At 42.5% G+C, this 133,512-nt stretch overlaps 3 protein-coding genes across 8 annotated transcripts; 2 read left to right on the forward strand and 1 right to left on the reverse strand.

Moving 5' to 3' along the window:
- The first annotated feature begins 1,188 nt into the window (after window positions 1-1,188).
- On the forward strand, window positions 1,189-7,971 carry myclb (MYCL proto-oncogene, bHLH transcription factor b). Of its 2 annotated transcripts, none has more exons than XM_026156928.2 (3): window positions 1,189-1,462; window positions 2,366-3,047; window positions 4,886-7,971. In XM_026156928.2, the coding sequence occupies exons 2-3, from the start codon at window positions 2,411-2,413 to the stop codon at window positions 5,662-5,664; spliced, it is 1,416 nt and encodes a 471-aa protein (XP_026012713.2). In that variant the 5' UTR covers window positions 1,189-1,462; window positions 2,366-2,410; the 3' UTR covers window positions 5,665-7,971. The 2 variants fall into 2 exon arrangements, with proteins under 2 accessions (XP_026012713.2, XP_026012712.2); XM_026156927.2 differs by having other exon boundaries at window positions 1,205-1,462; window positions 2,363-3,047; window positions 4,886-6,891.
- A 986-nt stretch (window positions 7,972-8,957) lies between these two features.
- On the forward strand, window positions 8,958-55,645 carry trit1 (tRNA isopentenyltransferase 1). The gene is made up of 11 exons (XM_026155996.2): window positions 8,958-9,188; window positions 33,500-33,640; window positions 37,633-37,731; window positions 38,118-38,275; window positions 38,791-38,933; window positions 39,054-39,165; window positions 43,778-43,890; window positions 44,054-44,131; window positions 53,444-53,553; window positions 54,440-54,557; window positions 54,898-55,645. The coding sequence occupies exons 1-11, from the start codon at window positions 9,030-9,032 to the stop codon at window positions 55,101-55,103; spliced, it is 1,437 nt and encodes a 478-aa protein (XP_026011781.2). The 5' UTR covers window positions 8,958-9,029; the 3' UTR covers window positions 55,104-55,645.
- Window positions 55,646-75,621: 19,976 nt separating this feature from the next.
- Window positions 75,622-116,370, reverse strand: fam49al (family with sequence similarity 49 member A, like). 5 transcript variants are annotated; one of them, XM_026155870.2, is made up of 12 exons: window positions 115,943-116,370; window positions 96,300-96,390; window positions 89,686-89,765; window positions 85,908-86,029; window positions 84,183-84,288; window positions 81,327-81,463; window positions 81,112-81,189; window positions 80,706-80,822; window positions 79,120-79,199; window positions 78,699-78,825; window positions 76,575-76,645; window positions 75,622-76,474 (listed from the first exon to the last, which is right to left on the reverse strand). In XM_026155870.2, the coding sequence occupies exons 3-12, from the start codon at window positions 89,756-89,758 to the stop codon at window positions 76,411-76,413; spliced, it is 975 nt and encodes a 324-aa protein (XP_026011655.1). In that variant the 5' UTR covers window positions 89,759-89,765; window positions 96,300-96,390; window positions 115,943-116,370; the 3' UTR covers window positions 75,622-76,410. The 5 variants fall into 5 exon arrangements, with proteins under 5 accessions (XP_026011655.1, XP_026011658.1, XP_026011656.1 ...); XM_026155873.2 differs by lacking the exon at window positions 89,686-89,765 and adding an exon at window positions 91,740-91,819; XM_026155871.2 differs by lacking the exon at window positions 115,943-116,370 and adding an exon at window positions 91,740-91,819 and having other exon boundaries at window positions 96,300-96,347.
- Window positions 116,371-133,512: the final 17,142 nt, after the last annotated feature.

The raw sequence follows: 133,512 nt of genomic DNA on the forward strand, positions 1-133,512 counted from the left end.
GTGTTTACTTGGTTTAAATCTGACCCCCAGAATTTAGAACAAATGCATAAATACACAACAACAAAAAACATTTAGAACCAGAGGTATTAGTTAGGGGGGTAAAAAAAACAACCCAAAGCTGCTGTGACATTATTCAGTGAGGCAACAAAACCACCGACAGTGACTCCCAAAATATGATGATGAATTATGAGTTGATACACCACTGAATGATTTGTGGTTCACGAAAGTAAACACGCACAGTATCTCCTTCACCCCTCAGTTCTATAACCATGGAGAAGAGAAGAGATGGAAAAGGGTTATCACAAAGTGCCTTGTGAGCCAAATCTTTCAAGCAGTGTTGTTGCTAATTTGTTGTCAGTCATAGGAAGTGTTACTGACCGTCAGGTTTTCAGTCAGACATGAAAAGAACACTGAAATATACATGAGTCCTTGAAATCATCACAGATTTCAACGTGCAGAAAGCTTTGAACATAAGCTCAGTGAAACACTAAGAGCTGGGGGGTTACAAATCCACCCCCCATCCAACAGCTGGAGCCTATCCCAGCTGCCATATAGGGCAAAAGGTGGGGAACACCCTGGCCAAACAAACAATTACACAGCTGTTTATTAACTGCAATAAACCACACGATCAGCTGCCACCTGTTACTTCCAAAGAGAAACAGACACCTTAGCAAAGGACCGTCAACCTGTTCGACTCCAACTTCCATGAGCCAAGCAAACAAACAAAAGAGGAGGAAACAGCAGCCTAAATCGTGCTTGTGTGTGTTTACGTGTGTGTGTTCACTCAGCAGGCAATAGCATTTAAAAATTCTAAAGCTATGCAAAATGCCTGAGAGCCTCACTGCACTACACTCCAGCATATGGTGTTTTCTCTGTTTTCTTTTACACATGATGCAGAAAATCAACCCTTAAAGCTCTCCTTCCCAAGCACATGCAAATGCTTGTGCATGTGCACGGACACAAATAAACACGCTCTTATTACGTGTGCGTAATTATTGCAAAAGCAGCGCGCTGTCACCTTACGAAATCTGTGTCATAACACTCAGCTCGCACTCTCGCTTTTGCGCTCCGGGCTGTTATTTTTCAGTGTGCTGCACCTTTAAACGGCGGGCGTGGCTCTCCTACTACGACCCGCCTCTTATGCAGAATAGCCAAGAGTCCTTCCCCCGGATCATATAGTGCAGCAGTCTGCAAAGAAAGTGACCACAGCCGAAGCCTATCCAGCCCTCTGAGCGGTGGGACCGCGACCAAACGGACTCGTTCACCCTCGGTGACTGTTTACCACCTGAGAGAGACACCGAGCGCAGCAGCAGAGGGAGGGAGGGACGCTCAATTTGGGAGCAGATTGCTTGTAAAGGAATCACTGTGGCTGCTTTTTCTGTGTTTTTTTTTTTTCTTAGTGGTGTAATTACGCACAGCGGATCCATGAAGACGCAGACAGGTTTTTCACTTTGGGCACCAGGTAAAAAAAAAACTCCTCACAGCTGACACCCAAACGCACACGTGGATGGTTTAGATAATACGTGAACCGCTTAAAGTTTTTATTTTAATTTTATTCGGAGAGGGGTGTGTACTGGGGGTTTGACGAATGGAAAAGCCGCATCTCCAGCGCGCCCGCTGCTTAATTAACTGATCGGCTTTTTAGACGCAGCTGAATTCCTTGAGCTTGATAAGGAGTCGAGCCGAGGAGGAGCCAAATAAAGTGCTTTACGCGCGGCTCTCCGGTCTGAGCAGCCTCACCGGGAGTACCGGGGCTGCTACCTGCTGCCTGTCTGTCCAATTAATCTATTTTCAGTCCCATTTTAATCGCCTTGTTTTCTGCTGAGCAGTCAGCGGAACACCCCCGCCCCTCCCTTCAGTATCCTACTACTAAAACAGTGTTATGTAATGAGACAGTTGCGAAACTTTGAACTTCTCAACAGCTGCAGCAAGACTGGTGTTCTGGTTTTGGTTTGTTTTTGTTGTTTAAACCTTGCGGCATGTGAGCGGAGAATCTTTATGCCTGAAAGTCAGTGTCTTCACCTCCACTACCACTCTCTCCAAATACTGTCTTATGAAGTCTTTACCGATTTGCAAACAAGGTTCTAGTGATTTAAGTCATCTGTTACACCTTCTTTTTTTAAGGTGGAGGTTTATTTCCTCAAAGGCAGGTCGCTGTTTACGAGGATAAACTGCATCATTATCTAACAGGCAGCGATGCATGAAAATAGATGCATTATGCATTTACCACAGGGTCGGACCCCCCGCCCCCCCAATAAATAAACAAATGATTAAAAACAAAATACGCACAGCGGTGTTATTATTTCTGATGCGAATGAGGCTCAGTTCTGATCCAGCTGTCGGCTCTGTGTGTGTGTCTCAGCAGACAGCGGGAACAGGGAGTGATTCACCCCGCTGCCTCCAGCCACCCATGCCGGGCATTAGCTCCACCGCGCCTCGTTATGAAAACTGGGACATGGACCACCTCGACCACTACCAACATTATTTCTACGACGACCACGACCCGGACGAGGATTTCTTCAAGTCCACTGCGCCCAGCGAGGACATATGGAAGAAATTCGAGCTTGTGCCGACCCCGCCCATGTCCCCTATCCGGGCGGTGGAAGGGTCGGGCAGGGTCGGACTGCTCTACCCGTCTCTCGGAGACAAGCTGGAGTGGGTGTCCCAGTTCTTGGGGCAGGAGGATGAGCAGCAGCATCAGCAGGATGTGCCGTGCAAGCTGGCTACGACCGGCGACTCGTTCGGGAACCTAAGCTCTATCATAATCCAGGACTGCATGTGGAGCGGCTTCTCGGCCGGACAGCAGCTGGAGAGAGTTGTAGGGGAGCGGTACTCTGCCTGTCCCGGGACCGGAGTGGCCGCTAAAGTCGCAGCCGGGTCCGCTGTCACCTCCCCCGGGAGGGTGCAGAGTGGCCCCGGTGACACTGTTGCCCTCGGCGGCTTGGCTGCGGACTGCGTGGACCCCACCGCGGTTCTCACGTTCCCGATAACAGGCGGATGCAAGAAACAAGTGTCTTCTGGTTCCGAATCACAGAGCGACTCTTCAGGTCAGTAACAGGTGAAGCGCACTGATGTACAGCGTGAATGGTAGCTCTTTCTCTGTGCAGTTGTGTGTCACAGTGACGTTGAACAGGTAGTTCAGTGGCCATAGTTACTTGTTCTGTTTCCACCACATCCCTGACACGCGCACGCACACACACACACACACACACACACACACACACACACACACACACACACACACACACACACACACACGCACACACACACACGCACACAGTACTTAACACACTGGAACTTCCAGACCCGCCCAGTCATGTTTTATTTAAGTCTCCTTCATTTGTTTGCTTGGATCAGTGACTTTTAGGTATTTTGTTTTTGAACTTAGTCATTTTTATTACATTTTTATTGCTTTGGTCAGCCATCTTGGCAGTAATGGCTGGCATGGCACATGATGGTGACTGCATTGCGTTACCTTTGGTGCATGCAACACATGCTTGAAGCCCAGAGAGCGACACACCCATCCAAACATCTGCTGCTTGGCAGGGATCCAGCAGACCAGCTGCTACTTCTCCCTGCTCCTCTCCTCCAGTCTGACTTATGATAACAATATCCTCTCTGCCGGCTCTCCCTGACCTCAAATTTGACATGAATTCAATAAAGAACACTTATTATTGGAACTTTATGTAACTGGGAGGGATTGAGAAGCCCCCCCCCCCCCCCCCCCCCCCCACACACACACACACACACACACACCTTAGTTATTCTGTCTCGCCTAAATTTTCCCTGAGACAAGACCTACTTTTTCCCAATTTTGTATATATATTTTTTTCCCCACTCCCCCGAACCCATATGATCGAGTCTGGTATGTGGGCTGCCATGTGATGTCGAGCTCGGAGCGTGTGTGGAATGCCACAAAGGGAACTTGTTGCTGCATTCCTCCGCTCAACAGGCTCCGGCGCCAATTGTGTTGGGGGGTGTATTTGGGCCGAGCCAGCCCGGGCTGTGAATAGGAGCAGTGGGGGATTAGCCCGTTCAGGAGGGTTCAGGCTGGGCCTGCACAGTCCTTTTTTTTTTCTTTTTTTTTTGACAGTGTTGAGCATTTCATGGAGAGACAGGAGCTCTGAGAGGAGGAGAATGAGCCAGCCCGGGAAACAGATGTGTGTTTAAGCTTCAGTAAAGAGCTATTATAGGGTTACTCTGGAGAGTCCGTCCTGTATGCTTTTGTAATATGAGACTTGAGACTTGCTTTTCACATGAGTGCTGCTGAGGATAATAGCTGGGGTCGCCTTACTCCCAGCTTTGTGTCTGTCCCCTCTTCTTGCTGTGATCTTAGTTACTTAAGAGTGTGTTTTAATCTATAAGAGTGCTGAAAGTCTCCTGGGAGTCTACTCGATTTGCGGGAATGGAGTCAAAATTTTTATTTTATTTTATTTCTTTATTTCTTTTAAACCCTGTTTCCACTCTAGTAAATAGAGGAACAAATGGGTTTCGCAGCGCTGGATATTAGTCGGCTCATTTTAACAAGTTGAAGAAGCACCTGAGTGCTTCACAGCCTAACCTGTCTCTCCCTCTCATGCTCACTCTGTGCACATGAATGAAGAGGGGGAATTTCCACTCAGGGAGCTGAACTAATGCAGTGATGATTCAGAGCCTTGGTGAGAGTGTGTGAGTGAGGGAGATCATGCAGGTTTCGCGAGGCTCTGTGAATATCTTTTTCGCAGAAGCATTTAATTGGCCTGAGGAGGCGGGAGGCTAGAGCGAGCGTGTCAGTCAGGCTGCTCACCTCAGCTGGCATTTTAAGTCTTAAACGCTTCACTCTGTGTCTTTCTTCTCTTTGGACACACATTTATCCAGTTTCTTACCTTTTTATTTTCCCCTTCAGATGATGATGATGACAAAGATGAGGATGAAGAGGAGATTGATGTGGTCACGGTGGAGCACAAGCAGCAGCGTAAACCTCGCCGACTGGTCAACACCCGCAAGCCAGTGACCATCACAGTGCGAGCTGACCCCTTCGACCCCGGCATGAAGCGTTTCCACATCTCAATCCACCAACAGCAGCACAACTACGCCGCTCCCTCCCCGGACACTCTGCCGACAGCACCCGAGCCGCCGCGGAAGAGGGTTCGGCAGGAGAACGCATCGGCTCAGGTGACGCCGCCGCCTCCCCAGAACTCTAGTTCCCACCAGCCCCGGCCCGGCCACGCACCAGTGAATTTGGACAGCAGAAACCTTCACATGACCGTGGCCAGGTCGGAGTCACCTAACCTCAGCGCCTCCTCTCCTACCTCCTCCGCCTCGCCGTCATCTCCTTCATCCTCCTCATCTCACCCCCAGAGATCCCCTTCAAAGCCCCCCTCCTTCTTGCACCTCTCCAGCCCGCAGTCGTCCGACTGCGAGGACACCGACAAGCGCAAGGCGCACAACTTTCTCGAGCGCAAGCGGCGGAACGACCTGCGCTCACGTTTTCTGTCGTTGCGGGACGAGATCCCGGGCTTGGCGGACTGCCCCAAGACTCCCAAGGTGGCCATCCTGACCCGAGCCACTGAGTACCTGCAGCAGCTGCACGCCAGCGACCGGCAGAAGGCTCAGGAGAGGAAGCAGCTGAAAGCCCGGCAGCTGCAGCTGCTGCAGAGGCTGGCGCAGCTTAAGCGCTCCTGAATCTGACCCGGCACCTCACACGTACACTCACAGGACTGAACGGGACTCTGTGAGGATGAAAAAACACTAATGTTCACTTGGAATAGTGCGGGTGGATTTCATTTTTTTTTTTCCTTTTCTTTTGTTTGTTTTGTGGTTTGCACATTAGCTTCTGAGTGACTGACGAGGCCACAAGCAGTCATGACAGCAAGCTTAGGGACTGGTGATCACACGGGGGTATCTGTGGATTGGTGTATGCGTGGGCTTTCAGTTTTAGGTTTGTCCAGCCCCCCCCCCCAAGCCCACACTGTCGCTTGTTACGGCCTGCCGCGTTTGTTTGACGAAACTGCCGCGACTGTGTCGTTAACTGCTGCACCACCTCCTCGATTATGACAGACTCTTGTTGCGCTTGCACAGCTGCGACATCCCCCCCCCTGAAATGTCTTTGTGTACTTTCCATCACATGGCCTCCAAGTTCTTGATATCCAACATGTTGACCCTTTGTTTTTCTTTTTATCTGTCATTGTCCTCAAATCTCTTTCCCTTTCTTGTTTTCTTCACACTACTTCTAACCTCTGGCCAGCCAGAGACGCGGAGCAGTGTTATCATGTCCGTCTCGAGCAGATGAAGTCCCGACTCCTCTGCCTGCAGGTTCCAGATTGCAGCTTTCGGTGTCTTACCCCCTCAATCGTCAGACGTTTCAAAAGCATCGGCTTTGCCCTTCTGTTTCGTTGCGTTATTTGGAGAAGATACAAATTTAGCAAAAATCCCAAGAATGTTCCCGCCTGTCTTTTCGTATTGTGCCATGGAGACCAGCCAGAAGATGAATGTCAGCATCCCTTAGTTAACTAAGAGAATCTTTTAGGACCTGATTTGAAATCTTTGTCCCCCCCCCTCAAAAAATGCCTGTAGATGAAGCCCACTGAGGTTCAGCTGTATGTTTTTTCATCTTGCTGTCTCATGAAGTCTTTTTTTTTTTTTTTTCCTGTTTTTTGCATTGATGTAATGCCTTTAGAAGCCTTTCAGTGTATGTAGACTGTCCAGTTGGATGTTATGTATATAGTACACTTCCTGTACAGTCCCTTCCAAACCAAAACCAGAGCTGTCTACTATACTCGCCCTAGTTGGTTTTTTGTTTTTTGGCTCAAGCTTGCTGGCTTTTCAGAGACAACTCAAAGCTTCTATTTTTGTTAATAAAATGATTATTAAAAGGAAAAAAAAGTAAAAATAAAACACTTTGAACGTTGATCACACTAGTCACTTTGTCACAATGTTTTTCATTTGTTACTGTTTTCAGAGCCTCCTTGTTTTCATACTTGTGTGTTTCTGGGGTTTCTTCATTTGTTTAAATAATAAATCAGACCAGTCAGAAGTTTTTATACTATATTTTCCTACCAAGTTGTGTTTCAGTGTGAGCTAATGACTGTTTTTTGGTTAATCGCAGTGGACTGGGCTTTATTGGTGGTTTATGTGCTGAAAGTTGTGTATCTTGATTGGATACCCCACCACAAACAATTCAATCACTATAGCTGTAACGCTCTTAGATCTAGTGCAGGTGTTATGGATGGTGTGTGGACTTAAGAGGATCTACTGATGAAACTTTCGGCTGTGTGTAGCCTTGATGTCGATGCTTTCTGCTTTTTCTTTTTCTTTTTTGTGCAAGCCTGGTGGTGCCTGTTGTCCTGTAAGCCATGCAATAGGACACTGTAGCCCCGGATCGAGTACTGTAAACGATGAGTTTCATTTCCAGCTTCACTCGCTCTCAGGAAAATCCATGTAGACTGCAGCTTTCGTATCATGGCTGTAGACTGTGCTTTTGGAAGGGGGGGTAACCTGTTATTATGCTGTTTGTAACAACCTCAGGAGCCACCACAGATGGGAGAAAGTGAGCTTTAAGAGCAGGAGATGAATGGATTTGGTTGAAGAATTGTGTGCTTTCCCCCCCCCGCTTCCTCCTTAATGCTCATTAATTCAGCACAAACCACCAGTAAACCCAGTCAGGTTTTTCCCCCAGCAGGGTACACCCATGACAGTGGTTTACATAGTAGTAGTTGTTGTTGTTGTTGTTGTTTTTTGTTTCGTTTGTTTGTTTGTTTGCTTGTCTCCCCCCCCCCCCCCCCCCCCTTGTGTGATGGTCACTGGTTTCTGCTGTAGCACAGTCATAGTAGCAGTGAATTCGTTTTTTTTGTTTGTTTGGTTTTTTTTTGTTTGTTTTTTTTTTGGGACCTTGTCTCAGCACTTTTCTTTTTCCTGTACCTCATAAGCCTCAGTGTATGAAGAGTAAGTCAGAAAAGTAAATAAATTCCATGGTTTGACTTCATAAATCAATCATTTGTCTCTCTTTCTTGAGTATATCACAGAAATCAGACAATCAACAGCAGAAACGGGAAACCTATTTGCCAGTCAGTGTTGTTGCACTGACGTATGCGCACGCAGTAGCGCTTCACAACATAGTCAGCTGGGAAAAAAAAAAAAAACCTGAATGGCCATGGGGAGGTCTTATCAGCAGGAAAAGCTGCAAAATTTGAGAAAAATAGAATTAAAAGTCCAAAATTTATGACATCCTTCACATTTTCCAAAGCTGTCTAGTGGGCCAATTCTGGCCCTCAGGCCTTGTATTTGACACCCTTTCTTTAAAGTTTTATTCTGGGGGTAAAGCTGTAAAATTTTTGAAAAGCTTTTCCTTTTGTGAGGTACAAACAGCATTGCAGTTTTCATAATTTTGGACTTCTACACCACCACAACAGGCTTAAAATGAAACAAGGATTCAATTAAAGTGCAGATTTGCACTTAAGCAGAGATAAAAGATCCTAGGGTAATTTGTGAACCCACAATATGAGCTCGACATGTGCAGCATCCAATTCTATTACACACAGACACTGTGAATGAGTGAACACAATCCCCCCGCTCCTCATCCAGTGTTTCTTCTATGCGGTCTCCAGGGTAACTCTTGGTAGCATCTTCACCATGGCAATAAACATCTTTGCTCACTACTGCAGAGCGCTGGCAGTTTCCATAGAAACAGTGCCAACTATGCGGTTAAATGTATCTGCAAAAAGCATCGCACGGGTACCCTGAATGTAGCAACGAGCGATCTGATTGGTGCAAAAATACAGCATCAAAGCCATCTACCGTTATGATAACTTGGTTGCTGGTTAATTCGGAACTGGACGGAACCGGTTACTGCCAGTAAAACCGTTTAATCCAGTCAATTTAATTTATACCAGCGACAAGACTGAACCAGTATAGTAGTAGTAATAATAATAATAATAATAATGTTACAGCAGTAACGGCTCCCCGTTGCTCGGCAACAGAACCCTCCTCCTGTCTCCTGTGCTGACAGCGCATGCGCGCGGTCGTCAGCTGGGCGCCGATGACGCAGCATCATGGCGGCTTCCACTCTGAGCGTGCAGGGTGCTCTGCGGAGAGCAATGGTCCCGTCTTTAGTAGTGATTTTGGGAGCTACCGGCACCGGCAAGTCTAAGCTAGCGATCGAGATCGGAAAACGGCTTCAGGGGGAAATAATCAGCGCCGACTCCATGCAGGTAGGAACACGAGGGAATGCGCAGGGAGTCCTTGACATGGCAGCCATTATGCTTTACATGACCCTCCGGTTGTTGAAATATTTGGAGAAAGGGAGAGCAAAACGTGAAAATAAATAAATAAATAAGGTAGATCCGAATTCAGAGAAGCAGCACGTCATGTAAGGTGGTGCTGACTAATAGAGAAGACGTAGAAGGCCAGATCAGTGCGCCAGATAGCAGACAATAGGAAAATAAAACGTCAAGACGTAAAATATGAAACTTCGTCAGACGGTCATTATAGCATAGTTTAACAGATGTAACGCTTACCTTAGAGGTCTTCGAGCAGCGGAGGGGTAAGTGTTTCAAAATTTGTCTGATCTGCTTTAGCTTTGGTTTGTAGCACCCACAGACTGTATATAAAAGATGGACGCAACCACCTTGATGTTGGTTTCTGGTTGCATTTTAAAACATCAGTGTTGGTACTTTGGCCCTTTTTGGAGGCAAACTTGACCGTATTTATTCTTCTATGGCTGAAGTGCACTGTCATCAGCTAAAGCTAGCAAGCGTAGTTAGCATAAACTGTGCAGGTGCAAACACAAAAACCTGCTAATTCAAGCTTATTAGCAGGTAGTAGCATTTCACCAAAGCTAGGTGCAAATCTGTCAGTTCTTTTCTGCCTCACATACCTCCTCTGAAGTTGCTCTGAAAGTTGAGATTGTCTACAGAGAAACCAAAAGTTTCTTCATAGCCACTGTCACAATTTTGTAGCTGAATTTGAGAATGAGTTGGTTTTGGAGCCAACTTTAGATCATTAGAGGAGCTGTAGTTTTCTGAGGTTAGCTCTTGGTTGTTGGATGGTATTATTCAGTAACATAAAATACATATAGATATGGATCTCTGTATTATCAAGCATGAAAAATACATATAGGAAGTGCTTAATAGATGTCAGGACTTCACTCAACTATCACCATTTTTAGTGAGGTGTTCATTTTTACTCATTTATTTGCAATAAATAAGTAAAAATAAAAATCATACTTGTGTAGCAGTGAAGACTATGGTAGAGAAAGACTTGTCAGAGTGATATCTTTGGTTGGAACCTGTGCAGTGTTGCACAGCGTAAGCATGAATATAGATGAGTCACACCTGCAAGCCAAATCTGGCCAAATTTCTGACCAGGCACCAGAAAGTGTTGTCCCTCCTTGCTGCAGCAGCAACTTTACTGCACCTTCAAGCTAACAAGCTAGCTATCAGAGGATAACATCAAAAATGAAAAATGCTAATGGAGGCAGTCAACCTTAGGAGAGTTGGGAGACAGAGTAGTTTGTTTCATCATTTGGAATACACACCAGCACCCATAAAAAGTTATTGGTGTAGCTAAGGAGTGAGGAGTTTAAAGCGGAACCTGTACAAAGTGTGTCATTTGAAGTGGAGACGATAGGTTAAGGTAACACTTAAATATCATCTGGTTATTTACTGAATTCATTTTAATCTGATGTGACCTCAATATAGACTAATCAATGTTACGTCATTATAACTAAAAAAAGTAAAAACAAATATTATTTATAAGAGCAGAGCTACAGATTAAAAATGTCCAAGGCGAAGCGGTCAAAAGTCTGGCTGTACTTCACAGCAAAATATGCAAACTCAGCAGCCTGCAACAAGTGCTTTAAGCTGATACTGTGATACTGTCAAAGGAGGTAACACCTCAAATCTGATGAAACACCTGGCTACGCATAGCGTTTTTTTTAAAAGCCGAGAAATGCACCATATTTGATAGCTTGCTGTGAGACCTCACACCAAGCACATCTACTGCGGGTGTGGTCCCTGTTATCGGACCCAGAGTTAGCAACATCCCCCAAGAACCCGAAGAGTACAGTCCTGGCCCCTAGTCCTGCTAGTGTAGCAGAAATGATGACGGATGATGATGGCAGCAGCAGCCGTTCTTCTCTGCGTGAGTAGCTTAATGTTGTTCGTGTGTAATTTACGTTGAGTAGGCTAACCACGTTATTACATTAATGCATGTAAGGTGAACTAGCAAACACCGTCGTAGTTACATGCGGCTGTCTTCTTGTTTGATGGCAGATACTCCCTTCACCCTGGCCAAAAAGGCTAAAATGACCAAAGAAAAAGTGGAAAACAGTTAAACATGAGAGGTTTTTGGACAAAGTTTGTGTTTTTTCCATTGTTTAAGCACTGCTTCCAGCCAAGAGTGATACCATATATGCCCCATAGCTGCAAAAAAGGCTAACATTGTTATCTTTTTACAAAAAACAGCTGAACATGAGAGGTTTTTGGACCAATTTTGTGTTCTCCATTCTTTAAGCACCGGTTTGAGCACCGTTTAAGCACCGGCACCGTTTCAAAAGTACCGGTTTGGCACCGGTATCAGATAAAACCTAAACGATACTAGAGATGGCACGATACCACTTTTTTATGTCCGATACCGATACCGATATCATAAATTTGGATATCTGCCGATACCGATATGAATCCGATATAGTGTTTTTTAATCAACAAAACTGTTTTTTAAATATCTTACTGCATTTTGTATAAGTTCATACTCAAGTTTAAAACAACTACACTAAAGCTATTCTGTTATACCTGTATGCAAAAAAATTTTTTTTCATAGTTCAGCAATACTGATCAATCTAATAAACTTAAACCTACACCATCCTCCCTATTCAGGTATTTTAAAGAGTACTTAGCATAAATATTAAGCAACCTAACTAATAGGGTTCCAACTCCCAGCAACAACAAAAATAAATAAATAAAAAATAGGGAACCACCCCTCACGCTCCACCTCATGATGCTTAATCGACGTAATCAACCTTAATTTGATGCAGTGTGAAATAAAATGCACAGAAATCAATTATTTTTCAAGAAATATTAAATAGATTCAACATCTTTCTTCAACAAAATTGCAGACTGCACAGATGGTACCTTCCCAAAGGAAAAAGTACTATAGCTTACTAGGGTATATATATTAGACTTAATAGTTACTATATACAGTAATTGACTTCTATTCATTTTACATCAAATTAAAACTTTGGGTGTCAGATAATTATTTATTAAAAGCTAGACATTTTAAATGAGAATAAGAAAGAAAAGTATGTCTTTGTGCCCCCTTTTCCCTGTTAATGCCCTATCGGCCCCCCTGGCTAAACTTTGCTAGATCCGCCCCTGCACAGTTACCAGCGTCAGCTACGTAGAAAAAGATCCTCGAGTAGAAAGTAATAATAAATAAATTCTAACAACAGCTTATCAAGCTTAAATGTGCTACTGTTGTTCATCCGCTGGTTTCCTCTTTCTGGTGCAAAGTGGGCCAAAAGCAAACTAGAGACACGGACTCGCGACAGAAAAGCCGATCAGCTGATCGTTAAGCAGTTTCACCATTGAAGTAGCAGCAGGAGAGGCAGTCGCTTGTTAAGCTTAACGCAGGAATGCTTTACAAACATTCAGAGATGGACTTACACACTTGCTTTACTTCTCTCGGGATAACTTTGTCGGAGATGAAATGCCGGGTTGCTAGCGAAGCTCCACATGCTATCCAGACCACCGACAGGTCCCGCATGCCACAGCCGCTCTATCACGTGATGCATACTGCTCCGACGTGCTAACGTTCTGAGGTGAGTTACGGCGTGTTGCAAGTTTTGTGAGGTGCTTTCGTTATATTTAATGGATCGGATTACATTTTTTTATTTTTCTCCGATATCCGATCCAGTAATTTAGGTCAGTATCGGACCGATACCGATACGTAATATCGGATCGGTCCATCTCTAAACGATACCCAGCCCTACATAACAGTCAGATAAGTCAAAATTTACTCAGCTCATTCTTCTTGCTTCCTCCACTTCCGTACCATTGATTCATTAATGTTGAATTCTCTCGCAGCTGCTCTATTCCCGTGTGGTTGCAGTATGTTAATAACTAACCTTGTAATGTGGATGGATTACAGTGGGGCAAAAAAGTATTTAGTCAGCCACCGATTGTGCAAGTTCCCCCACCTAAAATGATGACAGAGGTCAGTAATTTGCACCAGAGGTACACTTCAACTGTGAGAGACAGAATGTGAAAAAAAAAAATCCATGAATCCACATGGTAGGATTTGTGAAGAATTTATTCGTAAATCAGGGTGGAAAATAAGTATTTGGTCAATAACAAAAATACAACTCAATACTTTGCAACATAACCTTTGTTGGCAATAACAGAGGTCAAACGTTTACTATAGGTCTTTACCAGGTTTGCACACACAGTAGCTGGTATTTTGGCCCATTCCTCCATGCAGATCTTCTCGAGAGCAGTGATGTTTTGGGGCTGTCGCCGAGCAACACGGACTTTCAACTCCCGCCACAGATTTTCTATGGGGTTGAGGTCTGGAGACTGGCTAGGCCACTCCAGTACTTTCAAATGCTTCTTACGGAGCCACTCCTTTGTTGCCCGGGCGGTGTGTTTTGGATCATTGTCATGTTGGAAGACCCAGCCTCGTTTCATCTTCAAAGTTCTCACTGATGGAAGGAGGTTTTGGCTCAAAATCTCACGATACATGGCCCCATTCATTCTGTCCTTAACACGGATCAGTCGTCCTGTCCCCTTGGCAGAAAAACAGCCCCATAGCATGATGTTTCCACCCCCATGCTTCACAGTAGGTATGGTGTTCTTGGGATGCAACTCAGTATTCTTCTTCCTCCAAACACGACGAGTTGAGTTTATACCAAAAAGTTCTACTTTGGTTTCATCTGACCACATGACATTCTCCCAATCCTCTGCTGTATCATCCATGTGCTCTCTGGCACACTTCAGATGGGCCTGGACATGCACTGGCTTCAGCAGCGGAACACGTCTGGCACTGCGGGATTTGATTCCCTGCCGTTGTAGTGTGTTACTGATGGTGACCTTTGTTACTTTGGTCCCAGCTCTCTGCAGGTCATTCACCAGGTCCCCCCGTGTGGTTCTGGGATCTTTGCTCACCGTTCTCATGATCATTTTGACCCCATGGGATGAGATCTTGCGTGGAGCCCCAGATCGAGGGAGATTATCAGTGGTCTTGTATGTCTTCCATTTTCTGATGATTGCTCCCACAGTTGATTTTTTCACACCAAGCTGCTTGCCTATTGTAGATTCACTCTTCCCAGTCTGGTGCAGGTCTACAATACTTTTCCTGGTGTCCTTCGAAAGCTCTTTGGTCTTGGCCATGGCAGAGTTTGGAGTCTGACTGTTTGAGGCTGTGGACAGGTGTCTTTTATACAGATGATGAGTTCAAACAGGTGCCATTCATACAGGTAACGAGTGGGGGACAGAAAAGCTTCTTACAGAAGACGTTACAGGTCTGTGAGAGCCAGAGATTTTCCTTGTTTGAGGTGACCAAATACTTATTTTCCACCCTAATTTACGAATAAATTCTTTACATATCCTACCATGTGGATTCATGGATTTTTTTTTCACATTCTGTCTCTCACAATTGAAGTGTACCTCTGGTGCAAACTACTGACCTCTGTCATCATTTTAAGTGGGGGAACTTGCACAATCGGTGGCTGACTAAATACTTTTTTGCCCCACTGTATCTCAGTTGTTCTCCTGACTGAAGTTTGGGCCATTTACAGCATCCTGCCATGCGATTGCATTTGTCCATAACCCTCGGGAACCGTCACGGTACAGCTTCCTAGCTTACCCAAGTTCTACTAAAACATTTTTTGACAGATTTTTGAGCGCCGTGTACCACATAAAATCGGTTTGAGGTCAGTAAGTACAACCAGAATGCGAATTTGCCTTATAATCTAGTGCACCAGATTATAAGGCGCACTGTTGATTTTTGAGAAAATTAAAGGGTGATATTGCAAGTTTATTATTTTCTAGTGATTTTGAAGTTTGTTTAATCTTAAGGTTGAATGGAGATTTGTAGAAATGAGTGCAAGGACACAATTAAAGAGTGACTGTTATTCTTTTACATCAGGAAATGCTCCACACACACTATGAGTGGCTGTCGTGTTCAGGCTTATATGTCCAGGTGGCAGCCTACTTGCAGAACTGTAATCGCATTGCATGCATTTTATTGACTTGGTGGCGTCGTGGAAAAGCAGCTGTTTTTGCTGACTGCTTTAACCTTTATGTGGACTGCATTGTACGTGAGTAGACTGAGCCGGATTTGCATTTTCAGGAAAATTGAAGCGTGTCAGAAAGTTGTTTTATGCCAACCTCTGATTCAGTTAGTCATCCATCCATTTTCTTAATTGCTTATCAGGGTCGTAGGGAAGGAGGGGACTGGACCCTATCCCAGCTGTCATAGGGCGAGAGGCGAGGCACTCCCTGGAAAGGTCACCAGTCTGTTGCAGTGCTGGTGTGAGTCTCATGAGTTTGCCAGCCTTTCTCCAACGTGGCTTTAAGACTGTTGTTCTGTTGGTGTCTTTCATGGTTAATACAGTCAGTATCACAGCATTGTATACTACACAGATATACCTGTTCACTCGAGTTGTTAAACTTCAAGCAGAGTAAAGGTTTGGTGGAGGTAGGGGTCAGGTAGAGGTTACAGGCTGTGTCAGTTTTAGGGAAATGAATGTAAATGAGTGCAATGTTCTCTGCAGCGATGGAGGCACGCCTCTTTGTGCGTGTCTCTGTGTCAAAGCAGTGACATTTAAAATCTCTCACACTTGTGTCATCCCCTCACCTCTCTCTCAGCCCCACCCTGCCGTTTGGTTCCCAGGCTCTGTTACCACAGCAACCAGAAAGGCACATTCACTTCTCACAGAGAAAGCTGGGTGCTGGTTTGAGTCTGGTTCATGTTATAGAACAGAAATGCACAGAGGGGGGAAAAAAAAATCCAGCTATCCACAGATGCCGGTGTCCTGCGGGGCTTTCTCTTATTTGGTAACTAATCACATCTTCCATCACCTTCCTTCCCCAACCCCCGTCTACCTGCTTCTTGATGTGCATTGTCCTTGAGAGCGTCTGTCCCTGTGGGGAGTTGCCTCTTCCAGCAGTCACCTGGTATTGGGCAAACTGGGTTACACTAATAACATTTCAGCCCAGAATATCTCGGCAACCAGCGGCCCTGGTTGGAGAGAAATTGTGGCCTAGTTACAGCACGGCAGCCCCGTCCGCAGCCTCCTTACAGTATCTGGCCTTGTTGCCTCCTGTCAGTGTGTGTGACAGCGAGAGAAAGCCGGAGAGACACGCAGACATGGAGCGAGTGAGAAAGTGGCTGCTTATGTGAGAATGGGGCTGTGTATAGGCTAGAGCTGGCCTGTGTTGTCTTTGGGATAGGAAACAGTCTGGGCTTGTTTGGGAGAAAGCAGCATTGTGCTGAGCTGGTGCATATTCAGCGCCGTGCTACGCCGGGCCCGGCAGCTGAGAGTGAATGGGCACGCTGTGGCCACTGGGAAGTGCCTATTGTCCCGTGGAGAATCGGTTCCCACACTCCCTAACACTCCTATTGTGTTCCTTCACCCCCCCTCTCCTTCCCTCCCGACCACAGCCCCGGCCCCCAGCCCACAGTTCATTGGACATGCAGGGGGATATTATTCACTCATTAAACGAACATGCTATCCATGGCAAACGCACAAGTGGCTCGCTGTACTGTCACTGAATGAGGCTCTGACGAGCAGCGTAAACCCTCGGTTCCCAAAGTGGGGTCCAGGGACCAGCAGAGGTCCTTCAGTAAGAGCATTTGGAATTGGAACAACTGATTTTAAGTTTCACAGCCTTCATTGTTCCTGTCATCGCACCGGGTGTCTGCAAGTCTGAGCTGTGTTAAATAGGCAGTTATTTAAAGCTCCTGATGGTGCACAGAGAGAGAACCTCAGGTGCACATGTTCACTATTAGATTATTCCGGAACTGGGTTAGTAGTTGCATTACAGCATATCTTTAGCTAAATTTAACTGGACTTGATGCCCTTTTGCGTTTAATTTTCTGTAATTCCTTTTCTTGTACTGGTTGCAGAGATTAGATTGTACCATTTTTCTCCTTTTCCTTTTCTCTCCAATTTACAGGTTTCATTGACCTTTGATTCAAGTAAAGGTTCAATTAAAAAGGTCTTTGGGGGGGACTTAAGTTTGGCTGTTTTAATTTGATCATTGATCCACTGTGGCAAGGGGATGTGTATGTGTGCACACATGGTTTCCTAAATTAAATTTGAAAAAAAAAAAAAAGCTCTTTATAACAGAACCTTTATCTGCAAATTCTTTATTTATCAGGTAATTTGTGATAAATAAATGGTGATGCAGTGCTGGCTGGTAGTCTTTATTCTTCTCTGCAGTGCCAGGTGAGCTTTTGTTCAGCCACACATGAACCAGTTCCCCAGCTGATGTTATGTCTGGTTCCACTTGCATGTCCTCCAGTTGGAGCAAGTCTCCAGAACTGAAGTCGTCAGTAGCTGCAGTACAAAGCAGTGGAGCTGGAGCTCGTCCCACATTGAGACGATACACTCTCAATACAGCGGATTGTTCACTAGTAAATTTGTCACGAATGGCGTCCTTCTCTCTGACTGGGGGAAAATGGAAAATAAAAATGCATAAATGAGCAGCCAGAGTGACAGATCCACTCAGGCTGCTGTTACTGGTGACGCAAACGGCAAATCTTTGATCAGTTGTACATTCTCGGGAGGCTGCTGAAGGATGCGACTTAACGGAGGTGGTCATGGGGGAAAACTGTCACACAAAGATTCTCTTTGAGGGAGGGATGACTCCCAAATAAATCCGAAGCACCGTTTGACCAGATTTAAGTCCTGAACTCAGATTTCATTGAGAATTTTTGGACTCAGCTGGCATCAGTTTGAGTTGAAAAAGGCAGCCTGCAGTTTGATGTTTTGTCAAGGTTTTTCGAATCTCATTGTTTTGTGTGTTCTCATTGTTCTGTGATTTGTGGATGTTTGTGTGTACAGCTGTTTAAGGGGATTGAACCGAAGGCCTTTGTTCCTTTGTGGGGTTGACTGGTTCCAACTTAACAGCAGCCTCCTTGTAAATAGTGGCGTCCACAGATGGTTGAGTAGCAGATTGTCGCCAACTGCCCTTGATTCCTTCGAATACACATCCAGGCAGCGTCGTGCTCTGAGTAAGAGTTTAGGTAATAATGTTGCTCTAGTCTTCGGTGTATGAATGAGATTGTGAAAAGGCAGACTGTGCAGACGTTTCCCTCTAGAGAGGAGAGATGTGTTCACGCACTGCCGCCGTGCTGATTGGACATGATGCAGAATTTGGTTGGCTCAGACGAGCTTTTGATGAGCTGCGACAGACAGACATTTGTTAATCAAGCATCACCTTGAGAGAGAGGATGATTTGTCAGGGCATCACTTACTTACTGACAGTGCTTTGCAAGACATTATTGTTAATAACAAACTGTTGAAAGGTACTCTGTGGATCCCTCACTTTATTTGCCACTGCCCATATTTTCAGTTGTGATTCAGGTTTGTGATATCTGATAGTTTGGGCTTCTTGTACAACAAACACATGGGATATTTTGTTTTCCCAAGAAAATTTCAGGACATCAGCAAATTTTAAGAGACATCTGAGACATAAGTGGAAAATTGTGGATGAGCGTGTCTGTAAAGACCCAACAAGGATCCAAACTAAGAAACGTATGAGCCTGTTGTGTTGTTTTTGCAGACACGTGCAGATAGTAGGGAAACAGGTCAAGACAGTTTCAAAAGACTGGTGGCAGGTAGAGCAGCTCGTTGTTGTCATAAAGCTGTAGTTAAGTGCTGTCTTTGTTGGGTATTAAGAGTTGTCCACTCAGGAAGCAGAAGTCCGGATGGATGCAGTGAATGAGGGCATGCGGATGGTTGTTGTTCCAAAAGAAGATGGTAGGGTTAGGGCGCGATGGAGGCAGATGATCTGCTGTAGCAGCCCCTGAAGCTAGTAGCTGACAGAAGTATTGGTAGTAGTAGAAGAAGACCACCTAAGTACAAACATGCAAAACCAGCAATACAGTTTTGTTAATACTTCAAATTCAAAGTTTGTGCACATCTTGCGATATTTTCTCATGCTTTTGTTTATTTCCCACTTTTTTGTGCCAAGGAGACCAAGAACTCCACTCAATTTAAAAAAAAAAAAAAAACGAAACAAAAGTTATAATGACCGACCTGTTTGAAAGGCTTTCGGCTCTTCGTCACACGCTAGCAAAATGGAACAGATGACGCAATAGTTAAATGCCAAGCCCTGCACACGGGTAAATATGAAGATCAGTCAGCAGCGGTTGTATCCGCTCAGATTAGATCAGATTGTTTTTTGTTTGTGTGAACAGATTTTTCTCGCTTACTCACAGTCGCACGTTGAATGGATTTACTAACAACATATTCATCTCCAGGAACAGCGTAAAAGCACAGCGCTGGACTGTGTGAAAGGCGTGCCTCGCAGGGGTGGGGATGGGGTCGATTTACAACAGGTCGTGCACATGCGCGCCGTATATCTTGTGACCCTTCGCTTTATTCGCGTCTGAAAGAAGGTGCCGCTGTGTTTCTCTTAAGGACTGCATGAGCGGCGAATGGGTGGATGATTTGTCAGGCTTACTCATCTGCTGCCGAATGCGAAAAATGGGCCCGAGCAGCGGGAAAGCTGCCTTGTGTCATCGTGGCTCTTATACTCCTATGAAAGTGGAGGAGGAGGGGGGGGGTCTTTTGTAGTGAAAAACACCAAAGGGCTTATTTGCCTTTTTAAGTTGTAAATTTAGAACGTGATGGTTGTGTCGCTGTGATTTCACTCCTGTGAGGCAGCTTGCTCGTTCACAGGCTATGCTTATTACCGGCCAGAGCTTGTTACACTCACACACACGCTACACATGCATGCTACGCACAGAGGCATGGTGCTTGTCTACACATCAGACACATCCTACACTCTTATATCCCTCTAATTCTCAAGCAGTCATCCCTTCCTCCCCCTCCTTCGCTCTCATTGTGCGTGTCTCTCTCTGTGTGTCTGCCGAGCCTGTGACCTGTCTGGGCTTTGACAGATCGGTGTGCATTGGAACTTAGGCAATGCTTCCTCCCACATCCAGTTTATTATGTACCTTTAGAAGTAATCTAAGCCAGTGTAGCAGAGCTCTAGAAAAACAACACAAAACTGACAAACTCCTATTTTGTGTGTCTCTGTGTGTGTGTAAGTGAATTGCAGTCTGCGGGTGTGGTGATGCGGTCAGGCACAGTCAGGCAGCATGGGAGAGGAGGATAGCAGGATGGAGGAAGAGGAAGAGAGGGGGCGGTGGGGCTACGCCATGAATGATTTATTAGTCTGGCATTACTGGGCCATTCCCCACAGAGAGACAGAGGAGAGGAAGATGGAGGGATAAATTGTTGAAGGATGGTGCCTTGAGGGGAAGGAAGGAAAGAAGGGGTAGAAAGAGAATGGGCAGTATTCATTTGTGAGCGTAACCGAGGAAAGGATTCCTGGAGACAGAGCTTACAGTCTATGTGCCGGAGCATGTGCCGCGGCCTCGGGGAGGCTGAACCGTGCCATTATCGACAGCTTCCCTCTGACCACGCTGTTGGTTTTTGATCAAAGCTTTCGGTATTTTAGTATTAAATGTTTAGCACGCTGTCGCTTTGCTGTTTGAGCGCTGCAGTGTGATTTAAATCATCATCGTGGGCTCGCTGAAATCGGAGCTCATGAAATACAAACTGCAGCACAAACACAGATTAGATCTGCGTTTGATTTGCAAAAACACTCGTGTGTTACTAAGTAACATGTGTTGATCAGACGGTGTCCAATAGTTTTTTTTTTTTTTTTTTAAGCAACATATGGTATTGATGTGACGAGTTATCATTTTCTTTTTTTGTAAAATGTAACATTTATAAGCCTCTCACTGGGACTATGAGCATGAACGTGCATCACTTAAATGTCATTTAGACTTTTGCGAACTTTAATTATAGCCTAAGGATTATGAGATTACACCAATCAGCCACAACATTAAAATCCACGCCTACCTTGCACAGTAGTGCAGATCCCCTTAATGTGCCTAGAAGAGATCTGGACTCATGGTAGTACCCTGTGGGTTGTGGGGTGGGGCATGTTGGTCATATTCCTTCAGCCGTTCTTGGACATGTTTTTTTTTGAGTGGACTTTACTTTGTTTTGGAACCAGGTGCAGAATAAAATACATCTTCTATTACTTAAAGCTTCCGTTTAATTGAAAACGGGATGAAAATAACAGATTAAAAGTTTAAACTGAGAAGTTTGACTGCTGTTTGAAAAATATGTGCTTGCTTTGAATTCAGTGGTAGCAACATAGTTCAGAAAATTTGGAACCGGGCAGCAAATTGTTGCAGAAACAGTGCCATGGTTAAAAACTGCTTGTGTCATCTCACAACTAGGATTGGAAATGAAAACATACAAATTGCATTATTGGTGTCTTTCAGGCAGTTTGGTAGTTTAGTTGTGACACACACATATGGCGCTGTCAATTAACAGCATTTACCATAAATCCAAAGCACATCCAAAGCACAACCTCAGTCTGCGACTGGGGAGAGTGCCCGCCCTATGGAAGACATCCTGCATCGTCCCGGTCCCCAAAAAGAACCGGCCCAATGAGCTGAATGACTTCCGACCGGTGGCACTGACGTCACATCTTATGAAGACTCTAGAGCGGCTCTTCCTCAACCACCTCCGACCACAGGTGCAACATGCCCAGGACCCACTACAGTTTGCATACAAGGCGGGTGTCGGAGTGGAGGATGCCATCCTGTACCTCCTACACAGAGCCCACTCACACCTGGATGGGGGAAAAGGAACGGTCAGGATCCTGTTTCTTGACTTTTCCAGTGCCTTTAATACCATCCGGCCCTGTATGCTTCAGGAAAAACTGAACAGGATGGAGGTGGACCCCTGCCTGGTCGCTTGGATCTCCGACTACCTCACCGACAGACCACAGTACGTCAGGCTGAAGGACATCACGTCTGACACAGTGGTCAGCAGCACAGGAGCACCACAGGGAACTGTGCTGTCCCCTCTTCTCTTCACCCTGTACACCTCTGACTTCTGCTACAACTCTGAATTATGCCACATTCAGAAGTTTGCAGACGACACAGCCATCATGGGGTGTATCTGGGATGATCAGGAAGAGGAGTACAGAAGTCTGGTGAGGAACTTTGTCGCATGGAGTCACACAAACCACCTGCAACTCAACACCTCAAAGACTAAGGAACTGGTTGTGGACTTCGGGAGGTCTAGAGCAGGTCCACTGCCGGTTCAGATAGAGGGGGAGGAGGTGGAGGTGGTCAACAAGTACAAGTACCTCGGGCTGTGGGTGGACAATAAACTGGACTGGTCATGCAACACAGAGCACCTGTATAAAAAAAGCCCAAAGCCGACTGTACTTCCTCAGGAGGCGGAGGTCTTTTAACATCTGCAGGAAGCTCCTGAGGATGTTTTACCAGTCGGTGGTTGCTGGAGTACTTTTCTATGCTGTGGTGTGCTGGGGGAGCAGCACAGCAAAGAAGGACTCATGCAGGCTGGAGAAACTGATCAGGAGGGCTGGCTCTGTGGTCGGCATGAAGCTGGACACTCTGGTGACAGTGGCAGAGAAAAGGACATTAAAGAAACTGCTGGACATTATGAACAATGCTGGGCATCCTCTGCACACGGTCATAAACAACCAGAAGAGTCTGTTCAGTGACAGATTGCTTCTCCCCAAGACAAGAACTAACAGACTTAAAAACTCCTTTGTCCCACACGCCATCAGACTGTTTAACTCCTCTCTGGAGGGGAGAGGGAGGGGAAACAGGAGGACAAAGGAGGGGGGAACAACTAAGCTGTAGTGCCTCTTCACCTCACTGTACAATACCTTTTGTGCAATACTTTTGTAAATAGTCAACAGTGCAATAGACCTCAATACTTGAAATGTGCAATTCATTCACTTGTATTTTTATTTTTTATTCCTATTTATTCTATTTATCCCCTTCGTATATTTTATTTATATTGTCTCTGTGTATATATATATATATATATATATATATATATATATATATATATATATATATATATATATAATATTCTGTAACTCTGTAACTTCTGTCGGTGCTGTGCTTTTTTTGGAAATCGAATTTCCCAGAGGAACCCACCCGAGGGATTAATAAAGTTCTATCTAATCTAATACAGGGAATGATGATGATTTGAGTGACGAGCTCTTTGCCCTCTACTGCGTCAGGCTTTTGAATTTTATGGTCTGTTATCTCTGGTATGTCTGGCTTTTAAAGGAATTTTTTACATTGAGACTACATCCGGGAAATTTTAAGCAGCGGGTTGTATGGAACAGCTGTGATTGGCACATCATCAGATAGTAATTTAAGGTGTGATTCATATGCTTTTGCTGTGTGGAGTATACATTTTCTGTATCTGTGGCTCGCATTCACCAGATAAAAGCCGCGGGCCTCTCAACTTGCGCAGCTCCAGTCATTGTTAGTGGGAGATGGACATGCCTTTATAACAGAGACAGCTACAGCATCCTATAAGCAAAAAGTAAGCGTAGCTTTCAGCAACAAATCAGATTGTGGCCACAAGAAGGAAAGGAGAGAGACCGATTTACTTTGGTACATTAACTTATGTCTGTATTTAGCTTCTCGTGATGGAATGCCACAGGTCAAGCCTAACATTAACTGGCATAATGTTAGCTTATGATCCTCTGCTCTTGTTGATTATTCAGCGCTTGTCTGTTGTTAGGAGACGGGAGGGTCACATGTTTAATGTGCTGACAATATGTAAGTGCAACATTATATTGATGTTCATGCCCATTTGTTAGAGCCTTAACTTCATTTCAGGAGATGAGGTTTGAGATGAGGAGGAAGAGGATGACGTTTTATCCAGATGCTGGTTGTGCTCTCTCAGGTTTTCACTTCTTTGGTGAAAGATGATAAAACATAGCTATTATCTTTCATATCCAGAATGTGAAGCTGCAGATACAAATTTGTACTATGGTGGTACATAGTGTGTCATACATAGTATGTCATGCCTTTGTGACATACTTTGTATGTGGCCACTCTCTACATAAAACATGATTGGTGGAACAGTGATGTTCATCTCGGCCACTGTATTCAATACAGCAGGCAACATGACAGCTTCCACAAACTGGGGCTCAATCCTGAGTATTTAAATGGATCAATTCTTTATATTTATGAGTAATTACAGAAGCAGGGTTTGATGTCCAGTGCGGCACATTGCTTTTTGATTGCTCTCACTCGCCAGTCAGCAGTCTGGAGTGTTTTCATGTAAGCTTTTTTAGTATTGTTTTATGCTTGCCTCAAACTATAAGTGAGGTGCTTCCAAAAAAAAGAGAAAAAGAGTGAGCGGAGTCGGGCCATGCTGCACAGTGAAAATTAGACTTTTAACTACCAAGATGAGCTTTATCCATCATTTGCTCCTAAATGGACTCATCTAATTTAGATTAATTCCTGCCACAGAAACAAATTCAGTGGATCCGAGTTGTGCGTTCCCGGGAAATTTGGAAAATGTCTGTATTTTCATTTTTCCGGCAGCTATCATTACAGAGTGAAATTCTGAGAGCACATTATTGAAATGCCAATACTTTACAGTCATTACATCGGTCCAACAGTAGTTTGAAAGGTCTGTTTCATTTCCCTTCACCCTTTTCTTGCTCTTTGTGTGTCTTATTTTGTGTCTCACCGAGTGATTGTGTGTGTTTCTTTATTCTTTACTCACCCTTCTCTGTTTTCTTTTTGCCCTCTTTCATTTGCCCGTGCGCCTCCCCTTTGCCTTTATGTGGCAGAGGAACAGCTGTCTCGTGCAGGGCATAAGGTTGGCCAGGCAGTCCGGCTGCAGGCTCCGCAGAGCTCGAACACTGAGCTCATTGTCTCACATACAAGCTCGCACACACACTCCCCTGTCCTACTCACACACAAGCCACATGCTCACATCCATTTAAAAGCGAGGCAGGAAGGAGTAGGCAGCTGAACCCACATTAGCTAGGTTTCCATTGAAGTGCATCAGCGTGAATTATGACATCTGAAATTGGAAAAAGCTGAAAGTGAGGAGTGCAATATGTGAAACATTTCATCAGCAACTTCTCAGAAAATGCCCTTTACAGTGTGTGCGGGGTGATCTAACACTGGGATGGTTTGGAGTAAAAATCACAGTGATCTCTTTATAAGTAGCTGTAAAGTGTGCATGTGGTCGTTTCTATGAAGATGCTGGACTTCAGTTTAAAACTCCAAAGAGGATTTTCTGGTGTGGTCTTCAGCTGGTGTGAGATGTGACCAGCATTAGCTGCAGGCAAACAATTTGCTCACCTCAAATCTATCCTTTACCTTTTGTCAGCCTTTTGTTTCTCTAACAGCGGCCTCTTCTTTTCTCTCTCCAAGCCAGCTGAGAAAGGAATTTTTTTTCTCCCCACATCATTTCAGATGCTTTCTTAAAGAAGGCGCCCAATTGTGCTAGTCACCCAATCTCAATTTTATTGTGACATCTTCTTCCAGTTTCCTCCAGAAGACGTGTAAACACGATTAGGCGTGTTGATTTTTATCTTTGATTCCTTTATGACTCTGAGCTTGAGCATCGCTCCAATTTGTAGTTCATTTCCACCGCCTCGACTGGAAGTCTTAATTTATTTCTGATTTTATTTCCTCTCATTTGCAGCTCCCCCTCAAATTGTTTTTCCTTCTGTTCATATCTTCCATTCAAGCAGTTCTTTTCTCTTTTTTCTTGTTTACACTTCTACACGTCTGCCAGCTCTTGCTCTCTGGGTGTCTTTGTCCTCTTTAAGGCGAAATTAGAATCATCACCTGCTTTTGAATGAATGAATGGCACAAACTCACTTCATACATACATATATATTCATTCATATATATATATATATATATATATATATATATATATATATATATATATATATATATATATATATATATATATATTAGGGGTGCAACGATACACAAAATTCACGGTTTGGTTCGGTTCGATACTTTGGTGTCACAGCTCGATATTTTTTCGATACAAAAAATGTTCATGCTTTTTTAATTTGTCATTTATTAAAATTATAAATATATATTTTAACTCAAAAGTATAGTTTTTAAATTTACTGTTGCTGAAACAAAGTAATAAAAAAATAAATCTATCTGATCGAGAAATCACTCATCTTTGGAAAAGAGAGTTTATTACAGAGAAATGGCTCTTTCCAAAATAAAAGCTATACTATACGCTTCTTCTGGGCTATATTCTCAGCAGCATATTAAACATATCAGGTCCCCATAAGGAGAATCATGTGCTAACGGCTGTCTAAATGACTCGGGTAAAGTTTGTAGCATGCATGCTTGTTGTTTTTGTCTGCTTCCACTTGTCTTTGCACTAGGATGATGTTGGCAATGTGCAGTCATATTCATTTTGTTCCCACTAGTGCTGTCAGCGTTAATCTGAAATGACGTTAACGCCACAACACGGCAAATCTCCGTTAACGAGCTACCGCCGATCGCCCCGCGCGTGGGGCTGGACGGCCAACACGTTAACGAGCTAACTGCGCTAACGCAGTAGTTCCCACCCATGTAATTGAGCATTGCGTGGCACATCCAACATACTGTTTTACCTTTGTCCATGACGCGCTTACCTTCAGGGTCATACGTCACATGAAGACCAAAATAGTTCCAAAGGCCAGATCTGAATGAGGGTGGGGGAGGTTCAATTTGCCATGTTGCAACGAGCTTAACTTCTGTCTTGCTAGCTTGTGCTGCACTCACAGTGCAGCCTAGGCGGAGTAGTCGAACGCAGATCCACTGAGCGCTCAACACAGACAGCATCGTCAGAATAAAAGTTGATAAAATAAATTAAACTTTGTATTGTATTGTGATGTTAGTTAAAGCAGGGGGGGATGCTAAATTGACCATACAGAGCTGTTTCAAAGTTGTCTTTGGTTTTTTCACCATGTGACTAACAAAGTTGTGTTAATATGCTAGGTGGGGTGGCTCAAAATGAGACACACAGCCATCCCTGTATGTCTTTCTCTATAATTCTATCTACTATACACACAGAGAAATACCAGCTGTCTCTCTGAGCATCTATCAGTCTTTCTTTCACCATTCATGCTGCCATCCTTCTAACCATCATCCTGTCTCCTCTCGGTACAATCTGTGTGAGAGTGTCTGTCAGAGACAGAGCAGGAAGGCTGCTGGTAGATAATGTGTGCAAATTTGTGAGGGAGCATCCTGTTCTCTGTAACAAGTACACAGCGCTGTTCTGTCTCCTCTTCTGCCCGTTCATCTCCTTTCATCTCTCTAAAGCTGTTGTCCTTCCAAAAAAAGAGAAACCCCTTTAAATCTTCATCCTCCTTGATTTGCTCTTCATATCCTTCATCCATCTATCCATCCATCCTTCCATCCGTTCTTGCATCCAACTCTCGCTTGGCTGAGGGTGGTGTCGTGCAGAGAAGCCGTAAATAATTTATCTGCCTTGGTTGTTCTGCCCTGCACTGCTCCCCTCTTTTGGATGAAGAACATTTTGAGAGGTACACGCAATCCACACAGGCTCTGACAGAGGATTTGATCAATAGCCTGCACAGCTCTATTGATTAACACGTGTAGTGTATGTCAAATTATAAACAGTTGTATTTTGTTGCTGACTTTGAATGCTACAGGAATATAAAAAGATGCTTAGTAGCAATGTCAGGCAGGTTTCAAGAGGATGTGGGCAAGGCGTGCACCACAAAATACTTCCTAAAAAGAAAAACAACTTTGAGATATTACAAAACAGCAATCTTTGGTTTGTGCTGACTTAATCATTCTGAGCTTAATCTGACTGGGTGAAAATCACAATATAAGACGAGTAGATTTGGAATATTTTACCCCAAATTAATGCAGAACGATTGGAAGCAGCATCGTGCAATAAGCTAGTTATTGAGACACGCTCATGAATATAGCTTACAGATGCAGTTAAATGGAAACAGAAACAGCCCCAAAACTCTAAAAATTGCAAAGGTAAGGAAGTTAGAATGTAGTTGTTTCACTTCTTTATTTCTACCTTATTTAATGAGTGTGTCCAGTTACAAGAACTCGAGAACATTTGTAATGTGTAGGGTTTTTTGTTTTTTTTAACTTGTTTACACTTTGCCTGATTCTTGCTTGGTTCCCTCTGGTGGGCAAACTGTGGCGTGCCAACACTCAAAACTTGGATTTGGGGGAGTTTCTCCCATCTCTTCTTTACTTTTTAAATTTTGGTTTATCGGTTGTTATAAATCCAGACACTGATACATCGGAAAACGGCTAATATGTATTTGGGGCGACCGTGGCTCAGGGGGGTTGGGAATCGCATCTGTAACCGGAAGGTCGCCGGTTCGATCCCTGGGCTCTCTGTCCTGGTCGTCGTACTGGTGTTGGCCAGAGGGGCCGATGGCGCGATATGGCAGCCTCGCTTCTGTCAGTCTGCCCCAGGGCAGCTGTGGCTACAACTGTAGCTGCCTCCACCAGTGTGTGATTGTGAGAGTGAATGAATAGTGGTATTGTAAAGCGCTTTGGGTGCCTTGAAAAGCGCTATATAAATCCAATCCATTATTATTATTATTATTATTATAATATTGGAATAGCTTTGGGGAAAAATGGTATTCCGACCCTATAGCAGATTTCCAAAGACTTTAAGATGTGGTTGCCTAACACACATTGGAGATGTTCAGATACTCAGAGTTGGCTTTGCCTTTACATTGCCACACGTTGGTATACCAGTAGTGGTGTATATGTCTGCTGATGATGAACAGTACATATATGGCAAACAAGCTTTCACGTAAGACAGAGGCAGTGGTGGCTAATATCATTCCTCCCACACGCCATCACCACTTTATCATATAAATACAGGCCACGTTCTGCACAGCATCTGTGTGTAGTCTACTGTCATCCATTCAGAGTATGTGATTGTAGCTCAGAAAGTGAATCCCCCTGAAGATGCCAGGAAAACTTTGTGAAACCCTTTCAAGTCAAAAATTACCAGTGGACCTAAATCCTGTCCACATAAAACCAGAAGGCTGAGTTCAAAAAATATATATATAAATAAAATCTTGGTGAAACACACTATTATTCAGTATTTCAGCATAGGAAAATGCAGCCTTTAATCAAAGCAGACAGCCAGCTATTAAGACTAAAGCACCCTCCCAAATGGACACACAAGTGTTATTTGTTTAGCATGAATGGACAAATGGATAAAGTCACTCTTTACGTTCACTTGGGAGCAGTTTTTTCCTGCCGTGAAAAATGATGAACGTTACAAAACCAAAGATTCGCTGTTGAACGAGTCGGAGTAGTAAGAAAAAGAGAAAAGAGAAGAAAAGATGAGACAGCTCAGAAGTATAGGAAACTTATGTGAAAAGTCAATGTATCTTTCAAGAGTTCATCAATCATCCATACACCAGCCTATGCATTCTTTATTCCTTTTTCTTCTCTTTCCCCTCTGCTTTAGAGGGAATATCTGCCCTGATCACCCCAAGTTTACCTTCCAGTGGCAGTCAAGGAGTACTCTTTGTCCCACCAAGCACTCCTGAATGCAATTTGTGGTCCATCTGCGTTCAGGTTTTTGTTGGGACAGCGTGCAGAAAGGGGGTTTTCACCCTCCACAAACGTGCTACCGTGTAGTCGTCCAAAATTCCAACCACATGTTGTTGGATGCAGATGGCCTATGCATTGGTTGAATGCTGGTTGTGTGATAAGTAGGTCGTAATAAAGAAGGGGCGCGCCAGCGGCATTCATTGGGGACCAGAGAAGCATTAAAAAAATCATCAAATATCAAAAATGAAAAGCAAAAACAGTGGCCGCAGTAGACGCTTTATTGTTTTTGACATTCGGTTTAACTTTAGCTGTTTGTAAGCTAGACCGGTTGTCAGATGTTTTTGCCACTGCCCCAATCTGACAACAAATACTCGCTGCAGGTAGATGCCGAATGCCTTCCCCGTAATTCTACTCAAGCGTAAAGGAGGTCATGTACGCCCACTGTGAATGACCATCATTCAACAGAGATTGTCGAGCACCAGCTATCACCCACCTATAGCGCAGTCTTGAGATTCCTTTCCAGGTGCATGAAGATAATGGTGGGGTGTGTGATGGTGAGGTTGGGCAGCGTTAGCGTTTAACACCTTGGCCCCCAGGACGACCTCCAAGGAGACAACCACACTAGGGGTTAAGTACCTGGGACTTCAGGTTCCATCAGTTGTTTTGGAGCTCAAGAAACTCCTTGGATAATAAGAGGTTAAACATCTTCTCTAACCTGAAGGTTGCTCTTTTCAAGGACTCAGACTACCATGACCTAGATGACTGAGAACCTAAATGGACATTAGCTCAATTGAAAACCCATTAAAATGACATTTTTAACCGTGTCTGGGCTTGCAGCACAGTCAGCCAGGACAGGACAAATTTCCTTCACTTAAAGTAATTCTCCAAGAAAACTTTAAAATGTTAAATACTATTAGACCTGACAACTCTCTAACGAACAGCAAACCAAACTGCATCATTCAGGAGCTCCAACTCTGCTGAACGATAAATATCATGAGTTACTTTTCTTTCAGGGCATTTTATGACTTGATCCGGTTGTAATGATCTCTTGATCTTTTGTCTCTTTTTTGTGTCTGATTATTACCGAGCTTAATGATACACTCCAATTTCCCTCCCACTTGTGCAATGGATGAATTCAAGTTTCTTTGTTTCCTTATTCTGTGATCCAGAAAATATTAGATATTATGTCATCAAATGACTTCTGTAACTGAACTGTAATTGCAAATGGGGGGAAATAATTGGTTTGTACAAACACATGTGAAGGTGAACATATTCAGTGCAAATTAAAAACATCTCAGTTCATGTAAAAAGTAACTGCAGATGGAGTGCACATGAACACCGAAAGGGAGCGCATCAGCTTTTGATGTGTGTGATCATCTCAGACATTTTAATGCTGGAGAAAACGACTTTGAAGTTTAAAAGGCTGAACACAGCTTCTAACAAGAGAAGCCTAGCAAGAAATGTGCTCTGTATCCCAAGATATCCCTTTCTAAAACTCTCAACTCTGTTCGAGTGTGAAAATCATGACGGACAACTGTGTGACACCCAGCTGTCACATTCCAAGAGGGAGCTCCATCGCTGGGTGATGTAAAGCTGACGGGAGATGCGTGTCATAATTTGCAGGGATGGCCAGAGCAATTTGACATGGAAGACGGACAGCACTCATCCTTCCTTTCCCTTAATAGCTCTGTGACCAGCTTCTGACATTGAAAGACACACGCACAGTCTCATACTAGCCCAGATTTCAATCCCCGACCCTATTTGTTTTATAGAAGCTATTTTTGCTGTGTTGCCCTGGGTTTTATAATTTCTCAGATTGAGAACATTCAATAAACATGCGGTCTTACAGCACATAATATAGCCTGAAATACTGTTTTCAGCATGCTCTATGTAACTTTTACATAACACACCCTTTTATTGTAAATGTCTGACTAGATTGTAAAGTAACTTTAAAAAAAAGAGAAACCTTTCCAGACTCTCACTGTGACTTCTGACACCCTGTGGACTAATTTCTGTGGGAGAGACTTTGGCTGTGGTGATGTGGTGCTTTTCAGTGCTTTGCCTCATTGCCTTTCTCCTGCTCCTTAAGTCAGCTGTGACCAATGCTAGCAAATGTTAGCTTTGAAATGGAGTCCACTAATTACCAACTGGTACCCAATGCAGACCATAACACAAACTCCAAATTAGGAGAAGACCCCCCCCCCCCACCAAACACTTATGTGTCATGTACTATTTTGCTAATTATGTTAGCGGGCAAGCAGGCTAAAGTTAGCCAGCTAGTTGCTGCATTGGTTATCAAGCAATTTCTTAGCATTAGGAGTTATTACCTAGGGTTTTTAAACATAATACTACTCTGTAATTACGTGAAACTATTCGACCATATTCAAAAATAGTCTTTCACCCCAAGCTACCCTCAAATGTCTTTTTTGCACTAGGTCAGATATAAAATCAGAGTTACATTTATTGCTCAACAAGGATGCTGTCAGCTGGCTAGCTGTAACTTAGCTAGACAGCAAGTATCTGAAATGGGTACCTTCATGAAGAACAAAAGTATGTTTTCTATCTAATGAATGTAGAAAAGTTTGTCTTTTTATAGAGTCGTTGTCTCCAACAATGAAAGCAAACTTGGTCGCAAAGTGGTTTACAGCAGCGGTCCCCAACCTTTTTTTGCACCACGGACCAGTTTATGTCCAACAATATTTTCACAGGCCGGCCTTTAGGGTGTCGCTGATAAATACAACAAAATAAAACCAGTACCGGTACCCAAAAAAAGAAGCTTTATTCATAGGGGCAATCGTGGCTCAAGAGTTGGGAGTTCGCCTTGTAATCGGAAGGTTGCCAGTTCGAGCCCTGGCTTGGACAGTCTCGGTCGTTGTGTCCTTGGGCAAGACACTTCACCCGTTGCCTACTGGTGGTGGTCAGAGGGCCCGGTGGCGCCAGTGTCCGGCAGCCTCGCCTCTGTCAGTGAGCCCCAGGGCGGCTGTGGCTACAATGTAGCTTGCCATCACCAGTGTGTGAATGTGTGTGTGAATGGGTGGATGACTGGATGTGTAAAGCGCTTTGGGGTCCTTAGGCACTAGTAAAGCGCTATATAAATACAGGCCATTTACCATTTACCATAACGCACGAAAAGACCCAGAGAAACAGAGTTAACGATAAAAACAATAAAAAATAATGATATAAACAGATAAAACCCCGTAAACCCTACATTTCACACCCGAGCCTCAACTCTCGTGGCCCAGTACCAAATGACTCATTGACTGGTACCGGTCCATGGCCCGGGGGTTGGGGACTGCTGGTATACAGTGCTTTGTTTTGGTCGCAGGCAGATTACCCTATTTGATCGTAGTTTCCATGGGGGATTACTTGTCTGCAAACGGAGACTGTTCCCTTCAGAGTACAAGGTTGTTCCTTTTGAATGACTTTGGCTGCATTCTCAGTTTCCAGTTTGTGTTGCACTTTTTCAAGCTTTACTGAGGGTAGGTTAGTAGTCAGTGTTTGTGGAGATGTTGGTGTCTTCCATGCAAACTGCAGGTGATCGCAGCAGTCTGATAGTAACTAAAGCTATCGCAAGGAGGTTTTTGGTACAACCTATTTCACCTAAGAACCTCCAGCAACCACCAGCCAACTGGTCAGGGAACACACATTTTTCCCTCAAGACCGGTGGTTGTATGTGCATGAGCAATGTGCACATGACGCTAAACAAGAAACCTCAATCATGCTAATTATGTTGCAGTACTAATTATCTTCCAGGAACTTTAACTTCCCCTTTTGAATTATCCTGTAATAGCTCCTGTAATGGTTTTTGTAATGGCTAATTATTTTTATTTTTATTTTATGTGGTAGTTTTTCCTGCCTGTTGATTCCTTTCTTTGTGTGCCTTCAGGTGTACCAGGGCCTGGACATTGTCACTAATAAGGTGACAGCTGAGGAGCGCAACCAATGCACACATCACATGATCGGCTTTGTGGACCCATTAGTGAGCACCTACACGGTGGTAGACTTCAGGAACAAAGCGGTGGCACTGATATCCTTTTTGGAGCCATGTGAAAGCATGGGAGCAGTGTTTTCCATAACACCTCTTACCGCATGTTACAACAATGCCCCACCCCAATTATCAAGTACCGGTAGTAACTGCAGAGAAAGAACTGATTTCACTCTTAGTAATTGATTTTTGTAAGTGTGCACGCATCCTTGTTTTGTCATTGTGTCTTGCTGCAGATGTTGCAGTGAAGATGAAAAGCGAGAGATCTCTAGAGACTGTATTTATAGAGGAGTCTCTGTGGTAAATCTACACACGGTCTGGGCAGTCACACCCTCCTGCAGACACTGGCCGTCACACAGATGTGGAGAGAGGAGGCGATAACTAGAGAGAGGGTATTAATAGATCAGGATGGGGTGCACGCACACACACAGACACTCGCTTTTCTCTCTCTCACCCTCACCAGCGCAGCGAGGGGATGCGGTAGCTCCAAGAATAGGCTCAGTGCACCGCGAGCCTGCTGGTGGGAAAGAGAGAGAAACGGGAAGAGATGAATACAGATTAGTAGAGCTGGAGGATTTTAACTGAAAATCAGGAAAAAGAGGAAGGAGTGTGCAAGATGGTTAAGACGCCTAATGGGTGTAATGACTCTTCATCAGCCATCAAGCCTTCTCTCTACATGCCGTTCACATAAACTCTCTCCTTCTGGACCTCCTCCTCTGTGGCTCTGTTTGCTCAGTTTTCCATCCCTCTTTCTGTTTTCTCCTCCCTTAATTTTCCTCGCTGTTTGCCGGCAGTCGCCCTCACTCCTCTGCAAGTGATGAGTGACGATGGCTGATGGGCCTTTATCTTGTTTGGTCGGGTATTTATTTAATCATCCCAGAGTGGAGAAAGTAGGCGACCAGAGGGAGGGAGGAGGGGAGAGAAGGCAAGGTGCAAGATGAGAGAAGATGCGACAGAAAAAGAGGGAGAAGGAATAAGGTGTGGCACACAGGCTCTGTCTGTGTGACCTGCAGGTTTTTTTGAAAGGGGACCTGTTATGCTTTTCTATTTTACAATTACAATTACAAAAGAGGTGGGACGAATTTAAATAAAAACAGAATGCAATGATCCTCTTCGCCTCAGTCCATTTTAAACAAGCTTTGCCCCAAAGAAGATGATGATGGTGCAGGATCATGTTCACATGCGGTTTCTTCTTTGCACGATGGAGCTTTAACCTGCAGTTGTGGATAGCACAGTGAGCTGTGTTCACAGTGACAGTGAGTCACTGTGAACACATTCTGATTAAGCTGAACTAAATTGCTAATATTAAGTTTACACCTCTGACATTTGTTTCAAAGCTGTCTACTTTTTGGTCTTTCAAAAGTTTCAGGTTGCCCAGGTGGAAGCATTTCTATTGCTTATATGAGTGGTTTGTCGCAAGCTGGGTGACACGTTAGCCAAAGTGCTAGCAGCATCCCCGACTAACGTGTGCTTCGCGTTAATGTGATATTTTAAGCTGGAAGTGTTCGGTAAAAAGAAAATTCCTTCTTGCACAATGTGCATAATACTTTATGTCGGTCGACTGTTCCGTCTTGTTAGTCTGTTAATACTCAAATTTCCCATCGAGGGGGCCAGTGTGCGTTTATCATCTACCAGACCCTGTGCACGAGAAAATGCTAATTTCCTGGTTTGAGACCGGATGTGGGGTTGTGCATTTCCGGTAGCTTTACTTTGCAGTCAATCGCTACTGCGAAGATTTACTCCAAAATCATGTCCAAAACTCGAAAACAGAAAGATTGCGTTAAGTTACAAAGAGCAGAAGGTGGGAACACTCACTGCTGTTGTGTCATGAAAAAAATCTAATGATCAATTTTGACGTTTAAAGAGTTTAGATCGATCAGTTGATTACGTCACTCAACACAAGCAGAACTGCATCACTGCAGCAGAAGACACATCGTCCACATTCAGAAGCACATCTCTGTATAGTGACTGGTCTTATGATTTAAACAGGCAAATGTTCAGCATTCAAACTACAGGTGAAGAATAGTCAAACCAGATGTTTCCCGTTAAGTCGATATCAGCTAGTCAAGTACACACCTACACAACATGTTAACAAACCGTGAAAAAAAGCCACACAAAAAATGAATCATTGCTGGTAAGGGTTTCTATACATTAGTATTTACGAAGGGTATGTTGTGACTTACCTTCAAAATTACAGTGGTCCCTCGCTATAATGCGGTTCACCTTTCACCTCGCTGTTTCGCGGTTTTTTTTAGTGCAAGTTTGCATGCTTATTTTTTTTTATGTCACATGGTGTCCTGTGTCCTGTGTCCTGATCGCTGCAGACGATCTCCTCCGTGACGTCTCTCCTGTACAGTACAGAATCGCTGCATCGATCACTAGCAGTGTGACTCTGAAGTGCAGTGCTGTATGTCCACGATGTCCACGAAACGTTTTGCACCGTCAAAAAATAAAATTGGCTACTTGATTTCACCTATCGCTGGTTATTTTTAGAACATAACACCCGCGATAAACGAGGGACAGCTGTTTACAGATACTGAGAAATATAACATTTGAATCCCTTTTCTCTTTTGCTCGGAGGTGCGGGGGAAAAAATATCGACAAGTCGATGAACATCATTTACAGATATATTGGGTAAATGCCCAAGACATCTATAGAAATGTAAATCGCCGCTTGATTCATTCATTTGCTAAACTTGTTTTGGACCGTAAACCAGGCGCGAATAGGACACCGGAAACAAAGCTCCCCACAGGAGTTTCCGCACCGGAAGTAGCATATGCTAACGTGCACATAGTCTATTGAGCTGACTTTTTTTTTTTTATTAGTAAAATTAACATACAGACAAAATGCACCATATATTACACATTTAGAGAATAAACATTCCTTACATATTAGCAACTTTCATACATAGGAAAAAGAAAATATAAAGATGGGGTCACTTAATTTAACAGAATATTAACTCACTAAATCAAAATCTTCCACAAAGAAAACAAAAAAAGCAGCCTTTTTCTTTTTAACTAAAGTCAAAGATTTAACCAACAGGTTTAAGTCGTTTTTCCAGTACGCTAGCGTTGGTTTGGTCTTAAAAAAACGACATTTATTTATAAATTGCTTGCACAAGATTAATAACACATTAACACCATAATTAGCTTTCTTTTCTTTCAAAAACACTCCAAACATTATCATATTTAAGGTAAATGGGGTAATTTGAATCCCACTGGAATAAAGCCAGGTATGAAAATCCAACCAAAATATTTGTATGAAATTGCACAAAAAGAATAGATTGTCCAAATCCTCCTCTTCTGTTTCACAAAATACACAATTACCAGTTTCTATTTTGAATCTATCACCAAGGAGTCTATTTGTCGGGTAAATTTTATTCAAAATTTTAAATTGGACTTCTTTCCCTTTAGAAGGGATAGGGAAGGTGATATAATCAGTTCTTATTTTTTCAATTTCTTCCCTTTGGAAATCTTTTAATATGTAATTACGTCTACTATTGAGCTGACTGGTTCAGCTGCCCGTCACTACCAGATCAACTGCTCATTTGCACATGTTCGAAGGTAACTCTACTTGGACAAACTGCCCGAAATGCGTTGACGGAAACATTTCAGGGATTTTGAGCCATTCTGCACTCCAGATGCGTTAATTGTGTTATTATTATTATTTTTTTAAATCACGTTAATCGTGATGATGGCGTAATCTGTGATAACGCGTTAATATTTGGCAGCACAAATAAAAATACAAACAAATTTCATGTATCCATCCATTAAGTCCAATAATATTTGAGTGTTTTGAAATACTACTGATGCTGTTAACTTCAACAGTAGCATAAAGGGAAAACCCAGAATTCCTGAAATACTGGTTCATAAAGTTTTCATTAGGAATATGATGTATTCACTCTTTCTACCTCAATTAAACAATAATGATATTTTTAATTACTTTAGATTGTACATGAATGCACAACAATGTCCTGGAATTGTTAAGCCATGCAAAATACGCTGGGATAAACTTCTTCCTTGACACATTCCAACATAGATGACATGCACAAGAGGAACAAACTGCCAATCATTGTTGGAGGAACAAACTATTACATTGAGTCTCTGCTGTGGAAAGTCCTGTTGGACACTGGCGTAAGTGTCATAGATGCTCAACTTGAATACACCGCTCTCTGTCCTTTCTGTCTTTTGTACTGTTAATCTCTTAAATGTATAAATGTCTTATTATCTTTACCCATTTTACTTTTGATAACAACATTAAGCCAGAGTGCTTAAGCTTTCGCAGCTTGAAGATAATGTAATATTTCACTTTAGTTTCATTTCTTCATGCTGCATAGTCATTTACTGTTAATAAAACTGCCACGGGTGCTTTTTCTCATCTTAATCTCTGTTTTCATTGCACATTACTTCTGACTCTAGGCACCGCTCTAAACGGACCTTGTAATGTGTTAAAGATTTGGAAGCAGGAGCTTAATGGCAGTGTTCGAGGGCAGGTTTTGCAAATACAACTTGTCTCGCAGCAGGAGAACGAGGAGCCGGGGGACGGAGGGGATGGGTCTCCGAACAGGAAGCTCGAGCTCGAGAAACTGGGAGGAGCTGAGTTGCATAAACGACTGGCCGAGGTGGACCCCGATATGGCTGCCATGTTGCACCCAAATGACAAGCGCAAGATAGCCAGGTGATACAGCTGGTGAAGGGTAATCTGTCAGTTTTAGTGATGTGGATGTTGTGTTGGGGCATGTGTTGTGCTCCATGATGTGTAGCATGCACTCTGGCCTCAGGTTAAGTTACCCAGTTCTTTAATATGAGCTGGTAAGGATGATCTTTTCCTCTTAACCTGAGCACACAGCCACAAGTTTGGTTTCGATTTAAATCTCAACAGGTCGAGAGTTTTGGTGTGTTGGTTTTTGAAGCTCACTTTGAAAGTATCCTGGTGAGAAAAGGATTGAGAGATTGTTTGTTCTTCATAATTATTTGTATTTTTTCTTGTTTTATGTCTTCATTTTTCTGAAGGATATGCCCCTAGTGCAGCAATAATGAACATTCTCACCACTTTTAAATTGTATTCTTCATTTGACCGGATTGTTATGTAATTTCAGTTTACCCTCCCAGGCCTTATAAACAAGGAGTTCAATAAAACTTCATAGTACATGTGGATTTCAAGTGTTTGATTTGAACTTAAAACTTACACAGGAGTCTGCAAATCCACAAAGAGACGGGGATTCCACATAGCCGCTTGCTGGAGGAGCAGAGGGGGCAGGAAGGCGGTGATGGTCTTGGGGGGCCGCTAAGGTACAAAGACCCCTGCATCTTCTGGCTGCATGCTGACATGGAGGGTAAGGAGGGAGACTTGTAGATGTGCTCTTTGTGTGGGGGAATAAAACAAGCTTTGAAATGTGGAAAGTGTCTTTATTTCCATGCTACATTTGTCATATCTACTTCTTTCTGTCCTTCAGCTCTAGACAAGCGGCTGGATGCTCGTGTAGAAGATATGTTGTCTGCAGGAGTGATACAGGAGCTTAGAGACTTCCACATCCGATACAATCGACAGAAAATCCAGGACAACAGGTAAGGAAATAAGGTGAGGTGTCCGCTCACCTGAATGAACGCAACCAACCAGATCCTGTTCATCCTGATGGTTTTTTAGGTTATTTGTTTTTTTTTTCTCCTGTCAAAGAAATATGCTGTTCTAGATAAAGCCCACAGTGTTTAGACTTCTGTTCTTGTGGGACTAATATTATTCTAGAATGTCCAGTAATTATTAATAATAAGGGATAAGCCTATTTATGTCTGACGCTACCAGGGGAGTCTAGTATTTTCTGCTAATTACTTTAGTGCCTCCAAGAATTTTAATTCCATGCTGAAGATAACTCTATAATTGTATTCTTGGATTGTACTAGAAGAATTTTTATGATTAACAGCTCAAAATAATCCTTTTTTTATACAAGCTTTGGATTGGTTCCTTTCTCACTTGCCCCCTTTTCCCCTTTTGTGATTGGCTACCTCTCACAAACAGAAAGTTATAGATTGGTGGGGCTTCTGTTCCCACAGCTAGTGCTACAGATGTCCATAATCCTGAGATGACTATATTAATGATATGTGCTCTCATTGACATCATAATTCAATAACCATCTTCAATAAGTTAAACTCAACTGGCCCTATACAAAAATATGTTTTCTTGAAATTAGCTTAAAACAACATTCTCTGTCAGAAACAATGCCGAATTAACCCTGAATAAATTAAGGCATGCTGAAGATAATTTCCATCTGATAAACAAAAATTAATGTGGAGTAGAGTGTAGAATTCTCAAGCGATCTGTTAATATTAGCGCAGGTTAGCTAGGTTTCAGTGTAAGCTCATTTGATGCTAACTTTAGCTGAGGCTTGTTAAGAGGTAGAAAACAAAATATGTTACCATATTTGGAAAAGATGGTAAAATGGTAGCGCATGGGAGTCAACACTACAAGGGGTTGCTAGTTTACAGTATACTGTAAATTAAAAGTTAGCTTGCAGCTAGCACTGTTAAATCAATTGAGATGTTAATTTTGGGAGGGGAAAAAGGAAATTAAATTATGAAACTGAAAATTAAGAGTTGTCATTTTTTTAAGCCTTTCATAGTTTTCACCATTTTGTTTAGTACAGCTTGTGCATCATTAGCTAACACTAGTATTAGCTAGGTAGCTCATGGCTTGCTCCAGGCTAGCTCCGGGCTATAAGTCAGAGCTGATAGAAAATTAGCATACTAGTTGGCCAAGTTATAAAAACATCAGATTCTAAGGACAGCAGTTTTTGACATTTGGCTTTATTTTTTTCTTTGGAGTTGTGCTTCTGTTTTTTTTGTTTGTTTCTTTTTTGGGGGGGATTGCCTTGCAGTGTTCTCAGGTAAAAGCACTAATCTTGCTTAATTGACAAGACAGATTCTTCAGGGTTTATTTTTATGTTCAGCAACACTTTCTTTGGCAGCAACTATTCCCCACTATCTCTACCAGGACATTTTTAGATTTAGCTCTAGCAGCTACCTACTCACCATATGCTGCAATACACAAGATAACCTGCATTTTATTTATTGTATTCAGTTTCCATATGGTATTCGGATTTTTTATATATTGTTTCCAAGTAGGCAGGTAAAAAACGATTCATGCTATTCTGAGATTTAACATTCGTTGTCTTTATTTTGTATCTACATCACTACATTACATTTTTGTTAACTTTGTCTTTCCATGTCCTGTGTGTGACATGAAATGTGAAGACCAAAAAGAAAGAGAGATGTGAACACTGCTGTGTGTCTCTGTTGGCAGTCGATATTGATAGTGTATGATGGGGTGTGGCTGCAGGGAGTTGATGCACTGGTGGAACGTTGCCCAGGAACCTTCCGGTTCCCCTCCCTTTCGTTTATTTCATCACCCTATCTCACCTCCCTCGTCCTCCTCCCTGTCCCTCCATCTCTGCCTCTATTGCCCTCTGAGCAATCTGATCATCCATGCACTTTACCCCCCCCCCCCCCCCCCCCCTCTCTCTCTCTTTCTGTCTGTCTTTCTCTGCTTTGCCCTCATGTCTCCATCCCCAGCTGGCTGCTGTGGCCAGACATCAAGGTCAGATCTCCACCCCCTTCCCTGCCTCCCTCTCTTCCTCTGTCTTTCTTTTCCTCCCTCCATTGACTCTACATTTCCTGTGCTCAGACACTATTCTCAAATTTCTGTCTCTGCCTGTCTAGCCAGATTTATTTTTGTTATTTCCTCTTGTTGTTTCTCTTACAAGCCTAGAAATTAGGGACCTGAAATAATCCTTTTTATTCTAATATTTGCTGTGCAGTGTATTTGAGGAAGAGAATTAGATAAAAGCAATTTTGTGTGTGTGTGTGTGTGTGTGTGTGTGTGTGTGTGTGTGTGTTTTATTATAAAGATATCTTATTTGCATTTCAATGTAGAAACCTTACCTGCAAATAACAAGTAAAAGGACACAAAGTGCAAAATGTTATTATTCAGTTATTAGTTCTGATATCTGGTACAAATATGGGTGGATACTCAGTTAAGCACTTCTTACATCTTCAGACATCAGCTAGTGAAGGTGAAAATTCCCATAACAGGTAGTCGCCAAAGTAGGATGCTCTTTCGCTATGTGGATTTGCTAGAATCTAAGCCCAGACTGCACATATGGAGCATTTCTAAGCAATAATCAGACATTTGTTTCATACTTGGCAACTCCGTCATCACTTCGTATCAAGAATTTGTCCTGCAGTGAAGCATAAAGCTCCACTCCACTTGTTTGCACTTCTTGATTATGTATTGAAGCTGGAGGGATGTCTCAGGGAATGTTTTCTATTTTCTATAGGATTTCTGATTAGGGCTGCTCAATTAATCGAATTTTAATCACGATTACGATCTGGGCTTTCAACGATCATTAAAAATGACTGAGCCGATTATTAGCCCCTCCCTAATTTATCCGCGACACCTTAAAGGCCGGTCCGTGAAAATATTGTCGGGCATAAACCGGTCCGTGGCGCAAAAAAGGTTGGAGACCGCTGATTAAGAGGACCCGAGGGAAGCTCGGAAAGCTAAGCAGAAGTTATTTGGAGAGTGACTGCCGTTGGTTGAAAAGAGAGTTTAAAAAAAAAAAAAACTTCAGTGGTGTTGCACACTATTTTATATTATTTTTTTAAAGTCATTGTTAACCCTTTAAAGCCGGTCAGAGCTGCACGCTCCGTTTTGCGTAACTATTGTTAAATCCCTGTAGAACCTGAACCATGTAAGCTAGCGCAATAATTTGTTTTGCATATGAAACCGGAGGAGTTGTACTTACATCTGATGCCATCAGCTTGTCCTCGGTCACGGTTTCGTTCCACATATAGCTTTGCAAAAATTGCATAAAAAGCGCTTGCAGGAACAAAAACATAATATTCCAGAAACACGCTTTGCCGATCTGATCAGCTGTTCGTAACACTTCCCACAGTGAAATGATGCACATGCTGTTTTCTTTGCAAATCTGCATCATAGGATTGTTTTTTGTTTTTCCTGCAGTATATAAAAATTGCTGTATCTCCAAAATAAAACTATGAAGACACTCAAAATAAATTTCCTGTTGTTGTAAACTATTTTTTGCAACTTTATTGTATTTAAAGTTTTGAGGGATAAGCCTCTTAAATTTCTCCAAGTAGAAATATATGTAAACAAAACAAAAGCGATTTTCAATTTTTTTTGTAGTTTATTGCACTTTTTTGCAATTTATGTAATTACTATGGACTTAATGCATACATATTAAAATATGGGCTATAACAGTTGTATTGATGTATAGCAACTTGAAATGCTCCCACAAATGGCACTACAGCATGTAAAAAAAAATAATATAAGCTCTGGTGGACTTGGTTCTATAGTAGGTCTTAAAGGGTTAAATAAATATCGTCAAATAATCGTGATCTCAATTTCAGTGAAAATAATCGTGATTATCATTTTTGCCATAATCGAGCAGCCCTATTTCTGATTATCACAAAAACAAGGTCATAAAAGTTTGACATGTGACTGTTTTGTTCAGACAGGCACAAATTCATCCCCTCACACTTGGCGATGGTGGGAATGAAGAACGCCCTTTTAACAGGAATCGGTCTCACAGAGGAACGATTTTTAGTGCTGACTGCAGTCACAAGAAGTAAGATTGTAGCGTTACAAACGCTACAATCGGCGGCCTATTTTGTACTGCTTTACAAAAGCTAAAGTATTTCCGGTCAGTTTCAGGCTGCCTTGTCTAAATAAAGGAAAACTGGAAAATAATCAGATGAGAATGTATTTTACAGATATTGTCACAGCAGTTATTCTGCTACTGCTAGCACCTGGAAAAGCCTGATTTAGCCTTGAACTGGCTGCAGTGCTCAAATTGGGGTGGTGTGCTCTGACATTTACTAAAATGCTCCGTCTGGCAAGTTCACCAGAGGATTCTGCCCCAGCCTTGTGTCAGCCCTGGTCACCATACTGGATTTTTAGTAGCCATGGGTCCCTCCGTCTGCTCGTGTCATTCTGTCACTTTCTCTCTTGAAGGGCTTCACATCTGTTCGCTAAGAGTTTAGGAAGCGACAGAGAGATGGAGGAGGAAAGGATGAAATGAGTCACCAGCGAGTGTATAAATATCAAGTTGAAGGCCGAAAGCTTTTATGTTGATGGATAATGTTTCCTCCTCTCCTCTCCTCTCAGTCAAGACTATCAACATGGGATTTTCCAGTCGATTGGTTTTAAGGAGTTTCACGACTACCTGACGGCTCCGGAAAGCAGCACCCAGCAGGAGAAAGACTCTCTACGAGACAAAGGTTAGAGAAACACCTGATCAAAGTCACTCAGATGGAGTTGGATGCACTGGCTGGTGGACTGCTGATCAACCACAACAATCAGGTTTTGTTTTTTGTTTGTTTTTTTTGTCCTCCCTTCATTTTGTGCTTCATCTAACGACCAGCTTGTTTTTCACTCACTCAGGTATAGAAGCTTTGAAGATAGCTACAAGGCGTTATGCCCGCAAACAGAATAAATGGGTCCGCAACCGCTTCCTCAGACGTGAGTACCATTCACCCATGCAGTGAGTGTGTGAGTCGGGTGTGGGGGGTGTATTGGTGCTGCAGACAGATCCTTAGCAATCACAAATAAATCACATGTAAGCACAATCAACTCATTGATTTCTGTTTTAAAAAACAAAAGCCTCGATGGAAACCATAAACTGTGGCTTCAGTTTCCTTATTTGGTGAACATCTAAATCCAAGTTTTATTTTTGCAAAATGATTTTACGGTTTGAAAACATCCCGTGTAGCTCAGCAGGGAAAACCACAGCATTCATTTAATCACTGGGACAAAGTTAGATTTGATTTTATGCAGCATGTGCGCACTACTGTGACGTAGTGATTGGATAATGTTTCAAGATCCATCCCCAGCGCACACCTGCAGATAAGACCTGTGAAAGCTTCAACCCCCTGTGCTTCCAAATGCATAGAAATGAACTTCAGTGTTTGGTTACCTGCCAGAGCAGCTGCCACTGCAGAACGGACAAGACTGCCCACCGCAGCCAAAATCAACCTGAGATTGGAAAGTGGTGATTTGCCACCGTGAGTCAGTTTAAAGTGTAGAGAGTGCGTAAGAGCAGAGTGTGTAGTGCGTCTCTCTTCCCTTGAAAAGGAAACCTGGTCCCACCGGCAGCATGCCCTGCAGTAACCCTGCCTCCTAATCCTGTTAGGCCCAAGTGGCTTAAGGCCACGCCAGGCCCTAAACCTCAATACCCCTCTTTCTGACCGCCTGCCTACCCGCTGCACACGCCATATGGACTACATCACATGTGTGCACGCGTCTGTCTGTGTTGCAGCTATAATCATAGAAACATGCAGTAATCTGTCTAAGATTGTCTACTTGTGTTCACGTGTGTGCTTTTAAGTGTGTCCTGCCTTTAGACAATCCATATAACACTGCCCCCCTCTTACACACACACACACACACACACACACACACACACACACACACACAGACCCTGCTTAGACTGTGCTCTGTCTGCTGCATCAGGCCTGAAAATGCAGGTGGCAGCAGAGGAGATTAGCTCTCCTCAAAGACCTCAACCTCCCATCCAATGAAGTCTCAGAGGAAATACGTTTGCTTTGTTAAATTTGTGGATGTTATGATCAGAACTTTGTTGGTATTTTTTTTTTTTTTAATTTATGGACCATGATCGTTTTTATTCACTGGATTAGAGAAATATAAACCAGAGCAAGAACAGCATCAATCAGGCAAACATCTCTTTGAGTCAGACCAAGAGTAGCTATAAAAAGTAGTCCCTTGGAAATATGTGCAGCAGTAGTCTACTGTAGCATTTACTGAGGACTGCATTTTTGCTTGCTTTATTTATTTATTCTTTTTGTTTCAAAGAGTTGAGTGTACAAGTTACAGCAGATAACAAGAACTTTCTAAAGTTTTTAAAGTATAAAGATATTGGTCTCAATTTTAAGGGTGACTAGACAAACGGATATACTAAGAAAGTATCTTTGTTGTGAAGATAAACCATCCCTGGCGTCGTGTTTCTTCTGGTAATACACACAAATTTACCAGGAAGTCCATTTGAAGAAACACATCAGTCATTTGAAGGATTTTTGCTGCGAATACCAAAACACTGCACAGTTAAGTTATCACAAGGAAGAATTTGAAGGACAGCCTTTTTGACAGGCACCAGATAAATGGCTTGAAGAAGGCCTTCGTGTTACTAGATAAGAATGTACAAGCTCATATTTAATTACCCAATGCACCAGCCTTGTAGGGTGGCTTTGCTGCAAAAGCTGAGTCATGAGGGACTGTGTTGCCGGATGACCTTCTCTGTTTGTGTGGTTCTGGAAACATGTTGTTCTTGCTGTTGACTCCATTGACGTTGTTTTTGTCGGTGTCTGTGCAGAGATGGTAAAGTGTTTCATTGTTACAGATCAGGACAGAATTATTTGGCGAGATTTACAGTTCCACACGCACTGAAGCGTCCTCACTGCATAATACTTCCAGCACCGTGTTTCACTAAGGGGGGTGGTGTTCTTTGGGTTGATTGCCTTCTTTCTGTAAACATAAGCAGCGTCTAGTTCTAGTTTCGTCTCATCTGACCAAAGGATGTGCAATATTCCAGTATTGCATAATCTTTCTCCAGGCTGCCTTAGCTATTTCAGTCTGGCTTGAAGGTGTCGCTTCTGAGAAGGGAAGTTTTTCTTCTTCTGTAGCCTCACAGTCCATTCCTGTGCTGGCTTCTAGTGACTGTCTTTTTTGAGACTACAATTCCCAGCTAGATTAAGTCATTCACTTGTGTTTGGCATTGGTTCTGGAGTCTTTAGGCATATCTCTCACTAGTTTCCTTTCCAGATTCTTTGAAATCTTTCACTTCCTGCCTCTCCTAGGCTTGTTCTGTCCTGTGTGGCTCACTTTGAATTTCTTGATGATACTTTGACTCCTGTTCCTGACACGTGGAAACGCTGTAATAATGTTTTGTATATGTCCTACTTTTTGAGCATCACTTCTTCTTTTTCTAAAGCCCAAAAATGCCAAAAAGTCTATTTTTGGCACGATGCTTTCCCAAGTGACAGTTCAAAGACATGCTGAAGTTTTTAGACTGTTTAAATTGTAAAATAACTCTTAGTTTTAACTTGATTTTACACACTTTGAGCATTACAAAGGTAACGCGCATCAGCTTTTGTTTACAGCTGGAGTTTTTGTATCATTGGGATCCAGTCAATTCTCAGTGTCAGTAACTAGCAGAATACTGTTGGCTGTAGGGCAGCGGGGCGTTTATTGTAAAATCTGACCCAGTTCCTTTGAAAATAAATCAATCTACAGGCTGTTGGAGCCAACCAAGAGAGTTGGGGAAGGTCTGAGTTAGTCACATCTGCTCAGATAGTAAAAACACACATATTAGATTAATTAAAGATTTGCCCAAGGACAGCCCTGTAATGCTACCCCTGGTTGGGGGATGCCCCTAACCAAAGTTTTGCTCTCATCCACCTTTCTGTTCTGCATCATCTCCGTTGACCTCTCTGTCTTGCTCTGACTGCTGACCTCCTTTTCTGTTTCGCCCGAGTCCCACACATGCCCGCACAGATGCCGGCAGGCCTCAGCTGAGCAGGCTAATCTCTTGAAGCGTTACAGAGCTGCTGGGAATGTGCCCCGACCACACAAACACGGGCAACAGGGTCGCTGGGGTCTGCGCAGACCAACCCAGGCATGCAGAAACTAGTGGGTCAAAGGGAAAGACAAATTGAAAACGACAGAGCCTCAGTCAGGCTAACAATGAAGTAGATTAAAGAAGCTAGAACATAATCTGAATGCTGACTTTATATGTAGGCTGAATCACATGCCTCGAAGGCACAAGTTTAACCCAGTTTTACGGTTCACGTTTAGTAGCAAATGTCAGAGCGAGAGTTGGTGGGCGTTCAGTGCTTTAAATACTTCTCAGCAGGATACGTGGTTGTTGATGGACTCAGCTCTGGTTGCTTGCTGTGAGGATTTAAGCACCAGGTCAGCCAGCTTAGAAGAAATCAAGCTTAATTTGACTTGCCTTTATTTGGGGCTGTGTGTGGGTGTACACCTATAGTGTGTGCGTGGCGAGGGGGGTGGAGTTAATTAGTTGATTTAATTACCCTTAAACTACATAGTAATCTGAGGTTATATTCCTTTTATCAGGTGCTGAATCTAATGCAGATGAGGCAGCTCCCTCTGTTTAGTAAAACTCCCACAAGGCAGGCATACAAGTGCAAACAGCACCTTGTAACCAGGTTACGCAGGTGTAGTTTGACCAAGGCCTCGTGAGCGTTAAGTAACAGGGGGATAGGTGTCTTTCAGTCCCAGGAGTAAATGAGTGAGTGAAGGATGGATGGAGGGCGACTGAGAGGAATGGCACATGGACGGCTGGGTTGGTTAAAGAAGGGAGAGTAATTTGATCCAGCTGAGGCAACAGGTGTGGGGTGAGTTTACACCCTTGTCCACTAGCAAGTGTGAAACCTTCATGAACTCTTTCTCTCTCTCTCTCACACACACGCGCACACACACACACACACAAATAAATAAATGCAATCTCATACCATGGATAAAAACAAGACTGTGTTGTTGTTGCCAAAGAGACCTCTCTGTGACCTCCGCTCAGCAGACGGGCAAGATATGTTTAGGCGGAAACGTCAAACGCTGATGAGAAATCTAAAATCTTATTTTGCTGAGGTGAGGTGGGGAAGAGATGGTGTAATAAGAAAAAGACTCGTCTCTACTCCTCAGAACAAATATAACTGGCTTGTCATAGAGGATTCAACCGCTACGCCGCAGTGGCTCATACAAATGCCACAGGGTACATGTGAATCAGGAGAGACAGTCATTCATTACAAAACACATCTGCCATTGTGAAAAACATAGAGTGACTTATAGTTGTGTCTGTAAGTATTTGGACATTGCCAGGTTTTTGGGGTTTTTTTTGTAATTTTGCCTCCTTTATGGGGTTTAATGGTTTATGAATTCCATCCATTTGTATTCACAGTCCCATTGTCTGAGCCACAAAACTATCTGGGCAGTTCACTGTCTATGTCAGGGGTGTCCAGCTCCAGGCCTCAAGGGCCGGTGTCCTGCAGGTTTTAGATGTGTCCTTGATCCAACACAGCTGGTTTAAATGGCTAAATGACCTCCTCAACATGTCCTGAAGTTCTCCAGAGGCCTGGTAATGAACTGATCATTTGATTCAGGTGTGCTGACCCAGGGTGATATCGAAAACCTGCAGGTAACCAGCCCTTGAGGCTTGGACTTCCCCACTCCTGGTCTATGAACTGTGAGAGCAGTAATGCTGACCCAAAATAGTTTGCCCATTTAAAAAAAAAAAAAAAAAAGTAGGTGAAGGATGCTAAAGTCTTCCGTATAAACAATTGGTGCCACTTGTTGTTTTTTTCCACTTACGAGAAGTTGATCTCTTGTTCATGCAAAGTCCAGGAACTGCTAGCCTGCACTCTTAGCTCATCTTCACACTTCACAGCTAATTAAAGCAAAGCGACTTCCGCTGCACTTTTCGGTTAATGCGGCAGCTTCTCTCGCACACTTTAATTTCTGTGGAGTGTGAGGCTGCTGTTTGCTGTTGAGCGATGTGTCAAAGAACTTTTAGGAAGATCCAACTGCATTTACAGATTTGCTTGCCACGCTTCTCCTCTCTTCTCTTTGAAACGCACTACTGTACTTTGCACTTGGACTCTGAGGTGTGTCCAGTGTTGGTGAACGGCCTGAATGATTCGGTGTAGTTTGATGATCAGTTTCAGCTTTGTGAATCTACATGACGTGTTCATCCTGCTGCAGGCTTTAATTCTTATGATAGTTACAGCCAGAATATCAACCAGAAATCTGGGGAAAAAAACACATTACGTAAAAGTTATAAATTAATTTGCGTGTCACTGAGTGGAAAAAACCCCAAGCAAAACACGACTCAGTATTTGGTGTTTTTGGTGCTGTGGTCCCAACTGCCTGCAGATCATTAACAAGGTTCTCCCGTGTAGTGTTGGGCTGATCCACCATGTTTCTCATGATCATTTGTAACCGATTGATCGATATGATTGTAGTCAGTCTGTGGTAGCCGGAAATGTGGGGACCTAATACTTCTTTAGAGAATGTTTATCTCTTTAAGAGTGTGCAAATAAGCTGCATTAATCACCAGTATACTGCGCTCTCATTGGTAGCGGTTTCAACTGCTCACCTTGAGGCTGAGATAAAGTTTTTCTCAAAATCTGCTTACTTCTCATCACTAATAGATTATGTTCTGCTCCTACTTTCTGTGATCTGAGGTTACCATGTCACTGTGAATGCTTCCTGTGTGAGGATGCAGCTTAATGTATAAGAGCTTAGATTTTAGATTCCCTCATTCCACAAAAAATCCCCAGAAATAAAGTCCACTCTTTACAGATCCCTACCTCCCAAAGGAAACTTGAACCAGCCGTACTCAACCTGCTTCAGAAATTCGATCACAAACAACAGTTAAACGACGGAGCTGAGTGAGACGAGAAGTGGAAGAGGAACTTTAGGAAAGGGGAAGGAGGCTGTTGAGTCAATAGCGGCAGCTGCGGTGTTCCAGTGTGGGTGGCAGCCAAAGAAGCACAGCTGGGCCAGGGGACATCGCGCTGAGGCTGGTAGCGGAGCTTTTATAGCAAAGCACACACAGCCGCACATCCTCACTCAGCAAACACAAGGATAACACAGCAAATGACTTCTCGCCCGCTTGTTGCAACAGGTGGACGACTGTTTCAACACGCGCGCACACACCCGGCGCTGGCAGGCAGCTGCCCAGCGACAGATTCTGCTCCTTATTGTTGGCAAGGCCATCTCCCCTGTGCACTCGAAAGGCAGCGCTCACGCTTGTGTTTTCTCCAAGTGTGCGTGCGCGCGCCCACACCGACCACCCCGCCCTTTGTCCCTTCGGCATTTCTTATCAACTCTCATTCGAGATGTTGCGGATTAGCGGGGTTAAATTTCACCAGATCCCAAACGAGAATCATTGTGGAGCATCTGGCAGCCCACCGTACAGTATCTCCCCTTTTATTTACCACCGCTCCACTCTGCCCAGGGGGGAGGTTAGCGACTGCAGAAGGGAATTGTAGGAGGGTGCTGAGAGAGATAAAAACACAAAGTAAGGAAACAGATAGTGTCAACAGGAGGGCGCAGAATGCCCACTGCTGAGGTGAAGTAAATATTAGAGAACCTGAAGGCGAGATCGCCAACTCTGCATCTGGTGCAGGTACGCCAGGTGACACTTGCTGCCGCCGCCACCTGCCTGGTATTGTGCCGCCAACACAAAAGACTTACCTCCACACTCACATGGAAGAACCATGCAAATAGAATCAGAGGCTTTGATTAACAGTAACTGCTGTTTGACAACACACAGACAAGCCCGACTGAGTTGAGGACAAAGTTTTGAGGATAAGTGGTGCACACAGATAAGAGGAGGGGAAAAAACACATGCTGTGAAGCCAAATGATGCAGGTGCAGGGTGAGATTCTGCTATTAAGGAACCTTTTGTTTGTTTTTGCATTTGAACCTTGTGTCAGATTAATTTAAGCACAGCTGGTCTCAGCATGAAAGAATAAAATATGTCACGTGTTTAAATCGCTGACTGCAGATTAAGCCTACAATATGCAAATTTCACCCAGTGGCAGTTGAACTGCAGTTTGTACCAAGAGTGAATTGTAAGTGTAGAGCTGCCGGGTGTGGCTGTATGGGGACTCATTGTTCCCACACACACACACACACACACACACACACACACACACACACACAGCGCCACAGTCAGTCCTCTGACAAAGTCAACACTGTTAGTCATACAGTCAGGACTCTGTGTCTCTCTGTGATAATGGAGGCCCAGACGGCTCCCAGTGGAGTTCAGTCTATAGGATGTCTGCTGCCCTCAAATCCACAGTTGACTTTGTGTAGAAAGGATTAAGACATAATTGAGTTGGCAAACAGCGCTTTATAGGTTAATGGGATTCGCTTACCTGAGAGTGTGAGCTTAACACACATATATTCTAATCAGACTTTGAGTTACCAAAGTTGGAAAACCAGAACAACCCCAGATTCACACGTTCTGTAGATTGTCCAGTTTGCCTAATTTAAAATGAGTTTTTCTAACCTCTAACTAACTGGGGACATAATGGAGTGGCTACAGAGATGATGTGTTATATATTATTCCTTTGTGTTTAAGGTGTCGACAGTCTAACGTTTATTTTTTTTAAATTGCATTCAATGTAAAAATTATATGCATTGCATGCAGAAGTATGCAATGTGGTTTTGTTGTGTTTTGATGGAAAAAAGGGAAACGGCTGCAGTGACTGTGACCTGCAAACATGCAGGGTAATGCAGTATATGAGGCAAAATCAGAGGTTGCTAGTGGTTGAGGTGAAAAGCAAACATTGTCCAAAGAAGTGTTGAGAGAGAGCTCCAGAAAGCCTGGAGAACCATTTCCTCGAAACCACTTTAAACAATTACACGAATGTCTGGCTCCTTGGAAGCAGATTTTTTTTATTTATTTATTTTTAATGGAAGGATTTTGCACAGTACTGTACATTTGACCCATTCATTAACATTTACCGCCATCCACCATGTTTTTCTGTAAGCTTGGCAACTTATAGACAAAAATGTTCTCCGGCTTTCCGACTTGTCGTTCCGGGCATTTTCGCAAATTTTCCCTCTCAGCCAACCGAACCGAACATGAAGGCGCAAAAGCACAACCAAATCCCCGAGCTGTAAGCTGTCGAGTTGTATTCTGGGTAATGTAGGCTCCAGTTTTTAGCATGAAGAAGGTTTGAAATAAGGTTCTGCTGCACCTGCACGTTTGTTCAGTCATGGTTGCTGCTGTCTCATCTGGAGTCAGGTTGGTTTCTTTTCGCTGCGTCGTGTCTGAGTACAGCCTCAGAGTTTGCGCTTCTCTCGTGCATTCAGACCGCAGTCGTAACCTTGATTCCTTGAAAAGATAACCATCTAGCTAGCTTTGAATGTCATTTAAAACCCTGTCTGTTTGTATTTTCTAACCATCTGGAGGAAAAACTCTTTAGTACAATAAAAGGAAAAAGTGAAGACAACTTGTGTGACAATGTGTCGTAGTGTGCACTGAAAGAGTCAAAAAATGGAGCTCAGACTCTTTTTCTTTTTTTCTGTTTTCCTGCTCATTTATTTAATCATTAAAAAGTTGCATCTGTTAGAAGTCACTCTCTGCAAGTTGCACCGATCTAAATTTCCACGGTACGCCTTGAAGGGCAGCGGCTCTGGATGCAGGCGAGCGCTGGGATAGACAGAGACAGGAGCGGGGCAAGGTCTGGTGCTGCCGTTGCGTTCCCGGGGCCTGGCCCGGAGACTGCTGACTGATGCAAAATAGAAACACGGGGGTGGAAGAGTTTGAGGGTGAGACAGTGAGTGAAAGCTGAAGCGAGACTGATGGCGGGAGAGAAAGAGAGACGGCGCACAAGACACGAGGGTGGGAGGAAGGAGGGGGGAGACATTATCGAGCCAGTGTGAGTCAGCAGGTTGATGGAGCTTCAGGGTGCGGCTCCAGCACATCGCCGCTCCTGTGCGTTACCCAGTTTGAACTGGCCTGTCTCAGCCGTTGTAGTTTGCAGACAGACCCTCCGGAGCTTCATTGTTTTATTTATATATTTATTTATTTATTTATTTGTGTACAATGAGCACTGTCACTGTCAGAGGTCTGAAAGTTTTTTTGTCAAGGCTTTTTTCCCCTCCACCTGTTTATTAAAAATAAATCGTTGGAAACACTGAATCCAATATCAAATCAAGTCCTCGTTGTCCTTGTCAAATGTATAAGTGTGTGTTTTTGACCTTTCTGTGTGTATGTGTGTACAGGACCAGGGGACAACATCCCTGCAGTGTATGGCCTGGATGTGACGGACGTGTCACGGTGGGAGGAGACGGTGCTGGACCCTGCACTGCAGATACTGGACAGCCTCAGTAAGGTGGGGCCTCAGCAGTCTAAAGTGGCAGCTTCCTGTTGGCTGCTTTCATCTGGTGCTGTGGAATCTTTCTCTTTTACTTCAGTTCCTTTCGCTACTCTTTATCATTCTTTATCTTTTCATTGCGTACTTTGTGGTTTTACATTTCCTTCCTTTCATCCTTTTGCCATTAGTGTGTTCCTCTCCTTGTTTGCTCTTATTTATTCCTCCTTTTGAGCATATGCCCTTCTTCCTTGGATTTGCCTTATTTGGGCTTTTTTTGTCCCATTTTTATTAATTTTTCCTTTCTGCGATTTCCTAATTCTTTTTTGTCCTTCAGTTGTCAAAGGGCGATGGCGTGTTGTTGCCACACCGCCAGGCGGGTGGTGTGGACACCCGAGTTTGTGAATAATATAATTTGAGAACGAGGCAACGTAGAATTTTAAAATTGACATCACGGATGAAACTATTAAAAATGTTTGAATCTCAGTGACCTCGATGTCAAAGTCTAGTTTGTTCTTTGGTTGAAAAAGGAAAAAAGGCCTTTGTTTGTATAAAATTGTCTTCTGCAACACGTTTGCTGTTAGCCGAATTTAGGTTACTTGTTTGCTTGTGATATTTAGCATTACCAAACTGCTTGTTTTTCCACGGTTCACCCATCCCAGTGAACTCCACTTGTCAACCATTCAGCATTCCGTAGACTCATACATCTCTCCATTACAAGATCTTGGAGGATCACACAATCGGGCACATTTATGGAACCATAAATCATGCTTTACTCTGCTGCCTATCTGATGTTCTGCTTCCGTTCCCTTTTTTGTTCCCTAAAAGTTTGTTTTAGCACATCATAAATATTTTTTTCAGATTTAAAACCTTAAAAAAACCAGACTTTTTTCGCTCCACTTCTCAGCATGAGGAGCCAGCTATTGCACCAGTCAGAGCGCAGGGGGCGGAGCAGAGAAACAAGCGGAGCCACCACACGTGTGACCTGTGTGACAAAGTGATCATCGGTGACCTGGAGTGGACAGGTGAGGCATAAGCATGTGGGGGGGAAAAAAGCTGAATGTGAATATAGACGTTTGCTAACGATACTAACATGTTCATCAAAGCACCGAGGACAAGCAAACTGAGAAGTACTAAAGAAGTCGTACCATGTTATGTATTTGACTGTTTAGCGCTGCCTTAAGATTCTGTGGAGATTCATGCCCAGTGCCAAAAACAGATTTCTTTTCTCTACATGCTCACCTGATCACCTCTGGGCCCTGTTGCACCAAGTCTTGTGACTTGGCCTCTTGGTGACTTGGTCTGTTTCTCTGTCTGTCTTGCTAAATATATCCAAGGCGTGTCGTTTATCCTCTGTACCCGCAGCTCACCTGAAATCCAAGAAGCATCACTATCATGTGAGGAAGAAGAGGAAGTGCGATCCATCCTGTGACCAGTCGCAGAGGTCCAGCGCACCTTCCGACTCTGCAGCAGAGACTCTTTTAAAAGACTCTTGTGATACTGTTGCTCCGGGCAGCGGTGATCAGGACTCTTCTGGGACGACACATGAGGAAGTACCAGTGACTCTTTAAAAAGCCTGCACTGACTCTGATCCACATCCATCTTCACTCAGGTCTCCATCCAGTACTTATATGATTAATTCCTGGTTTCCATAGGATCGAATTTATTTATTAATTCCTGAATTCCAACAAAAAATCCCTCCTTCATAGATGCTGAAGCCCTCGAGCTTCAGGTTCTTGCAGCATTTTTTTTTCTTTTTCTTTCCAGTAGCAACACAGACCGAAGTGAATGAAGTACATGATTTATGGCGTGTGCAGGCAAAGAATAAAAAAAACAAATCATAATTTATTTTTTAACACTGCCTGAAAATCTAATGTAAATTTTAAGAGAGGTTTATTTTTCTATTTTTTAAGACTGTGCTGTATATACCACAGCTATGGACTCTCTAGTTTGTCAGCATTTCAGGCTTCAGGACAGATTGTTAGTATTAGGCCCGGTCACCTTTATTTCAAATAAACTCCCAAAGTTTTCTCAGCTCATGCTCCGAACCTGTAATCTTGTGACATAAAATATTTTATTATTAAACATATTTTTATTAAACTGGAAAAAAAAAGTCTCTTTTTGGAATTTCCCAAAACTTTATAGAGAATTCAAATGAAATGAGCACTCAGAGCGCGCACTAACAATGAAGGTCAAGGTCAAATGCTTAGCCAACATAGATACTGTTGTCTGCTGAGGCCTAGTGTATTGTTGTGAAGTTGGTAAATGATCCATAAAAAAGATTGTGGGTAATATGAAGTTTTTGCTGATTTACTGAACAGCTCGTGCTGGTTTTGGGGTCTACCATCACGCAAAACTTGAAGATGATATCTTGAAAACTGTGGATGCTACACCGTTACAGACAAACAGAACTAATTACATACACGTTTAGGGGGCGAAATCGGGGGGGACACGGACTTAACGCTATAGCATTGACAGTAAAGACAGCTGTGGACCTCCAGCCTCCACCCACTGTGGAAGACAGAGCCAAGCTGCAGCAGACTCGGGTCTTTTAGGAGACTGCAGCCATGCAGAGACCCTGATGGACTGCCAACCAACTCACACGTCACCCCATGTGGTCAGGTGAGAGACCCTCGATGACATAACGAGTCCTTCCCCAGGTTTACCTGACGATAACTTCTTTAGGTGATCGGACGCTCTCCTTCTCTCATCTTGGCTCGAGTTTGGACTTTTGGGAAAGAAGCATTTGGATCCCAATTATGTTGTTTTCATAATCCTAGGAAGTCTAAATTGTATTTATCCAAGTGACGGTGCTTTTATGCCACTCAAACGAGAAGTAGAAAGCACAAAATTGGATTTCAGGGGTCTCTCGATGTGACAGCAGCAGTTTAACCTTGGTCTCATTGAGCTCTCATTGGCCTGCTGACACAGCACTGAGCTTGGTCCTTTGTTTGCCGGCTGCCACCTCATTTTACACTCATGAAATATGTTGTTTCTGGTCTTTTGTTCACTAGTCACCTGATTGGCGTGGTTTATCTCCTGAGTGGAGCCCAGCCGAGCTCATTTCAGCCCTGACGACGGTGTAAACCACCAGCAGGTCAGGCTGTGAGAGGAGTGTGTTTTCACAGCGGTGATTGCAGGTCTTTGTTTATCCGGCAGCGTGCCGTACCGCTTTCAACCCGAGGCGTGTCTTCCCCCCGCTGTAAAGCCACAATACCTGGCATCGCTCCAGAGGCTTTCTTTGGCGGTGCTTTTCCGTCTCCTCACCTTGCTCCTGCGTTAACGATCTCTGTCTTTAAGTTTTCAGTTGCGGTCTTACAGTCTGAGGAATTACAGAGTTTAGTTCACAGGCTCCCAGAAGTTGACCTCATCCACATGGCTAAAAATATTTCCAGCAGCATAATAGCTGGAAGTGTGCGTCTGTCTGCGTGAGTTGTGTTCCACATTCTCTCTCTTTCCAAACTGGGTCAGGCCTCCAGCTTACTGGGGTATTACCATACAGTACGGGAGTCACAGTGATAGCAAAGGTCACTGTACGGCTCGTGTCTGGTTTTTATAACCACTCCTCTGTTTGGATGGTTTGTTTTTCTTTCCTTCTGTTGTCCATTTCGAATCAGCTACGGCTCTATTTTTTTCCACTGCAGTACTTTTTTCATCTTGGTGATCTCTGTAATGACAAAAAACCAACGAGAGGGATCTTTGAATGAGGAAAAAGCGTTACTGTCAGGCATCCAACGTGCTGTTGAATGCCTCGCATTTTCTTTAGTAATTTTACACATGGTGTGTAGTTATCTTGAGTGGCTCAGCGAGTCTGGCTTGGCACCTCCAAGCACCACTGAATCACCTCACATTTAAGAGCCAAGCTTGCGCAATTCGGTGACATAAAGCACCTTGACTGGAATGCCAGTATCCACAGTCACAAGGCTAATTAGCGATGTGCACACTGTGAAGCAACGTGTCATCGATGCACGCACTGAATGAATAAAGCTTTGAAACAGGCTGGGGTGGTGTACTGCAGCTGCAGCTGCCACCCTTCTTCTAAATCTACCCTATGTATGTGCATGTGCATGTGTTTGCATGCATAGCTGCATCAGTTAGTGAGCCATACAATGATTCTCCCAGTTTCAGCACTTTTCTGCTTCTCCCTCTCTCTGTCCAGTCCTCACCATAGCCAGTCAGTATTTTTAAATGCTCTGAGCACATACCGCCCCATACATGAGGCCCAGTATAGGGGAACTGTACATGCGGTAGCCTAAAGATGTCCATTGGTCTGGCCTGTTCACCTTGGGGCCTTGGCCTTTAGTACTCCATATACTGCCTCCTGCGTGGGCTGTAAATCAACAGTATAAACCAGACTTCACACAACCTCACGCATTGGTAGCCTGACTCTCCAGAGCAGAGCTGATATTAGCCTGCCTGACAGCTCAACAGAAAGAGATTCTAAACAGTTTACCAAAGGTGGAGGCTAAGTATGTTTCCATGCTAGTTGTTCATAAGCACCTGCAATTGGCCACCTCGAATAATACCCATGAAAACATTTTGATTGGTCTACTTTTCTTTCAAGCAGTAAGTGCATTTTTACCGCTGAGGTACTGTTAATTTCAGTTTCTAGACCAACCAAACTCTTCGATTAAGGTGCACTCCATCTGTACTGTTAAGACACTGAAAGGAGGCTGCTGACAATTTAAAGGAGGGAAAGACAAGGCTAGGAAACTTTAAATACAATGTTTGGGTTTCTTCAAGGCCTCTCTCCACTAATTGGAGTCATTTAAGTCATTGAACTGGACTTCTCAACCGTGTTTTTGCTGCTAGTGCCTTTTAGAGCATTATTACTGGAATTATCTGACAAATAACCCGGCTTTATCAGCGCTACAGGCAGAAGGATTCTGCTTCAGATTTGATGACTGAAAATGTTGTACTTCATTAGGCTGTTAGCAGTAATGAGCAGGTAGGGCTGCTCGATTATGGCAAAAATGATAATCACGATTATTTTCACTGAAATTGAGATCTCGATTATTTGACAATATTTATTTAACAATAACAATGTATTGAATAATGGCTTTAAAGATTGTCAAAAATAATATAAAATAGTGTGCAAATACTGATAACAGTGCAAATGTTTGCAATATAAAAAATAAATGAAAAATGTAAACATCTATGTTTAGTGAACTTTTCAGTGTAGCTCTGTGGTGCAGCTACGACACCGTAGCAACGTTTACACACTATGTCTACGGTACTTGATCCACGTCTGACTCCGCGAACCCATAATGTTTCCACACCACTGAAGGTTTTTTTTTTTTTAAACCTCTCTTTTCAACCAACGACAGTCACTCTCTCATCTCCAAATAACTTCTGCTTAGCTTTCCGAGCTTCCCTCGGGTCCTCTTAATTGTTGTGACATGTGTTCGAAACGCAGAGAGGTGCGCTCGATTTGCTACAGGAGCAGTGCGAGAGTAAAGCACGAGGGAGGTGCTAATAATCGGCTCAGTCATTTTTAATGATCGTTGAAAGCCCAGATCGTAATTTAGATTAAAATTCAATTAATTGAGCAGCCCTATGAGTAGGTGTCTGTGTTTTGCAGTACTTTCTGGATGCAGATGTTAATCAAGTTTGCTAGCATTAGCCGATAATTTAGCACTGGTCCTCACGTCAAAATATAGCTCTACAAAACCAACATGGTGGTAGATGAACTGCTAACATCAAGGCCTCACTTGCGCAAGCCTTGAGACTAGTCACGACCCCCTGGCAACCTCCAGTCACAAGGTAAAAATGAGTATTCTCCAACTGGTTTAAGAGTGGTCGCTGGTTGTTGCTAGGCGAAATTGGGCATTAGGCTAATTAGGTACCTTAGCTAAAAGCTTTTAGAGGTAAAAGCTTTTATCTAAGGTACCTAATTAGCCTAATGCCCAGTGCTTAGGACCAACAGTGGGTCAACTGGAGTTAGACTGGTTTCCCAGCTCATTCCTGCGGCACTTTCTGTTGGTGCTTTTCACCTATAAATAGAAGCGGCCTGTTTTCAGTCTTTATGCTAAGATTAGCTGAGGCAGTAGCTGTTTAATTAGCATAGCATAGCGATAGCTATGTGACTATTCTCAAGGAACTTCCTAATAAAAGAAATTGAGTAAACTTTCCTTTGATGATTTCTTGTAAAGTAACTGTGATACTGTCTTTTTAACCAGTCAGACCTTTATTTTTAATCATTCTCCTCATTAATTTCTCTAGTTTGTCCTCTAATTGAGCTCAATGGACGTCTGTATTTGAGCTTTGTGGGCTTCTCAGAGCTCTGCTTGTAGTAGTGTGTCACCCAGTGACTGTGCATCTAGGTAATTTGAAGTCCACCTAATCCTAATCTCTAATCCCGTTTGACTAAACATTCTCTGCCATCTGGCTCTGGCGAGACGAAAAAAAATGCTTGCACGTATCTACACAGGCAGACATGCAAGCATCTAATCAGATAGGTGGTAGCCAAAGTCACTGTTGAAATGAAGAGAAATATCAGTTCTGCTTGTGCGGAGAATTCTTGGAGATACCAGAGAAGGCCGAGTCTTTGCCGGGAGGGGCAAAATAATAGATACCACACAGCCTTTTTAATCTCGTTTTGTGGCGTGTGAAGGACTTGTCTGAGAATGTGTATCTCTTTTGTTGACACTATAGGCGCAGACGGTTAAAACCAGCAAAAGGTCAACTATCAGGCGGTGAGCCGCTCAGTGTGCGAGCAGAGAAGATGCTAGGAGCTCACATTTGTAGCCTTTGACATCTTTTTTCTCAATAAAGATCAGTATGTGTGTGTTTGTGAATCCCTGCTTGCGAGCTGGGGCCACACTGTTTCCATGCATATAAGGATGAGGACAAAGGGAGTTTCACAAACCTGTGAGAAACACAACACTGCAAGGTGTGACTCGATAAGATAAAAGCGTATTGTGTTGTTCTGTGTGTGTGCGTGCGTGCACGAATGTGTTAGTCTTGTTTTCTATTACAAGTACCACAACAAAATGCAAGGCGGTCGCTTCTTACCTCTGTGGCTACTGCATGTGTTTGTAGCTCCTGCAGTATAGGTGTAATAATTGCATGTTTGCACCTGTATGCATTATGAATTGCACACACATGGCCAGAGCTACTCAGTGAGGGATGAGTGTTGTTGCAGCCTAATCCTGAGATGCTGTTTTATAACATTTCAATGTGATGTATGCATCCAGAGCCAAGTGCAGACATCATTTATTTATATATGTGTGTGTGTGTGTGTGTGTGTGTGTGTGTGTGTGTGTGTGTGTGTGTGTGTGTCTCTATAGGGAGGAACTAGGTTCACTGAGTTCATGCAGCTCTCTCTCTCTCCTCTCTCTCCGTCTCTGTGTCACACTGTCTGGTTCCTGTAGTGGTCGCAGTACACGAAAGAGAGACAGAAGGAAAGGGAGAGGTGGAGATGTGATAAGATGTGAAAAGCCTTTAAGGAAAGTGTCATAGGTGCAGCTTATGCATGGCTCCCTATAGTCTCTCTGTCTGTCCTCTCTCGCTCTCTGCTGCATATTTCCTGCCTTGGTTATGTAATGCGGGGGCTGCTCTGTACTTTTTTCCTTCTCCTTTTTCTTCTACCCTCCCCAGTGCAGAGCATGACATGCCTTCCTGTTTTTCCAGCAACCCAGTGAACTCTTTTCTTTTTTTCCCAGGGCAGTGCTTGCCCATTTTCTATTGTTACGTATTGTATGCATGGTGCTCTTATTTTTAGATAAAGCTGTTTGCACTTGATGTATTGTGTCTGGCTGGACTCATAAATGTCTCCGTCCTCACACTTCTTGGGTCTGTGTGTGTGTCTCTCTCACTCTTCTCCACACTGCTGTCCATCTTTCCTCTCTTTTGTGTGTCTGTCCACTTACTTTTCACCTTTGCTCTTAGGCAGGAAATGGGTGTGCTGGCTCATAAAGGACTATCAAAGCAGCCTAATTCTCAGTTATGTGTAAGCATGCGTGTTTGTGTGCTTATTTTCATTGGACGTATCTGTGCACTGGGAGCAATGTACTCTCTGCAGTGTACAGAGTGTGAGACAAAGGGTGTGTGTGTGCGCGCACATTGCCATTGTCAGTGAGTTAAGCGCTGTAGCCGGCTTTTTCCCGCCAGTGCGGTGTTTTGTGGGAGGGGTTTTGGCTGCGCTCAGCAGCAACAAAGAGCGTCCGCTTCCCGCCTGATATGCAAATAGATGTGAGGTGGGCGGAGCTGGGAGCCTCCCCTAATGCAGAGCTTAACGCTTTCACTGCCAGGGTGAAGGTCAGTCGGTGCATTGTATTAAATTGTCCTTATTCTGCTCACCAGGACTCTGTGACAGCATAGGGCTGCACCTACTATCTTAAATGAACAGTCTTTACTTTTAGTCTGAATACTATGCAACAAGTTATTTAACCCATTGTGATCAAAGGTCTCTGTGCTGGAATATTGTCTGGCTTTATATATACACTCAACTTTCCCCTTTATTGGACTTGTGGACTTTCCTGGTTGTTCATTAGGAGGACATAAACACAGCATTAATTGTACAACTGCAACCATGCACAGCTTGACCATCAATGAGCAGACAAGCAGTGTAGTCGAAGCTTTTGGGGATTCAAGGCCAATTGTTCTCTCTTCCAAAGAGGAGCATCAGCTAAAGCTTGTTGATCTTAGAGTTTGGAAAGTCTAATCTCTGATTTTGCAACTTTATTTAAAGATTTGTGTTCTGTGTTCATTTGTAAATATGATTTAATTTACTCAACTTACTCCTGTGTGAATCCTTTTTTATTTTGATTTTACCGACATCGCCACGCTTTCGGATTTACCAGTGAAGTGGTGAGATCATATTCACTCATGGCCACAAAGATAAACATGTAGCTGTTGATCTGAAATTGGTGCAAATTTAAAATACAAATAATAATATATAAACTTTTAAACCTGCGCTATTTATAAGTTAAAGAGTTGGAACTCTAGTATTAATTTACAAATGTTGTAAAACTGTGCTATTGTATGTCTGTGTGTGCGTGTGTGTAACAGCACATGGCTCTTTTATGTAAGTGTGTTATAAAACCCAGTGTAACATTAGATGGCGTGTATGCCAATAACAGCTGTTGTACACGTACACACACACGTAGGGCTGCTCAATTAATCGAATTTTAATCACGATTACGATCTGGGCTTTCAACGATCATTAAAAATGACTGAGCCGATTATTAGCCCCTCCCTCATTTATCCGCGACACCTTAACCCTTTAGAGCCGATCGGAGCGGGAACGCTCTGTTATGCGTAACTATTTTTAAATCCCAGTAGCACTGCAACCACGTAAGCTAGCGCAAAAAATTTTTTTGCATATGAAACCGGAGGAGTTGTACTTACATCTGATGCCATCAGCTTGTCCTAGGTCACGGTTTCCTTCCACATAAAGCTTTGCAAAAACTGCATAAAAAGCACTTGCAGGAACAAAAACATAATATTCCAGAAACACGCTTTACCGATCTGATCAGCTGTTCAAAACACTTCCTACGTTGGAATAGACGTCAGCGCGAACTTTTGCATTTCCGCCATTACCTGCCCGAAACCGGAAGTGACGTCATTTTCGCGGAAATGTAGTCTTTTTTGCGATCAGGGCCTCAGGGCCTATACTGCTCTTTTTAAAAGTTATCTTTGACTTTATGACTTTCTGTGTCGTTTCTGGGATGCTTAGGACTCATATTGCACTGCTGGAAATAGTTTATTTTGATGCATATGCTGCTTTTTTGCAAATTTGCAGTATAATATTTATTTTCGTTTTTCCTGCAGTGTATAAAAATTGGTGTATTTCAAAAATAAAACTATGAAGACACTCAAAATAAATTTCCTGTGGTAGGAAACTATTTTGTGCAACTTTTTTGTATTTACAGTTTTGAGGGATAAGACTCTTAAATTTCTCTAACTACAAATATATGTTAAAAAAACAAAAACGATTTTAAATTTTTTTGTAGTTTATTGCACTTTTTTGCAATTTATGTAATTACTATCCACTTAATGAATACATATTATTAAAATCTGGGCTATAATGGTTGTATTGATGTATAGCAACTTGAAATGCTCCCAAAAATGGCTCCACAGCATGTAAAAATATAATATAAGCTCTGGCGGACTTGGTTCTATGGTAGGTCTTAAAGGGTTAAAGGCCGGTCCGTGAAAATATTGTCGGGCATAAACCGGTCCGTGGCGCAAAAAAGGTTGGAGACCGCTGATTAAGAGGACCCGAGGGAAGCTCGGAAAGCTAAGCAGAAGTTATTTGGAGAGTGACTGCCGTTGGTTGAAAAGAGAGTTTAAAAAAAAAAACTTCAGTGGTGTTGCACACTATTTTATATTATTTTTTTAAAGTCATTGTTAACCCTTTAAAGCCGGTCAGAGCTGCACGCTCCGTTTTGCGTAACTATTTTTAAATCCCTGTAGAACCTGAACCGTGTAAGCTAGCGCAATAATTTGTTTTGCATATGAAACCGGAGGAGTTGTACTTACATCTGATGCCATCAGCTTGTCCTCGGTCACGGTTTCGTTCCACATATAGCTTTGCAAAAATTGCATAAAAAGCGCTTGCAGGAACAAAAACATAATATTCCAGAAACACGCTTTGCCGTTCCTATCAGCTGTTCGTAACACTTCCCACAGTGAAATGATGCACATGCTGTTTTCTTTGCAAATTTGCATCATAGGATTGTTTTTTGTTTTTCCTGCAGTATATAAAAATTGCTGTATCTCCAAAATAAAACTATGAAGACACTCAAAATAAATTTCCTGTGGTGGGAAACTATTTTTTGCAACTTTATTGTATTTAAAGTTTTGAGGGATAAACCTCTTAAATTTCTCCAAGTAGAAATATATGTAAACAAAACAAAAGCGATTTTCAATTTTTTTTTGTAGTTTATTGCACTTTTTTGCAATTTATGTAATTACTATGGACTTAATGCATACATATTATTAAAATATGGCCTATAACAGTTGTATTGATGTATAGCAACTTGAAATGCTCCCACAAATGGCACTACAGCATGTAAAAAAAATAATATAAGCTCTGGTGGACTTGGTTCTATAGTAGGTCTTAAAGGGTTAAATAAATATCGTCAAATAATCGTGATCTCAATTTCAGTGAAAATAATCGTGATTATCATTTTTGCCATAATCGAGCAGCCCTACACACACGTGCGCTCCTTCACACGCCACTTCATGCAGTTCCTATCAAAGCGCCTTATTATATGAAGACATTAAGCATATTAAGCACAACACACACATACTTCACAACTCCAAAATATTTTGTTTCAGTACATTGAAATATAAGTTTCTGCATTACAACCTGTATCAATAAGCAGATATTCTAATACCTCTACTAACTTTAATGAGAGCCATAATTTGCAAAATGATCTTCTTAGCACGATACAAATCACTGGGACTTGAATCTAGTTTTTTTTTTTTAACATCATAAAGTCATCGAGTCAGTGTTTACAGGGGGCACGAAGCAGAGGGGTCTTTTACCCATAGAGTTCTCTAGATTCCCCCTACTGCCTGTTAGACAGAGTTGAGCATTAATGCAACTCAACATTGACTTCTTTTACATCCCACCATGTAGGGCTGCCACAATTAGTCGACTAGTCACGATTATGTCGACTATTAAAATCGTCGACGACTAATTTAATAGTCGACACGTCGTTTGAAGCTTTGTAAGATCACAAAAGACACAGGAATGAGTAGTAGGATTTAAGGGTGTAATAACGGACTGAAACAGAAGATGGCAGCACTGCATGTACAAGGATGCCAGCTGCCGTTAAACCCCGAAGAAGAAGAAGCTGTGTCCCAGAATTCATAGCGCAGCCCAGCGCAGTTGTCAACAATGGCGGCAGCTAGTTAGTTTTAACTTTACTCTTATTATTCTTTCTGGGTCACAAAATAAACGTTTAACATATTTTCAGGCGAGAATGTAGCTGTGTAAACCTCAAATATCTGCTCAGTTTATCAAGACACCGCATATTTTCAAAAGCGCTCCGACGTTTTCGGAGACGTCTGTTACCCACTAGCTCGTTAGCTAGGCGGGGGCAAGGCTAACTAGAGCCGTGAGAACACCGGACTCCCGGCAAATCGTTTTCAAACCCACCGCTGTCTTTCGCTACTCAGGTTAAACATGATATATAAGTCACTTAGATAACTTAAAATGTTATTGTTTGGCTTTCTTTAGTGTTTTATTTGTTCCTGAGTAAATCGGTTTGGCTAAGATTAAAGTTATAGTTTTTGCACAGCTAAATAAACTTCAAGCAGACAGCTGATCATCAGAAGTTTGAGACGCTGGAGAATATACTCCGGTGTCCTGTTATATTTTAGAAAGCAAGGAGTTTATTAAACTTCACCGAAACAATCTGCAAATTTCATTAAAAATTAATAAACTACCATCTTGTCTTTATTTTTAGTTAGCACAAACACTTCAAGCTGTAAGCTAATGATAGTTATATAAGACCAGATGCTGCTGGTGCAATAAGCTGTACGCTGTACGTCCAATGGATGATGATCTGATTAGTCGACTAATCGCAAAAATAATCGGTGACTAGTCGACTATCAAAATAATCGTTTGTGGCAGCCCTACCACCATGTGTAACTCGTATATACAGCCTGTAGTCGGACCTTACTAGGACTACAGGCACTGGCCATGCACAGTCGCCCCGACTGTGCATGGCCAGTGCAGCTTAAAAATGTCTCCTGGCATTGATTGTCCGAGTTTCAGGATGTCTCTTGGCAGGATGAAACATCCGTCTAGGAATACAATGAACGTAGCTGCATTGCATTCTGGTCCTGATGCAGTCACTGCAGCTGCTTTCGGTTCCACCAAATGCACCACGGCGCATTTTTATAAGCATCCCTGGAAGGTGTGCTTTGCACAGAGCAGGCGGGAAGGGTGGAAAATCAGACACGAGGGCAGCATTTTCAAAATAAAAGACCCTGTGCAGATTCAGCATACTGCTTCTGAGTTGCTCTTGGTGCGATTCAGCACAAAGACGTGCATGTTTTCCAGAGGTCAGTCTCCTAAAGATTTTCTCTGATTCTAGGTTTTTGATGACAGTGGTGGAGAGCACTGACTTACACATTGGTCCAAAATCTCCTATCTGGGTCAAAGTTTGCACACTCTACATTTAGATGGGGACAGTGTTATCCTGACAGACATCAGTCCCCTCAGGAGATGAGTCCTTCATTAAAGGATAAAGGTGATGACTTGAAGCACCTCTGTATTGGTTTCTAGTGACCTTTTCCTCCAGTGGACATACCCAGGCACAAATATTTAGATTTTTGTTTTTTGTTTTGTTCTTCCCATTAGACTTTGATATTGGTGTTGTGCAATTTGTCAGCCTGTTGCTTGAGAAATATTTGTGTACTTGGAGGACAGTAGACACAGTAATGTGTGATATTTGATCCAAGGAAGATAAGTTGTGCAGTGTGCCCTGCTGATTATAAACAAGTACAGTTGTGCATTAGTTTTTGTACCTCACGGATTCAGTTACAACGTTTTCTATGTGCCAGGTGTATAAATTTTGAATGCATGTTTCTGTTTTACAACAATCAGGTGAGTTTGAGGTGTTGAGGCCAAGTCAACACTTCAAACACGTTGTGGTGCTCCTCAAACCTTCCCTAAATCATGTTTACTTTGTAGGAGGACGTGCTATCCTGCTGAAAGAGGCCCAAGCATTCAGGCAATACTGTTTCCATGAAAAGGTGTACTTGGTCTGCAATACTGTTTAGGGTAGGTGGTACATGTCAAAGTAACATCCACATGGATGGCAGAACCCAAGATCCTAGCAGAATATTGTCCAAACCATCACGCTGCCTCTGATGGCCATAAAAACAATGTAAAAGAAAACACTGATTCATCAAAGCAGGCCACCTTCTTCCTTTGCTCCAAGGTCCAGTTCTGATGCTCACGTGCCCATTGTTGGTGCTTTTAACCGTTTCAGCAGGGATCAGAATGGGCACCCTGACAGCTATGCAGGCCCATTTGCAACTAACTGTGATGCTCTGTGTATTCTGACATCTTTCTATCAGAACCAGCATAAATGTCTTTTTTTAAAATTTCAGCTACAGTTGAAAATGTTGGATTGGACCACCGCTGCCAGCCTTTGCTCCCCTTGTGCATCAGGGATCCTCGACAGCCCGTTACCCTGTCGCTGGATCGAAATGACATCTCGGTCAATTTGGAACACTGTTGGGTTGTTTCTTCTGCAGTATAAGATTTTCACGTGGTTTCATACTCGGTGCTCAAATGTCTTTTAATAATGTGAGCATTGTTAGCTATAGACACGCATTTGTGTCGATACAGACCAGATGATGGCGATACTGCAGCTCAGCTCCACACATGCACAGCAGTGAGCTCTGTCACAGCTGTTTTCTTTAAAAAGGCTATTAAACTTTTCCTTATTTAGATCTTATATTTGGTACACTGGTGCAATTGTTCAGTGCAAATAATGATGTCAGTGAATGTAAAAGTAATCTACAAAAAAGCAGACCGCTTTAATCACTTCATTTAGTTTTTTTTCAAGTGTTGGTTCCGTATGACATCAGTGAGAGTGGATATCCCAAATATAGTCATTTTAGGTACATAGCCCCTCCCACTTTGTATTTACAAGGGACAGCCAATCAGAACAAAGTAAAGTGGTGTCAAGTAATGCTTTTTTACTTTTACTGAGCGTTTTTTACAAAGCTGGCTTGAGGAGAGATGGAAGAGCGCTTAAATGGGTTGTTTCAGACAGAAGGCCACGTATAAGATTCATTAGTAGTACAAGTAGTAGTAGTAATTTTGAATAACGCAAAGCTACTCTTACAGATTGCGCTAAGATCACAAGCTTAAACATGTACAGTGAAGTTTGAAAGGAGTTTTAACTTCCTCTTCAAAAGGATATTGTGTGACTATAGGCTGCCATGTGCAGGGCAAACATTGTGTTAAATGTATTTGTCCTGCTTTACTAAAAGCTGCAAATTTGAAGTATGAATGCATTAAATTATCGCTGAATCTTTTATGTTAAGTTGCCACAGAACGGTTGTCCTCATGTCGCGCTTGCACATTCAGGCATGTACGGGCTTGTTAAAGAGCAGAGAGAACTGTTGCTCAGCACAGTTGGTCAGCACATTTGTACAACAGAGCAGTTGCTAACCACTCCGACGCCGCTCAGGCTGATTTACATTGTGGCCCGCGAGGACAATGACTGTCTGCTGATATGAAGTAAGCCATGCCAGGACTAGTTAGAGAGGGAACGACAGAGTGGGCGGGAAAAATGCTTACTGGTGTGTGTGTGTGCGTGTGTGAGTCCAAGTTCAGTGAAAGGCCGCGTGTGAACCCAGAGGAGGGAAACCACTGTTGAACGTGTATCGCGCTCATTTATGCTGATAAGGTGCTCTCGCCTTGAGGACAGTTAACGGTTAGTACTTGATCTGTCGGGGGCCGGGCCGTCGTGCGGAAGGGAAGAGAGCAAAACAACAAAGTAATAGGGGAATTTGCAAAACATTTCAGGGGAACTTTTTGAGTTATCTGAGATAACTTTGTTTAAAGAATCTAACTGAAAAGGACATTTCCATATCTGAGATGACTCTGTAAGCTCTGCTGGTTTATGTCAAACGGAGACATCGTTTAAATAAATAAGCAAAAAACCCAGAAAAGTATTTATTTACATGTTTTAATAATTTGTGTTATTATAAATTGTGTTATCAAAGATGTCTTTATGGATGAATCCAGTGTATCCCAGACTACTAACAGCAATTAATTAACATACAACTACAGTTTGGTGCTCACTCAAGTATCTGATGTGACTTTCTCTTAAATTGTTGTTATTTGCATGGTCTGTTGAAAGACAGTAAGTAGCTGCGAAGGATTCATTAACCTCTAAATTTGAATACATTTGACATTAGGGAAGTAAACTGAGACACTGGTTCTTTATTTATTACATGGCAGTTAGGGCACGAAGCCAAAGCCAGACCCATGGATAGAAGTACGTACACACACACACACACACACACACACACACACACACACACACACACACACACACACACAGCATTTCTCTTCAAACTGTGTGGTTTGAAGAGAAATGCTATAGATTTCAGGGTAGAAGAAGAGCAATGTTTTTCCCAGTTCTGTGTTTTGGGGTTTTTTTCTAGATTTTTGGTTGATATTCTGTTGCTCTCCATTGACATCCAAAAAAATGAGAGACTGTTCAATTTCTTAGTAAGTGAGCAAACTTGTGAATTCAGGAGGGGATCAGAAATGTATTTCCCCTACTATGAAAGAAGCAAAGGGTTTAACTTTTTGGGAACTACCAGTATATTTGGTTCCTGGTTTTTGTGTTTTGATATTTCCATCGTATAGCAGAAAAGTACATTTACCAGAAATAAAGAAAACTTTGTATCTGACGTTTAATAATTTCTTCCTAGAATTTGCTGAATTTACTCAGGGAAATGCATGGCTATGCATGAGACACATTTCCATCATTTTGTCTGTATTTCTTAAGCAGCAGCTGCCAGAGCTGAAAAATTAAACAAACTGTAATTCTGCAGTTCCTGAAATGTCCACTTGAGGCTGACTCCACGAGCATACATGCCAACCCTCCCAATTTTTCCATGCCCCTCCCGAAAATCTCCCGGAGCCACCATTCTCCCGGATTTCTCTCGAATTTCTCCCAATTTTCCACCCGGATAACAAAATTGAAAAACCATATCCCAGATTGGCCCATCCAATTCCAGTTTCCAACAATGGCTACTACTACTGCAGCTACTTAGTTTTAATATTACTCTTATTACTCTTTCTGGGTTGCAAAATAAACTTTTAACATACACTCAACAAAAATATAAACGCAACACCTTTGTTACTGCTCCCATTCCCCATGGGATGGACGTAGAGACCTAAAATTCATTCCAGATACACAATATAACCATCCCTCCCAAACAGTGGTCACAAATCAGTCCAAATGTGTGGTAGTGGGCACATCTGCTATATTGAGATAATCCATCCCACCTCACAGGTGTGCCACATCAGGATGCTGATCTGACATCATGAGTAGTGCACAGGTGTACCTCAGACTGCCCACAACAAAAGGCCACCCTGGAATGTGCAGTTTTGTCTCACAGCAAAATGCCACAGATGCCACAAGCAATGAGGGAGCGTGCAACTGGCATGCTGACAGCAGGAATGTCAACCAGATCTGTCGCCCGTGCATTGAATGTTCATTTCTCAACCATAAGCCGTCTCCACAGGCGTTTCAGAGAATATGGCAGCACATCCAACCGGCCTCACAACCGCAGACCTCGTGTAACCACACCAGCCCAGGACCTCCACATCCAGCAGGTTCACCTCCAAGATCGTCTGAGACCAGCCACCCAGACAGCTGCTGGAACAATTGGTTTGCACAACCAAACAATTTCTGCACAAACTGTCAGAAACCGTCTCATGGACGCTCAACTGCATGCCCGTTGTCTTCATCGGGGTCTTGACCTGACTCCAGCTCGTCGCCGTAACAGACTTGTGTGGGTAAATGCTCACATTCGATGGCGTCTGGCACGTTGGAGAGGTGTGCGCTTCACGGATGAATCATGGTTCACATTGTTCAGGGCAGATGGCAGCTGAGAATGTCCCAGTTCTTGCATGGCCAGCATACTCACCGGACATGTCACCCATTGAGCATGTTCGGGATGTGCTTGACCGGCGTATACGACAGCGTGTACCAGTTCCCACGAATATCCAACAACCTCGCACAGCCATTGAAGTGGAGTGGACCAACATTCCACAGGCCACAATTGACAATCTGATAGACTCCATGCGACGATGTGTTGCACTGCATGAGGCAAATGGTGGTCACACCAGATACTGACCGGTTCTGGGTCCCCAGACCCCCAATAGCGCAAAAAACTGCACATTCCAGGGTGGCCTTTTGTTGTGGGCAGTCTGAGGTACACCTGTGCACTACTCATGATGTCAGATCAGCATCCTGATGTGGCACACCTGTGAGGTGGGATGGATTATCTCAATATGGCAGATGTGCCCACTACCACACATTTGGACTGATTTGTGACCACTGTTTGGGAGGGATGGTTATATTGTGTATCTGGAATGAATTTTAGGTCTCTACGTCCATCCCATGGGGAATGGGAGCAGTAACAAAGGTGTTGCGTTTATATTTTTGTTGAGTGTATTTTCAGGCGAGAATGTAGCTGCGTAAACTTCAAATATCTGAGCCGACGGAACAGCAAACTCCTGGCACATCGTTTTCAAACCCCCGCGGTCTTTCGCTACTCAGGTTAAACATGATATATATAAGTCACTTAAAGGCAAGGTCCTCAGGTGGACACAGCTTCTGAATGTGGACACCCCCGCTGTTTCCGGCCAGACAATAATAACTGCGACATTTAACTTATTTTAGCCGATAAAAACAACATTGTAAAATTCAAGTTTTTTGTATATATATATGTATATGTATATGTATACAACCCCTCCCCCACAGCCCTTTTGAATGTCTCTGTAATTCTGAGGTCTCAAGGTTGGCAAGTATGCTCCACGACTGAGTAAATCTTTGCAGACTCCTGTGATAAAGTGCTCAACTTCAGCCATGAAATAATCACGTTTACAGTTCAGTACACAAAGTGGGTTTTGGTCTTTGTGGAGTTTTTCTTATAACTCAGTCGACTCACGCCGAGGCTTCAAAAGGTGCGATCTAGAAAACAGTAGGATGAGCTGATAAGCCCACTTTGATATTTACAGCCTATAATATTTTCTTAGAGCCGCTTTCTTTTCTGTTCAAGCTGTTGTTGAATTTGATCCCATAACATGGTTCAGTGTCTGCAGCCCGCTGCTCTCATTTCCATATAACTTCTGACAAGCTCTCCTATCTCCTGCCCTACTTTACACCCTCCAACAATCACACCTTACAGCACAGCTCAGTCAGACTGACCTCTCAGCTGAATGTTCCTGCAGCTTATTCATCATAACAGGTGCCGCACCATACCTGAAGTTTAATTGCTCAACAGCACTGCTTATTTGGAGCACCGCATGAATTACCTCGTGAACTGTTTGATGTTCATCACACTGCCAAAGTGAGTGTTGGTAGGGCTCTTGTGCTGAGGTGAATTACATTTCTGCCGTTTTGATGGGAACAAGCAGAGAAGGCGCAGTTTGAGTTGGTTTGTAGTCTTTCATAAAGACGTTTGCTGCCCCCTTGTGGTGAGTGACTGGAATACATCCTGCAGTAGCTCTCGGTGGGGAGACTGATATGCTACAACACAGTAATGTTCATTAATGAATACTTAATACAAATCATTAATTCAGGACTCAGGTGTGTCTCCTTCTGACAAGCTGACCGTGGCTAAAGCAAAACTAAAAATTCATGTGCCGATTGAAGATTTTGCATTTGCAACATTACATCAGATACCTTCTTGCTTGGCATTGAGTTATGTTGGGCTAAGTGTATGAATTGAGTCTAAATGTTACATTTCAGCCTCCATTACTTTGCCTTGTTTGTTTTTTTGTTTTTTTCAAATTCAGGATGCACCGTGGTTTGGTCAGCATATCGAGTAAATTATATTTTATTTTTATTTGAAGTTCATTAAAGTTTAAAACTTTAGATTTTTCCATTTGTATTCTTGCAGCCTGCAACAGTGGATTGTTTTAGTCATGAAAATAAAAATTTTATTGGTTTATTTAAAATGTTTAAATCCAATTTTAACATTTTTATATTTTTTATGCAGTGGATTGTGTTCTTTATCAGTCCATCCAGTTTCTGCTCTTCCAGGGAGACATCGAGGCTTTTCCAAGCCAACCAAGAGATGTAACCTCCAGCGTGTCCTGGGTCTGGCGCAGGGCCTCCTCGGCGTAGGACATGCCTGAAACGCCTCACCCAACTCCTTTCAACTGGGAGGAGCAGTAGCTTGACTCTGAGAGTTTTTTAACAGATTTATGGGGATTGATGGCAAATAATTCTAGTTAAAAAAAAAAAAAAAAAGTTTTACATTCTTGTGCAAAATTTGGAGTTTACATCCTGCAGTTACAGACCAATTCCTGCACCATTAAAGTCACCTGCCCTCCCACTGTGGGTACTATTGCAAAACCACTGTGACCTACGCAATATTACACACTGTGAAACTGTTTCTTTACATTAAACACTCACACATGTAACTAGGTGTCTTCATTGGACTGAGTTAAACCAAAGGAAACACTGAAAAGTAACTAACACTTTATGATTTATTCCAAATTTGTAATGACTTTGAATATAATCATTTAATTGCTTTCCAGTCAAATATTTCCTGTAATTTAAAGCCGCAGACTACACCACTGTTACTGAGAGTTTACCTTAGAGCGGGGACGTCACGTTTATTTTACATTGTGTGCAGAGTACAGGCTGCTATGATCTTAAGTGGGCTGGAGCAGTGAAGCTTCTCTTCCTGTCAGTGTGAAGAAATCTAACTACACATTTTTAATATAAAAAAAAGAAGAAGTGCAATTTCAGCAACATATCTCAGTTTTTCTACATGCGAAAGACATGCTGCTTTGGGATTAAATTGTAAGAAAAAGATGTTTAAAATGACAGAAAAAGTTCTGTTAATTCATCATACAGGATGTACCTAAATTATAAATTGAACATTTGTTTTGTTAATTGACATGATGTCCTCTTATTCTTTTGTTTGTTTTTACAGCAAGCTCGTGATAAAAATCCTACATTTCTATAGTGGTGAAAAAACAGGAACTTTCTGTCATTTCATTGTTTATCTTTTACTTATTTAGTTTGGTGTGATGCAGTACGACTAGCCAAGGGGGAAGTGGAAAATACGTAAAACTTAAAAACATAGTAAAAATTTTCGAATTTACATCCTTCTTTACATTTTCCAATCTTCTGTTTAATGGGTCAGATTGGAGCTTTTGCCGGACTGATTCTGGCCCGCGGGCCTTATGTTTGACAGCCCTGTTATAGAAAAATGTGATTTTCACTTGCAGTTTTTGACATCACACCCCCAGCACCATTACTCCTACACATGACTGAACAGACACAGGACGGCTGTTGTTGAATGTAATAAATGACAAGTTTATTGTTGCACAAAATATACAAAATAACAAGCAAATGGACAGCCCCGGCCCCCTCCCCACTTGGCGTCCCTCCCCTCCCTCCGGTTCATTCGCCATTAATGAAGCTGAATTTCTGAAACCTATGACTACGGCAAGTCCGATGGTCCAAGCCAAACGCATGGTAATTCTGAGAGACAACACATACCCAATTTCAGCATCACTGAACGATTAAAAATGAATAAAAACACCTTATTTACACATTTCTGTCAGAACTTTTGCAACATGCCATCTATGTATTTATACAGAATATGCTCGCGCACATACCCCTGTATATAAAATATATTATAAGGTCAAATTAAATAAGTAACTAAGGGCTCTAGACATTACAGCACTTCTTTTGAATCTCCTTTTGGATCATTTTTAGTTTCATTTTTATTTCCCACTTATTGATGGACTTTTTAAACCTCACTCTAAAAGAAAGCACTCGAGTTTTTATGTGTGAGTTTGTGATGGTGGTTTTTTCATATTCCCCGACGGGGAACATGTGGATGCCCGCTGTGAAAAGCTTCACGTATTTACACCGGAACACTCAGATCGCCCTTAAAATGTATGTAAATCGGACCACCTTCCCACTTGTTTTTCACGTGTGTCTCGGCTTTTTAATCCTCTTTTACAAAAAGAAAAGAAAGATGAGTGATATAATAATACCATCAAACCCTCAAGCCTGACTCATGTGCGATGTAATAACAGAATAAGCTTTGGCACTGGGTGAAGAACTAAAAGTGTGCTGCGGTTTCCCTAAAAACGCCCTCTCAGATTTGACCCCCTTTTTTTACGCACTGAGATGCTGAAGGCTCACTCGCCATCGTGGCTAACTTGTGCACAAAAGAAGAGGATGACAAAATCACTGTATGTCCCACATCACAGCCAAACGATATCAGATAAGAAGCTGCGATAAACCACATTAGCACCATGGAGAGAGTGAAGGACGTAGTTCAAGTAAAGCCAGACAGCTGGCAAGATGGTTTTTGTGTGCAGGAACATAAACGGCATTGGGGCACACGACACGGGCGGCTCTTTATTTATTTATTTATTTTTTACATTTTTGTTGGTGATGAGGAGAAATTTAAAGGAAAAAAAAGCATATACTTGATAGATGGATGATGAGGAAGAAATCGGGGCAAAAACAGAGGCGTCCCGTCTCCGCCTGCCTGCTTTCCTCCAGCTGCACCAGAAAGAAAGTGAAACGGGTAAAAGCAAATCTCCGGAGTGTATCCATCACATTGCTTTATGATTCACCCGTCGGTGGAGACCAGTGCAGCTGAAGGAGAGCCCCTCCAGTTCAAGCAATGGGAACCAGTTTGGGATCAGATTTCATTGGGGAAGGAGATGTTTTCAAAGTGTGTGCAAAAATACTCGTCAGACTACTTCTGGAACATTAACCCTCTTTTTTTTTTTTCTTCCTTTTTTGTTTCGTACACTTTCAGTTGGTTCTGACCTTAAATCTTCCAATATAGCTTCCTCTTTAATCCTACCTATTCTTCACCTGCTGCTCAGTGTTTCACTTTTCTTAATATATATCTATATCTTCTTTTCTGGCTTCTTTTTTTTCTTCTTTTCTTACTTTACAAAATGAGAGACAGAATGATGGACAGCTGACAATATATATAATTATTTTCCTCTTCTTATTGTCATCAGGTCGCACTTAACCCCGGAGATGATTTTTCTCTTTGTTCGTTGTAAACAAACAGGTTTATCAGCGTTTGTTTCCTCCTCCTTCAAGTGCGCTCCTTCGTTTCCCCTCCTCCTCTCCTCCTGGTCGCTTCTTTTTCTTCTTTGTTTCATTGCAGGAGGGCCCTGATTTGTTTGGAGGTGCTGTCATCGTGTAGATGCCGTGTCGTGTATCTGAAGAAGCAGACGCACATTCATGTCACATTCACATTTATTCAGAGCGAGGAAGGAGGAGGAGATTTGTACCTTTCTACTCTTCTACATTCATACTCACCTCAGTGCGTTCAGGAGTCCCTCCACACTGTTAGACGGTTGCTCTTTCAGCACCTTGATGCAGCCCTTCATCTGCCCACCACAAAGACAACACAGGGCATTAGAGAAAGGTCAGCGGGCTCACATCACATCATGTCCTGGTACTGCTGCTGCAAAAAACCCAAACTCACGTGCACACATTTATGAAATGTTGTCAAGAGCCTCCTGTCTCAGTACACCCTCACTGCTTTTTTAGGAGTTACGAGGGCAAGTAGCAGCCAGGCGCCGCCAATCAAATGCACTTGACTAACTGATCAACAGGAAGTGTGAACACCTCTATAAAAGCTAAATTCACCCCATCCTGTGCCCAGAGAAACTGCACAGAAACCCAAGAGCTACGTCTTAAATGCATCATCCTTTTCTCTGAAACTCGGTGAGCAGGTCAGGAACCATGAACCATGGCGTCGTTTTCGGACAGTGATCACAGCTTTTTGTATCATATTCAGGAACTTAATATCCCGCAAGTTAAAAATTCTCAAACCAACTCTGGGAAACTGATCCAAGCTTTCATATCGAGCACGAGCAGGTTCGACTACCGGGATTATCCGAATCATCAGTAGGACAACTTTAACTTGTCTGGACTCCTAACATGTACATAGAAATGTGTACATGTTATCCCATTATTGAAGTGACTTCACGGGTTCCCAGTTGACTACAGAATTACCTTTGAATTCCTTCTCATGAACCTTTTAGCTCCCCAGAACATCTTGTCCTGCTGATGTGAGGTCAGTCAAATCCTTGCATGCATTTAAAAACAGACTAAGTTCTCGCAGGCTTGCAGTTACGAGTGTGTGTGTGTGTTAGCTTTTATTTTCATCTTAAACCTACACAGGATTTGGTGGTTTTTTTATCTACTGTAAACACACTCAGATGAACTATAATGAAATGCAGCAAATAAATGAAACTGAGACTGACAACTCAGACTCTACAGGCCTCGGCTAGAATGTTAAATTTTAGCATTCATTAAAATTCAGTACAGTTAGAAAAAGATTAAACATGTACGGCTTGACTGGAAGGTTTGCCATGAGAAAGCTTCTGCTCTCAGCATGTCTTGTGTTTGCAAAGTTGCATCCAAATAAACCACAAGACTTCTGGAACAATGCCCTTTGGACAGACAGGGCCAAAGTGGAGATGTTTGATATCTCTACTTTGGTGGAGAGCACTACGTAATGCGCAGAAAGGAGAAAACCAAACGTTGCATATCACTACAAACACCCCATAACCAACTGTCAAGAACAGTGGTGGAGGGGTGATGACTTGGGCTTGTTTTGCAGCCCTTAATGACACCTTGCTGTCATTAAGTCAACCATGAGCTCCTCTGTATATTGAAGTACTCTACAGTCAAATGTGAGGCCATCTGTCAAAACAGCTGGTTCCCAAGCACAGCAGCAACTCTACAACAAAAGGTCTGAAAAAGAAAATGTGCTGCAATCAAAGTGCAACAGGAGTTAAAGAGAGCTGTGCATGAACAAATGCCCACCAACGTCAATTAACTGAAGCTGAAGATGTGGGTCACTGATAAAGGACAGCGTGTATCAGTTCTGTGCTCGTCTATTTGTAATTCCTTATTATCAGTTTGTCCTGGTAATAAATGGATAGAAAAAGACAAAAACATTTAAGAGAGGCATTCATCTTGGTATGAAACTTGGGGATTTGAAGCTAATGGATTTGCATCAATCATAACAAAGCCCACATTACATTCATGCTCACAATACCCAGCTATTAACAACTCCATCCATCTTATGCAAAATTTAAATATTTTCATTTTTTTCTAGGTCTGTTACTCAACACTCATCACACTTCTTTACAAACATGCTCCAGAGAGCAGATAATCTGAGCTGTTATGACATAAAAAGATTATTCTGAGCTTTGAGTCGTGCAGATCTTCTCTGGTGGAGCTCAGTAATAAAAATATGGAGATTGAAATGAATGCAACTGGTCAACTAAAGCTTTGTGATTGATGACCAGCCTAACCAAACTGTTGGCTTAGCAGGACCCCTCAGGTACACTAGATTAACCTCCTTTGCTTTACACATGCAACAGAGGGCCATTATTTTCAAAGTATGCAAGTATTTGCTGTACTCACATCAATTTTGGAGGTCTTGGCGAAAGCCCCGACGGGGTGAACGTGGTCATACAGGATGATGACGCCCACCATCACCCTCATGCAGAACAGCATAGTGTCTGTGTTGGTGAACCGACAGCGGTACTCCCTGGGACAAAAACGGGAGTTAATATTTGCTCTGTTTAACAGAGGGCACGGCGGGGGTTGGGGGTGTCCACCAAATACCAGTGAACAAGTTATAGATGAGAGTTTCTTCACACAAAGACACACAGAATAAAGATTAAACATTTCACATTTAGCATGAAGGACTCTGAGCGTCGATCTATTGAATTACTGACATATTATACGGCACAGTGAAAGAGCCTGTTAATTCGAATTTAGGATTCTGACATTCAAGGAGATGGACTGAGCGAAAGAAGATGGGGAGACAAGAAGCACTTACGGAGTCTCCAGCATGACGCGACACACGCAGGCCATGGTGCTCAGGCAGTCTGTGGTGTCCTCTATGGGCAAGGTCTTATTCTGATGAAAGACAAAAGGGAAATGAAAGAAGATGTAAAAATGGCTTCCATTTGGATGAGCGGACAATGTGAGAAAGTCCTCTACACTTTACTGCACTGCCTGCGCCAAAATGTTCTGCCACAAGGTGGCGACAAAGCAGGGCAAAAAGCATGAGGACTGTGCAGCTGCTATGCTGGAAGGCGTTCATCCCCAGCACGCCCTCTACATATGGCACGAACCTCTGAAGTCTTTCTCCGTGTGGCGTGCGGCCCATCAGGATGCATTGAGGTGTAAAGTTAGCAAAAGGCTGCTGCCTCGCCCGTAAAACTGTGTTTTGACAGGAGAAGGCGGATGTTTCACACAGCAGTTCAACATGGCCGCCTGAGGTGAAGACTCGAGTGTACCATGGAAGTATATGGTTTTGTTTTTTTTCTTACAAGCACAGCAAAAACAGACTGTACATAGAGACACACAGTCATTCGGATCTAATCTATATAGAGGGCTCTGTTCTTCTATTTGCTTTATTGAGCTTCACTTCTGTGCTGACAGACTCTACTTTACTCTACTGACTCTACTTTAGTTACACCCAGATGTCTTGACAATGACCACGTCTACGACTAAGACCCCCACAGTGAGGGAAACAGGACTCCCTTTTATACTGGTCATTGTAACTTGGGTTAGCCCCTCTTTAGAACCCAAAAGCAGTTAACAACCCAGTCCTTTCATTTGCTCTCAGGTTAGCAGGAGACATCTAGTACTCTTGTTTCTTTAATTTCTCTAAATAAAAATCATTATTTTATTTTTTTGTTTTTTGCTTGGTCGCCCCACACTTGGAGCAGCTCTATCCCCCATCAGCTGGGGCCTGCTTACTGTCATATATGAAAGTTTCACTGCAAATTAATACAGTAGAATTCAAGAAACTTGCTAAAGTGGTTAGTCTACAGCAGGGGTGGGCAACTCCAGGCCTCAAGGGCCGGTGTCCTGCAGGTTTTAGATCTCACCCTGGGTCAACACACCTGAATCAAATGATTAGTTGATTACCAGGCCTCTGGAGAACTTCAAGACATGTCGAGGAAGTAATTTAGCCATTTAAATCAGCTGTGTTGGATCAAGGAGTCATCTAAAATCTGCAGGACACTGGCACTCGAGGCCTGGAGTTGCCTACCCCTGGTCTACAGTGCTGTGTTGACATGGCTGACTGGTGCAGAGCAGCTGTGGTGTTCCTGGTCAGTGTTAGGTTACACTAAAGACATCGAGTTAAATTTAAAGGGATGATGCTGATCAGATTCACTCACTGAATCACAGCTGGTAGAATTATCCTCCAAAGAGCTACATTTGACTTTTATCCAAAAAATGGGGTAATACTACCAGAAACCTTGTCTGCATTGAATACTTTTGGTCTTTTACTCATTGTTGAGGATGAATTGTGTCACCACTACTTTATTCAATATTATTGATTGGAATGTTGTTCTTGGAAATGTGGACTAAGCCATAAACACATGTAAGCAGTGAGTGGATGACGTGTACCTCTGAGACAAACTTGGTGGTGGCGTTACTCAGAGTCTTCAGCATTGGTGTTGCTTCGGCGTAGAACAGCGACATCCTGTTTGCCATCTCGTTGTTAACCTCGTTCTCCGCTTCCAGCTGCGCGCCGAAACAAAACAGATGTCACACTTAAAACAAACGTTTGTTTTCAGACGATCCGATAATCATGTCACACAGCTGGTGAAAGGAGAGCGTAATGATGGAGGCAACCCTGGTGTTAATTTGTATAACTCGAAAGTTAGATGAAATATTGATTGTACACGTCTTTGCGTCGTTGGAAGGAAACGGACACCCCCACTTCATTAATGATTAAAGAGGGGAACTGAAGCCGCGCTGAACCATTTGATCATGTATGCAGTGCAAACAGCCGGAGCCAGGCCTGCCTCACCTGCTGGTTGTTCAGCCTGTTCCTGCTTATGGTCCTCCTGTAGTAGCTGAAGTCATTCTGAATGGCTGGATTTGTCATCTGCACGGCGAGAGAGAAGGTGGCATTTAGTTTCACAAAGGCTGCTCAACGACCGTATTGATGTTTCAGTACAGTAAAGGTCAGCATCTGAGGGCTGTAATTAGAACAACAACAACAACAACAAAGATTTCCTTCACCTTTAGTTCATCGAAGCTGAGGGTGAAATGGAGGATCTCGGCAAACTGCTTGGCCAAGGCCTGCTCTCTCTCCAGGTGCTGCATGGGAGCATACGGCGGGCTCGTCAGCGCCTCCAGCAGGCTGCGCAAGGCGTTCTCTGCAAATGGATCCAAGTCAGAAATTCATCCAGTCCAGCTAGGACCTGGCTGTTTTATCTTAGTTTGGTCAGATTTATGTAATCCTCTCTAATCTAGCCAGGATCTGAGTGTTTCTTCTTTTTTCTTTCTCTAAAATACATACAATTAATCATCGTTGTCATCAATCTCTTCCACAACGTGTCTTTTGTCTTATCTACCTCCCCTCAACCCCAACCAGTCACACCACATGGCCGCCCCTCCCTGAGCCTCGTTTTTCTAGAGGTTTCTTCCTGTTAAAAGGGAGTTTTTCCTTCCCACTTTCGCCAAGTGCTTGCTCAAAGGGGGGTTGTTTGATTGTTGGATGTTTTCTCTGTATTATTGTATTATTCAGGTGTCCAAAAATTTAGAATTGGAGCCAAACAGTTGGTCTGAGAAATAAAGCTTGAGAGGAAGTGAAAGTATGCGAACGGAAAAGCTGCTTTCCTAAAAGGAAATCATTACCAGCGTGTCTTCTACATTTTGCATGAGCCTTAAAAGTCTTTCTCTGATGTGTGTCCCGTTAGGATGCACAAAGGTGTAAATTTAGTAAAGGACTGCTGCCTCTACACTGAAATCGTTTTTGACAGCAAAGGAAAGAGTTTCTTTATTTATTTCTTTATGCAACAGCTCAGCGTGGGCACCTGGGACAAGGGGTCAAGTTTATCACGGTATAAACACCAAAATGGCTTTATCACAGCAGAAAGAACGTTTGAAGACTGCGGTTCGGCAGACAGGCCACTTGTGGCTGGCAGCTCCCACAAACACTATATGCTATACACAATTTGACAGATCTATACTATTTGCAGTCTCGTGACCTAAGAGGACATGCAAGAAGTTTTATGTTCCATACTTTTACTCTTTGCATAAAGTTCCAAAATTGAATTCAACAAACCAACAGGTTTCGTCACAGTGGCAATTTCCATCTTTTATATGCAGTCAGTGGAGCCACGGGATTTGAAACAGCATGTCTGTTGCATTTTTAATGTTGCATATTTAGCTACACTTCGAGGCAGAGCTCTCAGGGAGCAGTTTCAGTTTGTAGGTCGTGAGTGAGATGATTAGAGGCAGATCAGTCCAACATTTTATGTATTTATTTTTTTGGAAGCAAATGCAGTAGTACCTCCCTGAACTGGTAAACAGACATCGGTCGTGATGGTGAACATGATGAATGTTTTTCTGCTTAGCATGAAATCCAAAACACCCACTTGCATGCTCTCCTTGCTATTGTCTTGCTAGTTTCACTTTCATTAAGGCTCTCAGCAGGATTTTATTTGCCCTCAGTGACCACAGGCTTAACAGAGCGCTCCTTGCTAAAACAAAGACTGCATGTTGCATGTTCACAGATCAAGCTACAGCTGCTCACACAGCCTGAGTGTGGCTGTGACTGCAGAGGCAGTGGCCATGGTTATCCCACCCGTGTCATCCATGATGTTAAACTAAGTCTGCAACAAATCACACTCCATAGCCGGACTCCAGAGGCTGTACGTACAGTGGTGTTGATGCCTCAGAAGCAAAAGCTCCTGGGGCTCCATCCCTTCCTCTGCATTAAAAATGCACGAGTGCCTTCTATAAATACAACATGGAATTGTTTCATCTGAGGCCCTGGGCTGATACCCCAGTCTCGCTCCTGCCGAGAGCACAGAGTGCACGATCTCCATCCTCTGACAGCTTATAGAGATGCAGCAGCTGTTAATGTTAAACTGGACCTCTCCACCCCTTACTTCCCCCTTTGATCAAATAACTATAAAGCAAAAGGTGGTGCTGGGACATACTGCCACCCTTTCTCTTCAGCATGATGGAAGTATGTGATCTCTATTGTACTGAATCTCATAGCTACATTAGCCGCCAGACATTATCATCAATTATTGGCCAGCTCCCATTGTATGGTAATCTGAGAACACAATGTCCCTGAGACTGAAAGTATTATTGGAAGGCAGCGCAGAGGCGGCAGCTGAACTCTATTTCTCTGCTCATACTCCTCTCTCTACTCTCTCTCTTTCTCTCCGCGCTGGACCACTGTGGACCACTGTTTCCGTAGCAACGGCTGCCTGGCTGCTGCTGGGTCAGGATGCTGCAGAGATGGCTGAGAGGACATCATGGAGTATGAATGTGAGTGTGTGTGTGTTTGTTGAGGAATGCTGTCAAGCCTGGAAAGGCACAATGCTGATGGAGCTCTCAGCAATGCCAAGGCCCGTTTTTATCACTTTAAATGGACCTCCTTCCTGTTTAAGGTAACATATGCGACGTGGACACTTTTGACTGCATTCATCAGTCAGTCTTAACAGGATTTATCACATCCTGAAATTGCTGAAAAGATGCCAATTTTAAAAAAACAACAAAAGAAAAAGCAGTATAATAGCTAGTGCTGTAGTACGATCAGCTCTAGCCTGTGCAATGAAGCACAGATGCTAAATACCAAAACAGCTGTTTCAAACTGAGATAAACAGAGGACAGAGACTTTAATCTGAGGGGTGCACCCATCACCTCATCTCCACTCATTTTCCTGCCTTCTTCTGGCTCTGCAGCACATCCACCCAGCTGACAACCCTGCTTCGCTCATAAATGAGCAGCTGACAGCAAATGCCGTCTCTTTAGATTTTAGGTTCATGTTACAGATGCTTTCAGCTCCAACATGGCCACCAGAGATGGGGTTACATCACTCTCTGAAATGCTTTCATAGACTGCAACGGCCACACTCACCCAGTCGGAGGGAGAACTCGTAGAACCGCTTCAGCTTGGCCACCAGAGGGCACACTGCGTTCCAGGCCTTCTCCTGAAGAGCGAGGTCGCCCGGGTTCTGGATGGCCTGCAGCCCAGTAACAGACAGATGTTACTTTTAAAAACCTTGCCATCTTTTTTGTTCCCTGTCCTTTCCTCTGACCAGTGATCTCACACACAGTATCACACACTCAAATCGGCCTCAAATAATCTCACCTGATCAATATGATAAGAAAAAGTATAAATGGTTTATATTTCTTTGCATCAACAAATAACAATCAATAAATAAATCAAATCAAAACATGTTAATCCCAACTCTCAATTTCTTTACACTGAAAGAAAACAACAACAATTATTTGCCCTCATAAACATTAAATAATTATTTTGGGTAAAATGTAACTGAAATGTATAAAATCAAGCATTTATTTCTTCAAATTATTATTCATTTTTAATTAGTCATTCCTCGAGTTTCATTAAAGCCAATGTGCCTTCTATGTTGTACTCCTATAAAAAAAATTAGAGGTAAAATTTACATGTAATCAAATTTGTCAAAGTCAGCATTGTGTGGATATATATATTCGTTTTGCGCCTACTTTTGGTGTAAATCTTTAAATAGGGCACAAAAACATTTTGCAGAGGCTAACTCAGTGCTTAAAGCTGTTTAAACAAGAGGAAATTGGTGCATTTGCTCAGAGCTATTTTCAGCAGCAAATCAATACATATCAGCTCCATAATAAGCCCTTATGACTGTCATTATTTGTTTTCCTGTAAATTATTCTATTGAATATATAAGACATATAATCCTGTTGTGACGGCACTTTCTTTTGCCAGCAGATATCCCCAATTTTTTTAAAAAAGAAAGAACTATGAGTTTTTCTAATTCTCTGAGCCAAAAAGCGCCACTCGAACAGCTTTACTGTTCTGTCTCTATCCTGATGGTTTTTACACAATCAGCTGTTCATATACCCCTTCAAAGCCTGATTTATGGCCCCTTTCATTGCTAAAACACAGTGAAAATTGACTTTTTAATGGCTGTTATGGAGTGATAAACACAGATTTCCAAAATCCCTCCTGCAAAAAAACCCCTTTTATTCCAATTTGCCAACAATATGAAAGAAGACTTTTTGAACCCGGATCATCTAAATGTTCCCATTTCTGTCCTGGAAAAGTGTGCAAACTGACACATATTTAGTCAAGATTAATATTTCACAAATGCCTCAGTGTAAAAAAAATGCAGAGCAGGATATCTGTTGGTTGCATGTTATCACTAAAGATATATTTCTAGTTATCTTTACTCAGGTTTGGTAATAATACTCTCCTCAGTTTCTCTCTGCTGTGGAATTAATAATACATTATCTTCTCTATAGCCCCCGGCATACAGTATCTGTGTCCTCAGAGTTAGGATGCAAGGAAAGGAAATGATTCAGCACTTATAAATGTAGTTATCCTGACAGCTAAGCTATCAGCAGTGGTTCTCATTAATGTTTCTGAAGACAGTTAATTGTGTGCCATGTGATCATCAGGACCAGTGTACCAGCTTTGTAGCTGATTATATTTATGGAAACGACATATTGCATGAAATGTTTCTGGTGTTTCTGCTTGGATTTAGATTCGGTGCCTGCTGCACGGCAGAATTCCAACCCTGGCATCACACATGAGCGCTAGTTTCCCCATGCTGCAGTGGGGGCTCGACTGATTCATGCTCACTTCTCGTATCTCCTGGCCCGCTCCGTTGTAGGACTGCAGCTCGGCCAAGATCCCGTGAGCCTCCTCCAGCACGGCGCTGACCTGGTTCCACACGGCCGTCTCTGCCTCTGTGGGCTGGGCATCTGTGAGGGCAGGGAGGGAAGAAGGACGGGGAGTGGGAAGTGAAAGTGTCATGACGGGATGAAAATATCAAGAGCAGAGGTGATGGGATACAGAGAGGAGGGAGGAAAGGGAGAGCATTAGTGAGGAGCTTAGATGATGATGTCCTAGAAGGCCAGATAGAAACCTGAGATTAGCAAAGAATTAGAAAGACAACGAGTAATCATTGCATGTGTAAATATCTAAGGTTAAAATCTGGCCAATAAACAACCTACAGGTAGAACAATAACAGGACACTCATAGAGCGCTCTGTCACACAGCGAGGTTTGTGGTTACTCATATAACAAGTCGGCTTCGTGTCAGGGAACAGAGTTTTGCATTTTGATGGGCTGCAGTCGCTGTAAAAGCAACCATTCATGTCCACTGCCCATTCAGCATAAATGTACCAAAGCCTGGGTAGGTGTAACAGCAGAATCAGACTGATGTAATAGTCTTATAGATTTTTCTCACTCTCCTTTTCCCTTTACACGTCTGTGAAATGATTTTTTTAATGACTGTTAAGTTTAATTGTGAGAAAAAATAAGCAGCAGAGAGGGAAACCTCTGGGCATGCTCAGTCTTTATCTCAGTTTTTTTCCAGTCATAGTTTTTGCTTCGTTCATGTATGCACGCAGGACAGATGAAGTGCTTACAGGGACACAATTAGGAGGGGTTCTCTTGAGTCAGCGATGTGTTTGGTTTTTCTTGCCTCTGACTCAGGTATAAAGAGTGGGAGTGTGCCCAGGCAGCTCGCTACATGTGGTAGCTCTGCTGATTATTTTTGCACCCCGAGGCGCTGCTTCCCTGCGGAGAAATAGTAATCAAGGTATATTTGCTGTCCTGCGTGCACACCAGCTGCCATTATAAGCACAGCAAGCAGTGCAACATTAGTGAATTCTCTCTAATGCCCCCCTTCATTATTCTGGTAAACAACACATTATGTTTACTTGGTATTAATTAAGTATAGCATAATTGCTTTGTATTAAATACAGTTATTATGCCAAGATCTTGTGATTGATAACGCCCTCATATTTGTAAGCTAAATTAGTTCTATATAAAAGATGGACATATTCAGGTATCAGTCTTGAACTGCCTTAAACCTGCATTCTTTATACTGGCCAGCAGGGGGGACACCTTTGGTTGGAAAAAATTAATCAATTATAGATCTTTACAGACAATTATCCTGCTGCTAATTTGATTTATTAGCTAAAGAACTATTTATGGTCTGAGTTGCAAATTTAAAGTCTTCCTTAATACAGAATGATTTCATTTTGTAAGCTGTAGTTCAAACAATACAGCATAGTATACTTCAGGCAAGGCTACATTGTGATCATATAGTTTTCTCATTCATATCCAGCCCACACTTTTGGTTCTACTAAAAGGCGTTGCTGTGTAGTTTTCTTTATTTTGTTTTAACCCTGTCTTTTGCTAGCCAAATTAGCCAAATTAGCATCCCAAGTACGGCTAAGTAAATAACAGATGCACCTCATTAGCTAAGCTAGCTAGCTAGCAGTCAGTATTAGCTGATCAGCAGAGAAGGTTGACAGTCAAAATGCCAAATTAGAGGCGTTAAAAAAATTATTTTCCAGAAAACAATTGGTTGCATTACAGTTGTGATGTCCATTTTTAATATACAGTTAATGATATGAACCCGGAGCAGAGAATGTGTTAGCATGCGCTAGTATAACGAAAAAAGCCAGGGATAGGGTCTAAGGTTTCGACTTCACTTTTATGGTTCATTCGTTGTTGTAATTTAGCAACATAAAAATTAAAATGAATTGAGCTAAATTACTTAATTTTATTACTTTGCATATATAAAGCTCATGCAGTGGATGGAATTACTGCGGGGAGTCGTCGATATAAATTTAATGACACAAAATTTAGATAATTGAATAAAATGGACGACCCTAACTATAATACACAGTGCAGTGAGTGATTCGCACACACTGTTTGTGACAGAAGTCTCATTATGGATATGGGAAATCTGGCCATAACTATCACAGTATTACACAACTCTGATAAACCTCAAGCTTCACTTGTTGATTTTTGTATTTAGTCGTGCTCCCAGGGGGATTTTTACAATGTGTGCAAGTTTGTTTCTCTCTCCGAGGTTGGCTGATTACAGCTTCACGGTGAGAGCAGTATCTTCCCTGATTCTCAAACCATTTCCCTCAGATGTTTTAAGACACAGAGGTTGCTATAATTCAGTCTGAGGATGACTTCAAGCTGACTGATGATTTTCACAGACAGCAGCTCAGTCCAGACATCCATCCTGATAATCTTTTTGTCAGTGGTCAGAATTGCATCTTATCCTTCAAAGGGTGTTAGGGAGGTGCGATCAGCGCCGAGCTATAAATAGTTTAACGAGAAACCAAACTTGAAGCTGTGTGACAGAGGTGAGTGTGTGTCTCCAGGTGGAGAAGGAGAGCTCACAGATGGCACAGGGGGGTGGATGAGGAGGGGGAGGGACGCTCCCAAAGCTGCCATTCCCGAGTCTGACTCATCCCAACTCGCTTTTGAAGTAAAGTGAATCACAGGCCCGACACACGAAGGGGAAATTCAACCTATTTGACGGCTGACGTCTCTTGCCAGCAGTGAGCTCTCCCACTCCCACTGTAACAGCGGGTAAAGAAAGAGGGGGGAGGAAGGCAGCTGTTAAAAGGGAGAAGGGGATGTTTGAGGAGGTGCAGAGCATGTTGGGGATACAGTGCAAAACATCTACATCTTAAAAATTCATAATCAGTGTTAAGATCTTCACTGGAGATGTTTTTTCACAGCTTTTTAAACTCATCAAAAGAGGAACAAAAAAATCTGAATCTCAAAGATACCCAACAATTCAAGAAAACCTCTAAACATGTCAGCTCGCTTACTGAACTTCGTGTTAAATGCCGAGCCTGCTAACAAAGTAAATTATAAATTGACATGAACTACAAAAAGATTTTAACACTGAGTAATGAAGTAAAAAAAAAGATTTGTTAGGATGGATGCTTTGCAAAGTTCATACTTCACTGACTGGGTAAATTAGAAAAGAGGGGACAGAGGTGAAATCATTAGCCTTTCTTCGCAGTCATACTTCAGCTTCTCTTTATCAGTCTCACTCTCCTAACGCACACTCACACTCACAAATAGATTAGACGTACAATAGGGGATGAGGAGATGAGGAGGTGGAGGGATGACGATAGACTTTTTGTTAGCCATCGTCATCCCCGAGCAACAGAAACCCACACAGGACTGGCATTCTCTGTTTGTTTCTCCTCAGCTCTTTGTAGCTTTGGAGAGCAAAGTGTTATTGTTGTCAGTTTTTAACATTAATGAATTTATTTTCTTTTTGCTGCAGTGCCACCCTGCTATTGTGCATCTGTCTGCGTCTAATAGGATGCAGCGTGCGTGAGTAAGACCCTTCAGAAAAAAGCCAGATGCCTTTCAAATGCCGGTCCCCAGAGCAGAAATCAAAAAGATAAAGAAAAGGAGGAGGGGTGAGGAGGGGGAGAGCTGAGGAGGAAATAAAATATAACTAAGGACCTAAAGATGACACAATGGTCAGCTAAGATGGATGATATGACCAAAAAATAAAAGGGAGGAGGGGGGAAGCAACAGAGAGAAAGGGATAACTCAAAAAAATAAGAAGCGGATGGTCTCACGTTCAAAGTCAAGGAAAACTATTGGGCCATGCTCAAGTTCGGCGCAAGCCAGCACTTTCAGGAGGTTTCCCATGAGCCCCCTGGAACAGAGAGAGGGGAGAAGTCTGTGGGTGATGAGGGGATGGGTGTTGGGAGGGGTTGTGCGCGCGTGTGCGTGCCTGTGAGGTGTAGGTGGGTGTGCGTTGTGCGAGAGGTGAGGGTGTCGAGGTGGATGAGAGGACGTTGTTGGAATGGCATGATGGGAGTATGTCCTGGGTGGAGCGTGACAACGTGGACGCAGAACGTCTTTAATCGCACTCTCACTGTTTCCTCTGAGATAAAATAGTCCTTCATGAGGAGGTGCCGACTCCAAAAGCAATCAAACTTAAAGATCAAAGGTCGCAGGAATGCGCTACTAGCCTCAAACTCAAGACAGTTTGTCGCAAGAACAGTTTGAATTTATTTATTTTGGAAGACAGGAAACTCATTAAGACTCAAATACAAGAAACTACCTGAGTCTGGTGCAGAAAATTTAAATCAAAAGTTGCAATAAAGTCATGAAATATAAAGATAACGACTTAAAAAATACTTCAGGGGCGCACTTTATTTTTTGTTGCATTAATAACACTTAATCAGCTGTGCTTCCTTTTATCAAATTAGACAAACACTAGGAATAATATGTTCTGATTAGACACAATACCTTAATTATGATCTAGTTAGAAACTCCATATACTGTCAGATCCAGAGTATCCAGTTCTACTGGTTGACACTGAAAACACTGCACTCAGAGGACATTTACTGGGCCTTTGTTGACCATGTTTTTACTTTATTACAAGGCCATTTGTTGCTCATTATAACTGCTTCACATGCATCTTGATGCGTTCAAGTCCTGTTGAGTTAGTGAGCTTGTATCAGTTTTCCTGCATTCTGCCTCCACATGCAATTTATTGATCTCAAACATTCGTGTATAAAATATGCTGCCCTTGGTGTTATAGGATTACCTCCAACAGCCTAACACTGGCCTAAAACTAGTCAGGCAATGTTATTATAGTTAACTAAAACTAAACTAAAAGCTAAAACTAGGTGATTAAAAAAATCAGTTATTTTAAAATACAAATAAACTGTAAAACAGGAATACACTCATTGATAAACCACTAACAGCTTGCCTGATGAGGCTTTGTTGAGCCTGTGATGTCTGCAGTACTGCGAGGGCCTTTGTAAAGTGTTAAAACAAATGTTCACCCTGCCCACTCTGGAAACTAACTAAAACTAAACTGATACAAAGAAAATTGAGAATGAAACAACAGTTTTTTAAATGCCAAACTATCATAATTCTGTTGTCTGAACACTGGACCCATCCAGAGTGTGAATGAAACACATTACAAGAGAACCGTGCGGTAAAATGAAGTGAAAGAATAAAGTCTTGCTCTGTGTTTCATCCCATTGTAATAAAGGCCAAACCTGATGTAATTAGGTTTAATACTTTTGGATCCAGAAACATTATGCACAGGTTCTAATTAGCCCATAACTGCAGTGTAATTAGGATATGACTGTGTTTGTTTACTGTGTAATAAAAACAGATTGTTTCTAGTTTGGTATAATTTGATGCAAAGTACAGCTGGTTGCGTAGCACTGGTGCAGCTCGGAGTGTTTGCATCCGCTTTATGAAAGCTGCGCGTCATGTATGTGACTCAAAACTGGAGCAGTGAAACAGATTTATTTTTAAAAGGTGAGTTTCTATGAGACAAAAACCCCATGTGCTGCTTTCAATTACCTGTGGTCACTGTTCTCTATTTTACGGTCAAGTCTCTGAGGTTGTTGGTTTGGTTTGTTTCTGTTTATTGGCTTCTTATCATATCTGATTTCTGTGGACGGCTGACAAGTTCATGAAACAAAGGTTTCCTCGTGTGGAGAGTGGGACTAAAGAGTGTCTGTTAATGACAAACCACACCCTCAACAACACTCCATCAAATCACCACCAGCTGGCCCCACCCCCTCCCCGCCACACACTTCCACTCCACACACTCACAATTCAACCACACGGACACACGCACGCAACCCTGGCGCCCACTTACTTTCAAAGTCCAGGAAAAAATGTGGACAGTTCTCTAAATCCTTGCCAAGGACCTTAATGAGGTTCCCCATGGCTGGCGACCTGGACGGGAGGAAACAACAAAATGCATACAGTACCCTGGATCTGGCAACCTGCATCAAAATACACAACCGGCACATGGAGGACGCAGCAGACGCACTTTAGTTTCTTACCCATCTGCACTTGTCTAATTTTCCCCTCTGCATCCTTCTGTCTAAGCAATATGTGCAGAGCGAAGCCGGACGTCCAGTCACAGATGACACCGATCGCAGTTTGTGTCCGATACGCATATGCTGTATTCAATTACAGCACGGCCCAAATCCAGCCATGAATCATTTAGCTCACTCATTGGGAGTCGCTCGAGCTGAGCGGTGGTTTTAATCCATTTACATTACTATAGTAACCCACTAAAAGCCTGCCATGTGCAGACTGCTCCCCTCTAATGCTCTTTATATACAGCAGTCTATAGATACTTCTTCAGACCACAGGGCCAGATGCCAGAGCGTGAACCCAAGGATCCAAGCTCAAGAGATAAAATTTGTGGTCAGACAGGTACGTTATAAAGTCTCGGGCTTTTCAGCTTATTTCTCCATGAAATACAGAGGTTTTCAGAATGATTTCATAGAATTAAAAAATAATAATTTCAAGGTGTTTAACGGCTTTACTGGTCTGGCCCATTTAAGATCAATTTGGCAACTGGTGAGGCTCTTTTTCTGCCACTTATCACACTGACAGGAGCGTCTATGCTCCAAACTACTAGTAAGTACATATGCATTAAGTTGTCCACATCTCAATGAAAATATCAGATGTGCCAGCTGAATTTTATTTCTGTGTCTGAAATGATGCTGATGATTTACCTCTGACTGAATCACACACAGCTTCAGTAACACGTGCACAAAACATTTCATACTGTGGAACAAGAAGATTTTTAAAATGTTAAAACTGCTTAAACAGGAAGTTTAGAGCAAAAGACACCAAAAAAAGTCATCCTCCTTAAAGGGGACCTGTTATGCCGTTAAGGAAGCTCCTTATTTTTGTTTATACACCGCTCAAGAAAATTAAGTGAACACTTAAAAAACACATCAGATGTTTCTATGCTGATGTTGACTCTGTAGTGTGTTAGGCATGAAAGCATCCCACATTGTTTGATGGAAATGAAAATGATCATCTTACAGAGAGCTGAATTCAAAGACACCCTGAAAATCAAAGTAAATTATCCAAGTAAATTATAGAGCAGATTACTCCATTTTGCCTATAACAGCAAGGGGGGCAGTCAGTGGTGTCAGGTCCTTCATTCTCCAAGAACTGCCTCCATACTCGTGCCACATGAAGTTGGAGATTGTCATTCACCACCCATTGCACCAGCATAAAGTCTGGGAATGGAAGTAAGGGTTTCATCCTGATACCTAATGGGAGTACCTAACCTGTAGAGGTCTGTGTGTTCCTCCATGGATATGCTTTCCCAGACCATCACTGACCCACCACTTAATCGGTCATGCTGAATGATGTTAAAGGCAGCATTATGTTCTCCACAGCTTCTCCACTTCCTTTCATGTCTATTTCATGTGCTCAGGGTGAACCTGCACTCATCTGTGAAAATCACAGAGCGCCAGTGATGGACCTGCTAATCCTGGTATTCTATAGCAAATGCAAACCTGGCTTCAGGAGCCACCCTCATGATTGTTTGGTCAGATCAGGTCTGATTGAGACTGTGCTGGGAGGAACCACAAACCTTTTGGCAATGGCACGTATTGATGTGCCATCCTGGAGGAGTTGGAGTATTATGTTGATGCCAACCATGCCTCATGCTACAAGTAGCTACGAACAACCCCCAAAACAGGAATGGTTTTGGGGGTTGTCTCATGATTGCCCCTCGAGTGCACCTGTTGTTAAATTCATCAACACCAAAGCAGCTGAAACTGATTAAAACCCCTCTGCTACTAAACCGAGCAGATCAATATCCCACAAGTTTAATTCCAACACTTCAATGAAAGTGTTCCTTTAATTTTTTGAGTAGTTTAAAAATCATAAATGTTGATAAGAAACATGACTTAGCCAAACGCACGAGAGAGTACTTTGAGAGTGAGAGTAGATATCCTTTATATGTCAGCATTGGATGCCCCTCCCAGTTCAAACTTTAACTGGGAGGGGCATCCAATCACAAGACATCTGTCCTCATAACCAATATAAGTTAAATAACGATTATTTTTAACTCATGCATCTGCTCTTACAGTAAAAGCACGGAGCTGGAAATGAGCATAACAGGTCGCCTTTAATCGTCTTCCTGCTTCTTGCTCGCTTTGGTAGCAGAAGGTAAGCGGCTGCCAAGTTTCACTTCCTCTGCCGTGCCCTTTGTGTTTGTGCATGTGCTGTGTTAGCTCACAGCTGAGGTCTATCAGTTTCCGGCTTCAAGAATAAGCTACAGCCGGCATTTGCATGTTCTCTAGATGCCATCTTGCAGAAAATAAATTAAATGTATCAACAGTCTTTTCCCTGTTACTCAGCAAGAACGGGTGTTGCACTGCAGCACAGAGGAAGGGATGGGGTTACACTGTCCGGTCGCTGAGACAGTTTCACACGAGGACTGCAGTTACCTGCCGTACTCTGTGTCTGCTCCATCTGCAGGTAAATTGCTTAAACGCGGCTGTGTGCTGAGTCACGGCTGTAACCTGTGAGCGTTGGCCCAAAACGCACCTCGTCTCCGACCTGACTTTTCCACCACCTGCTCCGAGAGATGCAAACCGAGCCGACACCGTGAATATATGAATAACCGATCCTCATCTTCGGCCTGACAAGGTGACTACAAAGGCGAAGTCAAGCTGAGATCCACGTCACAACCTCGCATAAAGCAAAGAAAGATTTCTCTGAAGTATTGGTGCGTGTCAGCCTCACAACAGCCACACACGCACACATTAACACACACTGAGTCTGGAGCAGCATGTGGTCCGTGCCGAGAGCAGAGCTGGGCTGATGGTTGCCAGGATACTGTTGGCCTGGTAATATCTTCTCAGCTGAAGATGAAGAAGAAAAAAGGAAAAAAAAAAAAACAGCATCCAGCTCACTCGCACACCGGGTCAATCGCTCACAACAGCGATCCGATGCTTCACTTGTTACTACTCATGAGATTGGTCTTTATTTTGTGGCACGGATGGTAAACGCGATTCATTAAGCTTTAAAGCCAGCCTCTCTCCTCTTACCCTGCTTTCCTATGAGTGTGTGGCCTTTTCGTTTGTCTTTGGTCCTCAGCTTCTTCTCGCACGTCCTCGCCTCCTGTATGTAAATCCCAGAGTGACAACGGGAGTCCCACGATGGTTTCCACCAGTTTCCACTCTCGGCTTGTCTTAGAGACTGATGTAAACTTCTGCTCTCGCTCTTTCTCCCTCAATCTGTCCACTTCACACTTCTCTTTTTTTTAGACATCTATTTAAAGGCCTGTGGGTTTTTTTCCTTTTCTATTTGCTCTATGGGCTTTTTTTTGTTTTGTTTTTGCTGTTGTAAGCTTGTGAGTCTACAGAACATAAGATGTCTCTCTCTTTTTTTGTGTGTGCGTTTATATCATTTCTACTCAAATAGAGAAAAGTCTCTTCTCTCTTTTTTTGTTTCTGACGTCAGAATGGGTTCCTCAAAAATATCCCCTTCAGCTCTCCTTTCTGCTTCACTTCCCTATTTCACCACTCAGCAGCACTCTCCCGGCTTCTTTGGCCTTGTCTTGTCGCAGCACATCTCTGTCAAGGTGCCATTCGGCCTCACTGGTGGCCCTCGGGCGCAAACAAATCCAAGTGGCAGAATGGAAATGGTGATAGGGTAGCGCAAACACACGTTTGCTATTAAAACTTTCCACGAAGCCACTGGATGCATCACAGATGGACTCTCTGGGCGCTGAGACGCAGCACTCTGTGGAATTAGGAAGTGTGTCTTTGGTGGCCACCGGTTGCAGCTCCTCTCACACGCACAGTGTTTGCAGTCTGCCGGCGTTTGAGTGGATGAAAGTGCCTCTCTTATGCAACCGCACAGCACACACAGCTCTCATCTGTAGTCCGGCAAGAGACACCAAAGCGAGGGGCTCCTCGAGCCTTAATAAAGACGCAGCCCGGCTCCCACATGGGCCTGGAAAGCAAATCTGGTCCAGACTGGAAGCCAAGCGTCAGCGCTAAGCCTCCCAGCCTCCTTTCAGCTCTCACTGAAAGATTCCTCCTGTTACAGCCCAGGAGCTTCATCAGTGTGGATTTAGTGAGCACAGGAATGGCACTGCCAAGCCTAACCTCTATTAACTCACCAATAATACCATCCGCATTCCCTTTCTATTCTGTCTTTCTCCCTCTCTGTCTCTAACCACAATCTTTCTGTCACTAACTGAGTATTCAGTGGTCTGTGAATCAAACCCTTTAGCAGCTGTACTGTATGCAACGGATGCAGCGACTGCACTCGTTCAGCTCTCATCTTCACCAATCTTTATTCAGAAAATCTGCCTCTCCTCTTTCCCCGAATGGTGTTTTGTATGCTTCTGTTTTTCTTTCTCCGAGTTATCTGCTTGCATTCCTACCTTTGCTTGTGTTTATCCCACTGGAACACTTCACTGCATCAACCAGGGCTTGTCAGCTCCAAACAGTGGTTACAGCATCAGCACCCACAACCTGACAAAGACAGAGAAACAGATTAAGGAGGGTAACAAGAAGAAGAAAAAAGCAGAGGGAGGGGAGTCGGCGTAAATTTCAACTACATGTGGAGACAATGTGGGGAAAAACAGGAATGTAGTGTGTTGTTTATTTGGATATCAAGATGTTAAGAGTTGGTAACGGCAACAAATTAGGAACAAATATGACTGTGATATGATTATAATTGGCCAGACTGAACATGTGACGTCATCCAAAAAATGTTCAAGCCTTTGTTTAAACCTACAAATAACAGATTTTTCGCCACACACTCACTCTCCTTCAGCTCTGTTCTTTATCTTAACCATGCTTGTTTCTTTAGATAGCCAGTAACTTTGTATCTAGTTGTTTTTAACTGATGAAGGCTACCTTGGTTTGACCAGAAACTGAAAACAGGTCAGTCAAGACCACGACAGTCAAAGAAGATTGTTAATTTAATCTGTATTTATTTAAACTGCCTGAGTGAGTCAGATAAAGCATTAACATGGAGCTCGGTTAGGGGTGGGTTGCAAAATGGCTTGCAGAGCATACCGCTGTTGGCAGGCTAAGGCAGAATAAATAGCTGGCCTTGTATATTTCTTTTCTACATTAACTGAGCACTCACAGCACTTTTTACTAGATTTTTACCCAAACACATATTCATACAGGTGCTTTTTGTGTCACGGGGTGGAAAAGGGACAAGTTATCTAGGGTTTTTTACTATGCATGTTTTGCTGTGTTTTACCTTTTTAATGTTTTAATATTGTACACTGGTTTATTTTTATGAGTTTTATTGCATGTTTTTATGGTATTTATTGGTGACTTGTCCTGGAAAGACTCCGCCCCTACCTGATTATGAACCTGATCACACCTGGGAGGTCCCAGAGGTCAATAAGAGGGCCTGGCAGACCACAGAGAAGGAGGCTTGAGGGGAGGCTTGAGAGACAGGCAACAGTGGCGGAGTGAATGGTGTCAGGCGGTGGCACCTGCAAGCCCAGAGGGCTGGTAAAGGTTGGCGTGGGCTGTGAACGAGGAGACGACGCCAGCGAGCAGGGATCGGAGAGAGCGCTCCGGCTGCTGGAGTAACTGGAGGCCAGATCACGCTGTTGCGGGGAACTATAGGCGGTGAGACAGTGCTCTACCTTCCGCGGCGAGACAGGCCGGTGCCGATTGGCGTGTTACAAGGAAGCGGCGGGCAGAGTTAAGAGCTCGGCCCGAGTGGAGAACACGGACAGGAAGGCGATGACGCCGCCGGGTTTCCCCCTTGCACACTGCTTGCCTGGAATTTTAATTTTGAGTGACTTTTATACCGTGGCAGACGCCACTGGGTTTTTAAGGTTGTGTTTTATTAATGTTTATTGTGTTGTTCCCTGGCCAGGGTTGTTTTAATTCATTTTACATTTTTAACTGTTTAAATATAATAAATTATATTTTAATTATACAGTCTTTAATTCAGTGCATTCCCTTGGCTGCTCCACTGCACCGTCCGTTTTTGAGGAGGGTTTCCCTCCTTTAGTAACACTTGTGCAAAAATTACCTTCACCTCTGTTACATAAGCACCTAATCTAACATTCACACTCCAATAGATGCATCAGGGGCAACTTGGGGTTCAGGATATTCAGACATGGAGGAGTCAAACCACCAGCCTTCTGACTGGTAGACAATCTACTCCAGCTGCCTTAATGAGCATCTGCAGAGTCGGGTAACAATTCTTTTTACCATAAGCAACTGCACAGCATTATATATATTTGATTCACATATTTAGACCATACACTAAAAGCAGCTGTAATCCACACACAGTTGTGGATTATAGACGTTTTCTATGTCCCAGGGTGGTTTTGATGGAGTAATACCATTTAAAATACAGACGCTTAACAATCTGTTCAGTCTGGGAGCCCGTGAATGGTGCTTCTTGCTTTCTTCTTTCCATTTTTATGTCTTCATTTAAGCTTGTTAAGCTCATCTTACTGACTGAGCGTCTTGCACACCTCCAGCACTCTTACCCGCTGACTGGTGTAACTATTAACACTGCTGCTGCTGCCATTGCATCATCGAATCTCATCAGAGATTTGTACCACAGGCCTTCAAGCTGGCTGTAGTTAAACCTTTACTTAAAAAGCCATCTCTAGACCCAGCAGTCTTAGCTAATTATAGGCCAATCTCCAACCTTCCTTTCATATCAAAAATCCTTGAAAGAGTAGTTGTCAAACAGCTAACAGATCATCTGCAGAGGAATAGCTTATTTGAAGAGTTTCAGTCAGGTTTCAGAGCTCATCACAGCACAGAAACAGCTTTAGTGAAGGTTACAAATGATCTTCTTATGGCCTCTGACAGTGGACTCGTCTCTGTGCTTGTCCTGCTAGACCTCAGTGCAGCGTTCGATACTGTTGACTATGATATTCTATTAGAGCGATTAGAACATGCTGTAGGTATTACAAGTACTGCGCTGCCGTGGTTTGTATCATATCTATCTAACAGACTCCAGTTTGTGCATGTAAATGGAGAGTCCTCTTCACACACTGAGGTTAATTATGGAGTTCTACAGGGTTCAGTGCTAGGACCAATTCTGTTTACATTATACATGCTTCCCTTAGGCAGCATCATTAGAAGACATAGCATACATTTTCACTGCTATGCAGATGACACCCAGCTCTATCTGTCCATGAAGCCAGATAACACACACCAATTAGTTAAACTGCAGGAATGTCTTAAAGACATAAAGACCTGGATGGCCGCTAACTTTCTGCTTCTTAATTCAGATAAAACTGAGGTTATTGTACTCGGCCCTGAAAAGCCTAGAAATATGGTATCTAACCAGATTCTTACTCTGGATGGCATTACCTTGGCCACCAGTAACACTGTGAGGAACATTGGAGTCACTTTTGACCAAGACATGTCCTTCAACGCACATATTAAACAAATATGTAAGAATGCGTTCTTCCATTTGCGCAACATCTCTAAAGTTAGAAATATCCTGTCTCAGAGTGACGCTGAAAAACTAGTTCATGCATTTATTACTTCCAGGCTGGACTACTGTAATTCATTATTATCAGGATGTCCAAAAAACTCACTGAAAAGCCTTCAGCTAATCCAAAATGCTGCAGCAAGAGTGCTGACAGGGACTAGAAAGAGAGAGCATATTTCTCCTGTTTTGGCTTCCCTTCATTGGCTTCCTGTTAAATCCAGAATTGAATTCAAAATCCTGCTCCTCACATACAAGGTCTTAAATAATCAGGCCCCATCTTATCTTATTGACCTTGTAGTACCATATCACCCTATTAGAGCACTTCGCTCTCGCTCTGCAGGCCTACTTGTTGTTCCTAGAGTATTTAAAAGTAGAATGGGAGGGAGAGCCTTCAGTTTTCAGGCCCCTCTTCTGTGGAACCAACTTCCAGTTTGGATTCAGGAGACAGACACTATCTCTACTTTTAAGATTAGGCTAAAACTTTCCTTTTTGCTAAAGCATATAGTTAGGGCTGGACCAGGTGACCCTGAATCCTCCCTTAGTTATGCTGCAATAGACGTAGGCTGCCGGGGGATTCCCATGATGCATTGAGTTTTTCCTTTCCAGTCACCTTTCTCACTCACTATGTATTAATAGACCTCTCTGCATTGAATCATATCTGTTATTAACCTCTGTCTCTCTTCCACAGCATGTCTTTTATCCTGTCTTCCTTCTCTCACCCCAACCGGTCGCAGCAGATGGCCCCGCCCCTCCCTGACCCTGGTTCTGCCGGAGGTTTCTTCCTGTTAAAAGGGAGTTTTTCCTTCCCACTGTCACCAAAGTGCTTGCTCATAGGGGGTCACATGGTTGTTGGGTTTTCCTCTGTATCTATTATTGTACAATCTACTGTACAATATAAAGCGCCTTGAGGTGACTGTCATTGTGATTTGGAGCTATATAAATAAAATTGAATTGAATTGAATCAGGGGAGAGTGCAGACAGGAGGAAGGCAGGATATTTGCAGAATAGTTGCCAGGGAAACACAGCCTCTTATTCTCATGGCAACGCACAGTTTGGTGTTATCAATGAGGTGGGATGGATAGATGGACTTCGCTCAATATCTGGAGCACGAGGGGACACCAAAGCATTTACTTTCCTGTAGCAGTGTTAAAGTGCTGTGCAATCATGGAATCGCGTCTTCTACCTTATCGGGGAGTCATGGACTAATTCAGGAGTCTAATGTTTATTCTGTCAGTGAAAGGGCAAAGGTCAAGCCTTTCAAAGGAGACTAAACCCAAGAGACTAAAGCCCAATCCACAGGCGCTATATGTAAAAACCACAGATTAAATGTGTTGTGGCAGTGTTTAGTGTTCATCTGTGTTAAACTGTCATCTTTACTGTAGAAGAATTTAATATGCAAAGTCACATCTGGTGAGTTTGCAGCTCGGTGCAGACAGAAAACTCAGTGAGTAGCCTTTACACATTTATCCACTTAACAAGCGCAGTTTAAGTTTGCAGACTTATTGTGAACTTTATTCTTGCTCCTAACTGTGGAGCTCTCACACGAGCCCTTTTTGTTGCAGCTGTAACTATTTGAGCCTTTACCAGACAAGAATAGATATCTAATTTTACCCCTGCTTGAGGGCCTCAAGTACACACTTTGATGGAGAACTATTTTTTTAAATCTGCTAATTGCTAATCAAATGGTCCACTTTTCCATTAAAGCTACATGCCACTTGTTTGCTTTCTCACCATGCACAAACTTCAGTTTTCATCTCTACTTCCAGCATACATGTTTATATTTACAGCTCGAGGGTTTAAGATGCATCCACCTTTATAGTGCACAACTTTTCATTTCAAAATCCAATCACCACTAAGTGAGTAATACTGCAGTGTTACAGGAGGCGTAAAAATGGTCCTCATGACTAATGTGCTTGATTAACATTTAAGTAAATACATTTAGTTTATTTTTTTATACAGATGAGTAAAAATGAAGGAAAAATGGTCTCAGGGACTCAGTAAGATGAGGATGCTATCTAGCATGTCACGCACAAAATTTCGTAAAACTGTTTCAAGATTTGAGCAAATAATTCATATGATTAACTTTATGGATGAATTTACTTACACAAATCTGATCTGTGTTATTACAGTGTTAATATATATACAGAGGACAAAATTATTGGCCACATTTGTTTTCTAATCGTACTAGTTTTCTTTAGAAAGCATAACTTGTTTATATTTGGACACAGAAACAAAAACTACCAGGGTCATTATAATTAGCCACCTGAAAAAACAGACCTTTTTATTGAGCAATAGCATGAACCAGCACTGTGCAATGATGTGCTTTAACTTTGTAATGCTCAAAGCTCGTGAAATCAAGGTCAAACTGAGCATTATCTACTATTTACACACAGTATAAAAACTTCAGCAAGGGTTTGGGCTGAAGCTTGAGAAAGCATCACGGCAAAAACAACATAAATTAGTTTAAAATTGAGAACTGTTGATGCTCATAAAGCTTTTTTTTTTTTTGCCAGGGAGGTGCTGCTTAAGTTTAGAGAAAGAAGGGAGAGGTGTATAAGCTAAAGAGCAGCATCCCTACAATGAAACGCTTTAGGATTTCTGTAACTGGAAATCTCGACAAAGTGGAAGGAATCATAAAGAAAAAAGGACGTGAAGATTTTAAAAGAAATCCTCAAGCTGTCAGCAGGAAAACTGGTTCTGGGTCGTCACTTTGCCTTCCAGCACGATAATGACCCAAAACATGCTATTGGTGAAGAGCTACCTGCAGAAGATTAAAGTAAAAGTTCTGGACTGGCCTGCACAAAGTCCCTGACTTGAATCATTAAAAATCTGTGGGGTGAACTGAAGACCAAGGTCATGCCAGAAGACCAGCACATCTGGAGGAGCCTGAGAGATTCACCAAAGAAGACTGGGCTGGGATTGCTCAGGAAACATTTGTGAGACTACAAATAAAAACTACAACAAACAACTGCAGGATGTTATCCAGCAAAAAGGATACACAACTGTATATTAGCAATAAGCTAATAATTTTGACCCTGGTAGATTTTGGTTTTTGTGAAATAATTTCGTTTCTATGTTCAAAGTAAAATAATGTAAGCATCCCCCAAAAAATGAGGTTAGGAAAAGCTATTTGAAAAATTTGTGTTTCTGTTTAACACAATTTGGGAACAAATTTTTATGAAGTGCTAATCATTCCGTCCTCATTTGGAAACGGTCAAAACAAATCAATGAATACTCGTCTTTTTGCCCTTCATGAGCCTCATCGTGAATCAGTGTCATGTTAATCAAATATCAGACTACTCTGCCGTCTCCAGATGGCAGACACTGTTAGACGAGCCAGCTGGAGGGGACAGTGTTTAAATGCACTCTAGCTGCTTTTTTCAGCAACCTGACAGCTGATATGTAGAGACTCAGACTAGAGGATTATAGGTGGGGCAGGAGAAGACACAGATTAGAAGATTCACAGATTCCACTTTTTCTGCAACCTTCTTTTTTATGCAGCCAATCATTCACCTCTCACCACCTGCAATTTTGACTTGTTCACTTTCTCGTTTGTCCTTTCTTGCCAGATGCAGATAAGTGTGGTATCACAGGATACATCTGTTTTTTTTATACTAACATTAATTGTAAGTAGTCTCTATGATCATGGCTGCTAATTTCGATCTCGCGCAAAAAGTAACGGAGCATGTGTCTCAAAATCCTAAAACCAAGAAATTTGGCATTTTGTACTTCCAGTTCTCTTCATCTAGAAAGAGAAGACCTCAAACCTGTGACTTTTTTAAGCTTTGCACTACAACATTAAATATGTAGGTAAATAATTGACCTGTAAATTTCAAAGGTGTTATGTGTCCCAGAAAGGAGTTTGCTAACAAGTGGCTAAACATGACCGCAAGCGATATTAAACACCGTGACAGTGAGCACAGCAGCTTAGCGACGATGACGCTCAAGTAGTTCGTTAGTCTCAGTGCTGATTGCATTCAAGCTTTGAAGATCAAAAGTGGCGTCACTTCATGGAGATTATCTTTCTCAGTAAAACGCCTGTTTTCTCCAAGAATCCAAAAAGCCTGTCAAAAAAATACCGCTGGCTATTTTACTGAGACAACCAGAGTGATGCTGGGCTTGCATCATCCTCGTGGAGCTCTTGTATGTTGAAGTGCTCTGGGAGCTCCTCACACTGTCAGATTGGTTGAACTTTGACCACTGCGTGGCATGTCAACTTCTCATACAGCCCACAGAAACCCGTCATGCACCTACAAGCAGGAAGGAAGGGCAAAAATGGCTGAATAGTTGATGTTGTGCGTGTGAATTCTTTCAAAATAACTTACACGCCTCAGTAAGGAAACACTTTGCATTCAAGTGCACAAGTGAGGTGTGTGTTTAACAGTCAGGCAGCGTGTTTAGATGAAGCTTTAAAGATCTATTAACGCTTCAAAGTTAAGGTTTGGAGAGAAACAGGTACAGCTCTGGCTATGGCCGCTGAACCCTGCTGAGAGCCCAAGCAGTGTGTGAGGACACGAGAGGAGACAAAGAGACTTTTCCAGGAGCAGAATGGGAGGTAGCAGCGTCAGACAAGGCCAGACCATCACCAAAGATTGACCACTGAAGGAATGTTACAGCCAATTTGCCTCAGGCCCTCCCCATCCACATTCATATACAATAATAGATACCGCTGTCCCTCCTTGAAGTGAGGTGGGATGGAGAATGAAAAGAAGAGAGAGGCTGAGTGTGAGAGCAAAAGATGGAGTGCAAAGGAGGGATGGAAATCAAAGGAGGAGGTTACGATTCTCCACCGCTACCCCTCCCCCTTCTCTCGCTCTCTTTCACACACACCAGTCCGGAGGAGAGCACGGTGTCTCGTGAAAGGCCGATTGCAAATGAGCATTGTGAGTCTGCGCTGCTGACAAAGAAAAGAGGATATAATGAGAGGCAGAAAAAAATGGCAGGAAGGCAGATGTGCGGCTCGTTTAAGTTGCACTTGAATCCGTTTCTACAGTGGAACATCCTTCAGTGTGATCTTTTCTCAAGTGAAATAAAGAAGTGGGGCAGCGACTGGGGGATTTCATAGCTTATTTGTTCAGAGGTGGATAAAAAAAACACCTGATGTGTATTTGCCTTTGCTGCGGCAGCTCGTTTTGCTGAAGCGTTGAACATGGGAAAATCTTGGGAATTAAATTGAGTTCTCCTCTGTAGTTTCTTTCTCTTTTCTTTCTCAGCACAGATTAATATATGCCTTATATTTAATGTGGTCATTAATATTTGAATACCATGACTTGGCTCCGGGGCATTTTCAAACTTGGCAAAGCAGATCTGGAAAAATTACAGCTTTATATATCAGTTTCAATAGCGGTTTTGTCTCTGTGCTTCGGCTGTCAGAGGACATAAAGGAATGTATCTGCGAGCTCTTGTTATCTGTATTTGTTTTGCGGGATGCCAATTAGCTACCATCAAAGAGAACAGGATAGGCTTTTAGGGTTCTACATGCACTCGCAGGGGGGCTCGTGTGTGTGTGTGTGTGTGTGTGTGTGTGTGTGTGTGTGTGTGTGTGTGTGTGTGTGTGTGTGGTAGTTAGTTATTGTGGTCCCCCTCCCCCATTGAACCCCCTTTTCTAGAACTCCCCACCACCCACTACCTGTAAACAAAGACAGACAGAATATGCGTGCGTGCATGCTGGCGCTCTTTGTTCTTGATGGACTGCTTGCACTGTGTTTTATATAGGTCAGAGGAGAGTGTGTATGTTTGTGTTTTTACATGTGACGATAACTGCAAGGATAGACGTGAACAGCGTGAGCATTAGAGCAGATGCCTCCACATGCAGTGAGCGTGCATTTGGCTGAATCAACATCATCTACATCAGTCAGGATGGACTTTAATTACACTGAGTAATAATGTATCTTATGGACCTAAAATTTTGGTTGTAAGAACCAGTCGAATGCTTTGTTTTACCTGTTCAGCTGACCTCTGTCCACCCTATCTGGACCAAATGAGGCGTGCTTTATCGTAATTGCATTGTTATAACTAGATTAAAAATTTCAGCTTCACAGGTGCTAAAATATGACTGTATTTGAAAATTGTTTTGACCAGTAAGGAAGCATGGGTAGAAGATGAGCATGGTTTTAAAATGTAGTTAAAAAGGAGATCATCACATGCTTCAACCTGTTTTTGTAAGTCATCAATACAATATTCTAATATGACTCTAAAAATGTACCCAACCATTGTTAGGCCTGTTTGTGCAGTTGGCAAACTGACAATACTAAGCCTCACTGACAAAAATGAAAAACTACAAGCAGTAGATGTTCTTTATATGCTAAAAATGGGTTATTTTAGCCTGTTACTAGGTGGTTGCTAGGCAGCATATTGACATCCTAATGCGTGATGTAGATGAGAACCTTCAGGGGCCTAAGCTCTATCTGTGTGCAAAGTTTGTTTACTGGACTCCTGGTGGTCAAGCAGGAGTTTGTAGACAAAGAAACAAACACACAGAGATTTTGTGTTTAATATTAAAATGAAATATCCCATAATACTGATGCTCAAGACTGGCTATAGACAAAAATCCTGCCAAACAAAAACTGTCTTTGCTTATGGGCGTAAATGTGATTTGGTCAAAGCTTTTAACAGAGCTTCCTTTTTTAACACAAAAAAATTCTGTCACTATCTTCTCCACTTAATACCTTAAATAACTTAATCTCTTTTTAAATATTTAATTTGTTTTTGTATAATTTCTTTATCATTGTTGACTTGTGTAGTCAAGTCAGGGGATTTAAGTGAGAGAGGCAGCGAGAGACACAGTGTGTGTAAAACACAGAGAGTGAATGTCACAAGGACGAGGACTACTATAAAACGGTACGTAAAGGCAGTTTGAAGTCAAGTCCCTGGAGTCTCGCTGTCTTGTGATACTCCCCTCCCCTTCAACTCTCCTTCACTCTTTCATTCCACTCATTCCACGTCTGGCTGTATATTTTAGTCCACTTCCCTCTTTGCCTGCACCCACTAGCCACTGTTCTGTTCTTTAACAATAATTGTTTTCAAGTAGCACTCGAGCACCAAAACTCTTCCTTATCTTGAGCCTCAAACTCCAAACTCTCTAGTTGTGATCCAGCTCCAGTATATAAGCAGTATCTATTGTCTTATTCACCTTCATCAAACAGAAGCTATGGCATGGGCAGAAGGATGCCCTATTGACAAATAAATACTGAGAAATTGACAGTACAGTAAATTTCATGAAGTCTGCATGCCAGATAAAAATGCTTCTGATTGCACAATTTTTGCTGTTTGCTTAAGTAGAGGAAATTAGAGAAGAGTTCAGCGCCATCTTTGATGTTGAGTTCCGGGTAAGTGATTTCCACGGATGCACATCTTGCCCAATTTTTCCTTAGCACAAAACAGCAAAGCAGATTCCAGCAGATCTGGTGTCTACTGGCAGTTGTGCTGCGTTTGCAAAAGCGACTGAGCCCATTAGAGGTGCCTAAAAATGGAAACGTCATCCTCCTGTGCAAGTGCATAAAAATAGTAAAAGAAAAATTGCTCCAAATGGCAAATGAAGGCAACATGAAGCGGATGGAAGGAGCAGTGCACATACCTGAAAGTGAAACTTTACAAATAAAAGCTCCTTAAACTCCAACCTAAATGACACAGAGCCCCTAAGCAGGCTTTAAATCTGGATATAAATTCTCTATAAATATAAATTCTCTGTTAACTGAAAATGACATTAGTGTAGCAAATGCATCACTTATTGCTAAAAAAACAGCTAACATGAATGCACCTTGATGTCAGACTGCATAATGCAGAGACCAAGAAGGAGCGTGAGAAGAGGCCAGAGCTCGTGCTGATGGTAAACTGACAGTAATAGTGATGCTTGGAATTGGGAGATATTATGTGTCTCACTCCATTGGAACATGGCCACAGAGAATAAATGAACAAGGTGACCTCTAACCCCAATTTGACCTTTATGTACACAGAGCCAATCTATATTTAGCATCAAAGTCTGCCAGCAGACCTTGACACCTCTGCTGTGCACACCGTGCTGCAGTGTGTCTCACATGGCAGAGGATGCGGTGGGTGTTTCACCGTTCCCCGTCCCACTGGGAGGGGCAGAGGCTCTTAAATGTAGGAGACTGGCTGCAGTCTGAGGTATGGGCTCAAGCTGACACAAAGAATGGAAAAAAAGAGAAACTGATGGAAGAGGATAAGAACAGACAAAAAAGAGAGCACATTTGGGACATGTTGGTGGATCCCTGGTGTGAAAGTTTGAGCTCTTGGCTGTTTTCCTGGTTTATTTCTGTCCGGTGATTTATTTTGGACTTAAAAGCTTCTTTCAGTGCTGTTTGATGTATTAAAAAAGAGTGATATATACAGTCGTACAAATCCTTGCTAAACTAATTAGTGAGGATATCTCAGTGTCTATGTGCATATTGGCGGAGGGGCGGGGGGGGGGGGGGGGGGGGAGTTTCTGTGTACAATCTGGCAAGCCTGATCAAACACAGTATAAAAGTATGGCTGCCAGCATCTTAGTTTGCCCATGGAAGGGCATGCACACACACACACACACACACACACACACACACACACACACAAGCAGCAGTGACATTTACTAAGATCTGCCATAGTTACTGTTGCCCACCTGTCCAGCTTTACAGTGATAACAGAGGCTACACAGTATCATCAACTGAGTGAAGACTGCATTAAAAGAAACAGAAATATGCTGTACATAACCAAAAGTAGTCACAGCCAGCTTAGTTCATGCTGCCTGCTAATCAAAATTTTATCATGCCTTGGAAGTGAATTTCCAGGCTTAGCTGGATTTTTTTTTCTTCTTCATCTTCAGTTTTTACTGGTTTTATGAAACAGTAGTACTCGGTTTAGGGATAGGTCATGTGTTGGGTTAAAGTTTTCAGAATGTTAATCATGGTTTGGAAATGCTTTCTTTTTTCTGGAAAAAACTAACGAAGTCCAAACTCTCCCATCGGGGTTTGAACCTTGAGTGCAGCTGAATTAAAAGCTTTGTTGGGACTAGGTCAAACTCCACCCATTAACCCTGTCATGGCACAGCCTTTCGAATGCTCTACACCACAATGCAAACACTGTCCTATGGCCTGAGGAACACAATAGAGAATCCAGGACACTCACCGGACCTCCAAATTCCAGTACCACCTTCAGGTCCAGCTGCCTACATCCTAGTACATCCCCGAGGCCCCACATCCATGCCTAGATGGATCTAAAGTTGTTTTGGCAGTACAAGGTAAACTGGTGCAATATTGGGCAAGTTTTAATGTTGTTGTGTTTTTTTAAATTATATTATTTTTATGTTTATGCTATAAACTGTAAGTCTTTGACAAAAGTAATTGCCGGATGTGGCAATGTAATGGTGTCTTGTCTCATTGCTGAAGTGTAAACCTTCCCAGGAAAGAGCTCCTAAAGTTAGCCTAAATTCCAATGTAGTTTCACTAAGGATTTCCAAACTGTAAGTAAATGCTTTTTACCATAACGTGTACCCTTACACAACAATGTAGTTTGGTACTGAAAAGGTCTTTTGGTTTTGGAAGTAGAACCATTTGCTTTCTAGCTGTAGGCTACATGCTAACAATTAAGAAAGAGTAAACGAAGGGATGAGGTTTAAGCAACGATCAAAGACATGCTCGATTACGCTGCGCATAATGGCTGCTAAAGTAAATACACAATCACTGAGTCATTCTTCTCTCACAGGGAAAGTGTTCCACTCCACAGTAAGTATATTTACCTTTGGCCTCGAACCAAACATTAGGATATAGCCTTATAGCAGACCTTATAAAGGAAGTTAGAGCCATTGCAGAGTAGATAACTTGTCTTTCACTTTTTACACACTAATTGCAACACAGTATTGCTTCCTCTCCCCTCGCTCTGCTCTCTTTAGCCTCCCACCAGCATAAATTGATTTCACCTTTCATTTATTGACCTTAAATATGACCAGAGGGTGAGCAATTGGACTTTTCGTTGGTGTTAGTGGAGGCTCATTGTTCTCATCAACAGACAACAGACCACGGTGTTATTGTAAACCCAAGGTGAGCGTAACTAAAGTAATCTGATTACATCATCTTTCGCTACCACAGAAGAAAACGAGTTTGACAAGCCAAGTCATGTCGAAGTTAGAAGCTGGAGAGGATTCACTGTGGCTCGTCTCTGTGTCTTCCCGGATTTAACAGCACAAATTTCAAAGAGTTTCAGCAGAACACCCATAACAAGGATGATAACAGAGTTTAATAAGACTTCGCAGCAGTTTTCAGAAGTGCAATCAAGCATTGAGAATAAAGCAATATCGATGACCTATCAGATCCCGGCTCCCTAGTCACAAAGAATTAAATCTCACTGGCTCCTGAATCTAGTTTTTTACTGATTTAGTGGATGAATTCAGGACGTGTTACATTAGCCCTTTTGATAACTTGTTAGTCGAGATTTTTTACCCTCTAATGGGCCTTAAAGTTCTTATAATTTCTCCTGTTCGTTTCAAAATGTCGTGAGAAAATTCCTGAAGAACACCTGAATTACTCTAAAACAAGTTGAACGCGTTGATTTCATTTAACTAACAAAATTTCTTATCTTGTTAGCAAGTCTTTAGCAAGTCCTTTGAGGACACGTTTTTTTTAGTCTTGTTGGTTTACATGGACGACCATGAGCAATATATGGAGCGAGACTAAGTTTATTGAATATGAACGTTATCGGAAAAATAAGCAATAGTTTGCTGATGCTTTGGAGTTGATTTTGATTTCAAAACCCAAACTGTATCTTTTTTCCTGTTCTGGAAATGACTTTGCAGAATATGACTGAGAACTACCAATACGAATGAAATCAACTAATTTGTTGGCGTATTCATTCGAAACCTTAAGAGAGAGTGGTAAGGAGTTTTTGTTATATGTGGGCACACATGTTAGTGTTTCCACTAGTTTTCATTGTTAATACAAAGCTATTGTGTCTTGATAGTCTGTAGGTGCTACATGGACCTTTGCAGGCCCAACGGCTGCTTGTGTTGATGTTTGTGCTGTTGGTGGTCTACTAGCTTAGCCACAGAGAATCTAGAAATCATGATAGACAAAAAACTTCTTTGCAGTAGAGTGTTGAAAACATTTATAACTGCCCACAGCAGCCACTGTTTGTATTTCTCGTCTGTGCTTTTTTAAATCTTTGATGGGCTTTGGGGTTGGTTTGTTTTTTTCACTTGTTTCTCTTTGTGGTGATGTTTGCTGTGGCTCTCTTTCCTGTTCGTGCGCACTTTTGGACGAATTCAACCTAAGCATAATCTATGCTGACTTTTTTGTAGGACGGTGTCAAAGTGCAGCCTCTGTATTGTTTAAATTCACATAATCCCTGTCTTAGGCATGAATCCAGACCAAGACCCTGAATCTGACTTTACTCTACAAACATAAAAGTGTTGTCTATCTTTACAAATTACTCTCAGCAAGAAAGGAAACTATGCATATGTTCCAGTTTGTCAAGCTACTTAAGAGTCCTAAGACTTTAAGACTGAATTAATAATGGTGGTATTTACATTTTGTCTTTTATCTCAAAAGAGTTTTCTGACTAATACTGGATTTAGTAAACGCTCTTCTTTCATACTGCCCTCCAGCATCCTACGCCTACACCTCTCGTCCCACACCCTCTGTTCCTCCACCCAATGCCCCTTTAACAGGATCATCTCTGCTCGCAGGAAGTAATCCATAATTCCTGACAATACTGGATTAAATACTACAAGATTAGCGGCTAGAGACAGCTCAAATCTCAAATTCCTCAATTATTTCAGCTCTGTCTATGACACCAATCTGACCTCTGAACTCAAATGATAACAAAAGAAGACCTCAAATGCAAGCGTGAGAGCTCAAGTGACAGATGTTGAAGTGACAGATGTTGCTGTTGGACAGATGGGCAGGGAAGTCAAATAGATTAGAAGTGGTGAGATAAAGTGTACTGTAATCTGATTACTTTTTTCGAGTAACGAGTAAAGTAAGGGATTACTATTGCAAAATCGGTAATTAGATTACCGTTACTTTCCCGTAGGAACGCTGCGTTACTGCGTTACTAAAACCGTGATTTTTTGCGAGAATGTCTCACGACAGTGACGTAAGCGAGTGCGCCGTTAGTGACAACAGCTGTGTGCAGATCAACAATGGATCACATATCGAGTGCGGGAGAGAGTATGAGCGTGCAGCGTTTAAAGCGTGGAAGTACTGACCTTACTTTGAGTTTGATTCCATAAAAAGTGACAAAAACATTAGCGTCCATCGTGCGTGGGAAGAAAACTTTTTACAGCGAAAAAAAACCCCTAAACTTCCGAGCAAGCACCGAGTAGCTACGACGTGATGGGAAACTCACAGAGACACTGCCGTATCCTTCCACTGACCGCTGCACACCTGCACCAGGGTAAACCTCCGCCTACCGCAGTCCTGCTTTACAGGTGAAAATAGAGCAACAGGACCGCTGAGTCTTTGACTTTATTTATGTTCTGCTGTGTTTTACTTGCATCTTTTTGAAAGAGTGAGTGTAAACACAAAAAATTATTTTATTTTATGTGCTGGAATGTGCAGAAAATAGGTTTAAATGTTAAACTAATTTATTCAACTCAGAGAATGTTGCATATAATTAAATTTTTGCTTGATGCATAAAGTTAAAAGATTAAAAATGATAAAACAAGTTAAAAAAAAGAGACTTTTCCATTTGATTACATTTTGTATGATGGATTATGTAGAAAAAGTAGAATTGGGCTGAAAGATCTATCGCTTTATCACCTCTTCAGGTTGTAAATCGTGTTTTTAAAAAGTAACTAAGTAACTAAGTAACTAAGTAATTAATTACTTTTGAAAATAAGTAATCAGTAAAGTAACGGGATTACTTTTTGGGGGAAGTAATCAGTAATTAGTTACTGATTACTTTTTTCAAGTAACTTGACCAACACTGGCTGTCACACATTTTGAGAAAGCTTGTGTGGCCACATGGGCAAACATATGGATGATGGTGTACTTTAGTAAAAGGATTGACTGAGAATGGTTGTACTTTCACGTGTTTGTTTGACATCGTAGAAGGCTATGCTTTAAAACAAAAAGCCAAAATATACTTTTAAAACACTGTTTTGCTTTCCAAAGGCACTGGTGGGGCAAGTGTTTAATTCTGGGCTTCAATTTGGGCTTCGACAAGAACCATTTCAAAGCATCATGAGAGGATGAGCAGAAAATTCACAGTGACTTGATTTAGATAGCTCTCTTAATAAACTTACATGTAGTACAATATGTATATCATGTACTTCCTTTCATACTGCATGAAGTTCAACAGAGTCCTGTAGTCAAACTGAATATGTCAACTGGTCCACTTATTGGAAGTGACAGTTTCAGAGTTTGACTGTCACTGAAACGCTAGCTGCTGCATTTTGCAGCCACAACTAATACTACACTGAAGACAACACTAATATGCACAAACTCCAACAATGCCACAAACATACAGAAGATGTCAGCCAGAAGATAGACGCAGCCAGATGTCAATGGCATTTATAAGCCCCAACATTAGCATTTTGACTGCCACCATGTTAGCTTTTCCAAAGCAGAAGTATATTTTGACAAACACGGTGACTAAACTAGGGATTTTAGTGCGAAATTTGGGTATGAATGTGTACTTCATTGCAGACCTTATCATTTGGTGGATAATTTCATTAAAAAGGCTCCAACACACATAGACAGCAGCAAGGTCCAGTTAAGCTATTTTAATTATATGCTATAGTAGCCTATGTCATAAACCTGTCAATCAGAGTGGTGAGCCTCCAGTTTCAGCCAGTACAGTTGTTATGAAGTAAAAAACTATCAACACTGCATAAAGCCTTTTTAATACTGCTCCCTTAGACGATTTATTATGAGAGCTTCTTGGTCTCTGGGAAGCTTGCTAGCTAACTAGCTAGTACTAGCATTGAGTTTACAGCTACAAATAAAACAAATGTTTGTGTGAAGACACCTTACAAAATAAGAGAGTGCATGTTTGAGATGTAATCACTAACTTCCCTGACTTTCACTTGTTTTAGGCTAGGCTACTACTAGCTAACTAGCCACTATTCTGTGCAAAAATGTTTTGACGAAACACTCTTTCAGGCAGAAACTCTGTTCACACTTTACAAAAGTGAGAAGATCAGAAAACAAGACTACAATTACTCGTACTTTCCCCTTTTTCCTTCCTCCTAACCTTAAATAACCTAATCTTCTACCCCCACTCCCTTAACATGTGCTAACCAACAGACTGGAGCTGTTAAGGTTGCATGACTCCACAGTGAAATACATGACAGGAAATAATGTATGGCTGTGAACCTGAGGTTATTGCAGTGATAAGGTGAACACCAATAACTGCACATATTGTGGAGGAGAAAGGACAAAAATAGATAAGGTGATGTCTATTACGAGAACCTCCTCCGCCGTGACACCCAAGCCCCTATTCCTGTCTTCTGCCTTGTCGAGGCTAATAATCCTGACACATGGAAAACAGCCTGATGATGCCTCACCTCGCATGGACAGACGAAACAGGACAGTGTGAGACACACACACACACACACACACAGTGCTAATCCTCCGCAAGACAGCAGGAGAGAGTGATCGTGCAGCGCTGGAAGCCACCACCGCACACTGTCAACACCATTTTGCAGCGAGCATTTTGACTGGATGAGAGAGAAGGAAGTGTCAGAAAGTGGCAAGCTGATGAAGACTGATGGGAGGAGTGACTTACTGAGAGCAAGGAATTAATAAATTAAGCAATAATGAAGAAGAGAGAAGAAGACAAAGAGAAAAAGATATGGGAGAGAATGGGGGAGAGATATGGGGGAAAGTGGGGGGGGGGGAGACAAAAGAGTGACAGAGAAGGAGCGAGAGGAGAGCAGGGGGAAATGCAAACGGGCATGTTTCTATGGGCGCTCAGGAAAGATTTGGGGTGAGGGATTCTTGCATCATCGTGGCGAGCCAATGAAAAGGCTCCGTTAAAATGTTCAAAGGGAGTGTCCTAGCAACAGCGGAGTAAATACCATAGCAGCCACCATTCCACCTCAGACTGAAAAATCCTGCATGCACGCAAACACACACACACACACACACACACAATTTGATTAACACATTGGTATGCTTTATATATAGATATAAATAAACTGATTCGCATTGAGCAGTTTTTGTCTAATGTTAAAGACATGTTTTAGTTAAATATATTTGTTTATGCAGTTTTACCTCAGTCACTACATGTGCTACAGTGATAAATATAATAATTGTTAATAAATACATCACATATTGTACATGTCATACTTTCAAATATGTATGCATGCACCTGTACAGTATAATAAAGTCCTACATATAGATATATTATAGAACACTGGCCACGCACACATACGCATTCATGTGTGTCATTTGTATGATTGGTATACATACATTGGTATGCAAACCAATTTATGCATGCAAACTTAAATTACAGTGAGTCATTCATTATCATAATCATAACCACATTCCTAGCGGCTGCAGCAGGCATGGATTCAGCCTCATACTTGGAATTACACACCTTTCATCTCAGTCCACTCTTACACACATGCTTTCTCTTTCTACCTTGCTTCAAATGCATCTGTCCATCCACACATCACCCCTCCCTCCCACACACACACACACACACAAAAAGAAGACCTGCAGAGTCACATGGTAGCTTCACTCTTTCTGCTCCAAATGCACACCTTTCTCATTCACCAGTTGTTTTCCTACATTTGAAAAGTCCAAACATCCTTAGCCCTCATTCATTCATCTTTCCATTCAGTTTTTTCCCCCTCCATCCATCCTTTCCTTCCCTCCTCCCTGTTATCCACTCCAGTCGCATGCACCCAGCCCTTCTGATCAGCGTTGCAATTCTGAGGCTATTGTTTTTAGCAGGTCTGTTTGCAGAAATGACCGGCCTGAGCTTGAACCTCAAACACCTCATCTCGCTGCATAAAGCCAGGCGCCTTTTGTACGCGTCGACAATTAGATGATATAACGCGTGTGCGGTGAATGGATCTCAATGTGCGAGAGGCCATGCCTGGCATGCAATTTATCCACATTGTTCCCACAGTTTCAGTGTAATATACAATGCATGTGCTGCAATGGTTCTAGGTCACATATGTCCTATGACCGAGCCACCAACCTTCACAGGAAATTTGCACACATGAGCTCTCCTGATGGTTTCCAACATGCAGAGCAGATCCCTGATGGTGTGTGTGTGTGTGTGTGTGTAGAGATGTGTATATGACTGTGGCAGTGACTGTGGCGCTCTGGCTAAGCACTGCAGTGAAAGAGGACAAGTCCCAGTTGACCAGCCCCACATGCTCCCTTCCTCCCGCCTTACTCCACAGGGGGGTTCTGACCCAGGCTAGTCTTTCCCATCCGGTCCATCTACCCTGCTAAAACTAACCACCCAAGTCACCCACCAGCCTCACTCCAAAACCTGACCCACATGCCTCCTCCATCCTCCTTCTCCAGCCTCTCTTTAAGGTGAAGGGTGGGACTATCCGATCCCCTTCCTGTGCTGAGTGGACAGAACGTTGGTGAGAGGTGAAACGAAGGGAGAGGGGGAAAAAAAAAGAGCTCAGCTTACCGGCTCGGCGTGCAGGAGGGAGGATGATGCCTCTGACTATGCTCTTCCTGCCTCCTCTGCTGGACCGAGGTGAAACGGAGATGGATGCAGAGAACAAAAGGGAAGGATGGGAGGGAAAAAAGAAGCAAAAACAGCCGCTGTCGGCTTGCGGGAAAATGAAGCGAGGAGAAAGAGCGCAGAGGATGCCAGAAGAGGAAGAAGAAGACAAAGTCCCCGCGCTGCTTTTCTCTCCCTCTCTCTCTCTCTCTCTTGTTTTCTGTGTGGATCCTTTATCCTCGTGAGCCAGAGGGTTGTGGATTCACCTAAACACTGAGCACACGCACTGCCTCACGCCACACAGCCCTCCCTCTTCTCTCTCTCTCTCTCTCTCTCTCTCTCCACTATAGACAGCAGCTGCTGGTCTATGAGAAATAGAACGCTATGTCCCCCTCCCTCTGTCCTTCTCCTCCTACCTCTGTCGCTCACAAAGACCCCCACCACACTCACACTCAGCATATCCTCACAACACCCCCTCCCCCTTTGACTAACATCTCCCACTAGCCTGCTGGCAACAAGAGGAGGGGGCACTGCTGTGTGAGTGTGTGTGAGACACAGAGAGTGCAGAGTTGCATTGTGTTTGACATTGTTCTAGTGGCAGAGTGACTTATTCTGTCCGCACGGTGAGAAAATGCACCGCGATGAGCAGGGATGTGCATCGGGGGTATTTTTTGCAAACTGTGTGGGTGACTGCTGAGCATCACTCGCTGCCACGTTGCAGAAAGGGAAGGAAATTCGCATTATTTGTGGTTATGGGTAGCGGGAGCACGAGGGTGTATTTATTTACAGCTAGGCCGAAGTGTACATAAGTGTGAACAAAATGAGCTCCTATTTATGAAACTTTGAGCATCATGGGCACCTCTTTCGCTAGAACGCCTACAAAGTATGTGGTTGACTGTGTGCGTCGTCACTTTCCTCTGTGCTCTCGTCCTTCAGCAAGAATTTGGCCTGGTGAAAACTCCCAGTAGGGAACCTTACTTCGGGGTCACAGCCTGTAGGTTAAATGAGCCGTGGCTAAATTGTCACTCAGTGTGCTTGTCCTTGTGGGTGTGTGTGTGAGAGTGGAGAGAATGCCTATTATCTGGTGGTCTTGTACCCAGATCAGTGCTTGTGGCATCCCCCTTTTTTTTGTTTGTTTTATTCTGTTTTTTCTGTACAAAAATTTAAAGGCGTGATGCTGCGATGCAGAGTGAGGCTACAATGACCTGCTGCCCTCTTACAGTCAGGTTATGTGAGGAAATCTGACTTGACCAGTGGCCATTATTGATGTTCTGACCATGGCTGCAGTTAAAAGCCTCATGGGTCATATAAGGACACTTGTTCTCTGAGAATGAGAAGCTTACACTCGCATACAGAGACTTAAAAGTGCTTCATAATGAGTTTATTCACCCCTTTTGAAAGCCCACCCATCCATCCATCCATCCATCCATTTTCTTCTGCTTATCCAATTCAGGGTCACAGGGGAACTGAAGTCTATGCCAGCGAGTGGTGAAGTACACCCTGGACTGGTCATGAACATTTGGCAGCCCTTTTGAAAATCATGAAACAATTTTAAGTCCTAGTATGTACAGATGAGGACATAATTATTAGCCTCCCCATGGATTTTCCAAGACCTGTTAAACAGAACAAGTAATTTTTAACACACCTGTTCCAAACATCCTGGGGTTTTTTCACACAGAAGGAAAATAATGTCACAAATAAACTGAAACTACCGGGGTCAGAATTATTAGCTGCCCTGATGCTAACAGTCAGTTGTGCATCCTTTTAGCTGGATAACGTCCTGCAGTTGTTTGTTGTAGTTTTTAACAAGTCTCAAAATCCCAGCCCATTCGTCTTTGGTGAATATCTCAAGCTCCTCCAGATAAGATGGTCTTCTGGAATTGACCTTAGTCTTCAGTTCATCCTGCAGATTTTTAATGATTCAAGTCATGGACTTTGTGCAGGCCCATCAATAATTTTCTCTTTGGTGTTGGAAAAGCGATGTATATTATGGTTCATCATGTTGGAAGACAAAGTAATGACCCTGAACCAGTTTTGCTGCGGATTGCTTGATGTTTCCTTTGGAAATCTTCACATATCCTTCTTTCCACGAGATTCCCTTTTCAGAAACTCTGAAGCGTCCCCACAACATAATACTCCCACCACCGTGTTTCACTGTGGGGATGGTATTCTTTGGGTTGCCCGGCTTCTTTCTCCAAACATAAGCAGCACTCTGTGGCTCTGAAGTCATCTGATCAAACGACGGACTTCAAGTGTATTCCAGTATTGCATAATCATTCCCCAGGTTGTCTTTAGCATACTTCAGTCTGACTTGAAGGTGTCTCTTCTGTAAAAGTGGGGCTTTCCTTGTTCTGCAACCTCACAGTCCATTCTTGTGTAGAGTTCCAGTGATTCGCTTCTTTGAGACAACTGACTTGGTTAGGTTGTTTTTATACTGTCTTGGCAGTTGTTCTGAGGTTTTTAGGCACATCTCCAACTAGTTTTCTTTTCTGGGTCTATTAAACCTTCCAGTTCCTTTCTCTGCCAGGCGTGTTCTCCACAGCGTGGCTCTGTTTGATTTCTTGATGATATTTTCACTCCAGTTCTTGACACTTGGAAATACTTAGATAACTTTCTTATATCCATATCCTGCTTTGTAAGCATCAATTATTCTTTTTCTCAAGTCTAAACTGATTTATTTTGTTTCTGACATGATGCTTTCTCAAGTGACAGCTCAAACCCGTGCTGAAGTTTTGTACTGTGTGTAAATTGGAAGATAACCCTTGCTTTTAACTTTTAAAAGTTTTGAGCATCACAAAATTAAAGCACATCACTACACAGCAGTGGTTTGTGCTATGGCTCAATAAAAAGATCCATTTTTCAGGGGGCTAATAATATTGACGCTGTTAACTTGTTTTTGTGATGTGTAACTTATGTAGACCACTTGAACCTTGATGACAGTTTTACAATGTGTTGTTGTGTCGGTATTAAAAATAGACCTTACCTTACTGGTATTGTAGGTGACCAATGTGACAGAATTGGCAACCTTAAAAAAATGGGACTGCACGCATTGTATCTGTTACAGGTGCCCCAAGCATTGAAGAGGTTAAAGCAAACGTTGAAGCGAAACCCTAGAAATGTGAGCCAAACTTTGACTTGGCCAATCAGATGGAAGATGTCAAAATAGCATTTGACATTTGAGGTAACTATAAAAAAAAACTTGCCTCACTCATTTCTGGTGGAGGTCTACGCAGCACAGCTATCTGTGTGATCATTTCTTTCATCTTAAGTAGCATGCTAGCATTGTAGTAGCTAATAATACCATCTTCTAGCATAGCAAAGAGAGCAGCAAATAACAGCGCTGTCTTTCTGCACATTTTCAAACCTTTAATGTTTTGTACATTATTGATAGGAAAGGATCTTTGTGAGTCAGTCCAGTAAAGATACACCAAAGCTGTACTCCTCACACCTCTGCATGCCTAAATGTAAACCAGAGTTGAACCTCTAACAAGTACACAGGGGGTCTTCCTGTTGTGTGGTTCTGCCTGAGAAGGTCTTCTTCTTTCTTCTACTTTCACATTTGCAAATATTCTCCATCATTACTTAAACACACTCAAGAGCTGGCAGCTTGCACACCTTCTCTTTCACAATACATTCACACATTTATAACATCATATATAGTATTGCAAAGTCATACCAGATATGAAGGTTAGCAGGCCCCAAAAAATGTTGCCACCAAGCATTAGACATCTACAGAGGTTGTTTTCTGGGCTCCGTCTGCTCGGTCAGTCATGACGTATAAAAGTCGTCAGTTTATGTCTGAAATTGGTTGAAAGGTTAAAATATCTATATATCTATATCTATATATGTGTGTGTGTGTGTGTGTGTGTGTGTGTGTGTGTGTGTGTGTGTGTGTGTGTGTGTGTGTGTGTGTGTGTGTGCATATTAGTAATCACATTAACGCTGGCTTGAGCTCAACCTAATTTCAAAAATAAAATAATTTCTGGTAAATTTTCTCTTTATTGTAGAGCTAAAATACATCTTAACAGTATACACGAGGCACTTTCAGCCCCTTCATTATTTCCCACGAGACAGCCACATTAAATAGATCTGCTGTTTGATACTGGTTTTACAATTCCCAGCTGCCTTTCCTGGTGCAGCTGTTCCATTGATCTGGGCTTGGGACCAGTAACAGAAGTACACTAGCCAGACTTTCTAGTATATTTTTTAAACAGGGCTTGAGCAGCAGTTTTTAGCAATTAGCTTCATCTTTCTATCTGACCAATTTTAGAAAAATGTTTTTGGTTTTTGGGGGGTGAGGAAATAGGTCATTTAACACTGACCTATTTCATTCAAGCAAAAAAAGGAGTCATAACTCAATGGATGAGAACAATGAACAGTGTCAGAAAGTCGTGTCTGTAAGAAACAAGAAGGGAAAAAAAGTAAAGACCTGACAAAGGATCTGAGAGATGTATCTGGTCCTTCAGTTTGTCATCTGCTCACCAAGGCCTCACCAGAAAGGTCTCAGTGGAAGAGTGGCTGTCATTTTTGTCTTGTATACTGTATTTCCATGTATGTTTGCACCCATTTCTCCTTTTTGTTCCCAAGCAAAAAATAAAGCAATGAGGTGTGTTGCAGGATTTTTGGACAATACTGTAAAAAAGACATTTATATCATCTATATATGTCTCAGTATGTGTTGCAAGATCATTTATTTGCATAAACTTTAGACAGTTTAGATGTATTGGCCCCTTAAATGATCTGAAAAGACGTGAAACATCTTTTACATCATCGTGAAACTTATTTAGTTGACTTTTCAACATGTTTTTGCTCATCGGTTTATGTGAAAATCTAAAGCGTATTGACTATGAGCATTAAAGTCTCCAGGCAGACACCCAAAGAAAGTCATGGCAGAAGTGCATATATCAGGATACACCTGTGCCACGTGTTGTCCACCACAGAGTAAAAAGCTCATCATGGACGTAGGGCTGCAGTGCTTCCTGTTAGCTGAAGAACCATTTCCATCACCATTTTTTTTCATCAGTAGTGAGCAAGTTCTTCAGCTTGACAGCACAATGCTGGTAGGAGAGTTTGTCTCCTGTGAGGCTTAAGAAAAAAGAATCAACGTCAGAGAGTCTTCATGAGTCACTCGAGCTCATTGAGTGGGAGGTTATTATAAACCTGGTGTGAGACTTATTATGATGATGCACCTTGGTCAGTTATGATTTATTTAGTGACAGTGTCTGGTTCCCCTCCTTACTCAGGTAAATGAAATTTACTCCAATGTTAATGAGCTGTGCAGTAAATTCAATCCAGCATCGCAATAAAAGACCCAAATGCAAAAACCTAAGTATCCTCGGGAATTACACTCAAAAATGAAGCTTCAAAAATAGCATCTGTTGATGGCGGTGTGTAGCAGTGTCAGCGTGATGACACTGGTTTTTCTGAATTTTCTTCTTCCCTTATTACAACCAGCACCACCGCTTTTAATTTCTCATCTCAGAAAAGACTCTGATCATTCATTAACAGGATCTGGAAGGCTTTCAAACAGTGAAACACTCCAGTTTCACAGTTGTAACAAGCCCGACCACCACCACCCTCTGGCCTAATGACTCAAATATGCACAGGAGCAGATGTTCTCTTTGAAACCAGAGAGGATTGGAGAGTCAGTTTTGCCTGTTGTCTGTTAATAAACATTGTCTTTGATGGGAGGCTTCCTACTGATCCCTCACAACCAGCTGAACTCACCGGCTAAAAGATCAATTCAAATCTCAGCACACTGTGAAAAAGGGCTCACTCAGATCAGTGTCTTTCTGTGTGTGTGTGTGTGTGTGTGTGTGTGTGTGTGTGTGTGTGTGTGTGTGTGTGTGTGTGTGTGTGTGTGTGTGTGTGTGTGTGTGAACAGCAGAGAGTGTAGACCCCGGCTGAGACACATGATCATCACCTGATCTGCGTGCGTTGCTCCAAGAGGCAGCGGCTCTGCAGTGAAGGAGACCAAAATGAATAAATAACTCGTATCCAAGGATACCGAGGGAGGATGATGAGTAAGTCAATTTGCATAAGCTTCTGGGGAAAGTTTGCTTCCAAAGATACCTACTGTATACAGTCTCTTAGTTTGCTAAGCTGCCCAGAGGTATTTGAAGCTCTGCATCTGGTAATCACCATGTTTAACTCCTTTCAGTTCATCCGTGGAATCGAAAGCCTTCGCAGTCTGTTTTCCTACATTGATTGGAAGGCAAAAAAGGGCCTTTCCCATATGGAAAAGAAATAGAAAAAACTTATAAAAGACTTGCATCAAATGTGGCCTACTTCATATAGTGAATCATTTAAGACTTATATGATTTACTCATCAAAGTGGCCACTTTCATATATTGTTTTTGTAAGTATCCAAAACATACAAGTTTCATTTATATAATTTTTCTCGGGATCTTATATCTGTTTTCACTCTTGTTTGGTTTTCAAACAAGTTTCACACAAGACAGATACAAACTTTATAATATTTATATACATCTTTTCCATATGGGAAGACCAGTCCACGATGCACAGAGAGAGATACGGAGGTGAAATATTTATACCGTAGCATAACTGCCAACCGACACAAGGTGGAACAGCTTGGATTATTTATACAGTGTCTGATTTTTTTTTTTTAGGTCAGTCGACCTGTCTTGCTTGCCACTGCATGAATGACACAGACTGCCTGTGGTGTCTGAGTTAAGTGTCCATAAAGGCTTGCTTCATGAATTATAAGGAGATGTAAAGTGCACAACTCACATTAGGTGTAAAATGTGGGGTGATGCTTGTGGTGAGGAAATATGAGCTGAGGAGACTTTAATACAGAAATGTCACAACATGCACACATTTCACCAGAAAGGTTGAGTTGTTTAGATTCTTTTTAAGCACCTTGAGGCAACTGTTGTTGTGACTTGACACTATATAAATAAAATTGAATTGAATTGAAATGAAGGAGCCTATGAGGAGGGATCTAGCTCTAATTTGTCCTACATCTGGAACACCTCACCGTGGAGACACCCAGGAGGTATCCTAGTCAGATGCCTGAACTACCTGAACTGGCTCCTTTTGATGTGGAGGAGCAGCAGCTCCACTCTCAGCCTCTCTCAGAGGTCTGAACTCCTAATCTTATCTCAAAGGGAGAAACCAGCCATCCTACGGAAAAAGCTAATTTCTCCAAGTTGTATTGTTGACTCGTTGTTTTGGTTACTACATAGAGCTCGTGACCTCAGGTGAAGGTAGGGATGTAGATCAAGAGCTTAATTTTTATTCTCAGCTCTGAGACCAATCCAACATCCACATCACTGCAACTGTGACCCCAATCCATCTGTCCATTTCCAGCTCCTGTCTCCCTTCAGTCGTGAACGATACCACGAGATACTCAAACACCCCCACTTGAGCATTAACTCATACCTGACTCTGAGTGGAGACTCCACTTCACTAAGAACCATGATTTGGCCCCAGATTTGGAGGTCCTGATTCTCAGCTTCAAACCGCCCCAGAGGCAGCTGGAGGCCACCACCTGATGAAGCCAACAGCACCATATCATCTGCAAAAAGCAGAGATGAGATTCTGAGACCACCAAAGTGGAAGCCTTTCGTCACCTGGCTACACCCAGAAATCTTGTCCATAGACCCTATGAACAGAATAGATGTATAAGGGCAGCCCTGGCAGAGTCCAATATCCACCAGGAAAAAAGTCAGACTTTTTGTGCGGACAAAGCCCCTGGAATGGTTTTACAGGAACCAGACACCCCATACTCCCAATTCAAACCCCAAAGGACAATCCAAGGGACATAGCTGATTGCCTTGTCCAACTCAAAGAAGGGTACGGAGGAAGCCAGAGAACCCAGAGAGAACCAATGCAAACATGGGGAGAACATGCAAACTCCACACAGAAAAGCCCCGGCCAGATGGTGGAGTCAAAGTCCGGACCTTCTTGCGGTCACGGAAGGCTAATCACTGCACCACCGTGCTGCCCTACACTATTATTTTATTTAGGTTAATTTTGACCTGAGATGGCTGAGATGACCGTATTATTCATATCCCTCCTCATCCCTATGGTAGAGAGGCAACACCAGGAAAAACGTTTTTTGAGAGCAGGGCTCCGTACTGTAAATGAGCTTTTGTACATGTAGCGTTTCATGTCCACTTTAAGTAGAAAAAAATGAGTTGTTAACCCCAAAGAAGTCCCTCAGCAAGATCAATGACACAGCAATAGCAACACTAATTTAAGCCACCGTAAACTTCTGGTCATATGAGAATAGGACAGGTTTACCAACAAAGACTGTAAGTCTACTGAATTAAGGAAGGGTTTACTTTATTTCTAATCACTTGCAAGAGGAAGAAGAAACATCAGTGCTTAAATGGTAAATGGTCTGCATTTGTATAGCGCTTTTCTAGTCCATAGGACCCCAAGGCGCTTTACGCTACATTCAGTCATTCACCCATTCACACACTGGCAATGGCAAGCTACATTGTAGCCACAGCTGCCCTGGGGCGCACTGACAGAGGCGAGGCTGCCGGACACAGGCGCCACCGGGCCCTCTGACCACCACCAGTAGGCAAACATGGGGTTAGTATCTTGCCCAAGGATATTTGGCATGCAGCCAGGAAGCAGCCTGGGATCGAACCACCGACCTTCTGATTAGTGGCTGACCTGCTCTGCCACCTGAGCTACAGCCACCCCCCCCCCCAAAAAAAACCCCAACTAAAATTAAATACAGCAGTTGTTTAACATGCTGTTCATTTACATTTTACATATGACAGCCTGTAATATATTGCCTTCATTTGGGGTGAGATTGAATAATTAGGTTATGTAATCATACTCAATTGTGTTGTGTGATCAGGTTCACCCAGTCAAAGGGCGCCTTATTCCTCTCATCAAAATCTGAGTCCTGGACCAGTCACGTTGCACCATACTGACATGCACCACACTGAAGCCCACACTCTCCCTCCATGACTCTCACCAGCTGAATTTTAGACTTCTGTATCGATGAGTATGTGGGCAGCTGGTGAGCTGGCATCATGCAGATACTGCTTAGAGCAGAAAATGGAAGCTTTGTGAACGTATATAATCAGCGTGGACCAACTTTTGGCTTTTAAAATGAGAGGTAAACGATGTTGTGAAGCTCTTTGCCTCTTAAAGCCTCGACCTGACGTGCAAGCCTCCCGACTCCCACATTCGTTCACCTGCCTTTCCTCACCATCATCTCTCTACAGCCTCTATCCTCTTCTTTCTCATCCTTCCTCCTCCTCTCTTGTGCCTATTTCTGTCATCTCACTTGGGGGGTGGGTGGGGGTGAAGGGGTGGTCATTGACAGAAGTTTGGTGGCTTCACCCCCCCGTCCCCAGCTATCCATCCATTCTCCTCCATCCTCCTCCCATCTCACCCTGCCGTTACAGTTGCCGTGGTCCTCCTGCCCCTGCAACACCCCCGCTAAGCTCATGCGGTTAGTACAGTCTGCCTGTGCTCTCTCCTTATAAGGGCAAAATACATTGACAAAGGCAGAGAGAAGGGGATGTACCAGCACAGGCTGGCAGATAGGGGGACAGCGGCTCAAACGGAGGAAAAGAGAGAAAAAAAGAGGCAGAGAGAGAGAGAGATGATGTAAAGGAAGAGAAGCAGAGATTAGGAAACAGTGAACAAGGAGAAGGAGTGATGAAAATGGCCAGAGAACGAGGGTGACGGCGATTGTTTGATAAGAACAGGGCTTAACCCGAAGCTTTCAGAGCTTTTGAAAGCAAACAGCAGCATTTTTAAAAGGAGGGTATAGCTGTCAATCAATTTTCAGGCTTGTGCAGGTTTTTCTGCCTTTGTCCCACTGCGCAACAGGAAAAAACATCACAGTTTAGACTCACTGAAGATGGCTAATAGCTAATAATTCCTCAGAATTAAATATTTCTATATTAGCCTGCCTTTAGATTTCTAAAAGCAGCTTCTGAAAAACCGCCAATGCAAACATTTACCCAAAGACTCCTTTAATACCTCTACGCATCAATGTGTTTCTAATGTACTAAAACAGTGGAACATTTACAGCATGCTAATATTTGCTTCACATGTGTGAATTATTACAGGAGGCGGCCCTACACATTACTGTCCACTCTTTATTCATCTTATTGTACCCTGTTACTGCAGTTTTGTGTATTGTAGTGACAATTTTGTACCTTGATATCCAAAATCAGATGCTTAAAAAAAAGGTACAAAGTAGTATTAAGCGGTGTCTGTGAATCTGTTTTATATATTTTTACTCATTTATTCCTTTAGAAATGGACTGGCAAGTGTACAGAGCTTTTCTAGTCTGATTTTCAAAGGAAATTTTTTTTTTTAAAAGGTACATGTTTCCCAGCAAGAGTGGAATGTATATAATTGTATTTTTTCCATTAGATTTAAAGATGATGATGTAATCATCATGAGCTGGCCAGTGCTGTTGTCTGAGTATTAAGTTAGCCAAATTCTTGGTTAATCCTAACTGTCACTAGTGATGTAAATTGGATTTGCAAATTTGTAAAGCTAATAACTAACATGCATGTCTGTGGAGAACTGAGAGAGAACCCACACAGGCACAGGAAGAATTGAATCGCAGGACCTTTTGCTGTGAGGCGACGGTGAAAACCACTGTTCCACCAAGCCACCCTACCAGGAGATACCCAAATACAAAAAGAAATTTTAAACTAGAAATTGTTTTTTGGTCCTAGAATTTAAGTGTTTATACTTGAAAGAGTACACATAATTGCCTTCCAGTTCTGTATTTATCCCTAGGTGTAGCATGTACCTGTAGGGACACTTAATCCTATTTCTGAGTGCGTGACAAAACAGTCATATTGTGTGAATACGAGTCTTTAATTCCAAACTTTCATATTTTACCATAGCTCATGAAATATGTGTACCCTACAAGATAACATCCTTTCAGTGGAAGTAATTTATTATCCCCACAGGGCTACAACAGAAACTTTTATGAGCTTGTAATCAGACCCACTGTTTAGGAACTTTAACAAGTCATCAGCATTTAATAATCAACATCCCTTTCCGCCCACGTTCTTACTATGTCTGATCACTTTATTCATTTCTTGTAAATGAGGAAAAGTTATACTTGTGTGTCTAAGTAGCTGATAAAAACACTTGGACGTCAGCTATGAGTGCATGTGTATGTGTCCTCGTATATGTAACCCACTCAGATCTTACTTATCTCACCATTAGAATAAAAATCACTGGAATTTGAAGATAGTAAGAAAGAATTTACAGACTGTGTGGTGAAGTATGATAGTATGATGTTACTACCACAGGCTACAATTCGTCCACTATTTCGTTCTGTGCTAATTATCTGCTTGGCCCAGTCATGTTAACAGCTTGATTGCATGTTATATTCAGATCACATGTAACACCATGTTGTACTTTGTTCAAACTCTTTCTACCTTCGAATATAAGGCTGGTAAATACTCCAGGGTGTACCGCACATTTTACCCTTCGAGCCTAAATTGGATAAGCAGAAGATGGATGGATTTTCTGAAGCCTGAAAGGATGCATGACTGTAGCTCCCTCTAGGACTCTAGGACCCTCTAGGACAGCATGCATCAGAAGAAATCATCTGATGTCCAAACGTGTACTGTTAGAAAGAGTGAAATCATGAGTTTCACGTGTTTGCTGGTAGGTAGCATAACAGCAGCCATGACTGCAGTCACTCCCGACATGCTCATAAAAGTATGGGGACATATGCTGTGTGTCCAAAGCGAGAACACTGAGCACTTATGAACAGTGTAATTTTGTATGTAAAACATTATATTCAGACGTGTATTTTAGTTTCGTTTATTTCCTCCACAATTATGTAATCCTTTTTATGGGACAGTGAAAAATAAATTTCTTTTCACATAATCCACCCTGAGATGTTCACAAAAATAAATAAAAATTAGAAAGCTACATTAACCCCTACAACATCACTAATTCCTGACACCTCTCAAAGCTCCTCCCTTGCTGCCACAAACATTTTACAGGCTGAGCAGTGACACCTGAGCACAGCTTAATGTGTAAAATCACTGGATTGCTTCTTGCTTGTCAAATCCTGCTGCACACATTACCCACGAGCCACTTCTTAAAATGGGGGGAAATTGAGTTTTTCCACTCTTGTACTTGTGCAAGTGCGTTGGGGCGTTTGTGCACGAGTACCAGCACGTGCATTGGTTTTGTTGGTTCAGCTGGGGCATTTCACAACATCACACTTCCCATGTAGCAGGAGGCCTGGTCTTCCTGTGAGAACTGTGCAGGTGCTAATTGGCTCTGAAGCTTCTGAATGGAAGTGGCTGCCATGAATGGAGTGAGTGCATTAAGCCCGGGGTGATGGGGGGTTCAGCATGTGTACAGTACATCAGGTGTGTTAGCATTGCGACAGACTGCATAAACACACCTCCTCTCCCGTACACACTGGTATCTGTTTCACTTGAGTTAAGTAAACCGTCCCGCATGGAGGGATGGCACCCCCTTGGGAATGATGCAGAAAAAGAGATGCAAATCCATTTAGTCACAGGTCCCTAAGTGGAGGAAAAGGCAGACAAGAGGAGGGGGAAGGAATTAAACCAACACAACAGTCAGCTGCTAAGTGTGTCAGCGTTTATGAACTGAGGCGGGCGAGGAGCTGGCTGATGGCGTAAGGTTTGTGTTTCTTTAGGGTTATAATCAGTATGACTGATCGCCGCTTGCTAATCTATTGCAACCTGTGGGCAATGGTTCATTCACTCTGAGTAATTCCCCAATGGGGCCAAAACTCAAACCCACCCTAAAGCCCACACAAATAAGTCGATCTTAGAAGAGGAGAAAATATCAGATGAATAAACAGTATCTTGATTCAGAGTTTGGAGATAAGCCAGTGCTCATCATCTCTTCTCTCAGAAAATCTAACAGTCCTATCTCTCCATCAGGTCTCTGAATTGATATTTCCCTTGAAGAAATTAGAGAACTAAAGCTATCGAGGAGGAGATGAGACTTGATAACTCTCCCTGCTGTGTCAGTTATGTAAAAAGAGCCCGTGATATAACCCAAGAGGAGAGGTGGAGATCGGGGAGAGAGTGAACTGAAGGACAAGCAAGAACGAGGTCGCGGGTTTGCAGTGATGGAGGCTTGATGACGGGATGATTATGTACAGATATATAAACACAGACTGCGAGTGGCAGCAGCAGCACAGTCACAAAATATTTGTAATTAAGAACATAGTTCATAGGAGAGCTGACAAACAAAAAGCAAGAAATTTTTTTTAAATATGGACCAAAAAGAAGTGAAGTTCCACAAATACTATTTATTTATTTAATATGTTTCATATGTACATTATATATATATATATATATATATATATATATATATATATTAGGGGTGCAACAATACTCGTATTGGTATTGAACCGTTCGATACAGTGCTTTCGGTTCGGTACGCATATGTATCGAACAATACAAAATTTTTAATTTATTTTATCAACTTTTCTTCTGACGATACTGTCTGTGTTGAGCGCTCAGTGGATCTGCGTTCGACTACTCCGCCTAGGCTGCACTGTCAAGCGCAGATCCACTGAGCGATAGAAGTTAAGCTCGTTGCAACATGGCAAATTGAACCTCCCCCACCCTCATTCAGATCTGGCTTTTGGAACTATTTTGGTTTTCATGTGATGTATGACCCTGAAGGTAAGCGCGTCATGGACAAAAGTAAAACAGTATGTTGGATGTGCCACGCAATGCTCAATTACATTGGCGGGAACTAGTGTGTTAGCGCAGTTAGCTTGTTAAGGTGTTGACGCCGCCCAGCCCCACGCACGGGGCGATCCGCGGTAACTCGTTAACAGAGATTTGCGGCGTCATGGCGTTAATGTCATTTTAACGAGATTAACGCTGACAGCACTAGTGGGAACACAACGAATATGACTGCACATTTACGCCAACATCATCCTAGTGCAAAGACAAGTGGAAGCAGACAAAAACAACAAGCATGCATGCTACAAACTTTACCCGAGTCATTTAGACAGCCGTTAGCACATGATTCTCCTTATGGGGACCTGATATGTTTAATATGCTGCTGAGAATATAGCCCAGAAGAAGCGTATAGTATAGCTTTTATTTTGGAAAGAGCCATTTCTCTGCAATAAACTCTCTTTTCCAAAGATGAGTGATTTCTTGAGCAGATAGATTTATTTAATTGTTTAAAATTTTGTTGTTTCAGCAACATTAAATTTAAAAACTGTACTTTTGAGTTAAAATATATATTTATAATTTTAATAAATGACAAATTAAAAAGGCATGAACATTTTTTTGTATCGAAAAAATATCAAACTGTGACACCAAAGTATCGAACCAAACCGTGAATTTTGTGTATCGTTGCACCCCTAAAATATATATATATATGTATATATATATATTAGTTTTAAATAACTTTATTTGACATACCATGGATGGATATCTTCCATGTGTCTTAATAACCATAAACAAAAAGTGTATGGCTAATTAACATTCCATACATGTATTGATTTGGTCTGCAACGACATTTGGGTTGGTGGCATATGTCAAAACACATACATGAATAACAGGAACCAGTATACTGGGTCTACAATGTCCACTTTAAGATTCAATGGTTTTAATGTTACAGCTATAGGATTAAATTCACATCTTTTCAAATGCAATCTGGATTTATTGTATTTCCTTCTTGTTTGACCTGATTAAATCATTCCAGTTAAAGCTAATAAAAAAAATTAAGGGGTTCACAACCTTGTGGAAAGTAGAAAATCAAATAATACTTCTACCATTTTCTACCTTTTACTGGTTTATAAGTGTGTGCATTTTATAACACTCTATTTAAGCTAAGCTAAGCTCTAGTTAAGCTAAGATGTTACCTAAAATGCTAGCTTGTTGATAACATATTTTAGCTTTTCTTATTTGTTTTTGTTTGTTGTGGGTGGGGGTGGGGGACAAAACAAAAACTAATTTTTGTAATTTGCCAATCTCATCTGTTTAAAATTCTTCTGAACTGTTTGCCGCTAGCCTGTCTCATTAGCTAGCTTGGCTCTTTACCTAGCAGCATAGTAGAGGTGTTGATTTTGATTTTAGATTACATTAGATAGATTAGATAAAACTTTATTAATCCCTATGCTGGGTTCCTCTGGGAAATTCAGTGATTTTAAGGTTATGTACAATTTTTTGAGTTATTGTATGGTGAAAACAAAACTGCCATAACTGTAAGTGTGCACAGCAAACATAGCTAACGTGACATAATACAACAGATAATTCAAAAGTAAAACAAAATTCACTTTAAATTTATAGAGAAAGAATCTAATTTAGGCTTGTAAAATCTAATGAGTCTGAATCTGGTTGAAAAGGCCATGTTGACTCATTCTGTGGACCAAATTGTTAAAAGATCTTTGTTTAGCTTTAGGGGTCAGCAGTGCTTTACCCAGGATGACAGTTGATGCTAACTTTGAGAGCAGTGGCTCAGATCGTCATGTGGCACACATTTGGGTTAGGCTGTGACAAAACTGTCACCGGGTAAGAGAAATGGGTAAATACAATATTTGTGTATGAGTGTGCATCTGAATCAGTGCCAACAGGGGAAGCTGCAGGGCTAGGGGGATGGGGTGTCCCAGAAATTGGCAATTGCCCCCCTCCTCTCCATCCACATGGTTAGTGTCAGACGAGAAAGGGAGCAGAGAAAGGGATGGAGAGATGCCAGCGTGTCTTCCCCCTTGGCACCCAGATGATCCTCGTGGTCTGCTGCATGCTGCACCCTTCTTTGTGCAGATCCACTTTAAACACTATCAGCTGAAAACAGATCCTGGATTAATGCAGCTTTAGTGCGTGCACGTTCCCTGTATAGTGCATAAGAGCAACGACTCCACTACATGTGTGCGTCTAGACTGGAGTTTCCCTCCACTTTCCCCGGAGGCTGAGCTGATTAACAGTTACAGGGAACAACACAACGCATGATAATGTGAATTATAATGGACCGATGGAGTTGGCCTTTGGCCCCGTGCTCCATATGAGGACAGTGGCACAGTAATGGTGTGCGCGCCCTGCAGGGACAGGCCAGACAAAGACAAAGCCATGCCAGGCTAATCTAAGTGGAAAGAACATGCAAGGCCTTAAGGGTGTGTGTATAGATTCCCAACATGGTCTATAAACACAGACTAGTATGAGGATATTAGTTTATTTTGAACTGCAAATATTCTCAGGCCTGCCACTGTACACAAATTAAGGCAGTGAGGTTACTTCTTGGCTTTAGCTTTCATAATGTTAAGCTTAAAAAATCAACAGCAGCTTTAAAAACACTGCATTTTTCTGTTTCCTGAAAAACAGATATTTCACATGTTATGTCAGTGTGGTCAGAGTGTTTGGTTTTGGCAGCAGCCAAAGCAGTTATTGGCCCTTTTCGGTCCTCACTCATCTCCTTTCAGTGGCCAGCTGTCTACTCTCTGTGCCCAACACACTGGGCAGAAATATACAGTGCAGTGAACTGGAAGCGAACACACACCCTGATTGTGAGATTAAAGGTGAAGAGGTCAGGCTGTTTTCTCTGGATTGTTCTTTGTGTCTCCGGTCCAAACACGCTCACGTAAAACGAAACAGACGGAGAGAGACGGAGTTTGTCTCCTTTCACCTCGTCTGTCACTCGGCAAATTGGACTCCCGTTTGGTGTGCGGTGTCCAACCGGAAGGAGCTGTAAAACATGGAGCTGACAGCTGAAGGATACTAATGAGATTCTCTTATTCTCAAACTCCTCACCGCTCTCTTTCCCCCCTTTTCTTTAAATGCTGCATAGAGATTAAAACCAAAGACTGTGGAAGATTCAAACCCTGGTTTCATTTTCTTACCCTTGATGTTTCGGGAGTTTGCAACTATGAAGACCTATAAGTGTTGTTGTTTTTCTAACAGAAGTATTATCCATCTAAGCTTTAATTGTGTTAAAATGTATATACTTTGGTTTAAAATGTAAATGCAGAGATATAACAGTAACCAGGACTCCTCTGAGGGTTATTTTTCCATCCCAGACACTTCACACTCTGTCCAGAACTTATGTGAATTTCTCCCGTCTGGCAGGCGCTAAAGAGCTCCGAAACAGGCTGACACAAGAAATGCTTCTTCCCACAGGACATCACACTCATAAACAGTTCAGTGTGTGAACATGTCCCAGGGTTATTATAGTTTCGTCTCTTTGTTTTTTTTATTACGTCAAACCAACTTTTCTACAGATGTGAAGCAAAATGGAAAAAATGTGATCAAACTGACAGAAACTACAGCGATTTCCTGTATATTGTAATCTTTCTAGCTCGTGTAAGCAATAGTGTTTATTTTTTATTTATGTATTTTTACATGTGGCTTGATAATTTGATTTATCCTGTTTAGTGTTTGTAAAATGTGCATAATTTAGTTTTTATCCTTGTGACGTGTACACACGGAGCACTTGTTTGCCGTGCTGCTGTCTGGTAATATTTTAGTTAAGTAGTTAAATTTTAATCATTTAAACTGTGAAAGTGAGCAAAAAGTCTTATCTTTTATTTAAGTTTGTATGCCTGGATGTTGGCCC

The sequence above is a fragment of the Astatotilapia calliptera genome, chromosome 22, assembly GCF_964374335.1.
Source record: "Astatotilapia calliptera chromosome 22, fAstCal68.1, whole genome shotgun sequence".
Classification (NCBI taxonomy): domain Eukaryota; kingdom Metazoa; phylum Chordata; class Actinopteri; order Cichliformes; family Cichlidae; genus Astatotilapia; species Astatotilapia calliptera.

Bases quoted from the DNA above. Each gene is read 5' to 3' on its own strand.
- myclb (XM_026156928.2), top strand. From the start codon at position 2,411: ATGCCGGGCATTAGCTCCACCGCGCCTCGTTATGAAAACTGGGACATG. The intron at 3,048-4,885 runs GTCAGTAACAGG...TTTCCCCTTCAG, and splicing joins ATCACAGAGCGACTCTTCAG to ATGATGATGATGACAAAGAT.
- trit1 (XM_026155996.2), top strand. From the start codon at position 9,030: ATGGCGGCTTCCACTCTGAGCGTGCAGGGTGCTCTGCGGAGAGCAATG. The intron at 9,189-33,499 runs GTAGGAACACGA...GTGTGCCTTCAG, and splicing joins TCAGCGCCGACTCCATGCAG to GTGTACCAGGGCCTGGACAT. The intron at 38,276-38,790 runs GTGATACAGCTG...AAACTTACACAG, and splicing joins GACAAGCGCAAGATAGCCAG to GAGTCTGCAAATCCACAAAG.
- fam49al (XM_026155870.2), bottom strand. From the start codon at position 89,758: ATGGGAAACCTCCTGAAAGTGCTGGCTTGCGCCGAACTTGAGCATGGC. The intron at 80,823-81,111 runs GTGAGGCAGGCC...TTCGGCGCGCAG, and splicing joins ACAGGCTGAACAACCAGCAG to CTGGAAGCGGAGAACGAGGT. The intron at 76,646-78,698 runs GTGAGTACAGCA...TGTGGTGGGCAG, and splicing joins CCAAGACCTCCAAAATTGAT to ATGAAGGGCTGCATCAAGGT.